This window comes from Ipomoea nil, unplaced genomic scaffold, assembly GCF_001879475.1.
Source record: "Ipomoea nil cultivar Tokyo-kokei standard unplaced genomic scaffold, Asagao_1.1 scaffold0382, whole genome shotgun sequence".
Lineage (NCBI taxonomy): Eukaryota > Viridiplantae > Streptophyta > Magnoliopsida > Solanales > Convolvulaceae > Ipomoea > Ipomoea nil.
The window spans coordinates 298111-435225 of record NW_017616810.1 but is presented as its reverse complement, the minus strand read 5'-3'; the positions used below and the strand labels follow the sequence as shown (position 1 = coordinate 435225).

Here is a 137115-nt window from a genome sequence, read left to right as displayed (position 1 = left end):
AATTATATTTTTTATTTTAAAATAGTCTAAATTCAACAATAAATGTATTTTATTTCTTCAGTTCGGAACATGAACCGTCCGTTCCGGTTCACGATTTTAACAAACTCTAAATATCGAATTTCGATTCTAAATTGTAATTGGAATATTTCGGTTTGGTTGCTATAGTGTTTGTTTAGTTTGAACCAAATTATGGTCATAATTTGTTGGAGAAAAAAATAAATTAAATATTTAGTTTAAGGGTAAATATGTCCAATTAACATTTCAGGGGGAAAAACAGCCACTTCAATCATTTAGGGGGAAAAAATGCTATATGTATATAACTCAGGGGGAAAAAGTGTCATTTTCCCTATATATAATCAATCTCTCATATATTATCTTGCATTTATATACTTTAAATTACCGATTTAAATAAACAAATTCAACATTTATTTATCTATGCATGAACATCTTCTATATAATATTACATTGATATACTTTGAAATACTTATTTAAAAGTAAGTATTGGGCATGCATTATCCTATTCGCGCAAAGCGCGTAGAAAAACTAGTACTAATATATTTTACAATTTCAGTAGGTTGAGAAAGTAGTTATGAACATATTTCATTTTAACAGAGTTAATAATACATACATACATATATATATATATATATATATATATATATATATATATATATATATATATATATACTTTTCAATTTTCAAAACCAATTATAATATATTTAAGTAAACATATTTTTTGTTTTTATTTTCCAAAATGGAAAAATATTACTCACACTATTGTTCTTTTTTTTTTTTTTTAATCTAATGAAAATAAATGTGTGAATATTTATTATATTATGTGTCAGTCAAATTAGGCGTATTGGTTGGTGAGGTTAGGCGATTAACTTTTTGTATAAATAGATCAAACAATTTCACAATTAATCTACACAAAGTAATATATTTCTCTTTTTTCATTCATAAGCATTAATCCATCTTCAATCTTCATGGCTTCCAACAATTCTCTAGCTCTTATTACCGTATTATTTGATTGTATCCTGTAAGTACGTTCATTTCTGTCTGTGATGTGTATTTATTATTATTATTTTGAAAAATTTTGAATCATGATTTGCTCTAACATTACCGAGGTAAAGTTATAAATCTTTGCAGACATTTCACTAGGAGCGGAAACAAGGAATGTAGCACGGCCATGTAACGCGAGTACCCCGTGCTTTGCTCCGTGTGTTTGTGCCTTGGGCTCTTTCTTTTGCCAATGTCCACCACCTCCATATAAATACGGGGGTAACAATAAAGTCTCGGTCAAGCTGCAAAAATTGGAAAATTTAGTACCCGAGAGTATTGTAGATCGAATTGATCGCAATATCTAGATATATGATTATATATGTATTGAGTAATGATATAATTAATTGATGAATGAATTATATATGAAAATTATATCTAATCTAAAAAAACATAATAAGTCTCAATCAAAGTTATATCTCTCATTTATGTTCATGTTTTTAATGCTAATCATTTTGTACATTGTGCTTTTTAGAGTTGTACTATATAATTTTTTGGACAAAAATATCCCTACCGTTATAACTTCCGTTATCTTTTCTATTATTGTTACCATGCACATGCATCCACCATATATTTTCCTATATTCTTTAATAATAATAATATTTGTAGACATTATATATTGAATTATTATAATAAATAAATTTGATTTTATATAGATTTTAATTAGTAGGGATTTATTAGTGTTGGTTTTTGGGTTTTCGGGCCCAAGGAGGTCCAACACAACCTGTGGTTGGTGGATTCACCTTTCATAATAAGGCTACTAAAATAGAAGAAATATGACTCGATGATTTTGACGTGGAAACCGAAAGGTGAAAACCACGGGCCTTTTTGGGCGGTGCCAAGCAAAATTCCACTATGTATTTTGTAGGTGTCTTTGTACATGTTGTATGGCTATTTTGTATATAGAGATGGAGTATGCTTCTTTTGGTAGAATGGAGTCTTCTTGATAACCTTCTTGTTGTGTATGTGAAATTGCCTTCTCTTGGGAGAGTGGTGTAGTATTCTATGAGAGAAAGGATGGTGAGTGGGAGGATAATATTTGGGAGAGTCCTCCCATGTGTGTAGATGAATGAATGGATCCCCCCATTTTCTTCTTGTCTTCTCCTCCTTTTATAGCTAGCCCATCCCCAAAAGTGTCCGTTGGACCATTTAGTAGGGTAGTTAATAGGTATTAACTTGGTTATTAGTGGGGTAATAAGTGGGAGACTTAATAGGTAGCCTTTATTTGGGGGGGTTATGGATGAGGTAGATAAATAGGACTTTTAAGGGTAGATAATTAGGAATAACGGCTAGTTAGTCTGACCCTCTACCCGTGCCGACCTCCGGGTCGAGCCGACTCCTGGGCCAACCGACTCCTCGGTTTGGCTCGTATCTCTTTTGGGCTTGCTCCATTTTCTTCTTGGGCTTCCCTTCTTTGTCTGGGCTTTATCTCTTTTCCTCTTGGGCCCCGAGCCCACGGGGTTCACACCCCATCAACTAGTCCCTCACTTTTCTATGTCTCGTGCTTAGCAGGGCATGGAAAAGTATATTGTCTTGCCTCAAAATTTCCTTTATTAGCCCCCTCGATTTTTGCCGACTCTTTATTCAACATTCTACACGACTCCATCCTCATGACTTCTCTTTGTTTGCCGTATGACCGACTGCTTCAGTGGATGTGACCTTCTGGCTCTGAGCCCCTTTCTCTTCAGCCGTCGAAGTGAATCTTGGCTGTAACTTTTTCTTTCTTTAATAAACTTCTAAGGGTTCGGACCCTCGATTCCTTCTTTATTCGCCGAGTCCCTCAGTCGAGGCGACTCTTCGGTGGTAGCTCCTTTTCCCTCTAGAAATGTCTAAGGGTCGGAACCCTTGTTTCTTTTCTCTTTTTCTCTAGAAACGTTTAAGGGTCGGAACCCTTGTTTCTTTCCTCTTTTCTCTAGAAACGTCTAAGGGTCGGAACCCTTGTTTCTTTTCTCTTTTTCTCTAAGAGACGTCTAAGGGTCGGAACCCTTGTTTCTGTTCTCTTTTCTTTAGAAACGTCTAAGGGTCGGAACCCTTTGTTTCTTTTCTCTTTTCTCTAGAAATGTCTAAGGGTCGGAACCCTTGTTTCTTTTCTCTTTTCTCTAGAAACGTCTAAGGGTCGGAACCCTTGTTTCTTTTCTCTTTTCTCTAGAAACGTCTAAGGGTCGGAACCCTTGTTTCTTTTATCTTTTCTCGCCGAGTCCCTCAGTCGAGGCGACCCCTGTAGGCTTTTTCTTTACTTAGAAACGATTTAGGGTCAGTGCCCCGTTATTTTTTTAATTTCTCGCCGAGTCCCTCGGTCGAGGCGACCCATTAGGCTTTTTCTATCTCAGAAACAGTTTAGGGTCAGTGCCCCGTCGTTTCTCTCAATACTCGCCGAGTCCCTCAGTCGAGGCGACTCCTGTAGGCTTTTTCTCGGAAACGTCTAAGGGTCTGGGCCCTTGTTTCATATCTTTTCTTGCCGAGTCCCTCGGTCGAGGCGACCCATTAGGCTTTTTCTATCTCAGAAACAGTTTAGGGTCAGTGCCCCGTCGTTTCTCTCAATACTCGCCGAGTCCCTCAGTCGAGGCGACTCCTGTAGGCTTTTTCTCGGAAACGTCTAAGGGTCTGGGCCCTTGTTTCCTATCTTTTCTTGCCGAGTCCCTCGGTCGAGGTGACCCATTAGGCTTTTTCTAAGGGTCCTAGCCCTTGTTTCTTTTCATTTTCTCTCGCCGAGTCCCTGCTCGAGGCGAGTCCTGGCTATGATTATTCTTTTCTAACAAACTTCTGAGAGCTTGGGCTCTTGGTTCTTTCTTTACTGACCTGCGTCTTTTAGTCGGGGTGATTCTCGGTTGTAGCTTTACTTTTCCTTCCTTTATGTAGCCCCTTGTAGATGAGAAATACCATGAGCAATATCTTGGAATATATTTTCTTGCCCTGCCCAGAATATATCCAAGTCTATTGTGCGGCACATGTGACTGGAAATTAAGCTCGCCATATGTCGAAAAATCCATCCTTCAAACTCGCGTAAATGATAATACTCAGGCAGTCGGTTTTGAAGCAGCTTAGTATTTCCCACCGAGCTGAAAAATATTAACGCTAAGGCGAGAGGAGTCGAGCCCTGGCCTCCTTATTTTCTTCCATGGCTTTTACCAATCCTACACAATTGAATTTTTGAATCTCCATTGCATTGAATGTAACACATTTCAAGGTGCACTAGGACAGTCGTAGGCAGGTTACGAGATGTGTCCCGCTTTAGGATTTTACCGCCAAATAGCTCCAGTTTTGAGACCATCATCAATCAGCATGCAAGTAGGAAATTATTCCATGTACAAGTGCGTATGGGAATGGCAGGTTGACAAAATTGCTCATTCTTCTCCCTTTCTTTAAATATGCTATGCACGTTATTCTTCTTTTTTGCAAATATGTCGCACGTTATTCCTTCTTCCTTATACTTTTCTTCATCAGACAAGTTAACTTCAAACTCTCCCTTTATGATTTTTGATCGCAAAAGAGCGGCTGACTTCGGCGTTAGAAGCATAATTTTCCGATTTCCCTTTATTGCCATGTAGACATTCTTTCTATAACAGGTTCGGGAGCCTATTGTTGCTGATTTCAAAATGAACACCAGAGGAGGTCATCGGTTGTGACAGGGCTGTCCATGGCCGGCGGTTGCTCGGCGATCGCTCGGGGTTGCGTCGGCAAAATATGTGAGCGGCCGTGGCCCACGAGCAGCTGTGGCGGTGGCTTCCGTTCCAACCACAAACCTTCTCCTAAGTCCGCCAAATGGACTGCCGAGCCATACACTTTCCAACACCGCATCCGAGTCCGACTCGGGAAGGGTCGGAAAGAGAGCCACACCCGAGTATGACTCTGTAGCCGACCACCATTACTGCCGCAAGGAAAATTTCTGCGAGACAGGATCATCAACCATCATCATTCTAACACCAACCACTCCAGTCCCATGCTTTTCTGCGGCGGGGGTAGAATACGACCAGCAAAGGGGAGGATTCCAAGACGCAATACGGACGACCACCGCACTTTTTAAATGATTGTTTGCCCTGCGAATTGTTACAATGCCAAATCGTGAGTCTCGCCGCGCCGATGGTATATAATTAGCTTGGGTCGGCAACTCAGATTATCCGGTTGAAACTGACACTTAGTTGTTGTAGCCGCCACCCGACATCGCCAAGCACAGTATCAGATCATTTAGCTTGGTCATTCGGTCGTCCGAATGAGACTCATCGCTCCGGCGACTATTTTGGGAGAGATAGCAGGGGTGTGTTGATGAACGATTCTCTGGAGGTTCTTGCCGTAATGAAGATGATTGGGAGAAAATCTCCATTGGTACTTTTGGGGAAAAAGAAACGCAAAACAGTGATGGACCCGACCACTCTAACCAATGGCGAAGATCACGGCAGCACCTATTGTTGCAGTGGCGAAGGTTCGCCGAGTCCGAGTCCGAGTTATCGGACTATCTTGCTGTCTAACCACACGCTTCCGGCTGTTACTGTGGAGGCTTCAGCCGGCTGAAGGTCATGCAGTCGGCAAGGAGGGTGTCGGCGTGAAGATCGGTCGGAGCAATCTTCATTCCTCTACTCGCCGGAAGTGGACTTGGACTCGGCGGTGAGATTGATGGATTTGGTTGCGGACTCGGCAGAGTCGTGTAGCTAGGCAGAGGTCGCCGAAATCTATGGTCATTCTTCCTCATTATGGCGGAGCTTTCATCGCCGGCAGGAGCTGGCTTCGGTGTCCGTAGGGGAGGACGGTGTCTCTCGCGATCCGAGTGCTCCATAGTTGATTTGGATGAATCACTTCCGAGATGTTTGAAAACCGACCAACCGGGAGTCTTCGTCTTCGACATGTCATATATAATTTTAACGCAAATTGTCAGCCCTGCTACGGTCAGTAACCTTCTAGTCCCTCACTACTTGGCGAGTTGGGGGTATCATAATGTTCCTGTTCTTTCGTCGACTCCTTGCTTGCTAATCATTTTGCTTTACATATTTAGTGGCCAGGATCATACTCTTTTCCTTATAAAAAGCTCATGTTTGTTGTCTGTTGCAGAGATTTCCACGTATATGATCTGTATTTGCCATGCTTATCACGTATAGATGTACCCAAAGAATATTGCATGTGCTGCGTGTAAGAAACTCCTTTGCCGACTGCTCCTCCATATTCAGGGTTTGGATTCTCCATGGGTGCTTGTGATAAAGACTATGTGCAGGACCTTGCTATTTCCATACACAAATTTACTTGGGGAATAGAATAAAAAATTGCCCCTTTTTATGCCCATCACCGTAGTGCTACGTAGCATTATGTGTGCAGACCCAAAACTTTCACATATTATAAAATAATCTTCCTCAACGCACTGACTCCATGCACTTGTGAGTATAACTTTGAATTGCCACATTATAATTTCTCTTTTTTTTTTTTTTTTTTTTTAATGTAAACTGGAATCACACTGCTTAGGTGTTTCAATATACCAAGACTTTCTACATGATCAAAAATAACAGCGGATAAAGTAATTATGACCACGGTGTCTACCGTTAAGGTCGTGGTGGGGGAACCATTTATTCGGCGCCAGTGTTGGTTTTTGGGTTTTCGGGCCCAAGGAGGTCCAACACAACCTGTGGTTGGTGGATTCACCTTTCATAATAAGGCTACTAAAATAGAAGAAATATGACTCGATGATTTTGACGTGAAAACCGAAAGGTGAAAACCACGGGCCTTTTTGGGCGGTGCCAAGCCTAATTCCACTATGTATTTTGTAGGTGTCTTTGTACATGTTGTATGGCTATTTTGTATATAGAGATGGAGTATGCTTCTTTTGGTAGAATGAAGTCTTCTTGATAACCTTCTTGTTGTGTATGTGAAATTGCCTTCTCTTGGGAGAGTGGTGTAGTATTCTATGAGAGAAAGGATGGTGAGTGGGAGGATAATATTTGGGAGAGTCCTCCCATGTGTGTAGATGAATGAATGGATCCCCCCATTTTCTTCTTGTCTTCTCCTCCTTTTATAGCTAGCCCATCCCCAAAAGTGTCCGTTGGACCATTTAGTAGGGTAGTTAATAGGTATTAACTTGGTTATTAGTGGGATAATAAGTGGGAGACTTAATAGGTAGCCTTTATTTGGGGGGGTTATGGATGAGGTAGATAAATAGGACTTTTAAGGGTAGATAATTAGGAATAACGGCTAGTTAGTCTGACCCTCTACCCGTGCCGACCTCCGGGTCGAGCCGACTCCTGGGCCAACCGACTCCTCGGTTTGGCTCGTATCTCTTTTGGGCTTGCTCCATTTTCTTCTTGGGCTTCCTGGTAGGGAATATCCCGACCGACATAAGCTCCACCACGACCGACTTGCCTTTGTCTATGTCTTTTTGTCTTTGCAGGTAGCAGGTCGGGCCTTCCATGAAAACCCCGGTCGGGAAGCGACCGGGAATTGCCCGAGCGCTTGTGTCGACCACCGAGCGGTAGCCCTTTGGCGAGGGAGCTGGCAAAAGGACACGTGACGGCTCTTCACGACGACAGACAGGGCACCCGGGAGGATGACACGTGGTGGCTACGTGGAGGACATGCCGAACGGCTGGAATCCTGTCCCTGGCATAGCGGCTATAAATACCCACAGTAGCTACAGTGTAAGGGACTTTTGGACGATCGATAGGTTGTTACTAGAGCATCCCGACCGCAGTCAGTCGGTACTCAGAGCAACCAAGTAGATTATACTTAGGGCCTTTACCGTGATCTATAAAGTCTTTTATTCGCTTTAATCGATCTCGGGTTATTTTATATTGCTTGCGTGTATTTAGCAGTATCACTTCCCTTCTGTCTGGGCTTTATCTTTTTTCCTCTTGGACCCCGAGCCCACGGGGTTCACACCCCATCAATTAGTTATTTTAAAAAATATAAATATTGGACGTATGTTTTTGTGCATCAAAAAGAGTAATATATATATATATATATAATTGACCAAATGGAGCACATAGGACAACAGAAATCGTAATGACTATGTTACGACACACCTAATTTGATAGAACACCATACTTAAATACGTTGATGGGACAATAAATGAGAATTAATTACAATTACATCCAAATTAAATATATTACAATGTTGTCCTTTGGATAATTACATAAAGCTGCATGCATGAATATATACACGGTTAGCTATTACATGCAGATCAGATCAGAAGATATTACACAGCCATTCGATTGAAGTAAAATTCAGGGTATCCCATATACTGCCCGTGTATTCCTTCTTTATCTTAATCAGAACCTCATAAACACACCATGGGAAGCTGATGAAGTGTTCATGATTCCTCCCTTCCCTGTACCGCCCCCAGAAAGAATGGTGATACGTCACATGGTACCATGCGGACGCCCTCTGCTTCTTCCTCAATTCGTTCGATTCACCTCTCGCCCCGCCTCTCTGATCGTAGAACCACGACCGTGCCTCCTTCCTCAGCGACTTCACCGCCAAAATCACCGCCTCGCCGTCCCTTCTCCGGTCGTATAACCTCGCCGCCGGATCAATGACCCGCCCCGTCAGTAGCTCCGCCTCCGTTTTTATGCCATAGTAATCCATCAGACTTACCAGCTTCTCGTCAAACCTGTTAGGATCAAGCACTTACTAAATACTACGCCAAAATAAAGCAGCTAAGATAGCTAGTAGCGAAAATATAACTTTCTGGTAATGTTTGTGGGTTTCCGGTTGTCAAGACAGAACAAATTGTACCACCTGCACAGGCTTAACTCAATAGTTTAGGCAGTATTTGGGATAAGAGACTAAAGTTTGAACCTCGGCAGTGACAGTGGGTCCGGTCTACTAACCATTTAGTCACCTATTTACATCCTCGTCGGAGTGTGGGGCCCTTAGGATTGGAGATTCAACCTTTTGGGATAAGAACAAATTGTACCTGGTTTTGTAATCAAACGCTTCCTGGATATGATCTTTGAAGCCGTCGACTTCCATGGCGGGATCGTAGCATTTCTTGGCCGCTTTCAAGGTGAAAGGGCTGATGAAGCTCCAGTTGGCGGAGATGTCCTTCACCTGCCGGAACAGCTTGCCAATAACTCGCTGGGATTCGTAGGAGGCCCTCCCGGGCTTTTCCAAGAAATCCGGATACTCCTTCACGCGCAGGTTGAACGGTATCTCGGCCGGAACGCCTGTCTTGGGGAAGTCAACTGCGATTGAGAATATGCGAGCCAGTTCTAAACAGGGCTCACTCAGAGCCATGTCCGGTTCTTTGTCGGCAAACACGACATGGGCCGTCGAAATTACTCCTAAATTGTCGTTTAGAATGTAGTCTGCAAAATACTTCTGGATTTCCTGATGAGAAAATTAAGGAACACATACATTAGCAACATATAATATATAGGTATACTATATATAATAATAAAAATATAACTTTATTATAACTTAACATTTTAGTTGAGTCTGGAAAATTACCTGAATAGTAACATCATGGTCCAATGTTATTACAGAAGGCGGTGTATAATCCGTGGGTGATACAATCCTCTTTGGAATAAGGTCAGGGTCCCAACAAACAAAGTAAATGTCACCATCCAAATCACTCCCAGAACATTCATTTGGATGTGGTCTGTCATCCAAATTAAACAAGACCATAAAAAAAGGATTATAAACTGCAAAATTACTTTAATTTCAGGCCATCCATGAATGCTTAATATATATAGAGAGAGAAATTAAAGATTGTGTAATTGAATTAGTGTGATTAAGTTAGATGTCAATATCAGTATTATATAGGAAAATGAAATGTATAGAAATATCCTCTCAATCTAATTTATATATTATGCAAGTGTGGGATTTATCCGGTGCACATCATACCCTCAAATAAGGGTTTCATGGTCAGCATTAGTTTAATTGGTTCAGTATGCATGTAGTATTTATATTTGAGAAAAGTGACCAATATTCGAATTTCAGCTGGTAAAGTGAACAGATTCTGACCTGTATGCACATGCAGCTATTGAATTCTAGATGCTCTGTCGGGTCGGGGTATGGGAATCCTTAGGGTTGAGATTCAACCTTCAGGGGAAAGGGTTTGATGGTCATTAAAAAAATGTAGGGTGTAGAAAGATTGCATACCTATTACCCTTTTGGGGAAAAACAATGCAATCAACCATATGGTGCAAAGCACGGACATCAACAGCTTTGAGAACACGGACATCGCCGGGATGATAGCATGGGTTTTTAGCGACGACAACGGGTCCCAAAATGATGCCGTCGGAGTTGTATCTAGAAACGGCGGAGAGATGAGGGTGTCGGCGTCCGGCGCCGGAGTATTGAATAAACACCTGACCGTAATCCAGCGTTCCCGTTTCATCGAGGCACCCCATCATCGACCTCCCGTCGGGGATAAATATCCTCGTCTTCGTCCTCAGCTCCTGCAACCTCGTTCCCCTGATCGTCTGCAACATCGAGGACAGGAACGGCTCCACGTTCGGCTTGTAACCGCACCGGAGCATCTCGATGAGCACATTCGCGTGCTCTCCCGGCGGCATCAGCTCCAGAAACTCCTGCGCCTTGTTTGGATCGGTGAGCATATCGTCCAGCTGGCTCACAACCTCCCTCTGCTTCCGCTCGAACACTTGATCGCCGATCCCTAGCGTGGACAGAAGAGTGATGATTTGCCGGTTCAGGTAACACGGCTGGTATTTGCTCCATGACAGAACATCGAGCTTTGTGTTGCCGGATTCGTATTTCAGCATGCTCTTTCGCAGGGACAGTTTCCGGGTTGAAGTTGGATCTACGGCCACGACGCCTTTGAAACCGCCGTAACGGATTTGATAAGCGGACGGCGGTTTTTTCAGGCCGCATTTTTCGGCGACTTTCTTGCCAAATTCGGCGGAGATCTTACCGATCCCGTCGGAGAAGGTGTATTTCGTGCCGTCGTCGTTCTGCAGCTCTACGTCGGGGATGAGTTCCATGTCGTTGCTTTCGACGCTGGAAGTTTCTCTGGAAGAACCAAACGATTGGCCGAGCCTGGCGGCGTATTTCGCGACGTTTTTTATGTTCCGAAAATCTCCCATCCATTCTCGGATATCGGCGGCAGTAAGCCCAGATCTCGAAGCAAACATCCAAACAGAGCTCTCCCTAATTTGACTGGACGAAAACGCCAGAAACTCGAACTTCCGGTCTCCGATCACGATCCCGTTCTCAAGCGTGGTCAGAATCCTGTTATAGATCTCCGTCCTGGAGACGTCGCCGGCGGAAGACGACTGGCGCGAGCACAGATCCACCGAGTGCATTTTCTCCAAATCCTCGTCCACGAACGAGACGCGGAGAAAGCGATCAATATCGCCGCGGAACTGGCGCAAGACGCGGTTGGACATATTCGCCTCCGGTCCGAAGAAATAAACTCTGATCGGAGTAACAGAAACGCGTCGGACATACGCAATCCCTTCGTCCATGCTTCTCGCCGGCCTTTTCCGCTGCTGCTTAAACCTCTTGTACTCCTGCGTAAACAATTTTGCAGGATCGTAATCGCAATCCTTCACACTCTGCATTCTCTCCAACGCATACTCGATTCGCTCAATCTCAAACTTCTTCGGATCAACCAACTGGAAGAACTTCTCGTCCAGCGCCGGCCCCGGAATGCACCCGTGCTGAACCAGAGAGCAGATCTTGAACACTACTTTGAACGGCAAATCGAGTCCGCTCGGAGGATTCACAATCGGAACCAGAGACGAGTTGGAAGAAAAGGAGGAACCATCGTCGAGATGGAAGGGACTCTTAGCTTCATTGTAGTTTGCGAAACTGTGGCCAAAATTTGGAAGGTAGGCATTCCATGGAAGCTGCAAACACAAGGCGGTGGATTGTCCGATGATGCAATTTTGTGTGAAATCTGTTGTTCTTACCCATTGATCTTCCGGAGCTTCCAGATAGAACGTGTTCACGGAGTCTTCAACTTCAGTCTTCTTATAGATCCTCGGAGCAGCAAACAACTGAAACAACACAGGTATACCAGTCAATATATTCAAAAAAAAAAAAAAAAAAACAAAGAAAGTTGGACCTTTAGGCCACCATAACCAAATTAACCAGATTATATTGTTCACTTAGTAAGTACAAAGATATACATCCTAACAGCTTATTTGTCTTCTTAATTTGAATTGGTTCTCTATGGGTAACTTAGCTAGTTTACCTCCATGAAATCTTGCCTACTAGAGTCACAAAACATGTTTATCTAGTACCGTGTAGTCTTTTGCTGGGTTACATTACAAAGTAGGTTTATCCACTAAGATCCTTTATTGACTAGAATTACGTTACAAGGTAGGTTTATCCACTAAGATCCTTTGTTGACTAGGGTTACCTTGTAACTTGCAACCCCACTGAGATCTTTTGTCGACTAGGGTAACAAAGTAAGTTTACCTCGTAAGTCCGAAATATATATACCATGTATATTTTTAGTTTTGATGGGCAACTTAGGCTATATATTTACTTTCTTGAGGCTAGGCCATTCACTGACTAGGTCATAAGGCAGGTTTACCCCATAAGTGGGACATACCCAGACCCCTAAATTGGATATATCATATGTATATTTTGAACCGATAAATTCAGCTATGAGTAAACTAGACTAATCCGACTAGGAACGTACTTGTATAACGAGGAACTTAGAATTCTTCCCCCGGGGGAAATGCTGCGTGACCCTCCAGATATCTTCATACGAGAGCTGAAGCTTATACTGATCATTATGATAGAACAAGAACAAGGAAACATACTTAAACCCAATCCCGAACTTGACGCTGACATCAAGCTTTCTCCACAGGACACAAAACCTGTCCTCGGCGATTTTACACCCAAAGCAGACGGGCGTTGTGTCAATTTCGTGGGCGTAAATTCTTGGCTCCACAATGGGAGTTTCCAGTTCCTTAACCGTCAACAACGATTCGCGATAGTACAACGTTTGGTGTCGGTTGGCCAAATCCAGAATCTGTCCCGCGCTCTCATCCGTTTTGAATTGGACGATGGCGAAAGGTTTGGGATTCATTCCTTTCGTCATCTTCATCTGCAAGGCGAAAATGCTCCCCTTTCCTGTAAATTCTTCTATGCACTGTTTGGTTGCCTCTGCAGACACCATCTCTGAGAACCCAAACACCAGAATTGTCTTTCCCATGTATCTAATGTATGTATATGTTGATAGATAGATACACAAACAGCAACTTCTTCAAAGGTCAGGTCCTACATAAAATGTTTCAAAATATATATGTAAGTAAATAAACTGATCTGATAGACACAATTCAAATTCATAGTTTAAATACTTGGTAATCACAAGATTACAAATTCAATTCTAACTGGAGCGACTTATTGATTTTCTTGATTTGAGCTTGTCAGCTATGGATAACTTAAGCTGATTTACCTTTTTGTGATCCTTTACCAGCAAAGATCACAAGACGGGATTTACGTTCATTAGATAGTAGACAAATCTTACATCAGAGTAAGTGTTTAATTTGTAATTGTGATGAATACCTTTTAGGATAGGGTACTCGAGCTAATAATAGACAGTCAATCTAGTTTCTTGTGAATTCAATAAGATCAAAGAAGAATAATACCTTTAGAAAGCGTGGGAATCTGTACACCGATCGAAGTTTTCACTAATCTTCTTAGAGTGCACACGAACAATATTCTAGATAACTCATGTACGATAGATTTTCATAAAGACAAACCAACAAAAATTCATCCCCTCCAAATTGGGTTATCATTTGCATGCATGACATGTATCCACATCAAATATAATGATTGTGCAAAAATTGAACAAACAATCCAACAATTTGATGCTCATCACATAAAATCTTGCTTGGTAATCTTATGTTTGGTTAATTAGAATTTGATATTCACATTTATGCAATATTTGGATAATTAATTCATCATATTCACATACTCATTCATAAACATTCACCATTGTCCTTAGTGTATATAAAAGAACATGCTTCCACAATGTACATCAAGTTTCATAGATGTGTTCATTGGTTTGATGATGAATCAAGCATGAAAACAACCTTAACAAAATAGAAAAAGCAAAATTGTAACTAGGTAATTGTGTTTATGTATTGGGTTTTGGAGTTTAATTACCTATCCTCAGTGCTCAACACCTCTCTAATAATATCAAACAGCTTCAAGAAGAGAAAATGGTTATATATATGATCAAACAGTAAAAAACACCATATCAGAGCAGTGGTTTTTTTTTTACGTGGATATGCTATATATACGTACAGAAAGATATGTATGCACCTATATATTTGGTGTGTTTGTGTGTGTCTTTATATAGAGAGAGGGAGAGCAGAAAATCTATCTAAGACAACCTAGGAGGGCGGCTAATTGATGGTACGGTCAAATTCCTTACTTAAAACAAGTTGTTTTCCTTTCTATTATATTCTTTTCATGAATTTCAATCATAAATTATATGGATAAAAGGGGCCAATACAATTAGCATAGGTTTTTTTTTTTTTTTTTTTTTTTAATCACAAACTGTCAGGTCAGGGTGTGGGGGTGTATGAGGTGGACAATTCCACCTTTTGCCACAAGTATAGATATTTTTGTTGTTGGGTGGCAAGGGAAACTGCAACCACTATTTGAGAGTGTGTGCTGAATTGCTGAATAAACTCCGCTTCTCTATAATAGCCTACAAATCACACTGAAATGTATATCACAATAAGAAGACGTTATGCAACTAACGGACTCGACCAAGTGAATATTGACAATACTCGAACTCGAACATAGTTTTTAGCGCATGTAGTCTTACCTACTACTTCATTTTTAACTCCCGAATAACATAAAAATACCCTGATTGATATCTAAGGAATTAAATAAATGGGTCACAGTTTTTACTCTCTTTTTTTTCTTCCAATAAAATAAGACATATGACAAAAATTTTACTCCCGACCCTAAAAATACATACACAACCAGATTAATATTTAAGGAACAAATAAACATTATTTCATTGTCGTATAAATATTCCATATATGCCAAAGATCAAAGGAAGGATCATTTAGTACGTATGCAACTACTAGATTTAATATTGTTTTAGTACGTATTATATGACTCCACGGTAAAGAAAGAATCATCCAACAGTAATTTTTTATGAAGATTTTAAATAAATAAAAAGAATGGGAATATTAAAATGAAAAGGTGAGAATGAGAAGAATGGAAACAAACATGTTTAATGTTACGTATATTCTAAACATCTCCTCTACCCACTAAGCAAAGAATTTATCCTTGTGCCTTGATGACGTACACCCCATGACGTTTATGCAAAACCCAGCCTTAAGAGAATGTCTTTTGTGACGATCGAATAAGGGTCGATTAAAAAATAAAAACGCACACACAAAAAAAAAAAAAAGTTTTCTAAAAAATAAATTTTAAAACACGCATGATTATATTTTGGTGTTTGGCTTTTATGGAATTAATTAACCTGAGTGACCTAACGGGGCGTTTGGTTGGAATGAGAGAATTACGTGAGAAAAGAATTACAATTCCATGGAAGATGAATTACTGGAAATAAAGTGGGAATTTAAATTTCAGTGTTTGATTTACAGGAATAAAATTATGAAAATTTCAATGTTTGGTATACATGAGAATTAAAAGGGAATAAGTAGTATAAAGTCCAAAATGTCAATTGTTGTTGTTAGACATCAATTTTAGGTTAAAAAAGGGAGGGTAATTTTGTCTCATCATTATTTTTTTTTTCTTCCCAAGATCCATGGAATTAAAATCCCAAGGGGGGCATTGGATTTTAATTCCATGAAAATGGAATTGAAATTCCTTCCAACCAAACTAAGAAATTTAGTGACTTTTGGAATTAGGTAGGAATTAAGTGAGAATGGAATTTAAATTCCCTCCAACCAAACGCCATGTAATTATTTTTTGAAAGGAGTGAGCTAATTATTTAAATTAATAAATATATGATAAAAATAATGACAAGATGATAAGTGGAAAAGATAAAAGGTATTGTATTAATCAATTGTGTAATGAGATTACAAGAGATTGTGATATCTAAGCAAGACAAACAATGAGAATATATACTAAGGATATAGATTGCCCCGTAACCGGCTCATGCAAATAGGGAGGGCAATTACAGTTTGACTGCGTCGCCCGACCAAGGCCAAGGCCCGCCTTGGTCACTTTGGACGCCCAAGACCGAGGCTGAGATCGACAGCTACGAGCTTGACCCGGATCGCTCTTGTCCTCCTCCTCGAGTCAATTCGCTCCGGGGCATATTCTAATATATCCATCGGGTTTTAAATCAAAAAATATCTTTTTTAGCTGAAATTAAAAAAAAAAAAAAAAGGTGTTTTTTTTTTTTTTTTTTTTTTGTTTAATTCATTTTTTTTATACCTTATAAACAACCACTTATACACTCAATCTACATTGTCAATAATCTTATTGACTTTAATTACCTTGTTTGCAAAAACAGAATACTTCTTTGCTTGCTTCATATTACCCCAACATCATGTTAAAAGATGTTTTTTTTTTTTTTTTTTTTTTTTTTTTTTTTTTTTTTTGTGGAGCATTAGTGACTCTGTTACAATGTTGTATCTGTTCATAACTATTTTCTCAACTTACTAAAGCACAAAGAGTCAATACCGCCTCAACGGAGAAGCGAACCAATAACCTTTCATATGGGAAAACAACTTAGTGCCACTAGACCACAATGTCCTTGGCATGTTAAAAAAGAATATTGTGCTTTGAAAATTGTATTACTATTTGGCATTGGGTGTAGCAATTCAAATAATTTGATTCAAAAATAGTAATCCTCCAAACTTGCCTGCTTGACACGGTACACTTTACTTTGAGAATCTCACATTCACCCTTTAATCATTATGAGCAAATAAATATATAAAATTTACCTTAATCATTATGAGCCTTTGTCCCACATTAAAAAAAATAAATGTGGGTTATCATTAATATAAGAAAAAAAGGGTGAATTGGGCACTTAGACTTTAAAAAAATACAATTAAATTCTTAACATGTCAAATTGAGTTGACCTAGTATTACAAGTCATTTCAATTCCGGCGACCGACGCTCCGTTCTGGCAAAAAATCCGACGAAGGCCAAGCCGTGATAGAGCGTAATTTAGGGTTAGATTAAATTTAGATTTATGTTACATTACATTTTTATAGCTTGTAATTGAATATTTGATGCTTGAATTCCAAGATTTATCATCCATCAATAGATAAGTTTTAATTTCCTTAACTTCTATTTATGCAATTTACTCATTGTTCTTGCTATATATTTTGTATTCTTTATGTATATGTGTGAGTAGTTTGTTTCTGTGCTTTGAGTTATGATTATATTATCTATCTACACGCTATATTTATGATTATTGCATAAAAGGAAAAATGTCTAACCTAGAATTATTGAAATTATGAAGGGTTTGTGCTTGTGCAGTATATTGTAGATGTTTCTGTACAAAATTCATTGGCATGCTTTTAAAAAACTTTTTGCTATAACGAGAGTTGTGTCAAGGACTAAAGTCACTCCTTACCTAAATTAAACCTAATTTATTTCTATTAAAATGGGAATAATTTGGGGTCTTGGATATTTTTATGCTTCAAAAAATTTGGAGTTGATGTATCACAAGAGTTGAACAATTTCTTGTTCTAATTCTTGTTTAATTGATCACAAGAGTGACTTGTAGATTAGGATTCTTACATGCATCACAAATTATGTGCATTCTATGCTACATACACCACAAGCTATAAACATTTTTTTCCGTTTGGAAGTCATGATTTGTAAAGTTAAAAGTATGTCTTAGCTGCTCCAAAATGGGTGACTAAGTGGCCAGGTAAAGCATGATTTTTGTATCAAAAGGTTACGGGTTTAATCAACATATTCTCAATTAAATTCGTCATACATAGTCATTTTAGTAGTTTTCAGAAGTAGTAGTCTTTTAATAGTCTTGTTAGCCAGCGCAAAAAGATACGATACTCCGACACTATTACAATGTAGTACTACTTTAATTATATGACATTCGAGACGACACTATTACAATGTAGTATCTCTATTCATACTACTTTTTCAATTCAACTGAGACTCGAACTCACACCCTCCTATATGAGAGTGCAACCCGGATGCCATTAGACCACAATCTTAACTTTTTTTCCTCACTTTTCTTTTTTCTATAACCATTATTCCCAAATTTAACTATATTTGAACCTTATGGACTCATTCTAAACTTAATTCTGAACTTATGATGAGGAGATAAATCAAACCCTACCATATAGCTTGAACTAAGTGTTAAGTGAAGCTATGAGTTTTTTCCAACTTTTTTATTGGACCAAATTCTTCAATGGCATCAAAGATTCGACCTGTCTCGCGAATTGAGACCGGTGAAATGGTCTCACACAAGTGTTACCCATCCTTTATCTGCCTACTAGGACAAGGCAACACCTGCAGAATGTAAACCTCAAAAATCTTCTAATAAAACATATCTTTAATTTTTATTAAAACTTTCAAACAAAAATCTACTCTGCAACATGGACAACATTCATAACTCCACAGGCAAAAAATAAAAACTGTTCCAATAAATCTGCCCTTTTATGGGCATTCAAGTGAGATGGTAAAATTTTGTTTTGGCTGTGTGTATTCAACCTATAGCAGCAAAATTTGAACCTGCATTTCAATTTGGCTGTGTGTATTCAACCTATAGTGACACATACTTTACCATTGCTATTACTGGTTTTGGAAGACTGGCGAATTTGAACCTGAATTTCAAGGCAAAAATCTTTGACAAAATGAAGTAATGAATCAGATAGATGCAGGTAACGCGAAACTAGTTGTGAAGATTTTTACTGCCTCCTATTGCTTGTTATCTCAAGGTTGTCATTTCGCAACTTCTAGGTCAATAGGACAGCAAAATGGCAAACACTAATATTGAAAATTTAATTTTTAATATAAGCTTCTCAGGTGAAGCATGAGTTAAAAATTTTATTACTATATCACAAAACATTCATGATTTAAAGTATACACTTCATTTGCTCAGTTGAACCCTCTAAAATTTGCAAAATGGTGTCAATGGGAATATCCTTACTCTGTTTTGATTCACCCCTTCTTTTTTTCTTGTGAATCCTGCACAGGACCGTGTCTTTGGTATCATCAAATAAAATTCCTTCATAACCCATTCTCGATTTTGATGGGTTCCTCTTTGTTGTGATAAAGAAAGCTTCTCTTATAGCCTAGAAGCCCCCCAGTTTTCTTGTCTCTTAGCTTATAGCTACAACAAACTCTTTTGCAACACATCTTCTCCTACTTCTCTCATCAACTGCAACCTTTCCTCTTCATTGCTAACAATCACAATCTGTACATATTATCCTAACCAACGTGACTCGATAGCTCAAAATAATTATATTTTTCTCCGATCTTAATATGAAATTATTAAGGGTATCTTCGTCTTTTTTAAATTAAGATCTCAATTTGAATATAAATAAAGAGATTTAAGCCATAAATGGAAGATCAAAATCCCACCTAAATGAAAAACATTTCTATGGAGAGCTATAAGTGATATCTTCTCACTACTAACAATTTGCTTATAAAGAGGGTAGAGGTTAATCCGATGTGTGCCATGTGTGGGATCTCTAGTGAGGACACTATACACTCATTGGTTTTGTGTGATTATGTAAGATCCATATGGACTTAATCCAACCTTCCACTCCTAAATATTGTGACAAATATTTTCTAGGAATGGTTTAGTGCAATCTTAAATGTTCTAGACACTAATGGAATTATTTACACAGCTGCAATCTTATATCACATTTGGAGCTGTTTGGGATGCCTATCTACCAATGCCGAAGAAAGTACTTGCAATTGCTACCGCCACCATGCAAGCATGGCGGATTGTCCATCACTGAACAGTCGCTCATACGCCCGCCGAACACACTGCCCAGGCGGCCACCGTTGTTGCCGAACAACCAATGCCAGCCGAGCACATCGCCCACGACACTATAGCTCACACCGCTGAACAGCCACCCTCTCCATCATCATTACAGCCTGGTCAGTCCTACGTCGCAGCGACAAGGCCGAAAAGATGCTACGTGGATGCCGGATATCATCATGGGACGAATTCGGCCACGGTCGGAGCAGTCTTCAATGCCGACAACCAATAACTTTTTAAAAAAAATATTTAAAAAAAATATTTTTTTTCTTATTCGATCCATTCACATGTCTTGTTGGCCAGCGCAAAAAGATATATACGTGCAAAATATGCATTGAATATATTTTTCACTGTAGACATCCTTAATCAACTATAGCTTGATTATATGACATTCTTTCTTACAAATTCGGTAGATCATGCTTTTAAGGAAATAACCACAATATTAATATATTATAAGTTCGACACCCTCACAAGAGCGGTCTATTGATTTCTTGATTAAATTGATCATTTATGAACAATTTAGACTGATTTACCTTATTATGATCATTTGCTAGTAAGCGGGTTTCACTGGTCACTCAAAAAAAACTCTAAATTAGATTAATTTTTATTGACAATCTTAACTTTTTTTCCTCGCTTTAACTACCAATTTAACTATATTTGAACCTCGTGGACTCATTCTAAACTTTATGATGAGGAGATAAATCAAACTCTTTTTTCTATAACCATAATTCCCAAATTTAACTATATTTGAACCTCATAGACTCATTCTAAACTTTATGATGAGGAGATAAATCGCTTGAAGGGTTAAGTGAAGCTATGGGTTATTTTTCCAAATTTTCTGTTGGACCAAATTCCTCAATGGCATTATGGCATTTATGGGTAATGACATTATTAAGCTCCTAAAGAAACTAATTAATTTATGTGTCCAAATATTATGTGATAAAGAAATCTCTTATCTACCTACTACGACAAGGCAACAAAGTCCGCACAGGTTTAGTTTACTGGTTCAGTAGACAGTATTTATAAGAAGAAGGACAATGCAACACATGCAGAATGTAAACCTCCAAAATCTTCAAATAAAACATATCTTTAATTTTTATTAAAACTTTCAAACAAAAATCTACTCTGCAACATGGACAACATTCATAACTCCACAGGCAAAAAATAAAAACTGTTCCAATAAATCTGCCCTTTTATGGGCATTCAAGTGAGATGGTAAAATTTTCTTTTGGCTGTGTGTATTCAACCTATAGCAGCTTCTCTGCAATCTGAACAGCGTTAAGGGCAGCTCCCTTGCGTATTTGATCACCACAGACAAAGATGTCCAACCTTCTCAGAACCAAACAGGTAAAGTGTGAGATTTTTAGACAAAAGATCGAGTACGATAAATTAAGTATCATTGGGACGGGGCTTTACCCGTAGTCCCCATCTTGGGAAATGTCACGTCGTATCCTCCCAACTGCAACGTCGTCTTTGTTGGAAACTTCGAGTGGGGTGGGAAATCTGTTTGCAGCTCGATCATCAACGACTACTATGCCCGGTGCATTCTTGAGAATATCCTTAGCCGTCTCCTGGGTAATCAGGAAAACACAATAGCAAGAATGGAATTCTCCGTTTATGTCAGACTAATCCTCGCCTCCAGTTCCCCACCACAAGAGTAACTAAAGTCGGTTAACAATATCATAAACTAAGAACAAAGCATTACCTCATCGAGGGGTTTCTCAAATTGAAGATTCACACTCTCGGCATGAGCACGCATAACTGGAACTCGTATGCACGTTGCCGTCACTTTAACATCCTTGTCGTTCTACAACGGAATAAAGAAGCTTATTTAATAAGCACTTTTGCACGAAAGATCTCAGACAGGAGGTCATAGGCGAAGAAGAAACCATTACCCATATTTTCCTAGTCTCTTTTACCAATTTCATCTCCTCTTCATTGTAACCATTTGATTGAATAGATGCATTATGTGAGAATAGGTTGAAAGCATACTGTCGGTCAATAAGTTTACAATAATTAGAAACAACGCAACATTTTACATTAGATGAAACATGTAGTATTGTAGTATCGTGTAGGAGGAAACCGGACAAACCTGCTGCTTAAAGATGTTACAGGTTGGTTCTTTCCCTTCTAAGACCTACTTTAGATAAAGAAAGTGATCAGAACCCTCAATGAAAAGTTACCTCTAAATAGACTACTTATACAATGCAAAAGCGGGAAAAGATGACAGGAAACCTCACGAGTCTGCAAAACAAGCTCTTCCATGGCTGCAGCACCAGCCCCACTGGCAGCCTGGTATGTGCTAACGACCATACGTTTAACCTGTAAAACAATGAACGTTGTGTATAAAAGTGATTTTCTATTCGTTTTGGAGGTTATTGAGCTGTCGAAGATTAACCGGAGAAGCACCAAACATCTTTCTATAATCAGCTAATGTTATTAGCTGATCAAAACAGCTAAAACAATCAACTTGGGGAAAATCAATCAGCTAGTCAGCTATTGAGCTATTGGCCCTGTTAGGTAAAATAATTAGCCTATCAGCCAATTTTGGCTTATTTGACCACTATTAGCTGTTTAACTTGGTTAAACAATCAATATGAGTGTGTGATTAATTAGTTTTTTGTAACACCTTATTACTCTAAAATGCTAAAATTCAAAAAGCTGCTCAAAGTAGTTTTTTCGATCAGCTTGTTGAGAAAGTCATAATAAGCTAATTTACCAAACACTTTTCTACAATCAGCTAATGCTATCAACTAGTCAAACTCACTAACCCAATAAGTTAACCACCATTTATCAAACACCCCCAATTAACTATTAGCTAAATGATTTGAATATGTGAATGGGACAAACTCCTATGATATTTAAGAAGAGGGTATGTTGTTAGGATCAAGGGCTTATAGCTAGTAGTTAAGGCGCAACTCTATTCCTTATGCCTACTAAATGTTATAACTAGTAGATAAGGTAAGGCCTAACTTTATTAGATATAAGGGCAAGGTGCCTTCGGGTCGCCTAACAATTCCCTAGTCACCTGGTGCCCAATTGCAATCATGAATAGTCTCCTCCTTTAATTTAAAACAATCTCGTACCAGAGAATAGCTAAGAATTAACCTAAATTTGCAGAGGAAACATTAAAAGAAGCAGAACATTGAAATGAAATACAAAAATGTATACAACTCTCTCACCTTAGCCCGGAGATGAAGCGGCGTGGCGGCCATTAAGCAAATAATGGTGGAGCAATTGGGATTGGCAATGATCGCTCCCTTCCCAGACCCGACCTTAATATGCGCCATGGCGTCTGGATTAACCTCCGGGATCACTAGCGGCACGCCATCGTCCATCCTAAAAGCAGAGCTGTTATCCACCACAATGGTCCCCTTCCGAGCCGCTATCGGGCCAAATTTCTTACTAATAGACCCGCCGGCGCTGAACAGAGCAATGTCGACGCCTTCAAAGCTTTCCTCGGTGAGCTCTTCGACGGTGTACTGCTTGCCTTCGAAGGCGAGGCCCCTCCCCGCGGAGCGCTTGCTGGCGAGGAGCTTGAGGGAGCGGTACGGGAAGTCGCGGTCGGAGAGGACGGAGAGAAACTCCTGGCCCACGGCGCCGGTGACGCCGACGATGGCGACTGAGGGGGCGTCCTCACGAAGCGACATGCGGACGCGGGAGGCGGAGGCGGAGGAGGAAATGGAACGGGGAGTGGGGATGGCGGCGGTGCCGGGGAGGAATTGGTGGTGGCGAAGAGAAAGAGTTGAGAGCTTCATTGTCGGAGGCGACGGCGGCGGGAGGGTTTAAGGAGAAAGGGAGGAAATAAGAATGGCGGAATAGAAGGCAGAAGAAGTCCATTATTATAGTATGGATTTGGAGTAGAGTTTTACGGAGAAAACAAGTTTGGCATGTTCCTCGTCAATCTAATATAGTAGTGCTAAACAATATGTTACTCCGTACTAGGTGGTTACAACTTTCCATCAACTCAAAACAATACAATTTGCCCGCATGGGTAGCTCAATTGGTCATAGAGGTGAAATTTTAGAAGAATGATCAGGATCGAGTCTCATCAGCGGCACTGAGGGAGCTCCTTGTGCCCAGTGAGCACCGGTCTAGCCTTTGTGGTTCATGTTCAGTTGAGTCACCATCCTCCCAAATACTTTGTCGGGCCGGAGTGTGGGGAGCCCTTAGGGTTGGGGTTCAGCCTTTGGAAGAAAAACAGGGGGCCCCTTGTGCGCAGTGAGCTAGGGTTGGGGTTCAGCCTTTGGAAGAAAAACAGGGGGCCCCTTGTGCGCAGTGAGCGGTGATTCATGTTCAGTTGAGTCACCATCCTCCCAAATGCTTTGTCGGGCCGGAGTGTGGGGGGCCCTTAAGGTTGGGGTTCAGCCTTTGGAAGAAAAACATTGCAATTTAGTTCACATGGACAGCTCAGTTGGTCCACACAACTATCTGTCGAGCCCTTAGATTTGGGATTCAACATTTTTAAGAAAACAATCCAATTTAGGTAAATTATTAAAGTATTTCATTACTTTTTTTTAGTCCAAAATTCATAAATTAAAATTTCTTTGTGCACACATGACTTTGGCTTGGAAACTCAATGTGCTTCATAAGTGCACAACATCAACATTCCATAATATATGACAAGCTATTACAATACTCATCGAATTTAAATAAATTATTGCATTTCTTATTAATTTTAAGGTAAGAATTTATTACATTGAGAATATTTCTTAATTCTCGAGATACAGATAGTTGTGTGACCAAGTATTCATACAAAGGGTATTTTGAGCTAGCCTTCCACAGCCAAAGGGTTGATTACAACATCCTGCATAGCTACAAACTTTGACTTCCCACCATACTCTTCTGGCAACACATCTTCTCCTACTTCTCTCATCAACTGCAACCTTTCCTCTTCATTGCTAACAATCACAATCTGTACATATTATCCTAACCAACGTGACTCGATAGCTCAAAATAATTATATTTTTCTCCGATCTTAATATGAAGTGAAGTTCCTGATTTTATCGTATGGTCATATTTCAACTGTATAGGGACAAATAGGCCTAGACAGTATTGAGTATTCGGTCCTACCATACGCAAATTATGCGTTTTGGAGTTCATATGACTTTTAACGCTAGGAGTTTTCAGGTAACGGTATGAAAGGAAGCAGTGAAAAACACTCGATGAACACATATATGAGCATACCTTTTCAAGAGTTGCTTTCTCAAGGAAACGGGAAACCAACTTCCAGACAGCAACGAAGAATAGTGGCATGTGTAATAGGTAAAACTTGGCTAAGCGTTCAGGGTAGTAAGCCTATGGAGACAAAATCACAGAAAACGTAGATAATCAGGCAAACGTAATTTTGTCTAAGGTAGAATATAAAAGTCAGAATAAGATCAATTTAATATATAGCAAGCGCCACGGAAAGTTTGTTGTATTGAAATACGACTTTTCCTCTCTTTCTCGAAGTCAGCTCCACAGAAAGTTTGTTGTATTAGGGTGTAATGTATATTGCGAAGGAGCGAGGAAACTCACCTGTAAGAACTGAAAACCGGTGATTAGTGCACGGGCATCAACGTTTTTATAGCTAATATGCTGCAAATCAAGAATACCAATCAACTTTTCGCTTCCTATTTCTCCATCCTTCGAAGAACTGAAATGAAGAGAAGAAAATCAATGGCAGGATGCAAAGCCCGTTCTTGTTAGAACAAAAATAAGTCATAAAGAATATAACACGATGGAGTTGGCAAAATTTTGTCCTAATACAACTTCTGAACTGCTCATAACGAGTCATGAATGAAATCACATGGCCTGAAGTCTATTTGAAAAAAAAGGCACGTTCTGATACTGGTTAGCCGATATGAAGGGCAAAATCTCTAACCTATCCCTTACCAATACTTAACACAAGTCTTCAATGACCCCACAAAAATTAGGCATTAAGCACTCGCACAGAACCAAAACATTCATTGATGTTTAAATATTCATCCGTGTTAAGAGTCCCACATTGATAAAATAAGAGAGAACATATGGGTTTATAAGGTCATGAGTTAGACTAGCTAATTGGTTGGATAACCAGTCTTTGGTATTGGTAGTCTAAAACTCTCACTCACACCTCTTATGGTCCACTCTCTTTTTGGCCCTCTCACTCACACCTCTTTCGGTCCTTCAAAAGCACCCACTCTACAGAGGAACAGATTACTTGCTAATACCTTCTCTGACTCGTTGGCTAGTACTAGCCTTTTTTGCTAACAACATATTCAGTTGATCATGACAATTATGGGAACTTTCGCTTTACCTAACGCAAGTGTTGCAAGGTGAGAACTGAAAAGAATTGCGTTCAGGACTATTTAAAGTAAAAAATATAAGACAAAAATGATACCTTGCAAGTGTTTTGTCTAGAAGGTGAACCACAAATTCTGCACAAGAAATGAAAACATTTAGTTAGAATTAAACGAACAGTGAGACTTTATGGTTCAGGCCATTTTATCATTTCAATGACATAAAGTCAAGCTCACCCATGACCCAACTCAATAATTATCGACATTATTTTAGAAATTACAAGACCATCAAATAAATACTAGCAGAATATGTTTACCAAATGAGATACTATGTAAAATACTTGTTAAGCTTTTTATGGTCCAAACCTACCTCATAGGTCGAGGACATACAGTCACAATCACCAAACTCAAAAGTTAGCAATATAGCTTTTAGAAATTTCAACATTCTAAAATTCTGTTTCATTAGTTTCTAAACTGAGGTTAGGAGTCTAGTCCAAGCCTATACCGTGTGGGGGTCGTGCTGGACATACAGTCAGGCTCACCAGACTCCGGGGGCATAAAGTCAGGCTCACCAGACTCCGGGGGCATACAGTCAGGCTCACCAGACTCCGGGGGACATACAGTCAGGCTCACCAAACTCAAAAGTTATCAACCTTACCTTTAGAAACTACAAGAACCTCAAATTGTTCGGTTTCATTAGTTTCTTAAGTTAGGAGTCTATCATAGTTCATTGCCTAAATATATACCATATCACATTAAAGAAACACCAAATAAATGTCTCCTTCTAAATCCTAATACCCCATCATAAAACTCATAATAAAGTAAGACACTGACTCACAACTGACAACTCACATTATTCAAACTATAAATAATTACATTGACCAATAATAATGAACCCAACAGCTCTGATTGTGACACAAAGTTATATTATCTCCCTTGAAAAGAAGATTCCCAAGACTCAATGAAAACAAACACAAAATTGTCAAATTATGAAGGCATATCATGTGACAAGAAGCAAAGCACTCTTAAATAACTTATATAGCTTCATTTTTGTCAAAACCAAAGTACTCATAAACAAGAAAAGCTAGAAAGGTATCAATAGATTAACCAAACTAGAATCTTCCCTTGTCAAAACACAACTCACACACTAAAATAACTAAATAGTTCTTTAGGGTATCCTTAGGAGTTTTACATAAAAACTCGTCCATTATACATCTTGTGAAATGGTGAGCTCTAGATTAATTAGTTAAGAGGATCATATAGCCACTGTAAACAAAAAACCTAAAGTACTATGCTATGCAGTAAAAATAGATAGAAAAAGGGTAAAAAAGCATTACTCTTAAATTGGAGTTGATCCTTGGCAGGAAAATGATTGCGACCTTTCACGATCATAACTGGGAACCCATTTTTGGATAATCCTTGTAAGCAAATCTTCCTAGATTCCAGTTCATCTGGCACTTCAGAGTCAGGAATATATCCGAGCGGAACAAAAGCAGCTCTCCATTGCCGCCATTGCACAAACATCTTGGCTGCCTTTTCTGGGTCCATTGCTCTTGCAATCAAGAACCTCATAAGAGTTGGGTCACCGTAGCTCTGCAACACGGAAAGCAAGAAAATGGGATAGACATCAAGAGCAGAATAAGAAGAGATAATAATAAGAGAGAAGGATGGGGAGTTGATCATATATGATTTTCACCTCTGTAGAAGAACCAAGCTTCTCAACTGACTTCCTTATCTGGGTCAGTGCAAGCTCTTCTTGTGCTCTTTCCATTTTTCCAAATCTGAAAATGGTGATTCCTTTGGGCTGAAAGAAGAAAGATGGAATTTTTTAATAAGAAAGGGGGGAAGGAAAGAGACTCTTTTGGATATAATGCTATGTGATACACTGATACTGTATATAGTTTTATAGACATTTCAATGACTTTTGAGAAAAATAATGTACTCCTAGGATTTAGGAATGGGCATGCTGCATAAGTGGACCACATTCAAACATGTTAGGATAATAATTTTGTGTGGCTCAAATCAATCCATTAAGACCACTCAACATTTGCATGCGCAATTGTCTTCCCACGTAGCTACTAATGCGCATGTACATCCTTTATTTCATGCGCTTATTTCTCTTTTGTGAATGTATAAGTAGCAGTAGTTCTTTGCTTTGTAAATCACCTCTTACATCAATTATCAATTCATCATTCATCCTTAATTCTTTAGCTTTCCTTACGTAGACAAATATATATATTATTGTTTCAATTCTCTCTTTTGAGATTAATATATATATTTCTATATTCTCCCAATTTAGTATTTTATTATTTCGTCATTTATTATATTTTCCCTATTATTAACTTCTATAATTCTCAATTTTCGATTCTTCGCTTCCGCATTATTCCGCTATATTCCTAACAAGTGGTATCAGAGCGGTTTAATTGAGAGTTATTTTCAAAGATGTCAACTGTTACCAAGTTCGATATCGAGAAGTTCGACGGGAAAATTAGCTTTTCTATCTGGAAGGTTCAGATGGAAGCCGTTCTAACCCAGAACGGTTTGAAGAAAGCGCTAGCTGGGAAGAAGAAGAAACCGGCTACAATGACAGATGTAGATTGGGAAGATCTGGATGACAAGGCACGTTCAACCATTCTTTTGTGTCTGTCTAAAGAGGTTCTACGTGAGGTATTAAGTGAGACGACTGCGTCAGATTTATGGTCCAAGCTGGATACGCTTTACATGGCCAAAACTCTGACGAACACGCTACGCCTGAAGGAGCGTCTGTACACAATCCGTATGACGGAAGGTACTTCTATTAAGTCTCACTTAGATGAATTCAATTCTATTTTATTGGACTTGGAAAATATTGATGTCATAATTGACGATGAGGATCGTGCTGTTTTATTGCTTGTCTCTCTCCCTAATTCATATAAGCATTTCAAAGAAATTATGCTGTATGGTAATAGTAGTGATACCCTTACTTTCGACAGTGTTAAGTCAAACCTATTGTCCAAAGAAAAGTTTGACTTTGAAATTAAGTCTGAGGACAAAGGTGAAGGCTTGACTGTAAGGGGTCGTTCACTTGAATCAGGGAGTAGCAATAAAAATTCTAGATCCAAGTCCGAAGGACATAAGTCCAACAAATCCTGTAAGTACTGCAAGAAGCATGGTCATGATGTGACTGAATGCTTCAAGTTGAAAAACAAGCAAGAGAGAGAAAAGAAGTCCGCTGAAGCTAGTGTTGTTGAAAGTGATTCAGATGGTGATGTGCTGTTATCTGTTAGCTCCGGTGAGAAACGGAGTGAAACCGAGTGGATTTTGGACTCTGGTTGTACATTCCACATGTGTCCCCACAAAGATTGGTTCATTTCTCTGGAACCGGTTGATGGTGGAGTTGTCTTGTTGGGTAATGATACCCAATGCAAGGTTAGTGGAATTGGAAGTGTTCAGATTAAAACTCATGATAACGTTGTCAGGACTCTTACCAATGTTCGGTATATTCCTGATTTGAAACGCAATCTGATATCGTTGGGCACCTTGGAATCTCTGGGGTACAAGTACATAGCTGAAGGTGGAGTTTTGAAGGTCATAAAAGGCTCTGTTGTTCTCATGAAAGCTTCTCGTTCTGGAAGCGTGTACGTCTTGCATGGCAGTACTGTGACGGGTTCAGTAGCGATATCCTCATCGATGTCTGATGCGGATCTCACTCAATTATGGCATATGCGTCTGGGGCATATGAGTGAGAAAGGCATGCATCTCCTGAGCAAGAAAGGTCTCCTTGGTGGTTCAGGTACGGGTAAATTACAATTTTGTGAGCATTGTATTTTTGGGAAACAAAAGAGGGTTAGTTTCTCTACTGCTACACACTGTACCAAAGATGTATTGGAATATATACATTCCGATTTATGGGGACCGACTAAATTCCAGTCTATGGGAGGCTGTAGATATTTTATGTCTATTATTGATGACTTTTCTCGTAAAGTCTGGGTCTATTTCCTGAAACATAAAAATCAAGCATTTTCTATTTTCAAGAAATGGAAAATACTTGTTGAGACTCAGACAGGTAAAAAAGTCAAGAAGCTCAGGACAGACAATGGCTTGGAGTTCTGTGAGTCAGATTTCAATGACTTTTGTGCGGCAAATGGAATTGCCAGGCACAAGACCTTGCCTGGTAAACCCCAGCAGAATGGTGTTGCCGAACGTTTGAACAGGACTCTATTGGAAAGAGCTCGTTGTATGCTCTCTAATGCTGGGTTATGGAAACGGCGTGATTTTTGGGCCGAGGCCGTTTCTACTGCTTGCTATTTGGTAAATAGATCTCCACATTCATCCCTTGATTTCAAAATTCCAGAGGAAGTTTGGTCAGGTAATCCTGTTGATTACTCTATCTTAAGAGTTTTTGGATGTCCTGCTTATGCTCATTCCAGTACGGGTAAATTAAACCCGAGAGCTGTCAAATGCATTTTCCTTGGTTATGCTTCTGAGTCAAAAGGGTATCGTCTATGGTCTCCTGATTCTCGGAAAATCATTCTGAGTCGAGATATCACTTTTGATGAAAATGCACTACTTTCTTCTAGAAAAGTTCCCAGTACAGGTGAGACACAGAGTACTGGTGAGAAGGTGGAGTTTGAATTCAGGCATATTGATAGTGTTACTACTGCTGACGGTAATACTAAAGATGATGCATCTACTAGCACAACACCTCTCGTCGAGCCACAACGAGAGTATTCCATTGCTATGGATCGTCCTAGGAGGACAATTAAAAAACCTGCTAGGTATGCTAGTGATGATGAAACCAATATGGTTGCTTATGCGCTTTCAGTCACACAGGAAGTTGATGGTGATCCATCCTGCTATTCTGAGGTTCTTCCTGTTGCTAAGTTCAAATAGTGTTTGAGCTTAGTCGACTGTTCCAATTACTAATTCAATAGTGAATTTGATCCAAGGTGGAGATTGTTAGGATAATAATTTTGTGTGGCTCAAATCAATCCATTAAGACCACTCAACATTTGCATGCGCAATTGTCTTCCCACGTAGCTACTAATGCGCATGTACATCCTTTATTTCATGCGCTTATTTCTCTTTTGTGAATGTATAAGTAGCAGTAGTTCTTTGCTTTGTAAATCACCTCTTACATCAATTATCAATTCATCATCCATCCTTAATTCTTTAGCTTTCCTTACGTAGACAAATATATATATTATTGTTTCAATTCTCTCTTTTGAGATTAATATATATATTTCTATATTCTCCCAATTTAGTATTTTATTATTTCGTCATTTATTATATTTTCCCTATTATTAACTTCTATAATTCTCAATTTTCGATTCTTCGCTTCCGCATTATTCCGCTATATTCCTAACAAAACACGTTGCCTCTTCTCGTTTGGGTGCAAAAGACGAAATTCCTCCCGGGTCAAGAATGCGTTATTGGTAGATTCGAGTATTTTATGTGTATAAAGACTATTTCGGAAGGATGTCTGTTGTAAGGCACCGGACTTTGCCCTCTTTTGAATCCAAAAAAAAAAAAAAAAAAAAAAAAAAAAGACAAAAATTTCTCTGTTTCTAGAGTCTTGCCGTATTATTGAGAGTTACTTCTACACATTTTCTTTTGAGAAATGACTACAATCCAATCTCGAGAGTTTTGTTGCTTCTGTCTTCAAAACTTAGTGAATGATGTTAATTATAGATTGTGCTTTAATACAAATTTATTTTAAATTGATCAATCAATTGAATTGTATCATGTGGATACAGGTTTCGTTTTAGTTTAATGTTGAAAACAACTTTTTATCTTCACATTTTATAAGTTTAAAGGGAAATTGTACTGAAAAGTATTTTTTTTTTATTATAACATAACATAATAAATTATTGAAATAATTGCTTGTCTATGTTGATTTTATCGCTTTAGCTCTCAATTTTATTTTTTTTTTCATCAAATAATTTCTTTGATTATCAAATTTTGGTCCATTTTTAGTTCTTTGACATATAGGAACATCCTTATTAGGGGGAATCATTCTAAGATTTTCAAACAATGGATTTTTAGTAATGATAAGACTAACAGGGCGTTTGGTTGGAGGGGGGAATTATGTGGGAAAGGAATTGAATTCTATGGGAGTTGAATTACTGGAAATAAAGTGGGAATTTAAATTCCAGTGTTTGGTTGACAGGAATAGAATTACTGGGAATTTCAATTTCAATGTTTGGTATACATGGGAATTGAAAGGGAATAAGTAGTATAAAGTCAAAAATGTCCATTATTGTTGTTAGAAATTAATTTTAAGTTAAAAAAGGAAGGGGTAATGTTGACTCATCACTATCTTTTTTTCCCAGGAATTAAAATACAGGGGGGGGGGGGGGGGGGGGGGGGGGGCATGGGATTTTAATTCCATGAAAATGGGGAAATTGCAATTCCATGGAATTGCAATTCCCTCCAACCAAACTACGGAATTTAATGGCCTTTGGAATTAGGTGGGAATTAAGTGGGAAGGGAATTTTAAATCCCTCCAACCAAACACCCTGTAAGATTTTGGAGATAGTTTCTCCTGCAGAATAAGGATTTTGCAGTAAAGTGGGACCCTCTGCTCAGCTTTGCCATTCGCGCCTCATAGGAGTGGTTGTAACCACTGCGCCCGTTGGGCGCGTTCTGCCATTATTTAGAGTTTTTCTTTTCTTTTCTTTCCTCCCATATTTTATTTCCTAATCACACTTACAAAAATTCATCAAAAACCACAACAAAATTCCCACTATTGAGGTCATGCCCTAAGGCTAGTGGAAGTAGGCTATCACTTTTTTAAAGTGTCACTATGTGAGGAATAAGGATAATTATTTTTTTAAATTATCATTATTAAATATTCTCTCACTTTCAATAATGAGTCATATTAACCTGAAGAGTGTGGTTGAGTGGAAATGACTCATTCATCTTTAACAAAATGTCAAGGATTTTCGATCCTTGACTTTGAAAATGAAACAGTCTTAAATCTCCAGGTCAGCCAATTCCATATTTACAGGGCGTTTGGTTGGAGGGATTTTAAATTCCCTTCCCACTTAATTCCCACCTAATTCCAAAGACCATTAAATTCCGTAGTTTGGTTGGAGGGAATTGCAATTCCCCCATTTTCATGGAATTAAAATCCCATGTCCCCCCCCTGGTATTTTAATTCCTGGGAAAAAAAGATAGTGATGAGTCAAAATTACCCCTTCCTTTTTTAACATAAAATTAATGTCTAACAACAGTAATGGACATTTTTGACTTTATACTACTTATTCCCTTTCAATTCCCATGTATACCAAACATTGGAATTGAAATTCCCAGTAATTTTACTCCTGTCAACCAAACACTGGAATTTAAATTCCCACTTTATTCCCAGTAATTCAACTCCCATGGAATTACAATTCCTTTCCCACATAATTCTCTCCCTCCAACCAAACGCTCTGTTATGGGTTCCGCTTCACATCCCTTCAGTTAAGTTTAAACTCACTTTTAATACAAAAAATTAAAAAAAAAATTAAAAAATAAAAAAGAAACAAGGAACAAGTACAAAAACATTTTTTTTTTTCATTTTTGTACTTGTTGCAACACACCGTGGCTTAAAAAAATTAATATAAAAATTATGTGCAATTTTTTGTAATAATAATAATAATAATAATAATAATAATAATAATAATATAAAAATTGAGGAGAGAGAAACATAAATAGAATTAATGTTCTCTCTCTTCAATTTTAGGTTCACACTTCCATGCTTAGTTTAAAATTTGTTTGAAAGAAATTGAGGAGAGAGAAACGGTGATAGGATTTTCGTTTCTCTTTCCTTAATTTCTAAACACACTTTTTGCGTTGAACGATAGTTAGGCTACCGGTTTTTAAAAAATTCTCCGTATAAAACGGTGATATACTGATATGATTTACACATTTTTATCCAAACTCTAATTTCTACACAAAATAGTCTAGATCATTTCTCTTTTACACACACACCAAAAAAAAAAAAAAAAAAAAAAAAAAATCAAACACCCGCAAAAAATGCAATATAAAGCCATCCCTAAGGCAATAAAAATAGATGATATAATTGGGAACAAGTATCAATGGGTGCCAAACAAGAGGCAATGATAGTAGCAATAGCGGAGGGATTCATGAACTCACTTCACAACTCGGGTGGGTTGTTGGACTAAATGAAGAAAAAGGTGGTGATGAGGGAATGTTTAGACATTATCTCATGGACATTTGATAGCTTCATGTGCTAGAGATTTGATAATTAAAAACATTATATTGAGGTGTTTGGTAAATAATTGTTAACTAATTGAATTAGTGACATTGATTAGTTGATAGCATTAGTTAATTGTAGAAAAATGTTTTGTAAATTAGTTGATAGTTGATTACATGTAAAATAATTTTCTCAAAACGCTGATCGGAAAAACTGCTCTGACCAATTTTTTTAATTTAGCATTTTGAAACAGTAAGTTGTTATAAACAACTTAAAAGCTTAATTAATAAAACACTTATATTGGTTGTTTAACCAAGTCAAACAGCTAATAGTGGTTAAATAAGTCAAAATTGATTGATAAGCTAAGTATGTTATCAAATATAGACAAAATTATTAAATAAAATTAATAACTAAAATGGTAAAATTAAGGTAGTCAATAAAATGTCATTTTAATAGTTTGTTCTATTGTAATATAAATGGGAAAGATGATAATTATTTTTTTTTTTAAGTTATCACATTTTTTTAATAATATATGGAAGTGTACAGTTTTATAACTTTGTTAATTTGAAGATTTGAAAATAGTATTATTATTATAAAAAAAATATTTAAAACGTTAAATAAATAAATATTAAAAAACTTATACTACAATGACATTCAAGTATTTATCTTCATCCCTACAAGGTGAAGACAAGGTTTTTCATCTTCATCGAGGTAGGGATGAAGTAAGTCATTTTCGTCATTGCTAAATGATGAAGACAAAGTTTTGTCTTCGCCCCTAAGCGGACACGAAGATGATTGTCTTTGTTCGAAGGTTTGATTTGGATGAAATTAGTCTAAATCTAGGTGAAAAAATAAGTCCTTCACTTATATTATTTGGACAAATTTAGGTGATAGACTGCTGATGACAATTGATGACGAGAGGAAGGAAGGAAGTTGCCTTAGAAAAAAAATTATAACAACAACAACAACAAGACACTATTTGAACAGAAAGCAATTGGGAAAAGTTGGTTGGGGAGCTTTGAAACTTGATATGGTTAAAACCTATGACATAATGGAGTGGCCTTTCCTAAAAAATATGATGTTGGCCGTTGGTTTTCCTGTGAGATGGGTGGACTTGGTAATGAGGTGTGTCACTATCTCATACAACATTCTAATTGATGGTAGTAACATTCTAATTGATGGTAGTAATGGAGAACAGGTAATTCCTACGCGCAGCTTAAGGTAGGGAGATCCGTTGTAACCCTATTTTTTTATTATCTAAGCTGAAAGCCTCTTCTTTTTGTTACAACCCTCAGGATTCATGCTCTATTCATGGTTGTAGAGTAGCTAAAGAGGGCCCTGCTATCTCTCATTTGTTTTTTACAAATGACAATCTAATTTTCTTTAAAGCCAATAAACAGATTTAGGTTGTGAAACAGTGTCTCCACACTTATGAGAGTTTGTCAGGTCAGGTGGTTAACTTTTATAATTCTAATATATGTTTTAGTAGGAACACTGATGGTGAGACTCGTGAGCTTGTGGCTAATCTATTAGGGGTTTCCCAGGCTGATAATTTTGGTAAATATCTAGGTTTACCCTCTTTCATTAGGAGAAACAAACGAGCAGTGTTGTTAAGCAGAGAATTGGAGCTTGGAATAAAAAATTACTTTCAGGGGCAGGTAAGAAAATACTCCTTAAAAGTGTTACCCAGGCTATGTTTTTGTACTACCTAATTCGCTATGTTTGGCTCTGGGACGGGCGATGGAATAAAAAATTACTTCCAGGGGCAGGTAAGAAAATACTCTTAAAAGTGTGGCTCATGCTATGTTTTTTTACTACCTGATTCACTATGTCTGGCTCACGAGCAATGAATCGCGCGCTTTTGGTGGGGTCCATGAGTCTCTAATGGTAGGGGTATTCATTGGATAACTTGTGGTAGATTCTGTGTCCAAAGAAATTTGGTGGGTTAGGTTTTAAAGACCTCCGTGTGCTTTCAATTTGGCTACGCTGGGTAAGCAAGGTTGACGTTTTCTCACAGAACCACACTCTTTGGTGGCATGATTTTATAAGGCAAGGTATTTTCTTAAAACCTCATTTATTGATGCTACACGAATTGGCAAGTTTTTATTGGAGATGTATTATGACTGCACACGAGCTTGTATGTGGTGAGGTGAGACGTGGTATTGGAAATGACAGTAATACACTGGTTTGGATATATTATCCTTGACTTTTTGATGAATAGTCTGACCCAATATAATAATTCATTCTGCTATGCCCAACCATCTTCGAGGTACTACAGTTGTAGGTCTGATTGATCCATTGATGGTGCACGGGACTTGCGAAAAAAAGACTAAAATGTGAAAATAAAATTACGTATTTCTTAAAATGTGAATGTCCATTTTTGTGGACAAAAATATGAAAAAAGAATTTGGGACTTACATTTGATGTCAGAAATGGTCAAATCAAAAACACAAGTCCCACTTGCGTTTGTGTTAAGAGAAAAAAAAAAAAAAAAAAAAAAAAAAAAAAAAAAAAAGGTCGCAGGCGACACCCTTCTCCAGTGAAGGAGAAGGCCGGCAATGGTTGCCTTCTCCTTCGCTGGAGAAACCGGCGACCCAAATCGCTGGCTTCTCCAACGAAGGAGAAGGCAACCAGTGGCGGTGGCCTTCTCCTTCGCTGGGGAAGCCTTCTCCAGCGAAGGAGAAGGCCACCGCCACTGGCTTCTCCAGCGAAGGAGAAGGCCACCGCTACTGGTTGCCTACTCCTTCGCTGGAGAAACCGGCGACCCAAATCGCTGGCTTCTCCAGCGAAGGAGAAGGCAACCCGTGGCGGTGACCTTCTCCTTCGCTGGAGAAGGCTTCTCCAGCGAAGGAGAAGGCCCTTCGCTGGAGAAGGGTGTCGCCGACAGCTTCGCCGACGACTAATTAAAAAAAAAAAAACGCAAGTGGGACTTGTGTTTTTGATTTGACCACTTCTGACATCAAACGCAAGTCCCAAACTCGTTTCTCATATTTTTGTCCACAAAAATGGACATTCACATTTTAAGAAATAAGTAATTTTATCTTCACATTTCAGTTTTTTTTCCCGGGACTTGCCGCTCTTATCAGAATTATTTCTTCTTTTTGATATTGACCGTATCACGTCACTCGAGTTTCTATAAGTTAAATTATGAAGATGCGTGGTATTGGTATAGGAATTCTAGGGATTGTTACACGGAAAAGTTAGTTATAGGAATTTGATAGAGAAATTTGATGCACAACATTCGGGCTTTAATTATTAGTCTCATTTGTGGAAATTAATTAAAGGTCCCCCTACGTGGAGGATACGGTACCTTTCTTTAGAGAGTTGTGAATAATGTGTTGTCCACTACCACAAATTTATATCAAAAAATAGTGGAAGTGAGCCTAGCATGCCCAAAGTGTGGAGTGTGCAATAAAGATACCATGCATGCATTGTTTTTTTGTGTTTATTCTAGGCATGTTTGGCGTGCATGTGGACTACTGCCAATTTTGGAGGTGAATGGTGTGGATTTTCCAAGGTGGTTTGAATCATGTGGATGTCTCTAGATCAGATGAACCAAAATTGGAGTTGGCAGCAGCTGTTATGGCTGTTTGGGAAGCCAAATTGCCCCTCCCACCCGTCACTTGGCCGGACAGCAGCAACTCATGCTCAGCTCTCCGTGCATGGCGGACGTACGGCTGCCTTACCTTCGCCGAATCCAACTCCGCGACAGCAGACGACGGCAACCACCCCGAGCCCTTTAATGGCAGAAACTATGGCGGGGAAGAAGGTTCTTACTTGGCTTAAAGATTGAGGGATAGTCACAATTCACATGTGGCATTACTAGTGTTATGTGTAGGAGTCTTATGCAGTCTTTTAGTGACTGTTCTATCAATTTTATTCTGGGGTCTTTTAATTTCTTAGCTCAAACATTAGCTACATTAGTCAGATAAACAATTTGTACTGGGACTCTGTCTCTACTGATTTTATTCCATGACATCTATAAATGATTTGCTTTACTTTCAAAGAGCAAAACAATAATAATAATATAATTAGAAGTAAAGAAAAAAAAAAGATTATGTGGATGCAAAGTAAGTATTGAATTTTTCCATTTAAAAGAAAAATGTAGTGTAGATGCCACATAAGCAAAACATGGAGCTACAAGCAAAATCAAGTCAAAATGAGTTAATTGTATTTTTTTTTCTATACTCAGAACTTTTTATTTTTAATTGGGAAAACTACAGTTTTAATCATTAAGTTCAATTCTTTTCAAAAAAAAAAAAAAAAAAACAGTCATTAAGTTATTAATGAATTATTATTTCAGTCCGTATTTCATAATTATTTCACATTTTCGATTTTAATCTTTTGAGTTATTTGAATGATTGCACTTTTAACTCTATAATTTAAAGTTATATGTTATATTTAAAAAGACTACTATCAAACCTTAAATCGATAAGGTTAAAAGTAGAAGTAAACTTTCAATATATATCTTATCTAGATATTATATATGCAACAAATTATGCAATCTTCATCTTTGTTAATCAATTGTGGTTTTGGCCATCACTCTTGCAACTCATATTAATTTCGTTGAAAATACATTTGTATTATCTCATGTTTGGTACTCAAATAAAAAAAAAAAAAAAAAAAAAATCTTGAGTTAGAGGCTTATTATCAACTTTTGTATTGAATTGGGCAAATGCATAATATATAGATCACATGCACCAAAAATAACCATCTAATTCGAGAGTTTTTTTTTTTTTTTTTTTTTCAAAACATGAGACAATGCAAATTTATTTTCGACAAAACTAATATGAGTTGCAACAATGATGGGCAAAACCTCTTAGATTAGCAAAGATGGAGATCACCCGTCTTCTTTCTTTTTCCTTTTTAAATTAATTTTGGAGTAATATGTTAGGATATATAATGTCTATAAAAAATATCAAAGTGGATTTTCACTTGTAATCTTAGTAGTAACTTTGTTATATGTAACATATGATTAAGTCACTGACTAAAATAACAACCTCTCAAATAACTTAATGACTAAAATTGAACATGTGAAATAATTAACAATTTACTTAGATTTATGAAAAAGTTCATAGACTTGACTGACTTTTCAACATATTTTTAAAAATAAGACTCTATTACATTGTAGTATGCGTGTGACCTAGAGATTGTAATTTGTTCCGATCCTCGTCCCGACAAGAACGGAGATGAAGAAAATTTTCGAGGAATGTGAGAGACGGGAAATATATGTGATTCCTCGTCGAGGACGGGGATATCCCGTCCCGCTCCCGAATAATTATATATATATATATATATATATATGGGTTAATACCATTTGAGGTCCTCCGAGTATAGTGGTTTTGCCACGTTTAGTCCTAAACTTTCATATTGACCATCTGTAGTCCTTCGACTTTCAAATTTAACCATTCGTGGTCCAAGTTAACCACCCATGGTCCTTCAACTATTAAATTTTAACCAACCATGGTCCTTTCAAGAGGACCACCGTTGGTTAAATTTCAAAACTTGAAGGACCATTGGTGGTTAACTTGGATCACAAATGGTTAAATTTGAAAGTCGAAGGACCATAGATGGTCAATTTGAAAGTTTAGGACTAAACGTGGTAAAACCACTATACTCGAAGGACCTTAGATGGTATTAACTCATATATATATATATATATATATATATATATATATATATATATATATATATATATATATATATATATATATATATATAATTAAAACTTAGATTTTTAATTTTTAAAATTAAAAATTATAATAATTTAAGATTTTGACTAAGTATTAACCGGAGACATGAATGTGGACTACTTTTAATTCCCTGCTGGGGATGGGACAATGACGGGAATGGAGTCGGGGTTTCGAGGACGGGCAGGGGTGGAGGCAAAGGTATGCCAAGGGGGGCCTTGGCCCCCCTCCCCCCCAAATTTTTTTTTAAATATTAAATTGTGTTTAAAAATTTTATATAGAATATTAAAATTTTATTGTTCCTTCAAAATATTTGGCCCCCCTCCCACTTAAATTAATCCTACAAGTTAAGTTATAAACTTTTCAACATCTCCCGATGTCTCTCATTTCAAATTATGTATTCACTATATATATATATTGTGACTCACATTCAAATTATTAAAACATGCGTGAATGTTTTCATTTTTTTAACCATACAAAGCAATGTGCATTGAAACATATTACAAAATAATTTAATATAGATTCAATTATAAATTATTTATTCTAAACTTTATTAAATTTGTAATGTAATGATTATTTTGAAATATGTTAACTGGATATCAATGTATTTGATTTAGTATTTCAACTGTAGTTGGCTCCCCGCACTATTCAATCCTGGCTCCGCCTCTGAAAACGGGGTTGCAATTTTGAAGACTGGACGAGGAGTATACTTTTCGATCCCACTCCACCATATCCCGTTGTCATTCTTTGTGACCTCCCATTTAAAAGAGACTAAAGAGTTATAGTTATGTCACTCGATTACAAGTATTTGGCTACTTTTCAACATTTTAGTGCATATGAATTGACAGCGTCTACAAATCTATTGACTATTGGGCGCAGAAAAGATAACCCACGTCCCACGGTCCACGGATCACCCTTCCCTTCCTAAACCCCTTCCTTACTTTCTCTTTTCTCCTCCGCCCGCCACCTTCACTATCACGCACTCCTCCTTTGAGCTCTCACTTCAAGAATGGCCGCCAATCTTGTCTTCTCCGGTAAGGCCTGCGACCAAACTTCGCTTATCAGGTACTCCCACGCCCTACGATTCTTCATTTTCATTCAATTTACTCATTTCATTTCCCTTGTCTTTTTCCTCCCTTTGCTCCAAACAATGAGATTATTCCTGCCCTTCTGTCTATCTTGAACTGAAATTCGGTGTAAACTTTAAAGCTCTATTCTTTTTGCCGTTAATTTGAAATTGAAGTAATGCGATATCTGTTTGGTTTACATGTGCTTGTTGCCGGAATTGGTTCTCTTTGTTAGTGTATGGATGTGACTGAGCACCTATTTTGTTATATTAAATTTTGTTTCGGAGTATTATGGATTTGATTGTGACCTTACTTTGCTAAGCATATGTTGTGTTTGTTCTTTTGTCGCGCTTAATATTGATTATTTGTGTTGGGTCTGCCCAGGACAACTGCAAGATGGAGGTCTCCCAGAGCTGCAGTAATTCCCAATTTTCATCTCCCTATGAGGAGTAATGAGGTTAAAAATAGGTAAAGAATTTCTGTAATAGTTCTTGTCTTTAAAAGAGAAAAAAAATTATTTTTTAAGTCTTTCTTTTCTGTTCTGTCAATTCTCAGTTCTTTATTATTATTCTTTTACCAGAAAAAAGAAAAAGAACTAAAGAGATTAAAAAAAAAAAAGAATTGTCTTCCTCTAAGCTATTCTTCTTTATTATTGTTCTTGAATGTTATTTTCTGCATCTGTCTTGTTAATTCAAGCAATTTATTTTTCTTGATTCGAAATGTATTCTTTATTTGTGGGATTCTGCTCCTTATAAGTGGATGCAGTTCAGAATTTCAGTAATAGTTCTTGTCTTTAAAAGAGAAAAATGCGATTTTTTAATCTTTCTTTTCTGCTCTGTCAACTCAGTTCTTTACAACTGTATTATTTTTTTTACCAGAAAAAATAAAAAAGGACTAAAGAGATGTTTTAAAAAATTGTCTTCCATCAAGATTTTCTTCTTGATTGTTATTTTTCTCTGGGAGTTGCTTAAAATGCTAGTTAGGTTTCAATCGGCATTTGTGTTGTTAATTCAAACAATTTATTTTTCTTGCTTCGAAATGTTTTATTTGTTTATGGGATTCTGCTTCTTAAGTTCTTATAAGTTGATGCAGTTCGGGATGATTTTTCTAATGCCATTCTTGGCAATAGATTATTAAGTATGTTTGGTCAATCACATGTGAACTGTGAACAGAATCATTTTTCAATTGTTAAGGTTTTTTCTTTCCTCTAATACCTTTGTGCTTAACTTTTCATCCCTGCGAGGTTTCTGGAATCTATTCAGTGGAGGTAACACGATAAGATATTACACTCGCTAATTGCTTTAACTAGAGTGTCACCACAAACTTCTATGAATTATTATGCTGATGCATACAAATTCCACTTTTTTTTTCCCTTTTTTCTAACTTCTGCGGATTTTATAGTAGGGATGCTAAGGAAATAGTGATGCATGGGTCAAGTTCTTGTGCACAAGATATGAATTAAAGAAGCTTTTTCCGTTGTTTCTTCTCCTTAAGTCTCCCTATTTTTGTATCTCGGGGTGGGTGGGTGGGTTAACACCTACTTTTGTGAATTTTGTGGGTTTTTTGGGCTTGGTCATGGATTGTTAAGGGCAATTTAGAGAACGACTTAAACTAAGTATTTTGTCCCCAATTAAAGAAACCCAATATTTTTTAACAACTGCCACATTTTCCTGCAATTATAAACATATGGAATACTCCGAGTTCTAGAAAGGTTGGCTCCTATAGTCCTATTGCCTCGATATATTCTGCATAAATCTTCATTCCTTGAAAAAATCACTTTAAAGTTCAATCAAGATTGTGTCTCCACCCACCACCTGAAAAGAAAAATGAAGAGATATATTAGCATACGGTGAAGACTTTCCGTCTTTTTAAACTAGAAATAAATGCTATCTTTCGTGAATTAGTTGACTTGGAAGAAAGAACTCTTTACTGATTTGCCTTGCTTTTTTATGTAGGACATATGCTGAGGATATAAAAGCACTTAGATTGATTACTGCAATAAAAACTCCGTATCTACCGGATGGCAGATTTGATCTCGAGGCATATGATGCGATAGTAAACATGCAGATTGAAAGTGGTGTCGAAGGCGTAATCGTTGGTGGCACGACCGGTGAGGGTCAATTAATGAGCTGGGATGAACATATCATGCTCATTGGCCACACGGTTAACTGTTTTGGTGGGTCCATCAAGGTTATCGGGAACACGGGAAGCAACTCGACGAGGGAAGCAATACACGCTACCGAGCAGGGCTTTGCGGTCGGAATGCACGCAGCTCTTCACATCAATCCCTACTACGGCAAGACTTCCTTAGAGGGCATGGTTTCTCACTTCAACAGCGTGCTCCCGATGGGACCCACGATTATCTATAACGTGCCATCACGAACCGGTCAAGATATTCCACCTGCCGTGATTGAGACAGTGGCGACGAGCCCTAACCTGGCTGGCGTCAAAGAATGCGTAGGAAATGACCGAGTGGAGCAGTACACAAGCAAAGGTATCGTCGTTTGGAGCGGAAATGATGATCAATGCCACGACTCTAGGTGGGATCACGGCGCAACAGGCGTGATTTCCGTTACGAGCAACTTGGTTCCGGGTCTGATGCGGGAACTTATGTTCGGAGGGAAGAATCCCAGTTTGAACGCCAAGCTCGTGTCCCTAATCCAATGGCTTTTCGAAGAACCAAACCCCATTGGCTTGAACACAGCCATGGCACAGCTCGGGGTTGCTCGCCCCATATTTCGCCTGCCGTATGTTCCACTCCCCAAGAAAAAACGCGAGGAATTTGTGAAGATTGTGAACGATATTGGGCGGGAAAACTTTGTAGGAGAGAAAGATGTTGAAGCTCTGGATGATGATGAGTTCATTTTGGTTGGACGTTATTAGCTTTCTGCACATTGTGGTTAGAACTACTCAGAAGTTTTGTTGAACTTCACCACTGAAATGTGTTTGATGTTTTAGTGTCGTATATGTTTTGTTCTTGAGCCGGGAGGGAATGGAATATCGCGACAAACAAAAATATTCACCACTTTCGACTTAAATGCAATTAGTATATTGTGCATTAAGACTTAATTGGTACATCATTTTAGTGGTTTTATAATCTACTTTCAGTACACAAATAATACATTTTTAATATATTTTTTTATAGTCCTTACTCCTTAGTACACAAATAATATATTTTTAATATATTAAAAATATAAAATATATTTTTTTATAGCTCATACAGCACTATGTGGACGATATACCATGGACCAGGGTTCAAAGTGCATTGTGGATCCTGGTGTATGTATATGTCTTATGTTGTGAGTTTTTGTATTATGAAATTATGCACCAAGTATGAATTTTGTACCTGATACAAATTAGTAATTGTGTCATATTATAAATTTATGTGTCTTGTGTTATGAAAAAATAAGTAATATATAACATGTGTATACGTCTTGTATTGTGATTTTTTTTGTATCTTGTGTTATGAAATTATGTACCTCGTCGTTTCAATCCAAGATCCATAATGCTATTTGGACATTCGTCCATGATATAAATAGCCACCAAAAGTTATACTCTTCTTTCATATCTAGTGGGCTTGTTTCAAATGTTTATCTTTTAGGTTATGGATAAGGTGAGTCCTTTTTTAGTTGTTATATAGTGGATCTTGGTCAAACATCGATGTGTGAATCATGATCGTCGAATGAAACTGTAGTAGAATTAAAATGATACTTTAATGTTATTATAATGAAATTAGTATGTGTGAAAAATGAAAACTAAAAAACAACGCATATTATTGTCAAATAAAATTGTAGTATAATTAAAATGATATTTTAGACTTTTAATATTGCTATAGTGGAACTAATGTGCGGAGCCATATAATAACATATGTTGTCCAATGACCTAAAGTGCAATTAAAATAATACTAAACATTACTATAATTAAACTAGTGTATATGAAAAATAAAACAAAAAAATACAGAGTAAAACTCAAGCAATAATGTATATTATCAAATGAAACTATAGTATAATTAAAATGATATTTTAATATTGCTATAATGAAACTAGCATGGAGGAAAAATAAAATTAAAAACATAACAATATTGTCAAATGAACAAAAGTGTAATTAAAATGATACATACTTCATGATCCACGTTGTTACATAGACCATGATCCACAATAAAATTTGCCCTCTTTTTTACCAACCTCCTAACATGCAAGGGAAGCTAACATAACAGAATAGACAACAATGTAACATTAACATACCTATACACAAATATATTTCGAAAAATAACATAAATCCAAAAATTACACTATTTGGATTGGGCACAAGTAATGAATGAGCCCACTACACAATTACAAAAGCAAAAGGGGCAGTCATGTGAATATTCTTACATAATCTTTTGACTTATTCCCTAAATATTACTAAGGCAGGCAAAATAATAAATACTTGCCCCAATATTTGTAGAACCTACCCAGAAACTTGCACCCAATGGACACTATTATGCCATTGATCTTCTTCCTAAATATCAGTTCACTAAATACACCAAGGCCAAAACTATTACTTACCCTTATTCTGCAGGTGATTGTAAAATGGATTCTATTACCACAAGCAAATCACGAGCAAGTGCTTTCCTAATCCTTCGGGACCTTCCCTAGCATTGAAGGTTACAATTTCAAAGCAACATCGGACACCTTACAGCAGAAAGGATAACCCTGCAGAGAGTATTTGGAATGTTAATCAAGAATATTTAATAGAACACCGAGGGTCTTTCTTGGCTAAACACTTTCAAATAATATCTAAGCACTAAATCACCTATTCATTGTTGCAAGCACATGAGAGGAGTGTGTAATGTTCAGTAAAATAAATCAAAATTTTAAGATAGACCACTTGGGGTGCCATGTACTAGGGATTGATAACACATAAATCTTCATCCCATCAATAACAGTAACTTAAAAAGACAGTACCCTCTCTTGAAATGGTTTAAAAACCATAATCATGCAATTTTCCAGCAAAAATCAGGCATCCAACACTGAACTCGAGGATATTTTTGTCACACTTTACAATATAATATGGTCATTTTTCTTGTTAGGCACCATAAGTTTTGACACCAAGTTGCAACCACAATACCCTTATCCAGCACTAGTTGCCCTTTTGAAATTGTGTTCAGAAAAAAGCAGACAGTTAAAAACCATATCAAAAAAAATAATTTTTAAACATTTTGAAACATCAATGATAATATCATAGTTCAACCCAAACTTCAGTACCCACCCCCAAAAAAAATGTAATTACTTCACAAGAGACACTAACAAAAAACCTATGATATGGAAAATAGTCCACGACTCAGTGCCTCACGTTTCGTAATAGGAAGGCTCTGGCACCAAAATCTTGCTATGAAACAATGCAGAAGTTGTAATAAGTTCAAGCTTACCTAATCACTGAAAAACACTCGTGAAGTCATTTGGAGGAATTCTTTGCAGCATTTGGACACTAACTTTAGCATTGTCAGCAATATTCACATCTGGCTCCTGCTTCACTTTGCATGTATTGCTTTCCTTATAGATTCTTGAATGATATATGTTACTTATTGGTGGTGATTCAGATTCATCAATAGCAAAGCGACTAGGAATGGATGATCCTCTACTGGCAAACCCAAGATTCCTAATAGGTCCCTGGTCAAGCAATTGATTTGATTTGTGATTGTCTGGAACAGGGATGCCAGTAATGTTAGGTACAACACCTGCCACGTGTCTAGAAGCACCAATGATACACGCTGAGTTCTGAACTTGCCAGCTAGCACTGTTGTCAGCAATCGTAGAGCATGATGAGACAGATGGAGAGAGAGAGCCTGTAGCACAAAACATATTAGACCTACATGGCAGTTTCTGTTCCCTATTAGCTACTTGCCCAGCACCTGAAGAAGAATTACCTGATTGTGGAGAAAGAATTCTAGAATCCATTACATTACTTTTGCTAAAACTGCTGGTCTGACTGATTGAAGCAGGACTATTTGTGACTTGAAAATTGGCTGAAGACAGAGATGGAACCACTAGGCATGAGGGCCGCACATTAACCGGACGGCAGGACTCTGGAATAGTAGATAACTTCTGATGCTGCTCCATTTGTTGCTGTTTTTGCTGTTGTTGATGGTGTTGCATCATTGTTGTTAACATATTACCATTTTGAGCACCTAAACCACTAAGATTGACACTGGGAACCACACAAACATTTTTTGGGGGCCAAGCTCCGACACCTAAAGGAATATCCTCTGTTGACAAATGTTGAGTAAATTGTTTGGAAATGTTTGGTGGGCACTTCATCAGAGGCTGACCATAAGCCACAGCTTGATCATCAAGAATGTATTTTGTGCCTGGCAGAGATGCTTGTAGCAAAGCTGGATGGTCAATTGTTGGCAAAACTAGACCACTTGTAGGTCGCCCTAAAAACTCAGCATGAATAGCTGCCAAAGTTTGTGGAGCAATTTGGCAGGAGGCTGCTAGTGCTTGAATTTCATATCTCCCCAAAGAACCCAGATTTGGATTTGGTTCAATTGGTCCACAAAAGGAATTAGGAAGGCCACCCTGTTGTTGAGCAACTCCACTCAGCCGTTTCAAATAAAGCCTAAATTTCTGCATGTTGGGAATCAAAGAGTTAGCAAATAGAAATGAGTGTGCACTGTGGCTATAAGACAACTATGAACTTTGCTTACAAAAAAACTGGTGTTTGTCCACAAATCCTAGGACCTCATTATTTAGTCGTAAAAAGATAACTAAATTGCATATTTAAGCACTAGTTGAATTTGTTGAGATAGAGGAAACACAACACTCTAGAGATATATCCAGGGTATCACCGTATCACTATGTACCTTCTCCACAAACATATGGATTTTCTCTAAATACTAGACACAATTTAATAATCATCAGAATCTTTTACAAATACCATGATTCTAGTAGGTGCAAATTAACAACATATAGAGTACTTCCAAACACATTAAAAGGTGATATACTGCAGAAAAACACCAACTTAGCCATATTTCCTTTAACTTTAGCCTCTAAACCTTACTATATTAAACCATCCTTCTACTGACCACACAAAGAAGGAAAAATAAACAAAATAAATGATGATGGTAAGATGGTTATGCTTTTTTGAAAGGTAAAAGAACTGTATAGAACCATGTGGCATCATATAACAATAGGACAACTCCTCAGTTATTTAGAACCCCCTGGCATTAGTCATCTAGTCTCTTAGAAAGTGATGTAGTAAATCCAGGGACCATATATATAGATCCCCAAAAATAAAAATAAAAATAGAAAAAACTAATAATAATCATTCAGGGAAAAATTAGTGATTAAGATGTTTGCATTTAGCCCATATACTAACAACAGAATAACAAACACAGCTTCTGTGTTATACACAAATATGTTCCCCCCCACTGTCCAACCCCTTCCATAAATCCATCCCTTATTGGGGTCAATTGGTCAAATAGCATATCACTCAAAGCATAAGGGCTATCTCTGTTTTTTTATAATGATAGAGCGGGAGTTAATGGTTGGTGTACTCTTTTCATGGAAGATATATTTGAAGTGCTTGTGATTCTCCCATTGTACCTCTATGTATATGGGCGAGGTAAAAAGTGAACATATTAACATGAAAAGTAACGCATTTATACAATTTCTATAAGACATTGCACCTGCAAGTGGCTAGCAACATTTTCTCTTGTTAAACCAGGAACATTCATTAATTCTAGGATTCTCTTAGGTACAGCCTCTGTAAAGAAATACAACAAATAAAAGTTAGAAATATTAAAATTGGAAATCCTGTGGTAAGGATATATTTTGTAAATAAAATTCATAGAAGACAAAGTTGCAAAAGTTCATACTGTCAATCCCAAGTTGGTTAACAGCACTAACAAACTGTTGATGAAGTTCCACTGACCAAACCACACGTGGTTTCTTTGCAGTAGCTGGGTCATCATTTTCTATTTCATCGTCATCATCATCATCATCATCATCATCTTTAAAATCTCTTTTCTTCGTCACCGTTTTCAAGACTCCATCAGCTCCTTCAATAACAGAAGAAGCATACTCAGCATCATCACCTCCCTGTTTAGGCTGATCATTATCTTCAAAGCTGCCAGAATGGTCATTTTCTTTACTTAGATTACACTTCTTCCTAACAACATGCTGCCAGATATTCTTCAACTCCTCATCACGTATAGGCTTAATCAGATAATCACAAGCCCCATGTCGAATTCCCTTCATGACAAGGTTAGTTCTTCCATCTGCTGACATCACTGCAAAACATTAAACAGGTATGTATCAGTTCAAAGAAATATTTCATGCATTTCAGGCAGAGAATTATCAGTTTATCACTCACTTATAACAGGAAGGTCCATTTCCAGCCCAACATGCTCAAGAAGTTTGAATCCATCCATATCAGGCATATGGACATCACTTATCACAATGTCATAACAGCCTCTCCTTTCCCGTAATAAGTTTAATGCTGCAGTTGCTTGGGAACAAATGGTCACTGCAATCAGTTAAAAAGAAACCAAAAGTAGTAAGAATGGATTTTAACAATTTAATTTGCTAGAGCAAAGAGGATTTATAGCAATTGCAAAGACTTGTATAACAGATCCACAAATGACATAATCAAACTAAACGATCAGCCTGATGCTTTATAGGTGGACATAAAGCATTCAAGTCACTAATAGAGCATTGGCACATTCAAGTCTCTTGTCCCAACATGTAATTATCTTCCTCTTTCGTAAACCCCTTTACTTGAACGAATTACATGTTAGCACTCTTTAATAAATTGTAAAATAACATAAACTTAACCAGAAGTCTTACCGTAAAAGTGAAGATGTAAAGAGGCAAATTTTAAAGAGTAGGGCTAAATGTGGCAATGCCACAATAGTCGAGTACTATAATTGGAATTTGCTCGAAAATATATCAACTCAAGTACTTGAAAAACTTCAGAATTGTGGAAAATTCTCAAAAAATATAAAGAAAATGACTAAACTTATGCTTATCACCATGGAAAACAGCCAAAATAAAAAATAAAAAATAAGATGATATTTCTTATCCCGCCAACGGAGACACCACTCTCAATGAAGTGTGGCAATAAATAAATAAATCTCAAAGCGGATTAGTGGAATTACAAATCAATAGTTCAAAAACATCTCAAATTACCAAGCAAAATATACTAAATGACGCAAAAAAGATACGTTGATCAAATGGGAAGCAATAAAAATAAGTAATAAATAATACAAAAACAACAGAACAAACCATTGTACTTGCACTTGCGAAGCATTTGCTCTAGAATTCTGAGGCAAAGAAGGTCGTCGTCAACTACTAGCACCCTGAGCCCAACCGGGAACTGCTCCGGCACTACCGCAGCAGCCATCACAAATCACAACCCTACCCCGCGAGAAATCAAACCACACAATTACACTCCGTACGACGCCCAGGAGCACTCAGAACTCCGTACCTCTGTCAGAGCTGCAACCGAGCAGCAAGCTGCTATGTCATTGATGAATTTAACCTGCATAAACCCAGCAGAAGCGATGCGCGAGCGCGATCTATGTGGAAATTGAGGTTGAAAACGTAATAAACAGGCGGAGATGAAGAATTTGAGAGAGACCACTTTAGGGTTCCAATGATTGAGCAATTAGGGGAGTAACAGAAAGCAAGACCAAAACGAACAAAAGTGGAGACTTCAAGCCGGAGGAAATGAAGGAGAAAGGGGAAAAATCGGTGGGACTGTACCGGACGAGTAGCAGTGTTGCACAGTTGTTCTTAGACAAAGGATCAATTCTGTTCTACTACGTAAGAAAATAATTGCAAAAGATAAAATAAAAAAGAAAAGTGGTTTGGCGGCTATTAATCATAGTTGGGTTTAACCGGGCTAAAATGGGTAAAAATACAAATTTGTAATAACAATGTCACTTAGAGTGCGTTTGGAAATTTCAAAAAAGTAAATCATTTTTGTTGATTTATGGTGTTTGGCTAGGCAGGAAAATGAGAAGTCAAAAGAAAATTAGCTCTGGTGAAATAACTCTATACTTTCGGAAAATGACTTCCTTTTTTTTTGGGAAGTCATTTTTCATTTCGGAAAATCACTCTGCTCGTCGCTGATGAGGAAGACGGAGGAAGAAACCCAATCACTGTGTCGATCTGCCCCTCACCGCCGTTGATCTATCCGATCACCGTCGCCTACCACCATCGCTACTAGTCGAGAATAAAGAAAGAGGGAAACGAAGGTTCAAGGCCTGTTGCTTCGCCGCCGAATCTGCTTCAAGGTAGACGGGGGTTCAAGAAAGAGAGACAGAGGCCGCCGAATCTGCTGTCCACCAACACCGGAAATCGATTTCACCAAACCCTAATGGTCACCCGTCAAATCTCCTATCCACCGCCAGTGTTTTGCCTTCTTCTTCTTCTTCTTTTTTTTTTTTTTCCCTAATTTCACATACTGATTTGTATACTGGCATACTGCTATGTTTTGTCTAATTTCACCATCGCCACTGTCCACCACTTTTTTTTTCTTTTTTTTCTTTTTTTTTTTGCCTATGTTCACATAATAATTTGTGATATTTTTTTTGGGTTTTGTCAATTTCCTATTAATTTCTGAAAAATGAACCAAATACACAAATACAGTTTTTTGTTGTGTAGCCAAACACCAGAAAAGAAAAATATTTTCTGAAAAATGACTCATTTTTCAAAAGTCATTTTCTTGCTTTCCAAACGGACCCTTAGTTAGAATCTTAGATCTCTTAGTTTGAGACGATCAGTTATGAGCAACTTAGGCGAGTTTAACTCCTTGTGGTCATTTGTCAACTAAAGTCATGAGGCAGGAGTTGATTCAGTGCACACTCTCGAATACTGGTTGCTGACCCCTGAATTATCATGGTCTACTCATTTATTATCATATTGGGTCGAGGTGTGAGATTTGTGGGTGAAGAATTTTATCTTTTGCGGATAGGATTTTGCTATTCACTTAAAAAATAAAAATAATACAAAGCATTAAAGTAGCATTATCTAATTATGAGTGTGATTGGAAGTTGTATTATTTGATCTAAAATATACAAGGTATAAAGTGACAAATAAAAATATTCATGCCACATCACAAGTTACCGTTAAAATGATTGACATCGCCATCACCTTAAAAAAAAAAAAAAAAAAAAAAAAAAAAAAAAAAAAAAAAAAAAAAAAAAAAAAGAGTTTGATTTAACACTATAAGTTATTATGGCATTACTAGCATATGAGTTCTACTATATGTACTCCCTAATTTTACTCTCTGATGTGACGGACTCTGATAAGTCCCAATACAAATGTCTACATCAAAGATTTTGTGTGTAGGAGTACAAGTTAGGAGTACAAAATGTGAGTACATGTAGCATTTTCCCTAGTATACTAACATCCTTTATATAATAAAGCTATATGGTTTGGGAAATAATTAATGTTATAATTAATGCCACAACATCTTTTATTATAAAAAAAAAAAAACACAATATTTAAAAAATAAACTAGCTATATATTATATAATCATATAAAAAATATACTTTTGAAAAATAAAATAGTTATATATTATATAATCATATAAAAAATGTGTTCAATTAGAGTTTAAATTTACACATACAAAATTTGAAATTTGCTTTCCAAATGTAATTATCTTAGTTATTATTTGTATCGTGAAAATTATAATATAGATGAAATGCAATTAAGAATAAATCAATGTAATTATATAAATTATCTCTATAAGTTTATTTGAATATGCACATAATTAGAGATTATATTAACCATACAAAATTTTAATTTTAATTTTAATTGTAATTTTGTATTCTATAAAAATAATAAATACTTGACCAATGGAAGCTCAAAAATATTATTATATTAAATAATTTAAAATATTTTAGTTTTTATATTTTTTATTTATATTTATAATAACATAATTTTTTTCCGTGCATCGCGCTGATGAATTACTAGTTATTTATAAAATACAAAAAGTCAATTATTGTCAAATAAATTCTAATACTTGTTGTCTATAACTGTACTTGCTCCAATAAAAAATAAGCTTCAATACGCATAGGCAACGGAACCACAAGTTTGTATGTTGTTAAAACTAGGGGTGTCAAAGTGGGCCAAAGCTCGCGGGTTAGTCTGCACTCGTCCCGCAATGGGGCGGGTTAGGGCCTCAAGAAATTAGGCTCGCGAAAATGCGGGCCTAACGGGCATGGTCCGCGGAGGGCCAGAGCCCGCGCGGGCAAATCCGCGCGGGTTGTGGGCCGACCCGTGGGCCCGGCCATATTTAAAAAATAAATAAATAAATTATATATATAATATCTTTTTTTTTTAAAATCATATATATAATATCTTAATTCTTAGGCAATGTGTAGATCTAACTATCTAAGAGTACGCAGAAGGGGAGAAATCCAATAATTCAATAATTCCTAGAGTACGTAGTTCTTGATTCTAAAAAAAAGAGTACGTAGTTCTTCGGTTCTCCCGTCTCCATCCGCCTCCAACTCTATCAAATAATTACTAAAACTAAATCATCAATTCATACATATTTATGAATTACTAAATCGCCTCCAAGTCTAGCAAACATACATATTTATATATGTATTATACACATACGGGAATTGTAGAGGGCTGAAGCCGAGAGAGAAATCGAGTGTGCTGTTGAACCCTAGCTTTGATCACCCTTCTACAGTTCTGCTGAACGCGCGGTATCGATCTGAGAGATTTGGGCGAGGTTTATGGATTTTATGGAAGTTTCCGGTGCCATATTTCAAGCGGTTTTAACATGTTTATATACTATTTAATGTTTTTTTAAAAAAAATTAAGAGATGGCTCGCGGGCCAGCCCGCGAGACTCGCAAGCCCGCATGGGGTGGGCTTGGGTTGTATAGTCCCAAGCCCGCGGGCTTCGCGGACCGGTCCGCCAAAGCCCGCCAAATAAAAAGCCCGCGGTGGGACGGGCCTAATGAGGCGTGCCGGCCCGTATTGACACCCCTAGTTAAAACTAAAGGATACACAACTACAATGTTTTTTTCCCTACTTGATTTATTGATTATTTTTTTAATAATACCTTGAGTTACAATATTGTGCATGCTTTTTAAAGTTGTACATTTAGGGTCCATTTTGAAATCCGTAAAATGTTTTTGAGAAAATGAGTCATTTTTCATAAAATATTTTTCTTTCCAGTGTTTAGATGCACAACAGAAAAATGTCTTTGTGTATTTGGTTTTCTGAAAATGAGCAGAAAAACGAGTAGAATCATATACTTCAACATTTTAATTTAATTGTTATATACCCAAAAAAAAATTATTTTTTTATTTTTTCTATCTATCTATAAAACAAATAAAAATAAAACACACTGTTTTTTAATAAAAAAATATTAAAAAACAAATATTTGTTTACATTTTAAAAATATAAAACAAAAACTAGAGGAATTCTCTGGTTTCCGCAGTTACTAAAGGAAATCATGTTTTTTGGCGACATGGGCACTTGGCGGAAGTCATTTTCCGCCAAAATGCTTATATTTTTTCCAGTCAACGAAAAATGTTTTCCGTTAACTGGATTTTCCTATTGCATCCAAACACAATAAATTCAGAAAACACTTTCTATAAACCATTTTACGGGTTTTCAAACGGACATTTAATGATTTTAGATGTGTAAATTACAATTTTTGAGGGGTGAGTAAACTTTTAAAATATTTCAAAACTTCTTGTTATTGGCATTAATTGGCCAAATTATTTTGGCAAAACCTATCAAAATAGGAATTTCAAAATCTAATACAAAATGAGAAGTTCAAGTCAAAGTGAAACAATGAAACAAATATTACCACATTAATATGAGTCAAAATGACAAGATCTATAAAAGGATGTCAATGCACAAGGCACAATGTCTAATCAAGAATTTCTAGGCATTCTTTGAGCTCTTTAACAGTTTTCCACAAACTACAAAATGTCTCTACTAGGTTTGTTACACTCTAAGCATAATACTAAATTTTTCTTTTTTGTACGTAATGAAAATACTAGACAGATACATCTTATATGGTTTAAATTTATTATAAGTAGTACTAGGGTTAAGGTTTCACTTGATAGATAGGGAAATCTTCAAGCATCTAGGTTTTGTTTTTGGATCATCTTTAGGTTTGGTTAATGACCATTTCAATGTTGTATATACTTGTCTCTCAAGATATTCAACCATGTATCTCTCTTTTTTCGTTTTTTCATTTTTTTTCAATGTTTTTTCCTTTGTTTTTAGTCATTTCTTTCAAAACATTATAGATAAAGTGTTGATATTATTTTGTACTCCGTAATTTTTTTCTAACAAACAAACAATGCTTTCACTTGACACACACAGGGGTTCAAATGATAAATGATCTTTATGTAAAAAGTGACTAATCACAAGCGCCACTAAAGTCATCAATGATTGGGGGGTTTTAGTAAAAAAACGTATAGTCAATTTTATAATTATTGTAAATGATCAATTTTGCAATAATTATAAAATTGACATCACCAATATTTCTCTTATTTTTCAACAACTCTCAATTGTTACTTATCCAAATTGATTGATCATATCAATCATTGCTTTTTACTTGAGAGTTTGTTCTCACATGAACCATCACACATACACACACACACACATGGGCTCATTATGGTGAGAATTGCTACCCATGAGAGAACTATAAACTAATTCTAGTCGTCCATCTTGAAATATCTAACATATCATAAGCACTTTTTATAAAATGTGATGATATTTTTGTAAATAATCCAAACTTTGAAGTGCAAGTGTGTAAGTAAAAAGAGCAGATAACATCACTATAAAGTGTAACCTTTCACACTAGAGAGTGAAAATAATTTACCTTTCACATTCGGTGCAATTAATAATAACGTTAGATACACTTAGTATTGTTGCTAAAAAGTACTTTATATTGTTGCACTCTATAATGTTGTTAAGTGCACTCCATAGTGTTATTATTTGCACTTCAAAATTTGATTGTACTTTATATTGTTGCACTCTATATTGGTAAGTGCACTCAATATTATTATTTCTTTCACTTAATTAAAATTTTGAATTATTTACAAAAAAAGTCATTGTGTTTTTTTAATTGATTATAATCCGTTAGATATTTTAGATGAACAACTCTAGTGGTTCCTAGTTATCTCTTGTGCGTCTATTATTATTTGATCCGAACCATACAGTTATACACACACACACACTTATAATTTGGATCAAATAAACACACTACTATATGGGAGAAATAGAAATCACTCAGAATCGTTGATATAGAAAGATCTCGTAACTTTAAACCAATGAGAAGTGGATAAAATGATGTATTATTTTCATAAATAACTCAAATTTTAAAACATAATTAACAACTATATATAGTGCAACTAAGTACTAACAACACCATAGAGTACACCTGCCATATGCATAAAGGTAGTGAACCAATTTTTAAAATTTTTTTTTTCACTTTATTTACATGGCATAAAAAAAACCCCAAAAATCCAAACAATAAGAATGCGCCAAGCTTCTCCAAACTCCAAAGTATAATCCACAGCACAGCAGATGTTAGATTCTTCCTTCTTAATCCTTGGCAGCATAAGATTCAGGGCACAGACATCGTGTAGCGCGGGCGAGGGTAACGCCACCAGCTGCATAGAGGAAACAGGTAAGCATATGACTGCTTTTCGATGATTCTCATTGATCTCTCGCTGAATTTGCATGGTAATTTGTTGTTTACTAATAACTTTGAACCCCAGATTTGTTTGAAATTTCTTAAAAAATGACTCAATACACTTGCATTGAGTTGCACTCCAGGTGTTCGTTCTTTTACTTCTTTGAGATTGACCAATTTATATTCTTAAAGAAATCTCTGTTATTCTAGGTTATTTGTTTTGCAAATTACGAGATAGGATTGCAAAGTTACAGTGTTTACTTGTCTCCGGCAATGTTACAAGTTTTGGTGTTTAACTAATTGAAGATTTTGTTTTGTTTTTTTGAACAAAACTAACCCAGACGAACATAAACCAAACATTATGCAATCAAACTAATTGAAGATTTGATTGCATAATGTTTGGTTTATATTCGTCTGGATTTTGCTTCTGTTGGGTATTATAAATTGTTCTTACTGAACCTCTTGGGTAGTTCCTTCCTCCCTTGATTATTTTCATCAATTTTACTAATTTAAATAAACAGAAAAGTATAACTTGTTAAGTATAAAATTTTCATTTTTAAAATACTATATGCGTCTTAAAATTTTCTTATATAATAGTACTGCGCCCTAACAATAAATAATAGAGATTACAATTTACAGAGAGCTCAGAGTCGATAGAGTAGTGCCGGAGCATAAAAAAGTCGGCATCAACTTAGCCTTCGCCGGAGCTCCTTGTCTCCGGGCAACAGATTTCAGCGGTGGCTCACGCTGCTGAATACAAGCTCTACAGCCCGATGAACGGTGGTGAAGAGCAAATCTGTGGTTGATTTTGGATTGTTGCCTTTGTTTGAGCAATAAGAGAAGCCAAGACCATGCTTTTAAGGTATGTCCTAGAAATCTTTTATGAATTTGGCATAATTTCTTCATTCAAGTTTTTGATAAAAATACCTATACGAACTAAAGGGAAAATAATGTGAATGAAAAGTGATTTTCTTAAATCTTTTACAATAGCTTTTTCACTTGAGACCTAGTATTTTCTACTGTTCAACCAATTCTGCAAGAGATGCATAAGTTTCTGTAAGTACCACTTTTAGCAAGTGAAAATATTTTTTGTAGATGAATATAAGATGTGTACATACATGCAATACCGAAGTTTGTGTCTATACACACACCCATATACGCATGTGTATGCAGAAATCAGTGCACATTCTAAAGCTTCTTTATTTCAACAGAGGGACTGCCCGATCAGGTTCAGTTGCTTGCAGATTTTTGAATTTTAAAGAATTTAAAAAGGTTAGCTTTCTCTAATTCCAGTTTTCCATATTTTCAGAATTTGTTGGGTTGGGGGAGGGGGGTTTTGGATTTGGCTTATTGGTAAAATGGTCCAAATTTTATGGGCTAAACAATTATGGCCAGACCCAATACCATTTTATCCAATTTTTCAACTTGATTTAAATAAGATCCTATACAACTTTAATTGGTTTACAATTTCATAAAAGAATTGATCATTTTTTAAAAAAATCCTTTTGATTTCCCAATTGAATACTAGTTTCATAAAAGAATCAATTAATCTTATGTATAATGATCATTTGTGATTGTTGCTAGACTGTGCTATAGTATTCTTAATGTAGTTTTATGCAAATTTTCAATGTTATCCTCGACTTAGAACAAATATTAATCATTCTCTCTTATGTATGGCAAACATGTAAGTCAATTTAAGCCATAGTAATCATTTTTTGCATTGGGTTAAAAATTGGCTAGAATTGCACCAAACTTTTAAATTTTGGTACTAAATTAGTATTAACTTTGAAAGTTTTGGCTATAATTGCCACAACACACCAAGTTTTGGATTTTTTCCACAAATAAGCCTTTGGAATTTCAATTTGCAATGATAAATATGAATTCTGTTTTTAACAGGTGTTAGTAGTATAGTACACTGTTCTAAATGTAAAGATCTTTATTGTGTAGGGACAGAAGGTTGTTCATAGGAAAGGTGAAGCATGTACACCTATGCGCTTTAAACTATAAATCATTTAATTAGTGGGCTTATCTGTGTCTTGTAATAGTATTATTTAAGGGAACTTATACTACAAAAGCTTGCCTCATTTGTTACTCTAATCAAACTAAGCTGAAGTATTATGTTAAGGTGGTAAGATTGGATCTTTGGTTGTTTAGGGTGTCACAAGGAACCAAGTTCAGGAGAAAATTGTGGATGCACTTTGTTCAGGAGAAAGAGGCAGAGCTTCTACCCTCCTGTTAGAGCTTGGCCATGAAAGACCCACCTTGAGTTCTAATGATTTTATTTGTATTCTTCAACATTGCACAAAGTTGTCTGATCCACTGGTGAGCATGAACTTGACTTAACAACTAGAATTCATAATCTTTTTTTTTTTTTTTTTTTTTTTTTTTCCTTTCTTTTTTTCTTTTTTCCTGTAGTTTATTAGGTCTTTCTAATTTCCATTTTCTTTTTACTATACTGCATGGTTAGTTGAAAACCCTGACATTGAAAAGTTTAAAACTCTTGGTTGATTATAGATTTATCAAAGCTGACAGGTTATAGACTTTTTGGAGTATTGTTCCATAAAAGAGTAAAATGAAATGCTTAAAATGCTACATGCAGACACTAGGTGTTACTAACTATGCAAGTTGAGATGCATGGTTTTGGTATTTGGAGAAAAGTAAATACATTGAATTGTTGGTGCCATGCTTTTCCAAGCCTAATTACATTGTTGTAAAACAAGCTGTTCCATGGCAGTTCTCCTTAACCATTTTCAAAAGTTAATTCTCAATGCAATAGTTTGTATTTGGTTTTTGTTGTGTTGAAGATGCTTCTCTGGCTTGCAGTTTCTTATGGAGACGTGGAAGCTAATGGAAGAAAAAGAAATTGACATAAGTCGTCAATGCTATTATTTAGCTATCCAGGCACTATGCAAGGGTGGTTACTTGAATGAGGTATCAATGTTAGTAGTCTCATACTCTTTTCATTTAATGCAAGTAAATGTTGCAACTTATCTTATAATGAATAACACCTCTTGTCTTGTTGAGTCAATTATTTTCAATCATATCTTGGTATTTAATTTTTTTTTTCCTAAACCTTATACTTTTTCCTGGATGTATATTTTCAGGCATTCCGTTTGATGAATATTATGAGGGATAACCCTAGTGTTCATTATTTTCTACCTATCTACAACAAGTTGTTGGGGGCTTGTGTTCAAATGCACAATATAAGTTATGTCAATCAATGTTTGGATTTGATGGATCATCAGATGGTGGGCAAGAATGAAATAACATATTATCAGCTTCTCAAGGTGTGTAAAGAGAGTGAATGGTTTATATACATTACCCAGACTTCTAAATGAATATTAAGGGGTATATGTTTTCATTATTGTTAAGGATTTCTATACTTCTAAATTAATTAATACTGTCTCTTTTCTACTTCTCAACTAGCTACTATTTTAGATTTGCAGTTACTCTTCATCTTTTCTTATTTCACTCTCCTATTTTGGAGATGATACACTTTCCTTATTTGGATAACTGTTCTACACCTTCTACCCTAACGTGCCTATGTTAGTAGAATATGATAAATTTATATGGGTCCAAGATATTGTGCACAAAAATCACAAGAAATTGAGAGTACCTATGGTGTGGAACAACTATGTCCTATAGGCTATAGTTACCCTAGCTAAGACTCAGGAAATGTGGGTATTGGGAGTTTATGTATTGTTTGGTTTTTTTTTCCCCCACTCCTATTACTATTGTTGTAGGTACTCACAGTTCTATAAATTCTATTTTCAGCTTGCAGTTTTCCAGCAAAACCTCCCTGCTGTCCATGAGATTTGGAAGGAGTGTACTAAGCACTATAAACCCAGCATTATTTTTCTACGGAAGTTTATATGGTCCTTTTCAAAGTTAAGAGATATGGAATCTGCTTACCTGACTCTACAACAAATGGTAGATATGGTCTTCCAAGGGGGTTTTCTTTTAAGTAAAACTGCTGAGGGAAAGATGCGAAATTTGCGACTGGACATTCCAGCACCTTGCAAAGGTGATTCAAGTCTTCTAAGAAGTGCCAAGGAAAATGAAGGTTTCATACATTCTGCCAATAGGTACTACAATGATATGGGCATGCATGCAAGTACCAGTGAGCATTACTTTAATATTGGCAACATAAAGAAAAATGCCTTTGACATTTCAAAAAGTACAGTAAGAAAACAAAAATCCATAGCTGCCATGAAGTTGTTGAAGTGGTCATTCAGTGATGTCATGCATGCTTGTGCAGTCATGCAAAATGATGTTCTTGCAGAGCAATTACTATATCAGGTGTTAATACTTTGCTAAATTGCATTAAGTCATTCCTTAAATTACCAACTTCATATCTTAACAATTTGTGCTAAAAGTAATACAAAAATCTTCAAAATATTGGCATGCATTTCAGGACTGAAAATGAAGTGTGCCTATTATAGTGATTACGATTGATATGCAAAATTTCAGAGTTCACATCTTCTAAATGTTAAAGGCCTGTAATTTTGTTTATTAAAAGGTAGTTGTCATTCTGTCACACGGACAACACTAACTCAACTCACCTCTTTTGGTTAGATGCAAAGTCTTGGGTTGCAACCATCAAGACAAACGTATAATGCCTTCACCATGGCGGTTCTTAATGCAAGAGGTTTCCATGATGCCATTGAAGTGGTAAGATATGCTAGTCCACTACTGAGTTCATCTTTTACAGTTTCTTTCAGTTTAGGAATCAGGGAATGGTTAAAGATACACACACAACCCCCTCTGCATCAGTTGCAACTAAGCACTTTCTTTGTCTGGTTCTATATTAAATAGAAATCTTCACTTGATTGCTTAATCATTGTTTGTGTGCAGGTAAAAATCATGGAGAAGAAGAACATGAAGCCATATGATTCAACTCTTGTGTGTTTATCAGTTAGTTGCAGTAGAAATTTAGAGCTGGATTTAGCTGAGTCTTTCCTTGATCAAATATCTGCTTTTGAAGGTCCTTATCCTTTTAATGCTTTCCTTGAAGCCTGTATTGCCCTGGTGAGTTGATACAATTCAACATTCTTTTACTTGTTTAATTAATCATTTATTTTTTGGAAACATGCTGTTCTACTGAGTTAATACTACATACTTAAACTGTTGCTCAAATTATTTCCTAGAAAATTACATTATCAAGTAATTCCTAAGCCAGTTCACCGAGAAGAGTTTTCCTTAAGCAGTGATTTCTGATGTCTCAGACTCTCAGTTATCCTTCCCAATTTTTCTACAGAATCACAGGGAAAATAATTTACTGGTGTTTCCTCTATTTCTTAAGGTGTACACTTGCACTTGTATGAGATATTTTCCACCAATGCTTGTGTGTAATTGTTTTTGCAGGACCTACCTGAAAGAGCGGTCCAGTCATTGACTAAGATGAAAAAATTGAACATTCAACCAGATATCAGGACATATGAGTTATTATTCTCATTGTTTGGAAGTGTAAATTCACCTTTCATGGAAGAAAATTTAATGTTTCAAAATGATGCTGCCAAACAAATACGTGCTATAGACATGGATATGATGAAGAATGGCATTCAACATAGCCAGCTATCTATGATGAATTTGGTGAGTGATTTCAATTGTCTTCAAGCAACGAGTAGACATGGATTTTGGTTTGTTAATTGTTATTCATGCTTTTAATTTCTATAATAGAAACCATAATCTAATTAGCCTTCAGACTGAAGTGCAGATGATGTCTTAGAAAGTTAGAATAAGTATAACCACCAGAAATGGTTGCATTCTTAAATGTTTGTGTTTCTTTAATTATGATGGGGTTTATCAATTTATTGCCCTTAATGACTTTAGTTGGATTATTTGATGACTCGATGATACTATGAGAACTTCATTTTCTATTCTTTTGGTGCAATAGAATTCACTTCTGCTTTCTGCAGTTGAAAGCACTTGGGACCAGGGGCTTAGTAAAGGAGATGATTCAATACTTACAAGCTGCAGAGAACCCAATCCCTCACTATCAAAGTTCTCTTGGAACTAGTCTCTATAACACAGTTTTGCACATGCTTGTTAGGGCAAAAGAAGTATGCACTCCTAAACCTAGTCTAACTGGTACAGTTTGTTACTTTATTCAATTATATTTTTTTTCTAACTAATGACACTCTGCCTCTTTGATTCCAGACTAATGTGGCCATCAGTATATTCAAAGGTATGATATCATGTGGAGTTTCACCAGATGCTGCAACTTACACGATCATGATTGATTGCTGCACCATTATAGACAGTTTCAAATCTGCCTCTACCCTGGTTTCCAGGATGATCCGTGATGGTTTTGTTCCCCAAATATTTACTTATACAAGCCTTATTAAGGTAACTATATGTAGTCTGTTTTGCCAATCCAAATACTTATTAATTTCAATGCCTGAGTTATCATCTATGTGGGATACTCATTTAGCATCTTAGTCTACATAATATTCTGTGTCTAAAGTGGCAACCTCGGTCCATTTATGCTGCACTTATGAGTTTTTGGCCAGAAAGAAAATTCCAAAGACTGTTTTTATGTTGGACTTGCTCATTAAACACTACAAACTGTGAAAAGTTGCATTTGGCATAGGCGTTTTTTCGTGTTTCAAATAAAATTTATGCTTGTTTTGTTTCTCTTATCTTGCATCATAGTCATATGTGTAATGGTGTGTATTTGTATTGACAACTTCGACCTGTTTATGTGTTTTCCAGATTCTGGTGGAATCAGAGGATTTTGGTGAGGCATTTAGGTTACTCAACCAGGGAATTTTGGATGGGATCCAGCCTGATGTATTGCTATATAACAGAATTATTCAGAAGGCATCTGAGAAGGTAACTAATAGTATTCAACTGTTAGGATCCTTATTAATTAGAAAATTTCAACCGGATTTGAATTGCAGATGACCTAAATATGTCTGGCTAAAGAATTCCTTAATTTTTCGGTATCCTTGTATAGCCTCAATTTCCCTTGAACTTTCTTGCTTTGGTAGTTGATGTATCTGTGTACTGATTTTCAGGGAAAAATTGATGTGATTGAGCTCTTTGTTGAGCAGATGCACCGGGATAGAGTTCAGCCTAATTCATCAATTTGCCGAAATGTATTCTTTGCATATGTAGACCGGAGATTTTATAAAACTGCTATTGAGGCATTGCAGGTTTTGAGTATGAGGATGATCTCTCTAGACGACAATGTTTTGGACGAACGACAAGCTGAATATGAGCATCTAATTCTGAACGAGGAAACAGAAGATGAGACGAAGATAACCAATCTCTTCATTGAAGATGGTAGGGAGGACCATACCGTCGCATTACTTATCTTAAGATGGTGTGCCATACTTGGATTTCCAATATCTTGGACATCTAACAAGAGCCATTGGGCTAAGAGACTATCAATGAACTATGACCGTTCAATACAAGTGGCAGATGATAATTCTGGAGTCTGATCGCCTTTTCTTGACTACTCTGACCAGAATGAATAGGCAGGGGGCAGGCATGAACTCTTCTTTTCTATATTTCTGCTTCATCCTCAACTTAATGTGCTTAGATTAAGTTTCTGATAACATGCATGTTGAAAGCTCAGGTAGATTAGATTTGAAGTTGGGAGATGAATGAAGTAGCTGGCGTTTGATTCAGAGATAGGAATTGGAATCAAATACTGAGTAATCGATCAGAGGTAGGAATTGGTTTGATGATGATGAATAATGTATACATTCAATATGATTTACTTGCAGCATGTTTGGCTTGGATTTTTTTTTTTTTTTTTTTTTTTTTTTTTTTTTTTTTTTTTTTTTTTTTTTGGTGTGTGTGTGTGTGTGGGGGGGGGGGGGGGGGGGGGGAGGTCGGTTTGGGTAGAATCCCTATTTCTTCTGTAATTTTCCTTGTATTAATTAGATATGGAGTATTTCTTTAACAATACAATTTTTTAAAATAAAAATGTTTCTTGATTTAATTTTCATCGCATATTCTTTATAAATTTTATTTTTATTCTTTCTATTTGCATTTTGTAAATCAAACATAATATTAGGGCTTTCGACTCAAAATACACTAGATTGTTACTAGTGGTGTGCTACTGCATATAGTTTAACATTAAAATCTTTCAGAAAAAAAAAGAAAAACATTAGAAGGGAAATTTTGAAATTGTGAATTAAATGTAAATATTATAAAATTTGAAAGAAATATAAACGAAAACCAGACTTGACTAGTGTATCCAGACATCCAGTCACAATTGTGCATAAATTAGAGTACACTTAAAGAATATTACATATTGCATTCAGTGTTATGTAAAAGTGCATTATCTCCTATAATATTATGAAGTACACATAATTATAACAATATCACTACATTTTTTCCTTCTTCTTTGCTTTAAAATCGTTAGATATGTTCAAATAGACAATTTTTTTTTTTTGAAGCCAAAGAAGATCAGTAGATTAATTCTCAAATATACAATTGTTTGTGTTGACTTTTGGGGAGCCTACTGGGGTCCAACACAACGGAAAAGATGGTGGATCACGGAAAAAGATAAAAATGCATTAGGGTATTAATCAAAATTTGTCTTGTGTATTTCAAAATGTTCAACCCCCTTTTACAGTGCCGTGAGAAGCTATTTATAGGAATTCGAGTGACCGTCTTACTCAGATTCAACGAAAGTACATTTAATGAGTTAATAGCCTAATAATGGGCATTGAACGCCTTAAATGTGCACTAATCATTACGGGTCACTACTCCCCTCCATAATTCGACTCTTAAGTCTTCTTAACAGTTGTTTAACTTCCCATTAATTAGGGGTTTTAATTATCCTCAACGGCCTTCTAGAGCTCTTCAACTTTTTGCTACTCGTCGCCGACTCCATGCGCCACTCGATCTTGCCTCCTCGCTTATTGTTCGGCTGCCACCCTCACTCACCCCGAGTTCTCGAAGTCGGCATTTCCAACTAGTCAACAAAGTGACTCGCTTGGGGTCGTCGATACCAGTAGGGTTAGCATTAATCATCTTAGGCCCTGGCAATACATATCCCCTCTTCTTCCTTGGCGTTTACCTCCGTCACCGATCGACCGATTGCCATTGCCGTCCGGTCTTCGGGATCTATATTCCAACAGTTAATATTTTTTTGTCTTGATAATAGATTTTCATCCAAGTGTGTCCCTATATATGATTAGGGTCATATGAGAACTTGTCCATGAGAGACAACTAATAACCAATTTCAGTTATCCATCTAGCAAGATATAACACTTTTTTAGAGAATGAGAGAAAAAAAAAAGTGTTGACATTTTGTTGAATAACTCAAACTTTAAATAGTCAAATAGGCCTTGAACTGTATTGTCTGTATATAAAAAAGCAATTAGGTTACTGGACTTTTTAAAAATTACAACTAAACGCATCAACTCATCAATTTGATTCAACTAAATCGATTAGCTATTTACTTTTAGATAACTCGTAAAAATGTGTGGACAAGACAATATTTATTCAAATAAATTACTTCAAAAAAAAAAAAAAAAAAAAGGAAGAAAAGAGCAACCAACGACTTAAAAAAAATATCATAGTTGGCTTCTTCGTTCAACTAGACGAAGAAGCTGACCATTATTTCTCTGTCCACCTGACTGAGAAGCTTCTTCGATAACTAATATGTATGTATATATATGAATATATCATGTTATACTCATTTACATCTTAAGCTTTTAATAGACTAGTTTATCTGTCAATTATGACTTGTTCAACTATTATGAGTTGTTTGACTTTGAGAATAAATATGAGTATTTTATTAATCAGTTTTTTGTAATAACTTAAGGAGTATTACTTTAAAATGTTAAAATTCTAAAAACTGTTCAAAAAAGGTTTTTTATAAATGTTTTTTTTTTTTTTTTCTCCAAAAAACCTCCAAACTTCAGTCGAGCTGCTACTATACGCCTCCGCAGACGCAGTCGCAGCTCCGTCGACCGTCGTCAGTCGTGAAACAACAGCTCATCAGGTTCAAATGATTTAATCCTTAACCCTAATTTTTAATTCCATAAATCCCTAAATATTGTATGAAAGATTTGCCAAAATTAATTTGTGAGATTTATTTTTAATATTTGAATTGTGAATGGATGAATTTGTTGTCTCTTGGTATTTTTTTGTCAGTTTCTTTTGCTTTTGTAAATTTTCTATTGCGTCTCTCTGCAATTTGAAATTCTCTTCTTCATCTGGTTTTGATTGTTTGAATTCCTAGTTAAAATTTAATTCTTGAAGACCCTGAGTTTAAATTCAGGGTATTTTGCTCCCTCTAAGAATTGAAGGATATTGATTTGCTATTGCTTATTTGCTTTCTCAATTGACAGCAACACAGCGTAACAGAATTTTGTTTTGATACTAGAAATCGACTAATCTAGAATATGGACTTTGTTAAGGCTTCTTTGGTTTTTCTTCCCTTTTGTATGATAATCTTGTGTTATTATCTATGCAAATTAACCATTGTTTGATGACACATTTGCTTAGTGCAGTTGAAGAAAGTAGTCTGTTTATATATATATATATATATATATATATATATATATATAAAATTGAGAAATATGGGTGAGTAAAGATGAGGGAGCTAAATATTTTCAGTGATTTCAGAATATGAGAGAGAGTAGAGGAATATTATCCTGTCGTTCATCATAAATATTGTATGTAATTTATAATGTATTTTGTATTTGAATATATGACACTCATTTCCACCTATATTTCAGACAAGGCCCTTTTAGTTGTTTTCTGCTTATCCTTTGCACAACTGCCCCATCATAAACACATGGAAATGAATAATTCTGAAAGTTCAAATTTAATGTGATTGAGGACATACTGAGGAAAAGAGTAGTATTGATTTTACTGGAGAATTGGATGTAGTGTACACGCTGTACCAGTTGAAATGTCTGAAAAGCTAGCTGCACCTCAGTTTTTTGGAGCTTGGTATTTTTTGAGACTTTATTGTTGGCTATAATCTTCTTCATCTTTTGATTAAGGTTTTTTGTATGTTTAGTTTTGAAATTTGTTGGTTATTAGCTGTAGAACAATGTTTAGTTGTATGCTTATTATGTGGAGGATTATGAACTGTGAATTTGGCAATTTGGTTTATTTCACTCAAATATTTGGCTTTCTATCTACTACTGGAAGGATTTTGCAGCAAAGTTTCTAAACTAATTCATAATGCTTAGGAAATCAAAAGCCAATCTGAACCAGACAATAAACTCGTTGAGCCAAACCAAAGGATCAGTTTCATTTTCTGTTTAAATTTGTGCATAGCAATTGGTTAAATTAAGCTTTCAGTTTGGCCAAAAGCCAATTTGCACTAACTATGTACTCCCCTAGTTGTTTTGTTGTCTTGCAGTATCTCAGGTGTCATAAAGGTGCTACGAAATGCTATTGTTAAGAGTCCCACTTTGAAAAAAATAAGAGAGAACATATTACATATGGGTTTATAAGGCCATGGGTTAGACTAGCTAATTGATTGAATTCAATCTTTTAGTGTGGTTTGGCCGATGTGCATTATAAGCCAGTTAAGTGGCCCTGGCCCAATCTTTAGATTATAACAACTATAAATGTTACATATCATATATATCTCTTTTTCCACCTAATTTGCATACGAGCTGTTCTAAATGCTATGAGCTATTGTGATTTTCTTTTATGTACTCAGTTGAAAATGAAAATACTTGTAACTTTGTGCTTACTATTTACTTGCATAAAAGTCCGTCCACTTGAGCTGGTGTTTCTGCTATTCCTTTGTTGTAAATTCTAATTTGTCTTGCTTAGAATCTAAGAAGAAAATGATCGACCAAACGCCTTTTTGGCAGGTGCAATGAAACAAATTGTGAAGATCATGACATTGCTAACGGCTGTATCAGCCGTGTGGATTTTTCTGTTGCAAACTTCAGTTCTTCCTGAGAGCTATATCTGGTTGGTAAGTTATTCAGTTGATGTAATTACTTTAGCATAGGGTTAATACTTTTGCCCTGTTTAACGTTTGATAAGTGCTACGCAGGTTCCTCTGTACCTAATCGTGTCTCTTGGTTGCTATGGCCTATTGATGGTTGGGGTTGGTTTGATGACATTTCCTACATGTCCTCGGGAAGCTCTCTTATTACAGCAGGTTTGCTTTCGTCATTTTATTAATATAAATAAATTCTAGTTGATATAAGCCCCGTTGGGTAAATCTTCCAAAGTTAGGATTATTGGCCAAATGGTCATGTAATGAAGTGCTAGTCAAGATTATGCACAGGTTCCATAGCCAATGAAACGAGCAAAACAAAGTGCTTGTGTATAGACGTGAGTTGAAGATGGAATTATAATTTTGAACCCCCCCCCCCCCCCCCCCCACCCCTCTCTCCCCCTTCTTGTAGGACATTTTTGAAGCTAAGGACTTTCTAAAGAAGAAAGGAGTTGACGTTGGTGATGATTAAGCTGACTTCCTAAGGGGCAAGAAAAAAACAGAAAGCATTGTGTATTGATGATCAACCACGAGGCGGCCACATCAAATCCTTGAGGTGCACAAGCTATAGACATACTCTGATTTATAGTTTGTGTTAAACCTTTAAAGTTAAAGAAACATTGGCCTGAATAGAGGGATTTCAATCTTTGTAGCTTACATAACTTTCTGGTTTAGCTTTCAAGGTAAAATGTTTTTTTTTTTTTTTTTTTTTTTTTTTTTTTTTTTTTTTTTTTTTTTTTTTGTAGTTCACCGTGTTTAGGAAATATTTTTACTGACAGTTTTAAAATCTTACCTGCAACAAAGCAGTATATTGATGATAGTATTCTATTTGTTGATAAATTCTTTGCTCAAAATGAGAGTATCTAATGTATTATAATCAAATAATCAGTGAATCTGTCTAATATTATAGTGATGAATATAGGAAAAATTACACTTTTAGACCCTTATTATGTGTTTAAATTTGAACCCTCAATTAGTATAAAATAAAAGCATTTGGTTGTTTAATTATCTACTCAAATGTGTCCCTTTAAGGTCAATATATTTGGTTTCTTAATTATCTCCTCAATTACAAAAATGGTCCTTTCACTTATATTGTAAATATATCTCGGTTTTATTTGACGGGAAAGAAATTTTGTTGGCTCTACTATTGGTCGAATGATAATGAAAGAGAGAAGAAAGAAATGTTTTGTAGAAGAGCAAATTACATTTTTGGTTCTATGACTATAGGGGGCGTGTTAATTTCGATCCGTGATTTTTAAAACTAACAATTTAGTCCTTTAACTATGTTTTTTTAGCAGATTTGGTCCTCCCGGCCAAATTATTGGTGAAAATTGATCGAAAAAACTTAAATCTTTTTATTCATGAGGGCAAAATAGTCTTTTTACGTAACTGCTTCTTCTTCTTCGCGTAGCTCACCACCGGGCAAAATAGAATAAAAGCCGCACGCCAGTCACTGCCTTCTAAGCATCCTTGCCGCCGTCCAAGCCCCTTCTCTTCTTTGTTTCAGCAAGCAAGCACGCGCTCTCTTCTCTGTTTTAGCACGCACGAACGCCGTCCAAGCCTCCTCGCCGCTGCCAGTCATAGGGGTCACAATCTGTTATGGAAAAAGTGCCAAATTGGCCCCCTAAGTCAAGCGGATAGTGCAATTGAGTCCCCTAAGTAAAAAAAGCTTCATTTCAATCCCCTAAACCTGTAAAAAAGTTCAATTAGGTCCAAAGTTACCTGTTTAGCAGGTTAGTGTCTTCTAATGGTGACATGTGTCGCTTTTTAATTATTATTATTATTATTATTATTATTATTATTAACTCTTCATACCACCACCGACGGTAAAGTGGCTGTACTCATTCAAGGACAGCCATGACTATCCGGCGACAACCACGGCTGTCAAAAATGATGGCCGTGGCTACCCGGCAGCCATAGCTGTCCTAAAAGACGGCCATGGCTATCTGAGATAGCCATGGCCGTGTAAAAAAAATTCAAAAATTATGAATTTTTTTTGACAACGACGCTGTCAAAAATGATGGCCATGGCTGTCTGAGACAGCCATGGCCATCTAAAAAAATTCAAAAAATTTGATTTTTTTTTTACAGCCATTTTTGTCTTCATCCATATCAATATTTATTCAAGATTCGCGGCACGGGGATAAATTTCACTGATAATAGAGAAGAGAAGGAGGAGCTGTCACCTTCTAATGCTTAGCTCCGGCGGGAAAGCGATAAGGAGAAGCTTCAGCTCCGACGCACAGTTTGAGACCACTCCAACCAACATCACTGTCGGACAGAACCGCCACCTTTCTCCTTTCTCCTTAATGCTCATTTCTTGACGGATTGATAGATATTTTGATATTTTTATTTTTTTTTTACATAGCGATGGGTGCCATGGCAGTAAAAAAAAATTCAAAAGTTTTTAATTTTTTTTTTTAGATGGCCATGGCTGTATTTTAGGACAGCCATGGCTGCCGGATAGCCAGGGCTGTCGCCACAGCCATGGCTCTCCTTGAATGAGTACAGCCACCGGCTGCTACAGCCGGTAGCTGTATGAAGAATTTCTTTTAAAAAAAAAAATAAAAATCTAATAATAATAATAATAATAATAATAATAATAATAATAATAAAGAGACACATGTCACCATTAGAAGACACTAACCTGCTAAACAGGTAACTTTGGACCTAATTGAACTTTTTTACAGGTTTAGGGGATTGAAATGGAGCTTTTTTTACTTAGGGGACTCAATTGCACTATCCGCTTCACTTAGGGGGCCAATTTGACACTTTTTCCATCTGTTATTGAAGTTGAGGCAGAGATCAAGCAAGGAGGTGAAAAAAGAAAGTTTATATTTGCCTTGAGCCTATTTGCGTTCACCATGACCCTTCTTGAGCTCTCGGGTACTTGACCGAAATCAAGAAGCACTGTTGTCGGGTTGGTGTTGATAACTGTCCTTGTTTTCTCTGAGTTAAATGGGTTTAAAGGTCAACAATGAAACTAAGTCAGCAAAATTATTTTTATTTAAATTTTATGTCTGCAAAATTATTTTATTTAAATTCTTTTTCAAATACCTCTGGATTTAGCCACACCAAGTCAAAAATAAGCCAAAACAAAGAGTACAGATAGAATTTTAAAATCAACAGTCAACTGAATTGATTTCTTGCAAATTAATATATTAATATATCTTCACTTTCCTTGAGAATCAATTCATTTATAAACGACAAAAGTCTAGCTAATAGTTCACATCATCAATAGAAATAATAAAACATTTTACATGATACATTGTATAACAATACGCTAATGAACTCAAATTTTGTTGGTTAATAGAGATTCCGAAAGTGGATTACTTTGGTTGTTTAAAGTATTTTAACTTCATTAATATTTGATAAGAACGTATTACTTTTGTTCAAAAAAAGGTTTGGTTTGACTCCGGACGTGCAAATCAATTACATATCATACATTTTCACATTCAAAGACTTGAAAATCAAACCTGAGGATATCACAGCTCAACACAATCTTCAACTCTTCCATCCATGGCAGCTTCTACTAATGTTCTATGGATGCTTTTATCACTTTGTTTCATGGAAGGCCTCCAGCTTGCTAGCAGTGTAACCTGCGTCAAGAGTGAAAGAAGAGCACTGATAAAGTTCAAAAACGCCATCATAGATGAATCGAACCGGCTTGCATCTTGGGAGGGAGAAGATTGTTGTACCTGGAAAGGTGTAAGTTGCAACAACAAAACAGGCCATGTTGAGCAGCTTCATCTTCACAATCCAGCTCCTTTTGATTATGACAGGGTGAACTATGACACTAGCTATGCGGCAAATTATAGCAGGACATGCTTGGGGGGCGAGATAAGCGAGTCTTTACTAGATCTCGAGCAGTTGTTTTACCTGGACTTGAGCATGAACAACTTTTCAGGAGCTCGGATACCTATGTTTTTAGGCTCCATGATAAGCCTCAGATACCTTGACCTCTCGGTTGCCCGGTTTGGAGGGAATGTCCCTCATCATCTAGGAAACCTCTCGGGGTTGCAGTACCTTGACCTCGGTGATTTTTGGACCAACAGATTGGCAGCTGATAGTCTCGGGTGGGTATCTAAGCTTTCATCTTTGGAACATTTGGACTTATCAGGAGTCCAGCTTGGAGAGGCCGAGGACTGGTTGAGTGAAATCAACATGCTTCCTTCTCTTTCATTATTGAACTTGTCTAACAGTAATGTTGGTAGGATTCCTGCTCTTCCACAGGCGAATTTCACATCTCTTGTCTCGTTGGATCTCCGGAATAACATTATCAACTCTGTTTTACCTCTCTGGTTGTTCAACATTTCTAGCCTAAAGCATCTCAGGCTGGATGGAAATGGTTTCAATGGAAGAATTCCTGATGTTTTGGGATCGTTAACCTCCCTTACAGCCCTTGGTCTTTCTTCTAATTTCTTCAATACTTCCATGCCTGATTCCATTTTTAACTTGACCAATCTAAAGTATTTGGACCTGTCCCAGAATAAGTTCCAAGGAAAGATACCAACAGCCATTAACCGTCTTTGCAAGTTACAGTTCTTTGATTTGTCTGATAACAGATTCACCGGAGAGATGCCAGAGTTAGAAACAACACCATTTCCCTGCTTCCATGATTTAGAGTATCTTCGGCTTTCTTATAACTCAATGCAGGGTCCCATCCCAACATCTTTTGGAACATTATTGTCTTTGAGGGAGCTAGACATTAGTAATAATCGGTTCAATGGGAGCATACCTTCTAGTCTAGGTCAATTACTGAAGCTTGAGAAATTGGATGTCTCCAACAATGCTTTAACTGGAGTGGTATCTGAACTTCATTTTTCTGAGCTGACGAGGTTAACTGAGTTGTCGATGTCCCTGAACTCCCTGGTCTTCAACATGAGCTCCCAGTGGATTCCTCCTTTCCAGCTCAAGACTATCAAACTTGCATCCTGTGTTCTTGGACCTCAGCTTCCTCCTTGGCTTCAAACACAAAGGCTTGTTGAGGAGCTCAGAATCTCTAATACAGGCATTGATGAAAACTTGCCGGGCTGGTTTCAGAAACTGTATTCCCGTGTTCACTATTTGGATCTTTCAACCAACAACATCAGTGGGAAACTGCCAAAATTTGAGGAGGGTAGCGTTCCATACAGGCGGTTAATACTGCATTCTAACAAGTTTGATGGACCCTTAACTCCCATTCCCGCAGATGTGCTTCTTTGGGATGTGTCTGATAACTTCCTAACTGGCAGTATTCCTCTCCAGAATGGCATCAATCTCACACTACAGGTTCTCATACTCTCCAATAACCAACTGGATGGTGAGATGCCAATATTTTTATGTGAGGTTAAGGGAATAATGGTCATCGATCTCTCTTCAAACGAGTTATCAGGTACACTGCCTAGATGTTTAGGGGACCTGCAAGGATTGGCAATGCTTGACCTGACTAGCAACAATCTGCAAGGTGAAATACCAAGTTCCTTGGGTGCCTTAACAGGGCTCTTGTCTTTACATCTGGGTGACAACAAATTTTATGGCAAGCTTCCTCCATTGCAGAACATAACATATCTGAGCATCCTTGATGTAGGAAAGAATGAGCTCTCAGATCCTATCCCCCCATGGATTGGGGAAAACTTATCTAATCTTCAGTACTTGAGTCTCTTTTCAAACAAATTCTATGGCCATATTCCTCCACAGCTCTGTCAACTCCCAGGACTTCAACTGCTAGACTTAGCAGGGAACAATCTTACAGGTGGAATCCCTCCCTGTCTTGGTAATCTTACTGGCATGATTGTGGAGCACAGTGCAATTATTCATCCAACAGAGGATGTAGATTATGGAGCAAAAGTTGATGCTATCGTGAAGGGGACGGAACGTCGATATACCAAAACACTGCCCTTTCTCACATCCATAGACCTTTCAGACAACAAACTAACCAGACAAATTCCAGAAGAACTAATGGATCTTAAAGGTTTGTTGAACTTAAACTTATCTGGGAATTATCTGAAAGGCAAGATCCCTGGTAAGATAGGCCATTTGAAAGAACTAGAATCCCTCGATCTGTCAAGAAACCAACTTTCTGGCTCAATTCCTCCAACCTTGTCCTCTTTAAACTTTCTAAGCTACTTGAACCTATCCTTCAACAATTTATCAGGGAGAATACCAACAGGAAATCAGCTCCAGACCCTAAATGATGAAAGCATATATATGGGAAATGATGGACTTTGTGGAACACCACTGCTGAAACCATGTCCTGGTGATAAACGAGGTAATGATTCAGACACTCCAAACCAAGTCAATGAGAACGATGACACAGATGATTCTTTCTTCCCATGGTTCTATATCGGCCTGGGACCAGGTTTCTTGATTGGTTTGGTGGGATTTTGTAGTGTTCTTCTGTTCAAAGATTCTTGGAGGGTTGCCTACTTTCATTACATTGAAAGAGCCTGCAAGGCCATATTGGGCATAACTGCAGCGCAAGCTCATAGGCAGAGGACAAGGTTCCATTAAGACAAATTTCCAGGTGAATTTTGCTTGTGTAAATTGGGTGAACAAGTACAAGATTTTTTTTTTTAAAGCTGTGTTTATCCTTTGTCAGTCAACAATGTTAATGTTATGCAGTTATCATGTAATGGCATCAAGAATGGGAGAACCATTCTTGGTTTAGTTATAACGAAACTGGCCTACAATAGTAAGTAGAGAACTGGCATTGTTTTTGTTCCTCTTTTGTTATAACAAAGTGTATTCACACTCCTAACACTCCTAAAATAATAATAGTTAGGGACAACCCCATCCAAGTTGGTCAGAATGTTGTCTTGGTAACCACAAGATTCTAAGTTCGACTGTCAGTGATAGTAGTCTATTAACTTTCTTGGTTTGAGCCAGTAAGATATAGGCAACCTAGGCTGGTTTACCTCCTAGTGGTCCTTCAGTTACAAGTTTCCTTCGTCATCAAAAAATGACAAAAGCATGGTTATACACCTATAACAATATTATATTAGATATTGTAGCAGCACAAAAATTGTAGATCAGTCTTTTGTCTAGAACAATATATAAAAGACAAACTATTCCAAGAAAATTCTTTAAGAAGTTTGTTCAAAATTCACACTAGTCAATAAGAAAACACAGTGCATCCAGTTTTAAGGGATTAGACTCTCACCAGGCCACCACCATACAGCTAACTCGGGCTATTAACAATTATAAACAAGATTATATATTATTCAGAGATGCTAAAATCTTATGCGTATCAGTAAAAGCAGCCACAAATACTGGGGGGGGGGGGGGGGGGGGGGGGCAAGTCAAGCAGAATGAGCCTTTTATGGTTCACTTTCACGATCAGAATGTTATTCAAATATTTTTTGACAGCTAATGTTCACCCACTTCCTAGGTACTACAAGTCTACAATGGAGGGAACTCACTCACGGAATCAACAAACTTCATTGAAGCAATCCGTCGAACAGTTATGGCTAGCAAATAAGACACTCACCTGCCGAAAACGGCTAACGTATATAAAGAACCTCCGGTACTCGTTCTTCAGCGTCAGCGACAGGCGGTATTACTGCCCAATACATAGTATCATCTGCGCCTCGTTTCAAGCAATCCCAACTAATACTTCTGTTGAACATGATTCATGAAGCCAAGACCAACGGCTTTACTCTTGATTCCTCGTGTTTGGTTACATTTCAAAAAATTATCTTTATCGTGTTTAGTTTAATTTTTAGAAAATAAATTGAGTTGTAGAATTAAACATTTTAATTATTTTGATTATAATATGATGTAACATTTATAATAATAATAATAATAATTTTAAATCTAATTAAAAAATTAATAATAAGGTATCAAAATAATCAATCAAAGTCTTAAAAAGTTAAAATTCAACCAAAGATCTTATGGTCCAATAGTATTAAGTTACTTCTCTATGTGGGAGGTGTTAGGTTTGAAAGTCTTTTTGGATGTGAGCTTTCGTCCCCACATCCGAAAATCGTCAATGGTTGTTGAGATCTGTCGCCGGATGAAAGTTAAAGACTCTGGCTTTCGTAGCTAAAGACGTAGAAAAAATTGATCGGAAGTCACTTTGGCTGCTCTGGTAGCTAAAGACTCAGGCTTTTGTAGAAAATGACTTCCGTCAATTTTGATCGGAAGTCATTTTCTTGAAAATAAGCCTCATTTTTTCTTTGACTGAATTGATTTTCATTGACTTTAATTTCCCTTGCTCTTCCATACATTGAAAATTTGAAAATTGAGTTTTCAAACACACCATTAATCTTAGAAAGAGAAAAATTATGAGAAATAACAAATAAATGAATTATTGAAAAATGTGCGCACTATAAATACTCGCATGATTACACACTTACACTTCCCTTCTAAGTTACACACAATTACACTACTCCTATTTTGGAGACGGTCCATGGCCGGAACCGAGACGAAGCGGTCTACTTCGTCTCCATGGGTGGCTGGCTATAGACGAAAGGTCCCCTTCGTCTCCAGCAAGCTTGGGGCTGTTTTTTTAAAAAAAAATTATTAATATAAAATTTAAACAAGTCATTTTAAATTAAATTGTATAAATTTACGTTGTTCAAAAACTTAATTGTAATTTTTTTTAAGTTCAGTAGCCTAATTATAATTTGGTGCGTAATTAGATAACCTATTTGACCCTTATTCTTTCTTTTTAATATTTTAAATGTTATTTTAAAAAAATATTTTTTAATAGCACAACACCATAGTTTGATTAGTTTCTAGTCTAAAGTGTTAGTATTGCACAGGAACCAAATCAGAGGGCTGAGAAAAGGTAAAAATAAATAAATACGGAGCGAAAAATCTGATCGTAGTCTCACTCAATACAAGAATATTGACAAACTGGAACCATTAACCATATCACACACTAGCTTGCATATTACAAATACAGACTGCAAACGTGGTTTAATAATAATTTTAAAAAAAGCTGGATAAAGTAAATGACATCAAGCCACCTATACAGCCTCGCAATCACTGCCACTGATATCATTCAGCCAAAAGAGAGTTAGCTCAACCTTGATCTTTTCTTGGTGATTTCTAAGCAGAGGGATCAGTCTAAAGTCAGAAACATATATCGAATTCCATGGGTGGGTTTTCTCCCCTTAACAGCTAAACTTCATGTTGCCACAACCAGACAGACAGGAGAGAGGGATCAGTAGTCTAACTTGGAAATACACCAAATCCATCTATATTGGTTTTCTCTGCTGCTCGACTAATTTTTCACATTCCCCACTAGAGCAGAGGGATCGATCGATCAAAGTCGTTTTTCATGCTTTGTTATGATTTTACAATAAACAATATAAGGGGTGGAATAGGATAATGGATAAGTAATTTAGAGCAGAGGCCAATCTATGCATAATTGCTTCTTACAGCAGTACTCGGGGAGTTTCCTTACTACTATTGCATGCTGCGTGTTACTCCACTTCTAGCTACAGTCCTACAGACAAAAATGCACAAAATCATTATTAAAAAAAAAAAAAAAAAAAAAAAAAAAGAGGCTTTGACAGATGATATCTTTCAGTATTGATTCACAAAACTCATTTGCAGTTGTTAATAAGGACAACAAATTGCCTGTAAAATAAAAAGTTTGCTATATGTGCTGTAACTGACAAGGCCAATGCATAATAATGCCATGTCAAACTGTCAAAGCATAAATTATAAACATGGAGACTGTAGAGTTACTAGTTCTATCCTTTGTAGCAGCTATGTGACATCAGTCAGCTGTCATGTCTAAACTCTAAACACCTTCCCAGTCAAATGAAGCAGTGAATTAAGATTTGGAATTCTATTTCAACCTGAATTTAGACATTTTCCCTAATGATTAGTTAAAGAAGGTTCATTTGCAATTGTCATCAAGACTATTCAGCTTGTGATCCAACAACGTGAATAGATAGCATTCTGGACCATTCCAGGATTTATAGACAGGAAAAAAAAAACTAGAAAAGGAAAAAAGTAAATAGATAGCATTCTGGTTTTAGATTACAAATGATGTTTATTGATAGCACTCAATTTTTTGTTCTGGTCTAACTTTTTGGAAGGTCTTTCACTTAGCATAGACAAAAATTTTGTATGGCAATCTTACTAATTTATCCAAAAGGACCATATCTATTAGTTTCCATATACTCTACCTGACTACCACAATCAAATTTAAACTTTAAAGAACCTACAAAAGCTGATTAACAAGTTAAGCAGACAGGCAATCCACATAACATTTGCTTCTAGGCCTATAAACCTTTGTGGCTCTAACAAAGTGAAACTGGTAACTACATCAACATTAATTTCTTATGGTCAATTCATTAGGTTTTGATCTTGTAGAGTAAATGAATACAGAAACCATCTCAGACAATGTATTTCTAATTCAAAACCTAAGTAAATAGTATGACTAGTTGCATCATGAACCAAAAATCAGTTTTTTATCCTTCCTAACTTAAAGATAACATGTTACGCTCACCACCTACAGCCCCTACAGGCTACAACAAAGCAGCATGGAAACCAATTGGATATACAATTGCACAAACCTGTGCAAGGACAGATGCATATCATGAAATTTTGAATATAGGAGGAACACAGTGAAAAAAGAAGATCAAAATTTATCATCTTGGGGGTAAATATATGAAAGTGATGCTGTATTTAGATAACTTTTTCATAGGAAAAGGCATACCTTCCAGGAAGGAGCTGAGAACTGTTGACAGGACCCTTGGAATTTCCAAATTGTTTTGCCCTATTGTCATGTTCCTTATCCACTCGCATTGCAGCCACCTCCTTCTCCATGGCAGCAACCTCCCTTCTCATTTTTTTAGCCTCAACTTCCATTGCTTTTGTTAGAGTGTCTACTTTCTTAGCTAACATCTGAAGAACATAATAAAGTTAAACCAAGCAAACATGAGGAATTTATAATGTTGCTGAGGAAGAAACTAACCTCTATAGCATCATCCTTGTCTTTAAGACTTTGATCCTTTTCATGACCAGCTTTCCTCAAAGCAATCACTTCCTTCTGCAGTAAATCATACAATACTCCTGGCACAGTATCCACTGTTACTGTCACTTGTAAATCATCGTGTTTTTCATCTTGATTTCCTTTCAAGGTATTATTTTGAGTCTCACTATCCTTGGCTCCATCACATGACTGGCTTTGCTTGAAATTTGGACCAGTGCCATTAAGAAGGTTTTTACCCCTGTCCAATGACCTTGAGCCACCATCAAATGACTTTGATGTCCCTTTTGCATTCTTCAACACTGTACTGGTCCCAGAAGATCTCAATTGAAAGGATGGTGACCTCTTGGGTAAAAATCCATTAGAGGTTAATTTTGATACATTTTCAGCTCCACCTAGTGATTGCCGACGTGAAGCACCATTATTTGAACATCTTCCATCTGATGTGCTGCGAATGCTGGTGCTAGATGACCTTAAAGTTTCTTCTAGAACCTTAAGTCTTAGATGATATCTTTCCTGAGGCAATAGTAATGTTAAATCCAGTTAAGGACATATATAGATGAGTCACAAATCAGATATGCCATTGTGAGAATCAAATTGTTACTTTTAACTGGGCTTCTGACTTTGCAGCTCGTTCAGAAATTGCTAGCTTATCCCGCAATTGTTGCATTTCTGCCTGTGGCCATTAAAAAATCATAAACACTTAAACATCACAAGCAAAACACAACTTAAATAAAGACAAACACAATCAGTTTCAAGTTTTGGGGGAGTGATCAAAGATAACCTGCAAGAATCTTCTCTCTTCAAGCCACTGCTTTACAGGCATTACTTTATCATTAGAATCCTTCCATTCATTAGCAACCACAGTCGCCACTCTATTTGCAGTTACCTTGGCACGAGCCAACTCCCGGTCAAGAGTTTTTCTCTCCTCCTGGAAACAGATAAAAAAAAAAAAGAAAAAAGAAAAAAAAAGAGAGAGTATTTAAAGATTCTGGACATTCTGGACATTCTATGATGTATACTGGCAGGTGTGATAAGAGCATGTTACATTCAACTCTTGAACTTTCCGCTGGTAATCTCTAACAGCATTTGCAGCTGCACCGCCCGCAAGAACGGCTTCTTCAAGCTCACGCACAGTTTGGGTAAGCTTTTCAACCTCAGCAACCTTTTGACGATGCATTTTATCCAAAATTTTGTTCTCTTCCTGAATTATTTTGGTATTAAAGTAGAAATCAAAAAACTGTAGCAGCAATAGTGCAGACAGCATACCAACATTTTCAACAAATTACGCTACCTGGCAAATTTCTATCTGTTTCATCAATTCTTGGTTCTTGTTTTGGAGATCATCCACCATAGAAGCTTTTGCCAGTGCTGATTGAACTGTTCTCTCGGCATCAAGTAGAGCTGCTTCCTTTGATTTGGTGAGGCGATCCAATGCCTTGTTATCATCTTGAAGCTTTGCGATCTGGAAAGAATGAAAGCCAAAGACATTGATGAGAACATGGTTGACTTAATTAGAGTCACGTGTTGAAAGACAAAAGACAATGCTAACCTCCTGTCGAGCTAACTTGAGTTCAGCCTCCAAAGGAGCAAGAATTGCTTCAATTGGGGGCATATCATCATCCTTTTGAGCAGCATGAACCCTCCTAAGAGTGGCTTCTGCTGCAAACTGTGCTGCCATAGAGGCCTTCTTCTCATCATTTATTTTCTTAATTTCAAGATTCTGTCAAAAAACAAAAAGGTTTCCAAATCAAATACAGCTTTTGGCAGAGAAGAAGAATTTAAAGACACAGCTTAGCAGAAAAAACTTCATTTAGTACTTTGCTTTCTAGAAGAGACTCTGCCAACTTCAGCTTCTCCTCAACCCTTGCCAACTCATCATTGAGCTGAACGAAATAAACATTAGTCAAGATTATGTTAGCTTTTCCAAAAACATAAACTTACAACCCAGTGAATATGCCTAACTATGGAATTAACAAATAATAAAATTGCAATAGTCATTTGCATATCAAAATCAATTATAAGACTGACAAGTAAAACCCAAACAATTATCAGATACGCATTAAAAAGATCAAATTCCAGATCAGCATTTTGCTACTTTGCTGATATTTAAAGAGATACCAATTGAAAAAAATAAAATAAAATAAAAATACTTGGTACTTGGGTATGCCAAGACTAAGAATAATGTTTTGCATTTTCAGGAAGTCAAGCACCCAAATTAGCAGGTTAAGAACAAGATATAGAATGCAAATAAATAATTGTGCCTTGCTTCCTGATAGCAGTATTCTTAAGTTTCAATGAAATACTAACCATTCAGAATACATTTTTTAATCATAATTATATTTATCTTGTTCCAATGACAACTAAGAGCTATCTTGGCTAAAAAAATGCACTCCACTTACTTATGGATGCACAACAAATGCAAGAGACAAGGAATCAGTTGAAATTGAGAGGAAGCATTTAAAGAAACTTTATTATTTAAAAAAAAAAAAAATCAATTCAAAGGAGAAATTAAAAGAAATAGCATTAATCATCACTCTGATTTTTTTCTTTTTCAAAAATAAAAATAAAAATGCTGGAACTAACTATTGACCATATGAACATTTGACAACTAGCACTACATAGAAATGATCAACTGATCAAGAAATAACGACCAGGTATTCAACTGCATGGAGGCAAAGAAGAATAACATCTAACATGAATATCACAAGAATTAAGTCCGGGAATTCGTAACACATTCACATCACTTAACACCATTCCTATTTAAACAATTTCCATTTATAGCAACCAAATTTTTATGAGGGAACAGCAAGGCAGCAAGCCATAGTGCAAATCAGACACTTATAGTATTCAGAAAACAATTTTTTGGAAATTGGAGAGAAAAATACATTTATAACCAAGGAAAAGAGACTAATGATGAGCAAGAAACAGCTACCTATCATCCAACATGGCTCTCTCTTTAGTACATTTTAACTGCATTTCATAAAATTCTGAAATGGCCTTTACATCAAAATGTGGAGAATCATTGTATCATTTACTCAAAGTTTTCCCTTTTTCATCTCTCACGAATTCAAAACCAAAAGTATCCTATGGCATGACACTTGAAATTGTAATCTTTGGCTGACATGAGTTTATCATAGCCATGTATGTAACAGGGAAATATGACATTGAGCTCCTATAATATCAATCAATAGTTAATTGTATTTAAAAAAATTCTGATAACGGTGAAATAACAATGAATAATACACGTTAAAAAAAATAGCACTATGACTTGAAATGATTGCATTTTTGCACAATAAAAGGCAGTAATAAATAGAGAAGCCGAACCTCTTCAACAGCCTTTTCTCGCAAGCGCTCAGAAAACCTCAACGCCTTGATCTCCGCTTGAGCCTCAGACAACTCCCGGTCCTTGTCTGCACAAGTCAACAAAAAAAATGCCACCACATCAAGCAAACACAAACCAGAGAACACCAAACTCGCCGTATCCAACCCGAATCACACTGGATCCAGCTGACATTACTGACCTCTGACTTCGTTCTCGAGTCGATTGAGCTCCATTTTCACCGGATCCGAGCCGTGCAGCAGATTTATGAACTCGTCCGCGTCCAGACTCGGCCTCACCGACGCTCTCCTCCTCGCCGTCTTCCCTTCCTTGAACGACGCCGACACCGTCAGCTGCGGCGGCGTAGCCTCCGCCGTGGCAGGCCGCACATTGCCGCCATTCTCGCCGGAGCTCACTTCCGTCGCACTCCTCTCGCCGGAAACCTCCGCCATCTCCGATCTACTCCCTTATCTCCTCCCTCGCATCAAATCCCTCCTCCTCCCCCCCAACGCAATACTCAAAAACACAAAACACCAAACAGTGATTACAAAATACGGGAGACAGCCAGACAGACACAGAGAGATAGACAGAGAGAGAAAGAGAAATAGAAATAGAAAGAGAGAGAGAGAGATCAAAGTGTGTGAAGTGTAGATGTATTATAGAGAGACAAATAGTGTGTGGAGTTCAAAATGCTGTGCTCCCTTTGTTCCTTTCTCTCTCTTCCCCTACTACTTCAATCAAAACTATCCATCTAGCTGGCCATTATTTGAGTAGAGAGAGAAGATGCATTCGGTGTGTGATTGAGCTCCGGTTTATTATTATTAATTATTATTTTTTTGTTATTATTATAAAAATAAAAATTGCTTTTGTTTGTGTTAGTTCTCGCGTAAACACATTTTCATGTCGAAATTTGTCTGTTGATGTTACAAGCCCGTGTGATGATTATATACGGAGTATCATTTTGTGTTTTTTCACTTAGGCCTATTGATAGCTACACAATCTATAGGCTTTTATTCGTAAACCCTATATTTATGGGAAATTACAAGTGTACCTCATGCCACCAATTTTTCTCACTTCATTAAATTATTATTAATTATTAGTACTCAATAAGCATAGTTTTTGTGTAAGAGCAACTCCAATAGTTTAATTTATTTATTTATTTGTGGGTTTTTAAGTCCCCAATAGGAGTGAGAAGAGGGAGGAAAGAAAAAAGAGACTCACACGGAATCAGGAAAAAAAACGACAACAAAATAAAACAAAGCAGGTAACACGCCCTGTTGAGCACCTGCGCCTCCAGCACAACAGCCAAAGAGCTTTGTTTCCGTTTCTCAAAATGTGGACCCCACAAAAGTTCATCACTTACCAGAAGAAAAAACTTTTAAAAAAAACACATCTCCCATCAGTTTTCAATCTCAGTCTTTGTTTTTTTTTTATATGAAAAACTCTAAAAAATATATAGATGTGGTTGCTCTAACTAGGAAAGATAATATAAGAGGAATGAAAAAACAAAACAAAACAAAACCAAAAAAAAAAACAAAACAAAACAAAATTTGAAAAAAAAATGTAAGATTAACGCGCTCAGCGGATGCATGGAGTGCAAGCGTCCGGCTTGGCACGCCACCTCACGCGTACCAATTAGTTTCTTTGCTTTTCTGGTGGCTCCACTTTTCCCGCAACAACTATGGTTCTTGTCGGAGAACCTCAAACATTCTTTCTCATATTTCTTTCACTTTCACCTATGCTTGGCCTCCACAAAAACCAACCAAAAAAAAAAAAAAAAAACTAAATAAAAAACATCTATTGTGGATGCCTTAAGCCCCCATTACCGAAATTTAAACTTATGATCACCCATTTGAAATGATAACCGAGTGATACTACATGATAATTGTCACATATCACCATTTTACGAATTCATTTTACGAATTATAAATCATTCTGGCCACTGGGAAATGCATCTGATTAAGAGAGAGAGAGGGGCTGTGTTTGTGTCTGTAGTGAGTGATTAGCTGTGCGATCTGAAGCTCATATGCAGGTGGTATGTGTAGTCCACTTGAGATTTGATGGACTTGTGCCAATATATTAATCCAAACGTCCCCCTATTGCTTCCTTTAGCTCTAATCATCATATTTAATTATAATTAGTTTAATTATGCATATTAATTAACAACTATAGTAATCCATTCTTTCCAACTATAGTAATCCATATTCAGACATTCACTAGGTTCAGCAGTCTCTCAAATGAAAGGTCTCAAGTGTACATTGATAAAGTATGTATAAACAGATACTATATTGTAATATAGAGGTGTTTGGCGGTGGAAACTCGAGGTACACACAAAAAAAAATACATAATTTGTAAAATACTTGTTTTATTGTTTTCTTAATTTTTAAATAAAAACCATATACATCTTGATTGTCACATCATCATCCATTTATCATTTTTATTATGAAAAAATTCTCAATAAATCAATTAGGCCCTTAAACATAGAGCACTAGAGGCCCAAAAAGGGTTGGTGACATATAATTAAAGGTCACTAGGGTTCCGGTGAGATTCTGACCTTATGGCAATTATAACTTTTTAGTTATAACTTGCGGTCTAGTGGCACCAAGTTGCTCTTCCATATGGGAAGTTGTGGGTTCGAGCTTTGGTGGAGGCAGTATGAAGATATACTGCAATGTAACAAAGTAAAAAATACTCCATCATTTTATTTTATTTTTTTTAAATAAATAAGCTAATTCATTAATCATAGACTGAAACATTTACAATAAAGATTGATGGAATGGTTAAACATTCTTTGCAGTCAGATATAGAAACAACTTTCGTAGCAATGCTAAAGAAAACTTGATTCGCATACTGTTTTACAAATTTAAAGCTGGATTATTTGGAGGAAATTAAAGCTTCTTTAATGATTTGGTCAAACGTACCCAAAACTAACCGTGGTTGAATAGTATTTATGAAGAGATATTGCAATGTAACAAAGTAAAAAATACTCCATAATTTTTTTTTCATAAATAAATAAGCTAATTCATTAATCATAGATTGAAACATTTACAATAAAGATCGATGGAATGGTTAAACATTCCTTACAGTCAGATATAGAAACAACTTTCGTAGCAATGCTAAAGAAAACTTGATTCGCATACTGTTTCACAAATTTAAAGCTGGATTCTTTGGAGAAACTTAAAGCTTCTTTAATGATTTGGTCAAACATATCAAAAACTAATCAGTGGTTGAATAGTATTGCACACCACCTGAGTATCTATTTTCATTATTCTATCCATGGACAATATCTATATCGGGCTGAACTGCATATCATAGTTCAGATGAATCTTTTTTCATTGTCATGTTTATCACTCAGGATGACATTCACATACGCCATGACCAGTTTTATCGTTTCACGCTTTATGAAAAAGATCTTGCCAAATAAACGAGAGACGATGTAACTCGTTAAAATACCGAGAGAAAAAATAAAGAAACGGCAAACAAAATTAAACCAGTAAAACAAAGTAAAAAAGGAAATAACAATGCAAGGGTTAGAATGGAAGAAAAAACAGTAAAGACAGAGGAAATAATGAAGGCGGACGTTGTCTGCGGTTGAGAATGACCGCAGGAAAAGACGATTGGACGCCGTCTCCGATCCGCTTGCTTCACTGAGACGGCGCCCGTGTAGGAATTTGAGTAGTCGAAAAGCAGGAAATATCTTAATTGATTCACTCCATAATTTTCATACATTAATTTTATTTATTTGAAGAAAAAAGAAAATAAAAAAATTGAGTTGATTTTTTTTTTTTTTTTTTTTTTTTTTTTTTTTTTTTTTAACATACTTAGTGGCTTATTGCTACCCTATTGACCAAACGTACTTGGCAGTGTAAAATATAGGAGATACCAAGGCAGATAGAATCATAGAATCTCGCAGGCTGCAAAGGAAATTGTTTCCCTCCAAACTCAGAAGCGAGAAGGGAAGAACCAAAAGAGAGCGGAACTCGTTTCACCATTGGAGTAATTGAACATTCAGAAATATGGCAATCGACTGTCTGGTTTTGGGTGAGTATATGCTCTCCTGCCCGCATTGATTATACCCGCCTTGTGTTCGACAGAATGTGCACATGAATGAAAATAATGGCACTGACGCAAATGTGTACTACAGGGGCCGGGCAAGAGGTTGGGAAGAGCTGCGTGGTGGTGACGATAAATGGAAAGCGGATAATGTTCGACTGTGGCATGCACATGGGCTTCCTGGATCATCGCCGCTATCCCGATTTCTCTCGTATCTCACAGTCTGGAGATTTCACAAGTGCCCTCTCTTGCATCATCATCACCCATTTGTATGCTTCTTTGTTCTACTATTTGTGTGCTTGTGTCTTTAGTGTGTATGCATTTTATAGTGTTGTAATGTAGCGGGAGAAATTTGGGATTTAATTTGAATGATGGGTGGTGCAGTCACTTGGATCATATTGGAGCTCTTCCATATTTCACTGAAGTTTGTGGGTATAATGGACCCATTTACATGACGGTAATATGCTTCTAATTTTCTTATTTAAAAAAAAAAAAGTTTTGTTCTTGGTTGTTTCATTGTAATAGACAACGAAATATTCTGTTGTATTTCTTTGAGGGTAACATTAATGGTTCATCAGTATCCCACAAAAGCCTTGGGTCCGTTAATGCTAGAAGATTACCGGAAAGTGATGGTTGACAAAAGGGGAGAAGCAGAGCAATTTACTTCAGAGCACATTGTGGAATGCATGAAGAAAGGTATTTGCTTTTCATTGTTATGTAGTTCAAATTCTCTGTTCTGAGAAATTTATTAATTTTTATGAACTAAATTTTGTAATGATTTTGTGAGTTCTGATGAAAAAAAAACATGTGGACTCCACTTTTGTTTGGGCTCAAAGATGTGGATAAGATGGGGCATTGGGCAAGGTGGTGACTGGTGAGATCTCATTTTAACCCACTATAGGCCTCACAGTTCACACCTATAATGAGAACTAGAGATAAAGAAAAATGCTAATAACTTTAGTGTTACAATTCCTCCAATATGAGAATTGTTGGAGTTCTTGTACTAAAGAATAGCTGCAGACTGCCAACTCTAACTTCGGAGTAATAATTTGCTGAAAACATAAGCAGCCTCGGGCAGTGCTTCATACAGTACTTCGTAATGGTTTTGTACATTCTACTTTTATCATCAAGCATAGATTCTTTACAGATGATCAAGAACACGAAATTACCAAATTCAAGTAGAACCCTTTCACTTGGAAAAAATCCACACTTTTCCCGAAACTAGCAATATCATCAGCAAGTATTATGTGAGGAAATTAATTAGTGAACTTTTGAAATAATAATTAGACAGCTATTAAAGTGTATTTGAATCATTGAATAAATTTCTTATCCAATTGCTTTGTTGTCCTCACTGGTGACCCTGTTTATCCTGTGCTTTAACTGCATGCAAATTCAAGCTTACATGTAGGCATATATATGTGTGTGTGTCTGTGCATGTGTATACTCTATACACACACATATATTGACCATGCTGAAAATAGAGATGTTCTTAATTCATATTCTTGAACCTGGAATTCTGGATGCAGTTACAGCAGTGGATCTGAAGCAGACTGTGCAAGTTGACAATGACCTACAGATTCGTGCATATTACGCGGGGCATGTATGATATTGAACTTAAACCTTCTTATTTTATCTTTTAATCTCCAAATTTTATATATCCATGTTGTAGATATTAAGTTACAGTGGTGTCAACCATCAAGAAACTAAGGCATTTTATTTACACTTAGAACCTTTTATTCTGTTTCGTTTAGTTTCAAGCTGATCCACCTTCTGATATTATTCTCCCAATTAAACTGAATTAATAATAAACTGCTCCAAAGAAATTAATTCTGTTTAGTGAAGATCCCACATTATCCTTTTCAAGTTTGTGAGGTTACTCCCACACATCTTTTTTTTTTGGGTCACATTATGCTAATCTATTTGTACTTTACTACTTTATGATCCACAACTATGGTACTAGGTCCTTGGAGCTGCAATGTTTTATGCTAAGGTGGGAGATGCGGCTATGGTATATACGGGAGACTATAACATGGTACCTGACAGACATCTTGGGTCTGCCCAAATTGACCGGTTACAGTTGGACCTTGTTATCACTGAGTATGTAGTATCATTACCTTTTACATCTATATAGACAAGCACATACATTGTGGTAATAGAACTGTTCTTGAAGTTGCTTATGTGGGTTAGGCCATATTGATTCCGTTGTCAGAACTTTTTTTCGATTGAACATCCTTTAGATTATCCCCTTTGAGCAGGGGTGTGGGTTTACTTTCTAATTGTCTATGAAGTCCTATCAATTTAGACATAATTACTTAAACTGCATTCTGCAGCCTTCTTGTGAGGAAGCTTTTACATGAGAGTAGTCTGTATTAAGCTGAGTAGTCACTAGATTTCATTTATATAGAGATTTCATATATAGTTGTACAAGTGAGTTCACGCTGATTACTAGGGCTTTGTCATGTGATGGTTCATTTTACTCCCTGTCCCAAGTTAATTGTCTCAGTTTTGTTTCTTTGCTCATCGGCACATTTTTCCTTAAAAAAGACAAAAATAATATCCCTATTCTATTCATTACACTTTGAGTACTATAACCATCTAAAATGCATATAAACCCCTTTTCTATATTTATAGTGTCATATTCTTGAAAAATATTCTACTATAAAATTTCAAGTCTAAATTATAATTGTGCACGCTAATGACAAACAAAATGGCATAGAGTACTATTTAGGTCAATGACAATGAAGCTTATTGAAAAAATTTCAAGTGAAACACTATCAACATAATGTAATATTATCCTCAATTCTTCTGAAGTTGTATGATTAATATTGTTGTTTTTGCTTACCAATCTTTGAAGGAAAATTTTGTGATTTTTTCCCCTAAAATTTTTGAATTTGAAAAAGGTTTAATTTAATTTAATTTTTTTAAATCAATAGAACTTCTCATATGTATATTTTTTCTTTTACAGGTCAACTTATGCAACAACTTTTCGTGATTCAAAATATGCTCGTGAAAGAGAGTTTCTACAAGCTGTAAGAAAATTGAAACTTCTGTCTACTATTTTTTTTCTTATGATCTTCAACAGTTTTTTTTTTTTTTTTTTTTTTTTTTTTTTTTTTTTTTTTTAATTTTAAACTTTTAAATATAAAGTGATTTCTATTAATGTGGTTTGTTAAAAAATTATGCTTCTAGGTTCACAAATGTGTTGCTGCTGGAGGGAAGGTGCTCATTCCTACATTTGCACTGGGCAGAGCTCAGGTATTTCACCAATGAGCCATTTGATGTTCTTTGGTGTTTAGATGTCTGACACATATTTCCTTTATTTTGTCTGTAAAAAATGATGGTTTCAGTATTGTCCATTGAATGGTAGAGCTGAAGTATGTTGGGGGATAAAAATCTAGCATAGTTAATGTTACTCTTCAGTGGTTGAATTAGTATTGCAGTTATTTCTTGCATATTTATAATTTTATATTTGCATTAAGATTAATAGCAACCTGAAAAGGGGCAGCCTGGTGCAGAAAGCTGCCACTGGGCTTGGGGTCTGGCAATATGTCTAGGTTGGCCAGCATTTCCTTTCCCTTTTTTTTTTTTTGTTTTTTTTGTTTTTTTGAATCACAAGACGTTGTTTCCTATACTCAAATCCATGACCTTCATATTACATGGTGATACCATTGTGTGAAAGGTTCCCCTTCAAGATTAATGGCAAACTTCTCCGAAATAAGTTTATTTGTTTAACATTTGTGCAGCGAGGGTGCACTCTATACTGTGTTTGGACTTTTCGCTCATAAGCTCTATAATTGTTTTGAAGGTTTGACCTATTAATTTTGTGAATTGCACTTATGATCTAAGTGGTTGATTTCAGTCTAGAAAACCCAAAGCTGATTGTCTCATATATTACATTTATTATATGCTGATTCTTTATTTTTCATGTTTAATCTATTATTCTGTAGGATATTTCTTCACACACACACACACACAGAGATATATATATATATATATATATATATATATATATATATATATATATATATATATATATATATGTTCCCATTAGACAACTGTGATGAGACTGATTTGGTTGTCACTCAGTATGTAACATCTTTCTTTTCTGCACTTCAGTCTGCTTTATCAGTATGAAATTTCCTGTGACTATCTAACAGGAAATATGTATGCTATTGGATGATTACTGGGAGCGTATGAATCTTAAAGTTCCTATTTATTTTTCAGCAGGTTTATTTCCTCTCTAACTTCGCTTCTTTTTTCTTAACTTATTTGTAGCACTATGATTTTCCTTCTGTCGCATATACTTATTACATGTGTCTTGGGTAAGATGACATAGGGGCACTCTAATACTGTCCTAGTATCTGGCCATTGGCACTTGCATATGGAGTATAATTAATGCATTCATGTGTTAATCTGCTGCACAAGTTTTGTCGTCATTCCAAATGTTAATTGGATGAAACATGCTGTTCAAGGAGGCCTCTTTTACCTTTAGAAAAGAGTAATGTAGATGGGGGGCTTTTAAGAATGAAGGTAAACTATCAAACTGAAAATCACATTTGAGATTAGCTCTATTATTACTTGGATTTAGTCTCATAACTAGTCAAGCTGAACTCAAACAATTTTATGAGCCTATCATGAGCCATGTTAGGGTAGCTTAATTCTTTTTAGTTTTTATATATATCTTTAATTTTCCAGACTATTGTGCCAAGCTCAAGTTTAGCTCGGTAAGCTATTGGGCAGGATGCCATGTTTAGGCTTTATTTAATGGTTCAATTTCAAATGAGCTTGTAATGAGAATGAATTAATCACCCACTTTTACTTGTGGTCCTTATGGATTTCGTACTTGACTAGGAAACCAATGGATGTTAGAATTTAGTGGAACCCATTGGAACCTAATTTGTCAGTGAGACCTGTCAAAGAGAGAAGTGACCTATTTTACTCCTTTATTTTAGGAACATTAATGGATGTGGACTACTGGATTACTTTGTAATTTAAGTAGATACGGCGTCTGGTGAATTTATCAATAGAAAAAAAAAATGGAGGCCAGTGAGTTGATTTTCAATGTGCTTTTCTATCTTACTAGAACTTTAATACCTACTATGTTCATTGTATGTTTAATATACCTGTATCTTAACATGTTAATATTTCAGGGTTGACTATTCAAGCTAACATGTATTACAAGATGCTCATTAACTGGACCAGCCAAAAGGTGAAAAGCACATCCACCATACGCAATGCGTTTGACTTTAAACACGGTAGTACTTCTATAGCTAATGCAAATCTCTAGGAGCTAGCTTTCTGGGGAAATGTAGCTTTGTTATGTGCAATAGTTTTTCAATGCTTAATGATTAATAAAAGTAAAAATAGGGTTAGAAAGTGTTTAACCACTTTGTTATTTTCTGAGCTTTTGATTATTAGTCTGCAGCTTTGACCGTTCATTGATTAATGCTTCTGGGCCTTGTGTACTCTTTGCTACACCGGGAATGATTAGTGGAGGATTTTCACTTGAAGTTTTTAAGCAGTGGGCTCCATGTGAAGAGAACCTCATTACACTTCCAGGGTAAGACTGAATATTTGCTCACAAATATATGACAATAGCCCACTTTGAACCATTAGTGGAGTTTCCACAACTTCTCATTTTGTCACTTAAAAGCCTGCACTCAACTAACTCTTAATTTCAATCTAGTTGGGGTTGGCTTCAATTTGTCATGAACACCTGATCTAGCTTTCTTTCTTAACAACTATGCTAGTTTTGGTTCCTGTAATTTATAAATTAACTATCTCGAACAATATACCTCTTGACTTTCAATGACTTCAGACCCACATGTTCTCAATATAAAAGATTTCCACTTTTCACTGTTTTGTGCTTATGAAAAGGCTCAATAGGATCCATATTTAAGTTTGCCATGACTTCTGCAATTCACCTTCCATTTGATACATATGTACATGAATGTGTGTTTATAGAGCTCTACTGTGTCAAGGTGACATATTTTCTCTTTTCTGGTCTCTGCTGATTGGTAGTTTTCTTACAAACATGAACTTGTGTAGAGAAAAGTAAGCCAACTTTATGAATAAACCATTATTGCTTGTGACTAGTTGATAACATCTTGTGTGTGTATCAGCCACTTCTTCCAATGCTGTCAATTTTTAAAAGTAATTCATCTTCTTTTTTTTTCCCCTGTAATTTATCAGATATTGTGTAGCAGGGACCATAGGGCATCGATTGATGTCAGCTAAAACACCCACCAGAATCACTGTTGAAGAAGGGATCCAGATTGACGTGCGCTGTCAGGTTCTAGACTCAATCCAATTTCATTCTTTAAAATTAAAAAAAAAAAAAAAACAATTGCGATGTCTCAAAAATGATCTGTTATGCTTAAACAAATTCATATGTTTAGTTTATATTTGCCGCTCTTACTCTAAGTCTATCCTTCTCATGTATATGATAGATCCATCAGCTGTCTTTCAGCCCACATACTGATGCCAAGGGAATTATGGATCTTGTGAAATTTCTGTCCCCCAAGCATGTTATCCTTGTACATGGTGAAAAGCCGAAGATGGCAACTCTGAAGGAAAGAATTCAATCCGACTTGCAAATCCAGTGCTACGATCCTGCAAACAACGAGACAGTGTGTATCCCTTCAACTCACTACATACAAGTAGACGCATCCGATAAATTTCTCAAAAGTTTGTTAACCCCGAACTTCAAGTTCCTAAACAGAAGTTCAAGAGCAGATTCTGGTCCAAATGGCATGGACACGAGACCCGACCCTCTGTTGCAAGTTTCTGATGACAGGATTTCTCAAGGAGTACTAATCATGCAGACCAACCAGAAATCAAAGGTTCTGCACGACAACGAGTTAAGGGTAGTGCTCGGGTGTGAAAACCATGAAGTGCAATTCGGCTGCTGTGTTCCGGTACGCATTTATTGTTCCAATGCCCCTGACGGAACTTTTTGGCTGCAGTTGTTGTACGCGAAATTGTCGGGTGAAGTTGCAGAGTTGAGTGTGGTGAACAATGGTGAGCATCTTCAGGTAGAATCATTGGCTATTGTTGTTTGCTTGAAGGAAAAATGCTGTCACAGAATGCATGGCAGCACACAGGACATGTCTAAATCAGTACATTTTTGCTGTACTTGGTCACTGGTGGATGAGAAGCTTGCTTGGAGGATCGTCTCAATTATGAAGAATTTGGAGTTGAGTACTGTGTAAGTTGCTTTTAATTTTTGGGATTACTTGTGTGAGTTGTGTCATCAAAGGCCAATAATTTATACAGTATTAATTTTATAATTTGTTTCTTTTTTTCTTTTTACTCCCTATTAATTTTAGGAAAAAAGTAACAAATAGAACCTCCCTCCCTCCAATTATTGATCAAATAATAATTAACTTATCAAATTTGAAAAAATTCTAATTACATGCTAGAATTCTATACAATTGTACACTTAGACCTTTTTTTTTATTGGCGGTAACTAATAAAAAAATAATGACATGACAAGTTTTCATTTGCATATTTTTTTAATAGTAAAATTTGTTGTGTTAACTATTAAGTTCTTCAGCTCTTTCTTGTTAAAACTATTGAGATGAAAAGTTTCCGGCAAGAAAAATGCCACAAATTTAAACGTTTGATCAAGAAGTAAATAATCATATGCAATCATCAACACCATCTGAAGAAGATGACTATTAGGAGACTAATTGTTCTTTCATTAATATAGCGAGCTATTTGATCATTTTCTATGAGGAAAACAGTTTTTTTTTCTTATATTAAATTTATTTCATGGTATTTATCTACTCTACTAATCTCCGTTCGCTCCGAGAGGTATGAGAGTTGGCCCAAGAAAATTGTCAATTGTGAGAATTGAACCTAAATTATCCCTATGATCATCCCCATAAAAAGTTTCTTTACCACATGAGCTATCCCTTTAGGTTAACATCAAAATTTGATGAGATTGAGTAAAAATAATACTCCGTAGTATTTTCCATGATATAATAGATGTAATTGCAATTATACGTTTGCTTTAACGTTGATAGATGCAGCCATAATTGCATTAACAATGCTAAATTCCACAAGTCACCTCACGTTGTACTTTATATTTTTTTAGATATATGGAAAAAAAGTAGAAGGTACGGAGTAACAATTTTTTTTTTTTTTTTTTTTTTAAATCCCTTAATCTTGCAATCTTTAGGGGATGTTTGGTTCATGGAAAATGTTTTCCAAAGAAAAATATTTTCCTTAAAGTGAAAGAAAATGCTATTTTCTAGTGTTTGGTTTATGAAATTCATTTTCCATTGGAAAATGAATTCCTCAAATTTGAGGAAAACAAAATCTTTGGTTGGACCAAGGATTTTGTTTTTCATGAAAGATAAGAAGAAAAAGTGAATAGATTGTCTATTTTACCCTTGCTTTCTTTTTTAATTATATTACTTTTATTAATTTGTAGGGGCATATATGTCTTTATATTCATTATTCCTTACAATTCCAAATCTAACCAAACAATAGAATTAGTATTCCCAATAATTCTTTTTCCACCAACCAAACCATGAAATTCATCTTCATAGTAATTGTTTTTTCATGAAATTCCAATTACACTTCCCTTAAATATTTTCCGCGAACCAAACGATTATTGTCAATATAGATTGGAGTTTTTTCAAAAACTCTTTAAAAACATGTAAATTAAGAGTTGAAAGGCTATAACTTAAAACCAATCTGTATGTACAATTATTCACTTCCTCGTGTTTAACAAAATTTGAACTATTCCAAATTTATAAACAAATGGGGAACTCGTGAAATAAATACCATTATAAAGCTACGCTCCAAACAAACGGGCCCTTAACATGTGGAGTTAGGAAATTGCAGAAAACCCCCCGAACTCTTGAAGAATTAGAGAGTTACCCCCTTTGACAATCCACCTCGCATCAACGCACCAACCGAAGTACTAAAAAAAGAAAAAAAAAAAAAAGAAAAAAAAAAAGGAAAAAGAAAAAAAAAAAAAAAAAAAGCTCCGAACCATTTTTTCAGTTCAACAGTTGAACAAGATCACTATCGCTTTCTCTATCTAAAATCCATTGAAGAAAGAGGATCAGAAATGGCTGCAATCCCCTTCAATTCGACGTCGTTGGACACGGCGTCGCCGCCGCTGCTACGGCCACGCCAGGACAGTAACCGCGGGGGGAGCAGCTCCTCGCAGTCCCTGGCGGCGCTGCTGGGGCGGGTGACGGGGCGGCGGGGAGCCTCGATGCTGGTGCGCGAGACGGCGGCGCGGGAGCTGGAGGAGCGCCGCGCCGACTGGGGCTACTCCAAGCCGGTCGTGGCTCTGGACATGATGTGGAACCTGGCTTTCGTGATCGTCTCGGTTGTGATGCTGGGGTGTACGGGTGCCGAGAGGCCCAACGTCCCGCTTAGGGTTTGGGTTTGCGGTTACGGCCTGCAGTGCCTGGTGCATGTGGTGCTGGTGTGGCTCGAGTACCGCCGCAGGAATTCGCCCGTTGGGCGTCGCCGGGAGGATGGACTCATGGGGGCAGATGTAAGTGATGAAGATGATGAGGAAGAAAGGACTGCGTGGTTGGCTATTAGCAACCAATCCAGGTAAATAATGGAATGAATTATTATTGCTATTAATTCTGAAGTGGAAAACTTGGAAAAGTTCACTGGTTCAGTAAATTTAAAGTAAGCCTGAATTAAAGTGGAATTGTATTAATGTATATCTGTTCACATTCTATTTTCCAAGTAAAATTCATTAAGATTGAAATTGTATCTTGGGCTGACCCAGAGTTAGGAGCACTTAGTTTCCTTGAAAATTCAAGGGTCTAATCACTAATGGAGTGCTTGTGGTTTAAGTTATACTGTTTGCTATCTTTGTCCCCTTTTATGTGTTATTAATTAATTCATAGAGACTGGCATGATCACAGATTAGAATTGGAGTTGTTGGTGTTGTAATGCTTTGATGATCTATTTGCTGTCTGATGCAGGGTGAGAATTCAATTCTTATTCTGTGGCAGACTAGCAAGTAGCAACAGAACGTAGATATACTCTCTAGTCTCTACGGATATGATTTGTAAACTCATCTGCTAATGCTGAAATGTGTGATATTCTTGCTGATTCAGTTCATTGAATGCAGTTGAATAAATGTATTTTATGTGCCTCATTTGAATTAAATTGTAAAATTGGAAGACATTACTATGCTCATTATTGGTTGTGTTTGAAAACATTGCTATGCGCATTCTTGGTTGAATAAATGCAGTTTATGTGTTTCATTTGAATTATGTTGTAAAATTGGAAAGCATAGCGTGCTCATTCTTGGTTTATGCTGTGTATGGAAAGTGGAAACAGAAAATTTGTTTTTTTTTGTTTTTTGTTTTTTTGTTTTTTTTTTTGACATTTTCATGATGTTATTGACATTTCAGTGCTGCTAAAAGATGTGAATCTTTGAATACCATGGCTTCGTTCTTGTGGTGGATAATTGGCTTTTACTGGGTAATCTCGGGTGGTGAAATTCTTTTGCGCGATGCTCCACGCCTCTACTGGTATTTATTAAGTTAATTTCAATAACCTTTATTGTTGTTGTTATTATTATTATTCAGAATATATATATATATATATATATATATATATATATATATATATATATATATATATATATATATATATGTCTGCATTTCACTAATTTATTTTCTTTTATATAATCTAATCTAAAATTTAATAAGAGTCGATAATGTTAGTCCTTAATTGGAATGAAAAAAACTGTTAATAGTATAAGTGGCAGTGATCTCCTTTTTGTGTGTGTGTGTGTGCGCGCTCTTTGTGTTATACCTTTATACCTTTTTTCCAATTTTACCTTCACTATTTTCTCATTTGATTTTTTTCTTTTAATATCTAAATTTTGGAGATAGAAATTATGTAAAATACAAACGCCCGTATACATATGTGATATGTGTATATGTAGTTTCTAGATAGTCTAAATAATAATTTTGAATTAATGAATAATATGTATTTATTTAAAAATGGTTTCTCATTTTGAAAACATAGCTCTTTTTGAAGTTTCTTCCTTTTATTATTAAAAACTCACTATTTGTAATAAAGTTTGCCTTTAATTTCAATGGTTGGAAATGGTTTCATTCATATCTTACTTGATGTGCAATATGTGCATTATTGACTTATTGTCTACAAAATATTCACGTTTTATTTATTATGGTATTTATGTTAAAACTCTAATTAGAAAATAAAAAGTAATTGTTAGAGAAAAACTGATTGCATTTGCTAAAAAGCTTTTGGTTCATGGAATGTCAAATTACCTTAGGGAATGTTTGATTAATGGAAATATAAGATTCCTGGGAATGTATTCAAACTGTGTTTGGTTAATATTGGGAGTATGTAATATTAACATGTTATCTTTTATACCAAATAAAAGCTGACATTCCCAATGCAACATTCCCTTGGCAATTTGAGATAACATGAACCAAACACCACCCTAAAAGTGTAATCCATTTGAAACACTACCTACTAAGTTCAATGTATTTTTTTTGGAAATCTATGCGAGATAATAATTTCTTTTATATCAAAATTTCATCTTTTAATAGTTGTTATAAGACCTGTGTTTCTTCATTTATTTTGGTCATATAATTTTTACCATCTTTTATTTTTGTTCATTGGACAATTTTTAGTCGCACATTGTGCATGCTTATAACTAGTCATAGCAATAAAGAACAATGGTTTTTCATTTTCTTTCATCTAGAATATAGGATTGGTCCTTTAAAAAATATATACTGCATCTGTTTCAAATCACAATATTCATGTTAAATACTTGTAGTAAGAGTTCCTTAATATTTTAAATAGTGATTGTTCTGTTCGTTTTTAGGCTACATGTTTAGATTATTTAGTGAACAGTTTTTTTTCCTTGTAGAACATTTTCTTTGCTGCACCCTTAATCTTCCTTGACCAAACTGATAAGTAATTAAACCGCAAGCCAAACTTTACTATTTTCAATAATGGCAATATGATGATAAGCAAGATAAAGATGAGGATATTATTGTCCTTCTTTACTTAATGATCTTTTAGTAAAACTTTAGATTCTTTGTTTCCAACACAAGTTTAAAGTCACTTTTACAAGGTCACATTAGTTTTTACAAATACTACAGTATTTTAATAAAGGTTCTAGGAAGTTCCTTTGAATGTGGCATCTCTTATTTTATTTTTTTCTTCAGTATGGAATAATTAATTCACCACAAATTAAAGAATTATTGTATAGTAATTATGTATTTGAATTATTAAGTTCACTCATGGTGAATATTTTTTATTATCTATACTTGATCGTTAACATATTGAGAGGGTATGGTTGGAGGCTTCAACTATGGGAATTAGAATAAACCTTAGGCGTTTGGTTCACGGAATGTTAGATTACCTTAGGGAATGTTAGATTCTTGTGTTTGGTTTAAAACTAAGGTGTGTAAATAAGACAATGGTAATAAGACAAATTGATTAAAACGCCAAAAACCCAACATTAGTAATAAGACAAGGGAATGTGAGATTACCTAAGAAATTGGAGGGTATCTCACATTCCCTTCCAATAGCTAAAAACTTAATGTGACATTCACTGGGAAAATTACATAACCTGAATCAAACATGGGAATCTTATATTCCCAAGCAAATATAACCTTAGCTATCTTATATAATTTGAACCAAACACCCCCGGTGGTGTTTGGTAAAGGAGGGTATTGCTTTATTTATCAAAGAGAGATATTACGGAGTATTAGGGTATTCATTGCATCTCGAGAAATGATATGCGTCTTTTGACAATTATTTCCTTCTCTGCATCAAATATTACCATTAATTACTACTATTAGCTCGGGATTTGAAGAATTTGTTAGCTAATTGCCACCCCTTAGATCTCAGCAATAACCAATATGCATAACCTAAGGAATCTGGAGAACAAAACACCAGTCTATTCACTAATCCTTAGAAGAGGGGAAAAAATACTTTCTACAAAAATTCAATCTTGAGCAGTGATTTCAAATTGGTTCAAGCCCTCAATTATGCTCACCACCCATTTTCCTCATTGTTAACACCAATTTCACTTTCCCATCAAAACATTATGTAAAAGTGTAAAACCTCGCGTCCTTACCCACAGTGCATTGATGCTTCACATTGTTCTATCAAATTATTACAAATAACTTAATAATATCCTTGATGCGTTACCCATATAATTATGGAAGGGGCAAAACTGACTCATGCATCATGCTCAATCCATCAAGAACCAATATTTGGGGGAGGGTGGAGTTAGAGGGCTGGTAATGTCAAAAGGACAAGAAAGAAGAAGAAGCTGAAAGATGAGAGTGGCTTAATAAGTGATGATGATCAATTTATGAACCCCATTGGTGAATGGTTGGATCTGGATTGCTGTGTCTTGGAAGTGATTTGGGAAAAGTGAGCTCTTTTTCTTTCTAAAAACACCTTATATTTTTCAAAACAACTTCAAATTATTGAAGACAAAAATCCTTATAAACAGGGGAAAGTTTCTGTTAAAGCATGGGTCCTCGTAACAAACTATACATTTTTTCAAAGCTTTTTGTTTCTTTCTTTGGGTTATACAATTGTGCCTCTTACTTTATGTTAAAAGTTTTCACTTGTTAACTCTAAACTAAAACTCTTATTAAACTTTGATCTAAAACTTTCGCAGGTTAGCAGTGGTATTTCTAGCCTTCGATGTATTCTTTGCCATCTTTTGTGTTGTTTTAGCTTGTCTCATAGGAATTGCTCTCTGTTGCTGCTTGCCTTGCATAATTGCAATTCTTTATGCTGTTGCTGGCCAGGTATGATGGCTTGATTTGTGCGCAATTTAGGCAAGGGAGTTAAATCTATTCATTTACTATATTATTTGAGCATTTGCAGGAAGGTGCATCGGAGGCAGATCTCAATGCCCTTCCCAAGTACAAATTTCATATAAATGACGTTGAAAATCCCAATGTCAGTGCTGGTGGTAGAATGGTGCCAATTGATACAGGCAGTGGTTACTTGGCTAATGAACGCGTTCTTTTAATGGAAGATGCTGTAAGTCTGGTCGATCTGGAAGCATTTCTCTTTTCTACCTCTCTACATATAATGAGAAAAAGATTTTTTTTTTTTGAATGCTAGTGACTCTATTACATTGTAGTATCTGTTTAAACATACTTTTCTCAACCTAATGAAGCACAAAGAATCAACGCCTCCACTGAGGCTCGATCTCATAACCTCCCACATGGGAGATGTTACTACATGCCATCTGAGCACAAGGTGCTTGGCAATGAGAAAAAGATTTAATATCTATGATATACATATAATACATACTCTGTATTAGCTGTAATATTTTGTATGCAATATTACATAGACATAATAGCTGCAGTATTTAGTGCCTTCTTTCTCTTAACATCTGGCATGCCTCTCTTCTTGCTAGGAATGCTGCATATGTCTCTGCCCATACGAGGATGGAGTAGATCTTCACGCTCTCCCTTGTAACCATCATTTCCACACAACCTGTATTGTGAAATGGCTTAAGATGAACGCAACTTGTCCACTATGCAAGTTCAACATCCTCAAGGGGAACGAACAAGTTTGAGCAGTAGGTAAACAAAAATTCTAAAAAAAAAACCTTTGGTATGAATTCATGTGCCGACTTTTGCCAATGTATAGAACTATGAATGTTGGCATCTCTCTCTCTCTCAGCAATAGTTGCACTGTAATTAGTTGAGATTTATACCATGTTTTTGCTTTTTTTTACACATTGTTTTTGCTCCTTAGTCTCATTCTCGAATGTTGGGTTGTAGTATTACCTGGTATTGTAAATCATTTTTTTGTTTGTTTGGTTTTTTTAATAAATGATTTTGAGTGCAGTGTTCCGCTGTAATTGACAGGAGGAAGGTCATCTAAAGTTTTGTATGTATATGTTTTTGTTCAGCCTTACTGACAATCATCATGTTCAACTCTGATTTTGAAACTTTGCCAGCTCCATTTGTCCGTGTGCCACTGGGAGTATTTTCACTATTTTGTGATTGAGACTGAAGAGTAATACTGTTATTAAAAAAAATAAATCAAAAAAATCTGGCCAACACAATTTCCGAGGAATGGGAAGTAGTTACGGAGTATTTATTACTCCGTAATTATTTTGTCCAATGAAAAGTAGTTAGAATTTGTAGTGTTGTGGGCCTTGTGGCTAAGGCCTAAGAAGTAGGCCCACATTTTTCAGCTGAAATGTTGAACCCAACGCCGCTCCTGCCGCAAATTATGCTGTGCAACCTATGCACCTTGCAAGGTGCATACGGTTGCAAAACAGTGCTGTTTTAGTAAAAAAAAATGCGCATCCACTTAAAGAAAGAATCAGGTTCGATACTCGGCAATAATATTTTTATATATCTCGAAATTCATAACTATATATCCATAGTAAATGAATGAAGTAAAAATCCACAATGAATGAATGAATAAAGTAAAAGTCCACAATGAATGAATGAATGAAGTAAAAATCCACAATAAATGAATGAATGAAGTAAAAATTCACAATGAATGAACTAAATATCTACAATGATTGAACTAAATATCCATAAATTCATAACTATATATCCAGAAATTCATAACTATATATTCATAAATTCATAACTATATATCCACAATGAATGAATGAAGTAAATATCTACAATGAATGAACTAAATATCCACAATGAATGAACTAAATATCCATAAATTCATAACTATATATCCACAAATTTATAACTATATATCCAGAAATTCATAACTATATATCCACAATAATGCTATTGCTGAGAATCGAACCTGAATTTTTTTTTTTTTTAAGTGGGACGTGCGTTTTTAGTCAAAACGGCGTCGTTTTGCATCGTATGCACCATGCGCATGGTACATTCGGTTGCACGACATAACTATTGCGCTCCTGCTTTGGTCAAATATCTGTGTTTCTCGACCGTAAGGCAACCAATATTTGAGAGTTATTACCTGATTTCGTCCCCAGAAAGATTTGAGATAAAGTCTACGTTTCAACTATGGGTCAAAGTACAATTACTTCTTTAAATTAAAAAAGGTCTAGCGACCGCTTCTTCGTCTTGTTGGACGGAGAAGTTGGCATGGCTTCTTTGCCTAGTTGGACAGAGAAGTAGGTCATGGCTTTTTCGTCCAACGGGATGGAGAAGCAGGCCCTGACTTCTCCAATCAACTGCACAAAGATGTCGGCCTGACATAATTTTATATCTAGTATTCCTAAAATTGCTAGACTTTAAGATATGTCACATTTTTTTTTTTTTTTGTGTATGATATTTAGTATTCTTAGCACTGCTAGACTTAAAGAAACACATGACGATCTAAAACCCTTTAACGAGATACATTATTCTCCGACCTAACTATCTCAAATTGCAAGTTATAAGTCAACTTTCAAATTTAAAAGAGAAGCTACATAATTCAACAAATTTTCTCTCTTCCTAAATATAAGTATTGGATTCCCTTATTACATCTTCTTCATCATTCGTATACAAACATCACAGATCCATTATTTTGATATTTAAACTGAAAAAAAAAAAAAACACACACACACACACAAAGCTAATAGATTCTTCAATTCCTAGAATATTTCTTCTAAAAACAAGACTCCAAAAATGACCAAAAATGGCGGGGACACAACAAAAAATATTAACACGTAATTGGAAGCAAAACGAAAAAGAAAAGATGATTTGCCTAATAAGATAAAAAAAAGTAGAAAGAAAGAAAGAAAGAAAGGGACTTATCTTCTACATGGCATGGGATATATAGCAGAGAAATTTAAGGGTATGAAAGAGATGATATGAGGTTAAGAATTAAGAAAGGAAAAAATGGAATTGACTCATGCCTGTTTTTGCTCCTTAATCCTATAATGGATCACACTCAATGTATATTCAGTGGGGTGCGGAAATCACAAAAAGTTTGAAATGGAAATGGGGTAGAAAGACTTTAAGTAGTGGAACCAAACAAAAGTTGAATTAACTTTTATGGGAAATGACAGCTTTATTTCTGTTCTTTTTTAATGGATTTTTTTAATGTTGCTTTATGATTATACCGAGTATTATATATATATATATATATATATATATATATATATATATATTGATAGATTGATAGATAAAAATTATAATTAATTAAGTATATACATTTATATAATACATTATATTTATTAAATAAATATAAATATTATATAATGTGCAGAGGGTATTTTTGGTATTTGTGATATAAAAGTTATTTCCAAGGGCATGGGAATATCTAATACCAAGGCCCGCTTAGAAATGACTATTCCCCTTGCGAAGGTAATAACTCATTCTTAGACATGTTATCACATGACAAAATGATCTAACCAAACGATGGAATAGGTCTATTTCAAGGAATGTTATTCTATTCCTGACCTATTCCATGAACCAAACATGTCATTAATTTGTCCCAAACAAAGATTATCCTCAATTATAAAAAGAATAATAATATAAAAATCAGGGTTATATATATATATATATATATATATATATATATATATATATATATATATATAACATCTTGCTAGCATTCTTTTGATTTATGAAAAAACCTACATATACTATCTAAATGCGTGCTCTGCGTGAAACTTGCTTTCTGGCCTTAATTGGCAAAAGACCAAAAGAAAGTAAATAAATATAAAAGTCTCATATTTGACCGACTCAAACTAAGGAAACCATAAACTTTTTACCACTTGTAATTGTATTAACAGTTAATTTACCAACTGTCCTAAACTATTGAGTTTGAGTGCAATAATATTCGGTTGCCATAATAGATGAAACCATTGTCATTATCATAATTATAATTATAATTATCACCATTATTATTATTATTATTAAAATAATTATAAAAATAAAAAATGTTATCAACAATTAAAATTTATATATATCCTTGGGCCCCAAAGCTTGTACTTTACTTCCCAAATGTTATTATACATTGTCTAATCACCAAAATCAACATGCTTGCTTCAAGAAATCATTAAAGAAAATGGATAGAAAAACGTTCATGGAGGAAAAAAAAAATATTATTAATAAAGATATGTAATAAACTCCTTTAATTTAATTAATAATAAAATAGGAAAAAGCACGAGATAAGGTGGCCAGGTGGGGTGGGTACATGTCCTTTTTCCTACCAAACATGGAGTAATTAAAGTGGATGAAGAAAATGCAATAAACCATTGGGCCTACCAATATAATTAAGGATAATTTCACTTTATTATAGTCAAATTTAGATTACATGCATAATAACAAATGTTTTTTTACATTAAAAAAAAAACATGTTACATCATCTCACGTTAACTTTATAGATATTATTGTTGATAGAGTGGTATTTAAATTATGATAAAACATTTTCTCATGAATTAACTTTTACAGTATAGTTAGTATTTTGGTTTGACTATTGCAATGATACCTCTAGAGCTACATAGTCTCGATAAGAGCTCATACTATGAGAGAAAGAGCTACATAATGCCGAGAAAAGCCAAAGAGACAAATACACAAAAATGACATAAAGCTTCAATATGAGACTTTGTGAGAAGTTAACCCTTCGATTCAAACAAGAATTCGTCTCTTTATGAAGTTAGTAAAATGATTCCAATTTTTGAATGAGAATTATTTTAGTTATGCCACAAACTGATAAACATAAAGACGGTAATCATAATCCTAGTTTGCCACAATATATTCACTTCTTTATAAGATCGTGTTCACATGATAACAATATCTAATCTATCCATCTATGATGGCTGAAAATTAATGAAAAATCGTAATGTTTTTGTAATTACAATCATACATTTAGAAATGTCACTCAATTTAGAAATGAATTGTGTGTGCACGAGAAGACACTACATGATTCCCACCACCTTCCTCCTCCTCCATGTCATCATCATATTCATCACTTGGTATTGACGTGTTTGGCTATGAGAAAAATTACGTAATGAACCTTCTAATCGCAACTCCAATATATATATATATATATATATATATATATATATATATATATATGAGCAATATTTGGTGCGACTACTATTTCCCGTGTAGTCGTTCAATTGTGCACTATTATGTATGCACAAATGTATTATTACATGTTTGAAAATGTTTTAAGGTGTAATATATTTACTTAGCCCCACTCAGCTTGTAATATATATATATATATATATATATATATATATATATATATATATATATATATAATATTCCGTTATATATCAAAATTTATACGGAATACTTCCAAAGTTGTTTTTTTTTTTTTTTACTCTAACACATATAAATAAATAAAAAAAAATCTATGAAAGAAAATGAAAGCTTTTTTTGTTTTTTTTTTTAATTTTTTTTTTATTACACATAAAATAAAATTGAATATCCTCCCATGGGAATGGGGTATTGCAAAATATATGTTCCTGTGAAATGACCGCGAAGGTTACAGCTTCACATGTCACGCCGTCGCTGGCCATCAAAGTTTTGAACCGTTAGAGAGAACGCAGCAGCCTCTTCTGCGACTTCTCGTACCTTGAGAAAAATCGCGCACTGTTCTTCTCCCTCTCCGTCTCTTTCTTTCCATATCAGAACAAACACAAAAACCAAAAGCAAAATATAACAAAGAAATTTCGATTTTTCAATCAATCAATCAATCAATCATTTTTGGGAAATTTTAATCAATCCTCGATCCCGCACTGTTACGTGCTTCTATTTTCTACATGTGTATATGACTACGTAGATTGGGGACGAAGGGATGTTTCGGTTCCTGCAAGAGAAGATCAGGAAGCGGATTTGATTTTCTCTCTAGGGTTTTGTAGGCATTTTTTTGGGGGGCTATGTCCACTGCGAAGGCGTCGTCTGTGATCCCGTCTGTGGTTCTGAGGAGCATCTCCGATAAGCTCTACGAGAAGCGCAAGAATGCGGCTCTCGAGGTACCATTTCGGATTTTTTTTTTTTTTTTTTGGTGTTTGTTTTTACTTGATGGGATTTCGAAAGCTGTGAGTTTCCGGTAGATTTTACGTTGATTTTTTGGGTTTGATTCGTGCAGGTGGAAGGGATTGTGAAGCAATTGGTAGCGGCGGCTGATCACGACAAGATTAATGCCGTGATCCATTTGTTGACCCATGAGTTTACCTACTCTCCCCAAGCAAATCACCGGAAAGTAAGTTTTGCATTCAGTTTGCATTTATGGTGGATTTCTGTTTTGTGTAGTGACGGTTGATTTTGTGTGGGTTCTTGGTTTAGGGAGGATTGATAGGTTTAGCTGCCGCAACTGTGGGTTTGACTACTGAAGCAGCACAGCATCTTGAGGTGGGCAATGATGCATTTTTCAAGTTTATATATAATTCTCACATTTTGGTTAATGTTTATGCCAGGCTGTTTATGACATTTTAGTAAATGCATTGATCTTGGTGCCTGTTTTGGTATTTTTAAGATTGTATAACATATTACATTGGTGGACAGTGATTATACCCAGCGAATGGTTAAGGTCATGCTACACTTTTGTTGTCTAAGGAAAGGAATACTAATAGTAACCTTTGAAAAATTAATGATTCTGATGCCATTTGAGCAAAGAGTAAGTCTGTAGGATTAGCAACTCATGCTGTAAGTTAAAGGGCTGGGCTTACAGAGTACTAGAAACTATTCTAGAAGTGTTCATATCTGCAGTAGGAAGATCACTAGACTTTTATAGTAAAGTACTTTTATTCAATTTTAATTCGTTGATATTGGCATTCGTCGATATTGGCTCTCAATAATTTGAATATTGCATATTCATTCATTTTCCATATTTCTAAATAAACCTAACTCAGACTTCCTCTTTTAGGTATTTTCTTTCCATGCTTGGAATGGACAGAAAAATCATTTCTTTCTATTTTTAACAGGTGGATTCAGGAACTTTGGTGATAGTGGCAATTCAAACACAATGTTAAGACAAAACTATAAGTCAGATTTAAGTACAAGTGTTTTTCATGTGTTTTTTAGTCCAAATAATATTATGGGTTCAAAATGTCACGGACTTGTTCCTTCTAATGACGTCATGTGTGGTCTTAACTATTCTTTCCCTCGCAATAGCTAAGTCAGCCTCGATCGACCCTCGAAAGTGATGCTAAGTTGATGATGGGATGGCTAAGGAAAAACAAGAACTTCTCAACGAAGATTAAAAAAGAACTCAAAAACTTTGTAAGGAACTCGGATTACTTCAACTCATGGATGGATACAAGTGAGCCCCATGAGGGGTATTTATAGTCATTCCACCTCCTCAATGGAAGGTGGAGATTTACTTGATCTAATGGCTAATAATCTAGCTCTAGAACCTTCTCTAAATCTCTACGCAACTAAGAGGATTCTATAGGGTTCTAGAATATTCTAAGGATCTCTACAACTACTAGTATTATATACATGCTTCTAGAAAATTCTATAAACTATGGGAAAGTTCAAGAAAGGTCTAGGAGGATGTAGGAAACCTCGGGAATTTGTAGCAAAGTGCCTCGTGCTTTACAAAAACCTCAATTTTAGGAAAGTGTAGACTTGTGCAAATTGCTTTAATTTCAAGTTTCTTCAATTTATTTTTAAAACTTGGAAAAAAATTTGGGCAAGTGCCCCCACAGCTTATAATGTAATTCCTTCACTACCATTTTTCTGATGGCATTTTGTCATCTAGACGCTAAAGTTCTTCCCGGACCATTCCTTTATAGATGAAGCCAAAAAAATGCTAATCTTTTTTTTTTTTTTTTGTTTTTGTTTTTGTTTTGTTTTGTTTTGTTTTTTGTTTTTTTGTTTTTTTGTTTTTGTTTTTTTTTTTTTTTAAATACTGCTAATATAGCTTATAAGTATATAACTATGATGGACATATATTGTATGTTGCTGGAACTAGTCTGGTTGTAGGCAGTGTCAAGATTTCTTCTTAGTGTGGTCAGCTTTAGCTTGGTTACCATACTATATATGTTAAACATATGTATTCATAGCATATTGAAATGAGTTAATCTCTGCTAATTAATGGAATTTCTATAGTTTGTATAATTTTGAAAATTTGCAGAATAGTAATTCCAATATTCATTATTGACCCCACTCCTTTTTTGTTTCCAAATTTTGAGTGGGGTCAAATTATGATAATTGATATCTAAAGGGCTAATTTGCAAAACTTTAAACAAAGGGCCTTGAAATATCCAGTGGCACCTGACTATACTGGTAATAATACTAATACATTTGAACTACATCTACATGAGCAGTTGTCAGCTGCTGCCTCATAACATTGTTTTATAAGTGGGTGTGTGTTGCATAAGAGAAAATTTTCCTCTTGATGGGTTTTATATCTCTTCTGCATGTGGTTTGCCAGAAAATAGTACCACCAGTCCTCAATTCCTTTTCTGATCAAGATAGCAGAGTTCGCTATTATGCTTGTGAAGCCCTGTATAACATAGCCAAGGTGAGGGAAAGAGTATTGATTTTATGCCTCTTTATATCATCTGATTTTTGTATTTTTCACCTCCTTTTTATGATTTATGATGTCTTGCAGGTCGTAAGAGGAGATTTTATTGTGTTTTTCAATGAGATCTTTGATGCTTTGTGCAAACTCTCAGCAGACTCAGATTCCAGTGTGCAAAGTGCTGCACATCTTTTAGATAGACTTGTGAAGGTATGAGTTAGTAGTCATATGGCCTTTTTGAAAGGTTTCTTCCTTGAAGCTATTTATGGAAGGATGCAGGAATTATAAAATTATTAATATTATAATATACAATAAAAAGGATACAGTGAAGCAGACAACCAAATTTGATTCATTTATTAAATCTGATAAGTCATATAATATAAAATTCTGGGTGAGAGATTGTATATTGGCTTAGGTGTTTCAATTCAATAATGGATGATCCATTAAAGTCTATTCTGGGAGCTAGTTATCTTGTCTGGAGATTGATATAAAGTATGTGAAGAAGAGATATAGAGTATACACTTTTTGTGATCATCAAAGTTTAGGTTAGATATAACTTACTGGTCATCTATGTTTAACAACTTGAAAATCGTGACTAATGTTTTTATTTGATTTCAATATCTTCACTGCCCTAATTTCTGGTACAAGTTATTTGGTAAATTTCTGTTATTTAGGTATTTTGATCACACTAAAAATGAAACCCAAACCAGAATTTCAAAAATTATCCTTACCTCAGTCTGTTGCGCCTCTGTGCAACACTCGTGTTTCCTAAGATTGCCAGAAGTGTCATAGAGAATTTGGATGTTGTTGATTCTGAACCAAATCAAAACATTAATAACTGTTTCCTAAGTTCTTAAACATTGATGACCATATTGTAATTTAGCTCAAATTTTGATGACTAAAAACCTAAGGTTTGTATAAGCTTGGAAAAGAAACATATGATAGTGCACCCATACAAAGGTGTTTGATGGGTTTCAAGGAAAAGGGAGTATCGCTAGTGGGGTTATGGGAAGCTACCTGCTGGATAATGGTGTTCAAAGTGACTAGAGCTGAAGTTGCTTGGGCTATGTTTTCCTGGGGTAAATAGGGCTACATGGATTGTGTTCATTGTCTAGTGCTGGACGGTGTTTTCAGTAATTACTTAATTTGAAAATGGGTAGAGCTAAAACTGAGCAGATGCATTTTGAGTGCAACTAACAGTAGAAAAAATAGTTTGACTTGGATGGAAAGAATAATACTCAAATTGCATGTATTTATGATAACTTGGTTTTACATTCCATAAAGACTGAAAGTTTGATGGTGTAAAATAACAAAGGAATAAGGGTCAAATAGGCCATCGAACTACACACAAAAATACAATTAGGCCACTGAACTCAAAAAACATGCAATTGGGTCCTTGAATAGCGCAAAATAATGCAATTAACCCAAAAGTGACCTACTTACCTGGAGTGGAGGTTATTTTATTAAAATAATACTTTTTTATTATATTAAATAACTGTAAATAAATAAAATAAAAATAAAATTAAAAAAAAAAAAAACGCATCGTCTCCAGGCCGCCGGAGACGATGCGTTTTCCGGCAGCCTGGAGACGTTCCATGCCGGAGAAGAAGGGATGACTAGGGACGTCGTCCCTTCTTCTCCGTAATAGTCCTTCGTCTCCACGCCGGAGACGAAGTCCTTCGTCTCCAGGCCGGAGACGAAGGGCTCCCTTCGTCTCCAGGCCGGAGACGAAGGGACGTCTTCGTCTCCAGGCTGCCGGAGACGCTTCGTCTCCGGCGGCCTGGAGACGAGGCTTTTTTTGTTTTTTTTAATAAATTTTGTTATTTAGAAATATTTAATAAAATAAAAAATTATTATTTTAATAAAATAACCTCCACTTCAGGTAAGCAGGTCACTTTTGGGTTCAATTGCTTCATTTTGCGTTGTTCAGGGACCTAATTGCATGTTTTTTGAGTTCAGTGGCCCAATTGCATTTTCGTGTGTAGTTCGATGGCTAATTTGACCCTTATTCCAATAACAAATTAAGGCCAATTCGATGAAGTGTATAAGCTTGATCAAAATTTTATTTGATGATAGAGTTCCTGTAAAGGTGAAAAGAAAAATTCTATGTAGCTGAGAGGATTAGGCAATTGAAGATGTGGATTGGATATGGGAAAGATGTGCTAGGTCAATGATTTTAGAATGACAATAACATCAGCAAGAGGTGGGAGGGAGAGTGTAACACAAAGAAATAAAATCATAATCTATGAGTTAGGCATGGGTGCCAGTGCTAGAAAGTTTGATGTTCATTCTTTTTATTAAAGAAAGTTGGGTGTTTTACTCTGTTCTCCTTCCCCTCAATTGCATTCTGCTGGATCAAACGGTTTTTTGGTTGGGTAAAAACATTGTGACTTGAAAGTGCTACCTTCAATACAATGCAATGGATTCTGTACTCTATCTAGCAATTATTTTTACATTGTTTATATATCCTGACATGCAATGTTCTCCTCTACCTCCATTAAATGCAGGATATTGTCACTGAGAGTGATCAATTCAGGTGTGGTGAACTTGTTCCTATGTCTTATTGCTCTTTGAGTTCAGCAATATGACATTGAACAGTTTCAGTTTTTTTCTGTGTCAGCATTGAAGAATTTATACCATTGTTGAGAGAACGGATGAATGTCCTCAATCCTTATGTGCGGCAATTTTTGGTCGGGTGGATCACAGTATTAGACAGTGTTCCAGATATAGATATGCTTGGTTTCCTTCCTGATTTCCTTGATGGTATTGACACCATTCTCACAGTTTGAGGATGACAATTTTGCATGTGATTTTGTTTTATTTTTTTAACTTTTAGTAACTCACAGACGTGATTTTTCTTGCTCCACTCAACTGCAGGTTTATTTAATATGCTAAGTGATACTAGCCATGAAATACGACAACAGGCTGATTCTGCTCTTTCAGAGTTTCTTCAGGAAATTAAGAACTCTCCAGTAAGAATTTTCATCTTGAAGAAAAATGAACTTTTCGGTTATGGTGGTGAACATTCATTTTATGGAATGTGGAATCTTGCAAGTTGCTTTGTATCTTCTGTGCTTGTTTGGCTAAATATTTGGGGCTTATCTACTCCAATTGTCAGAAGCTATGCCAAACACTAAATAATCCAAAGTTAAGGTTATTAAAAATGTTTTTCTATTGTGTATCCATGGTCACCAATTAAGAGATTTTTGTAATTTCAACAAACACTAGGTCAACTATGAAATTTCATCTATGAAAAATTGCTACAGATATGTTGATGATCAATATTTGACCATGTTACGTGCTTAGCTTTAGATATGTACCAGATGAGAAAATAACAAAGATTATCATTCACCATTAGTAGTAACAAAATGTTTGTGCTTCATAGAATAGGGGCCCATCCGCTAGGGATGGCATACTTGTTGCTCTCTTTTTGGTAAATATATGTTGTGTGGATTAGCGGCCCAAGTTTTGTGTTGGGAGAAAGTAATTGGACAGTTTTGTTTATGAAAAGAAAATAGTACAATGTATATTGACTAAGTGGCAATCTCTGGGATTACCTTATATTTTCCGACTCAAAAAGTTTTTGCTTTAAGTCTGTAGATTATGGTCGTATGGCTGAGATATTGGTGCAGAGGGCTGCTGCACCTGATGAATTTACTCGGCTGACAGCTATCACTTGGGTAAGGATACTAGAACATGCTTTGCTGCATGTTTTGTTTATATTGATGTCTTTATAGTTTATATGCATTGTTTAGCTGGGCTGGTGGGAATTGTGATCTGTTACACATGCTTCGCTGCATGTTTTGTTTGTATTGATGTCATTATATGCATTGTTTAACTGGGCTGGTGGGAAGTGCTATGTGTTACTTTTTCTCCCTATGAATCAGTGTACAATTGCACTACCTTACCTTGCTTAAGTTGGTTTCAACACAGTCTTTTCTGTTCAGATAAATGAGTTTGTAAAACTTGGTCGGGATCAACTGGTTCCTTATTATGCTGATATTCTGGGAGCAATTTTGCCTAGTATTGCTGATAAAGAAGAAAAGATACGAGTTGTAAGTTAATATGTTCCTTTCGTTTTTAATGGAGATTTCTGTGATTTTTTTTTTTTTTTTTTTCAGTCATATTACTAATAGTCTGTGTATTGCTTCCTTCTCATCATGAAAATCTTAGTTACTTTTCCCATGTATTATTCCTTCTATCTTGTTCTTCTTTTCAGGTTGCTTGTGAAACCAATGATGAACTTCGATCAATCAAGGCTGTTCCATCTGAGGGATTTGATGTTGGAGCAATTCTAACCGTTGCTAGGAGGTATAGATGTTTTAGAGAGTGAAATGCTGGTTTCGCTTTTGGATTTTATTCCTTTGAGTCTCTCTTGCCTAAAATGTCACCATGTGGAAATATGGAATTATTGTTCTTATCCATCTGTGGTCTCCGGGTGTTTTTTGCCATTAGTGATATGGCATTCTGTGATAATGAGCTCTTTGTTTGGATCTCTATGTCAGACAGTTGTCTAGTGAATTTGAGGCAACACGGATCGAAGCATTGCACTGGATGGCAACCTTACTAACAAGACATCGCCCGGAGGTAATTTGGAAATCTTAGCTTGCATTTTTATTTATTGTTATGGCATTATGCTCCTAAAGGAACCTGGTGCCTATTGGGTATGGGAGCACTATAAGCTTATACTTTGACATGGATGCTAATGCTATATGGATAGACTCATTTGATAAGCATATAACCCTTCTATGAGCAAATGCATCTCAAATTTATGATGCTTCAGAATTCATGCTTCTTGCACAAGATATTATTTAAACTTTACCTATATTTCACAAGGAACTGTAATTACATGATTAATGAATTATCTCCTAGAAGACTTGAAAGAGGTTAATGAGCGACTTTTGGGCAGGTTTGCTATGCTTTGTTAAACAAAAGAGAATCTTCTATTCCTCCTGGGATCCTGTCACTATTTCAGCCACTGATATGGAATAATGATGCCTTGTAATCATGATTTTTTGTACATGACATGATTTGCTCAACAAATTGACTTAATTATGGTTCTGGGTGTATCATAATATTAGAGTTGTTTTAGCTTCATGATGAGCTTGCCTAGCTAGGAACACTATGATATGAGCTTGGAAATATTCTCCATATCTGCTTCACATTTTCAAATGATGCAATTTTATGGAATATTTTTTTGGATTTTGACAATTTTGATTAAGGCAGTATACAGAATCTTCAATCTCAATATATTTTTCATTGTCGCTTTTACAACACTGGGCGAGATAAGCATTCACTGCATAGTTTTATTTTTGAAACAGGTCTTGGTTTTTCTAAATGATGTTTTCGACACCCTTCTAAAGGCTCTCTCAGATCCATCTGATAAGGTATATTCTTCTACAGTTGTACTGCTCCCCTTTCCGGTTTTGTCCTGATTATATTGTTAAGTTGCTGATGTCGTTTTTATATCTGATGGTCAGTGTAATGTTAGATATTGTTGAAAAGGAAGCTAAAAGGAACCTGAACATCTTCTTGTTATTCCATCTTACCAAGAACAACACATTACAGGACATTATATAGGAAGATAACAAGTATTGGGAAGGGACATAAAGGGTCTTCCCAAGGAAAAACTATTCAACTCCCAAAGACTTAAAAGCATAATAAATAACCCTGCAGAATAGGCTGCTCATATTCCAAGATAGGCTGCTCATATTCCAACACTCCCCCTCAAGCTGGAGCGTATAAATCAAATGCTCCCAGCTTGCTACAAATATACCCAATTCTAGGTCCACGAAGAGATTTGGTGAGAACATCAGCAAGTTGATCGTTTGACCCAACAAATGTGGTAACAATGACTCCGGATGCAACCTTCTCGCGTATAAAGTGACAGTCAACCTCAATATGTTTGGTCCTTTCATGGTAGACAGGATTGGAGGCAATATGTAGAGCTGCTTGATTGTCACAAACAAGTTTCATAGGTCCAAGCTTGCAGAAATTGAGTTCTGTGAGAAGTTGCTTAACCCAAATTAGTTCACAAATCCCTAATGCCATTGCTCGATATTCTGCCTCTGCGCTTGACCGTGCAACCACATCTTGTTTCTTGCTTTTCCAAGAAACCAAATTCCCTCCAAATAGGACACAATATCCTGATGTCGATCTCCTATCCCAAGGACACCCAGCCCAATCTGCATCTGTGTAACCAACAATTTCTGTATTTCCATGATCTTTATAAAGTAATCCTGTACCTGGGGATCTCTTCACATATCTTAAAATTCTGATAGCTGCATCCCAATGGCTTTGGCATGGCTCTTGTAGAAACTGACTAACAACGCTTACAGCAAATGAGAGATCTGGACGAGTGATAGTCAAGTATAATAGCTTGCCGACTAATCTTCGGTAACTGCTTGGGTCGGATAGAGGCTCCCCCTGACCTGGAAGAAGTTTAACATTCGGATCCATGGGTGTGTCAACTGGCTTGCTATCTGTCATACCTGTTTCTTCAAGGATGTCCAAAGCATATTTCCGTTGTGACATATAAATACCTTGTTTAGATTGGGCCACTTCAATACCAAGGAAATACTTCAACTTTCCAAGATCCTTTGTCTCAAAATGCTGAAACAAATGTCTTTTAAGTTCGTTTATTCCCTCCATATCATCCCCTGTGATAACAATGTCATCAACATATACTACCAGATATATGCTTTTTCCAAATAGGTGTCTATAGAAGACAGAGTGATCAGCTTTGCTTTGATTCATGCCAAATTGTTGGATCACATCACTAAATCTCCCAAACCAAGCACGAGGAGATTGCTTTAAACCATAGAGGGACCGTTTGAGACGACAAACAAGGTTAGTTCCAGTCTTAGCTACAAAGCCAGGGGGCTGCTCCATATACACTTCTTCCTTCAAGTCCCCATGCAAGAAAGCATTTTTGATATCCAACTGATACAGGGACCAGTTACGATTAGCTGCCATTGAGAGGAAGAGACGAATAGATGTGATCTTAGCAACTGGTGAGAAGGTATCTGTGTAGTCAATGCCAAAAATCTGTGTATACCCTTTAGCAACAAGTCGGGCCTTGAGTCTATCAACTTGTCCATTTGGACCAACTTTCACATTATACACCCATCTACAACCAACCACAGTTTTTCCAAGGGGTAAAGGAACTAACTCTCAGGTCCCAGAGGAATGAAGTGCTTCCATTTCATCAATCATTGCTTGCTTCCATCCAGGATGAATTAATGCTTCTTTGACACTTTTTGGAATAGAAACAGTAGATAAACTAGTAATGAAAGCACAATATGATGGAGACAATCTCTTTTGTGTAAGAAAATTATAAATGGGATAAGGATTCCGAGTGGACCTTTTACCTACTCGACTGGCAATGGGAGAGCTTGTTGTGGTGCTTTGGACCGTGTCAGTGGGCAACGTTGATGTGGGACATGAATCAACTAAAGGTCCATCCTCTTGGGAACCTGGACGATTGCGCCGCTGATAGGTGTACAAGAAAGGTGAACTGTGTCCTTCTTGAATGGTTGGCATTGGTATAGTTCTTTCAGGAACAGTAGGGGACACGGGCTCTGTAAAGGTAGGAACAGGGAGAACTTCTGTGACTTCAAGTGGTTCCCCCAAGAAGTCAGATTCATCAACTGAGGTGGAAGAGAAAAAGGGCGTAGTTTCAAAAAAGGTGACATCAAAGGAGGTGTAGAAACGGTGTGTTTTAGGGCAATAACACTTAAAGCCTTTTTGGAGACGGGAATACCCAATGAACACACATTTTATTGCCTTGGCATCAAGTTTGTCACGTCCTGGAGAGCTATCATGGACAAAGCAAGTACTTCCAAAGATCCGTAACGGGAGTTTATAGACAGGTTCCTGTGGAAGTAAAAGATTAAGAGGAATTTTCCCTTGCAACACAGAAGAAGGCATTCGATTTATTAGGTAGCAAGAGTGAAGTATAGCATCCCCCCAAAATTTCTTAGGAACCTTGTGGTGAATGAGCAAGGTGCGGGCTGTGTCAACAAGATGTCGAATTTTTCGTTCAGCAACACCATTTTGTTGAGGAGTCCTAGCACAAGAAGACTCATGCAATATCCCATGTGAGGAGAAGAACGAAGTGAATGAGTCAGAAAAATACTCCTTAGCATTATCACTTCGTAAGACCTTTAGAGATACCCCAAATTGATTCACAATTTCATTGTAGAATTTTTTAAACACATCAAATAGTTCAAAACGATTTTTCATTAAGAAGACCCAACTGCATCGAGAGAAATCATCAATGAAAACAACAAAATATAGGAACCCCAAGGTAGTTGAAACACGACAAGGTCCCCAAACATCAGAATGAACTAAACAAAAAGGTTTATCAGCCCTCCTATTCATTTTACTAGGGTATGAGGCTCTTGAGTGTTTTCCAAGTTGACAAGACTCACATTCTATTTCCTTTAAACTGGACAAACCAGGAACAAGTTGTCTTAATTTATTGATGTTAGGATGCCCAAGGCGACAATGGCTAAGAAAAGGTGAAACAGTAGCGGTGCAAGCTGTGTTGTTATCGGTAGAACCTAGAAGATAGTAGAGCCCTCGTGATTCATGTCCCGTACCAATCGTCTCCCTTGTCTGTCGGTCCTGAATAACCACAGAATTAGAAGAAAAAGTACCCAAGCAATTTAGAGAGTGAGTGAGACGATGGACTGAAATTAAATTGAAAGGACATCTGGGAATGTAAAGAACATTCAATAAAGAGAAAGAATGGATGGAAACTTTCCCAATCCCCTTAGCTTTTCCTTTTGATCCATCACCAAAAGTAACATATGGAAGAGAATCCGAGAACTCAATTTGGGAGAAAAGAGAAGGGTTACCGGATATGTGATCGGTGGCTCCAGAGTCGAGGACCCAAACTGAGTTTGATTGTGAAGCAAGGGCAGTGTGAGAGATATCGGGAGAAATGGTTGTTTTGGCACCCTTTAATTGCAAGAATTCTGCATACTCAGCTTTTGAGATAACTTGTGTGCTTGAGTCTGCAGTATTTGGATTCCCAGATTGAGCTATATTAACCATAGTTGGTTTCCCATGGAGTTTCCAACAAACCTCACGGGTGTGTCCTGGTTTGTTGCAAAAGTCACAAAAACGAGAGGAATTACGTCCTCCACCTCGGCCCCCTCGGTTACTTCCACGACCTCTTCCTCTATGATAGCTTTGAGTAGTAAGAGCAGAGTGATCAACAATGGTTGAGGATGGTGTATTTTCTTTATAAATAGAAGAGACTTGAAGAAGTCTTTTGAACATTTCTTTGGTGTTTGGAACATTTCCATCACCACCATTACGGACTTGCTCAAATTCTGGTTCAAGCTTGGCAAGGGTAAGGACAACAAAGAACTTGTCACGTTGAGTAAGTTGCTCTTCTGGTGATCCCCCAATAGGCATGAGCTTGTTAAATTCAGCCATAAGTCCTTGGATTTTTCCCAGAAATTTCTCCATTGACATCTCTGATTTTTTGATATTTAGTATCTCACTAACAATGAAATAAAAACGAGAGATATCATTTGTATAAAGGGATTGAGCTTGTTTCCATACTGAAAAACAGGTTTTAAATGGTCTAAACATAGGAATCAGGTCAGGGGCAAGAGACTGCCATAATAGACTGCAGAGTTGGGCATCAACTCTCTCCCAAATATCTTTTTCATGCTGAATCTGTTCTGCTATAGTAGTGAGATGGTCAACAACTCCTTGACCCATAAACCATAGTTCAACTGCTGATGCCCAATCTTGATAATTTTGGGAACCAATGAGTTTCTCACTGGTGATAGTTATGCTCCCTGAAAGATTTGGAACATAGACTCTAGGCTGAACAGGAAGGATAGTATTTTGGGTACTGTTTATGATTACCTCTTCTGCCATACTGATCAGAAAAATGTGAGAAAAACAGTGTAGGCAGTGAGCGGTTGCAGCACCAGTTATGCCAAAGGAGCTCTCAGGAAAAAAAAAGGAATATTTTAGAAGAAGTAGGCAGTGAGTAGTTGCTGTGAAGGAGAGAAGATTTTCAGGCCACAAGAGGATGGCTCTGATACCATGTTGAAAAGGAAGCTAAAAGGAACCTGAACATCTTCTTGTTATTCCATCTTACCAAGAACAACACATTACAGGACATTATATAGGAAGATAACAAGTATTGGGAAGGGACATAAAGGGTCTTCCCAAGGAAAAACTATTCAACTCCCAAAGACTTAAAAACATAATAAATAACCCTGCAGAATAGGCTGCTCATATTCCAAGATAGGCTGCTCATATTCCAACAGATATAATTTCTAATGTTATTTGGGATAGGTTCTAAATTACATTTCTTGGTAATATTATTCAGCATAGTTAATAAATTACTTTTATGATATTACTCATTTTAATTTCTTAAGTACATATCTTTCTAATGTTATTCTGCTTAATTCTGATGTGGATCAACTATTGACAACTCAGTTTGGAAATGTAAAATAGGGAAAATCCTGCTTCTATAAATCCATGTTGACATTTGGATCATAATATAATCCTTTTCTGGTTGCTGAATTGTGATAAGCAATCTGGGAATATGTTGTGTCAATGCTATGCAAGGAGCCAAGGACAGTAGTGTGCTTTGGTAGTAGTTATTGGGTTTGGTTAGATATGTTCTTATATTTGAAAGCTTATCAGTACTTTCCTCTATTCCTGAGATTAATTCATGTGAATTTCAATGTAAATCAGAAACTTCACTTGTTCCCAGATGAAATGCCAGATAAAAAGTAATATTGACTTGTGCCAGCATAGAGTCTGCATATAGTGGTTTGGAAATGATAGCTATAGTAGGTAAAAGAAAATGCCATAAGCATTTTGTTGTTCCTTCTGGTTGAGTTTTTTTTAGGTAATTCTGGCAAATGTTTCGTTTCGTTGGTGACTCCTTTAACCTTCATTGTACTTTGTCCCTTGTAAATCCATAGATCTTTGTTGTTTTAAATGTGTTTTTGATATCTATGCACTCTATTGGCATGGATTGTCTTGATGTAACAAATGAACACGGATTGTCCTTATGTGTCTCATATGAATGAATTTAAGCTTTTGCTATCTCTCAGTAGAGGCGGTGTTGACACTTTGTGCTTCAATAGGTTGAGAAAGTATAGATGAATAGATACTACAATGTAATAGAGTCAGTAGCTTTAAAAAAAAAAGCTTTTGCTATCTTTGAAGCACTTTTCTCATTTCATCTCATTCCAGGTAGTGCTTCTGGTGCTTGATGTGCATGCATGTGTTGCTAAAGATCCACAACACTTCCGTCAACTTGTAGTTTTCTTGGTCCATAATTTTCGAATTGATCATTCTCTCCTGGAGAAGTGAGTGTGTGCTGAACTTTAGCAGCCTAATGTTTCTAGTGTGTGTATCCAGTATATCGTGTTGGCATCTTATTTTCTAAATTTCGATCCAGACGTGGTGCTTTGATAGTTCGAAGACTCTGTGTGCTTCTGGATGCTGAAAGAGTTTATAGGGAACTTTCTACAATACTTGAGGGGGATTCAGATTTGGATTTTGCATCGATGATGGTTCAGGTTTTTCTATTTTACAAGACACTTTAGTGATGATTATTGTAATGTGCTTGTATTTGTATGGAAGTTCCCTTTTTTTTTTGGGCGTAATTTATTTATTATGTTAATTTTTTTATCTGTTTCAGGCTTTGAACATGATTTTGCTTACTTCATCTGAATTGTCTGGCCTCCGTGATCTTCTTAAACAATCATTGGTGAATGGTACTGGGAAAGATCTTTTTCTTTCTTTGTATGCTTCATGGTGTCATTCTCCAATGGCCATAATAAGCCTCTGCTTCTTAGCACAAGTATGTAACTCTGGAGGATCATTTTCGAATGATTTCCCTTCTTGGGGTTTTGTTCTTTCCACGGTTTTCTTCTCTAACAATTTTTCTCCTTATGTTTGCTGCTTTTGGAACTGCTTTACAGGCATATCAGCATGCTAGTTCTCTCATTCAATCTCTGGTCGAGGAGGACATCAATGTGAAGTTTTTGGTTCAACTTGACAAGTTTATCAACCTTCTGGAGACTCCCACGTTTGCGTACTTGAGGCTGCAGGTGCCTTAGTTTTCTCCTAGAAATGTTTGTTTGTGAGCAATTTTTCACCGGCTTTTTTGTATTTTTGCATTTTTAAATTCTTTTTCGATTGTTTTTTGGTAAGTTTATAGAAAATCACCAAGGGGGGGTGCAACCCAAGACATGCCCTTGCCCTTAAAAGAAAGACTGGTCACCGTATTCATAACCCTTGTAGATATAGTTCATAGGAAAATATTACATGTACTCCCATTCTCTACTCCCACACTTAAAACATTTGATGTAGACACTTTTATAGGGGCCCACATGAAGAAAATGACCTATCAGAGCCCGTCACATCAGGGAGTAAATTTGATGGAGTGTAAGATTTCGGAGTACATGTAGTAGAACTCTAGTTCATATGGGCCCTGTTTGGTAAATGGCTGTTAGCTGATTGGGTTAATTAGAGAGTATAACTAGTTGATAACATTAGTTGATTGTAGAAAAGTGTTTGGTAAATTAGCTGTTAGCTGATAGCTGTTTGGTATAACTTCTTTTCTCAAAAAGCTAATTGAAAAAGTTGCTTTGAGTAACTTTTTGAATTTTAGCATTTTGGAGTACAAAAAGCTAATTAACCAAACACTTATATTGATTTTTAAACCAAGTCAAACAACTAATAGTGGTCAAATAAGCTAAAATTGGCCTATAGGCTAACTATTTTGCCAAACAGGGCCCATCCGAGGACTTGTGCATAGTCTCCTACGGGGAATTCTCTCCCCTTCCACAGTTCCACCTAACCTACTTTTGAGCTATCGGAAGTTAAAGACTTTGGGATGTGATGCATTGCTATGTTAATTTAGTTATTATGTTAAATGGTCAAATATGCTCTCCTACTTTTAGCAAAATTGCATTTGGGCACCTCAACTAATAAAATGCGATTAAGTGTTTGAACTTCTAATTTCTTATAATATTAACAAATTTGGGCAATTAGGTTCCAATATTGACAAATGGATAATGAGCCATTTAAATATATCGACAGTTCCTTGACTTCCTTCTAGCAAGATTAAAACTTAATTGCCAAGTCGATATATTTAAATTGATTTTTATCCATCTGTTAACTTTAAAACCTAATTTGCTTGAATTTGAAGGTTCGTAATGATTATCGCACAAAATTGGAATTTCAAAGAGCCTGAATTGCACTATTTTTAGTTGAGAAGCCGAGTTGCATTTTGACTAATAAAAGTAGGATGGCGTATTTTACCCTTTTCCTTAACTTATAAAATAAATGTGAACTTTAACGTCCATGCACTTCACTTTATCATTAAGAACTTTACTATGTTGGGTATAAACTTGCCATTTTCCTTCACTTCCCAAAGCCTCCGAAAGAATAGTATTTAATTGTTGTACTCAACATGTATATCTTATGTAATTTATTTACTCTGTACTATTTTGCTGGAGGAATATTAGTGGTTTCGTTTTCAGATTTTAGGAGTTGTAATGTGTGCAAATTGCTGTTCTGTTAGTCTGTTAGCGTGGTCATCTTCACTAATAAAATTGGTGTAAATCATATTCGTCACTGTTTTCTTCAGCTTCTTGAACCTGGAAGATACATCTGGTTGTTAAAAGCCTTGTATGGTTTGCTGATGCTGCTACCCCAGGTGTGTTATGGAGTATTCTGTTGATATATACATACATATGTGGTGTGTATTTTTATATATTTATTTTTCTTCTTGTCTCACTAAAACGGATTCTGTATCCATAAAAAATAAAACAAATTTGTTGAATATTCATAAATGTGATTAGTGAAGTCTTGGAGATTGTATAGAATGACAAATAACTGCTTATGATTTTTTTTTTTTTAAAAAGGAAGAACGATAATAGAAATTGTGTAACTGTTCCCTTGTTTTTTTTGGTTAATCAAGAAATAACAGTTTGAAATTTATTTAAATGCTCTCTCCGTCTCACTTTATGCTTTTAGTTTAAACAGCAAGGACAAGGACTAATTAATTTTTTTTTTTCTACTCGAGCTTTGATGAACGATATTAAAAACATAATAAAGCACATGTTTTCATATTTTTAAAATGGCAAATTCTCCTGTGAGAGTCTCACGGATCTCAATCAGTGAGATGGGTCGGGTTAGGAGAATTTGGATCTTATGGTATATGGATTTAGACATTTAGTAATATTATTTCCTACAAACTGTTAACTGTCTATTATAGTTTTGCTATAAAGTACGGAGTATTACATTTATACTATAAAGGATTATATATATGGCTTAACGTATTGATTATATTTGTAATTATGCTATGTAATGACACTATTTCATGCAAATTGTCTATTATAGTTTTCCTTTAGGGGCCATTTTGTTCACAGAATGTTAGATTACCTTAGGGAATGTGAGATTGCTGGGAATGTTACATTCCTGTGTTTGGTTTAGGGGGTTATGTTTTTATGTTATAGTACTTTAATTCTGTTATGTTATTACTTTATATTTCTTGCAAATTGTCTATTATTTTGAAGTACTACATTTATGATATAAAGTATTGATTATATTTGCAATTCTGTTATGACTTATTTTTATTAGATCTGTCCCGTCTCACGGGAGACCAACCCTTTAAAAATATATATAGAAGAAAATAGCATGACCAAATGAAAAATTTTGTTGACCCAAATGTAGTGGAAAAATAAACTGTGATAGAGAGTAAATATTATTGTGCCTTAATAGGAACGAGGTCCAGTACAATTATGAGAATGCAACTTTGATGTAATTCTGATAGTTGGTGTCTTTCTGAGTACTGAGTTTCTATACTTTCCTATTTGTGCAGCAAAGTGCAGCCTTCAAAATTCTTCGGACCCGGTTGAAAACTGTGCCTGCATACTCTTTTAGTGGGGATCAACTTAGCCAAGCATCATCGGGGAATCCTTATTTTCAGACTAGTCATTCAAGGGGCGACTCACGCACTTCAATTGATGGTAATTTTAGTGAAGATTCAAACGATATGCACAACGGAATAAATTTCTCCACAAGGCTGCAGCTGTTTGAACACATCCAACATATGCACCGTATGCATTCGAAGTCACAGGAGTCGTTCTCACGTTGCAGTCCTAATTCATCGTCAAAGGTTTGTTATACTTGATTGTGGCTATTTAACAATGGATCTAAATTTCTCGAAATTTGGCTAGTTTTTTGCGGTTAATTATGTTGGTTACTAAAGCAAATTGTTTGAAGCCATAGTTATTCATTCTTTCCAAAAGGTTGAACCCCAACCCTAAGGGCCCCCCACACCCCGGTCCGACAGAGCATCTGGGAGGATGTAAATCATGAACCACAGAGGCTAGACCTTTGCTTACTGCGCACAAGGAGCCTCCCTCACTTTGAGAGGTTGCTCCCACACTGCCGCTGGTGAGACTCGATTCCTGGTCATTCTTTCCAACTTTCACCTCTATGACCAGTTGAGCTGCCCATGCGGGCAAGCCATAGTTATTCATAGATAGCTATATGTAGTCATCCCTGATATACTATTCTGGTAACATGTCACCATAGTTACTGTCCTAAATCTCGATCGTACTATCAGTGGCTTCCCTAACATGTGTTTTGTTCTCAAATCAGAACGCCAATTCTGTTCAGGAGTTGCAAGGGACTGAAGACTCCAAACGACCTGACCCAAAGCCAGACTTGAATGGGCCGTCATCAAGATCGTCACGCAAAGGCCCTGGACAGTTGCTGATTTGATTGCTTTGCTTTTGCTTGCTTGCACTCCTGATGGGAGGAGGGAGGAGGTCCAATTATACAAAAATTTTGGGGTATTCCAATTGAGTTTTGGTATAATTTGTAAATTGTATATCCTGACATTTGTCTTTTTGAACTTATGGAAGGTTGAAATGGTGGGGAAATCATCAGGTATTGGTTATATAGAATTGTTCCCAAGCTATTTTTTTTTAAAATTTATTATTTTTCCCTAGTGAACAAGTAAGCTCATGTGGTTATGTTATTTTTATTGAAAACCATATGGGCAGTAGGTAGTTGTGTAGGACATTACATCCAAGTTTGTTTTATTCATAATTCTTATATTTCAATGGTTTAGAATAAAAGTTTATGTGTATCATAATCCCCTTTATTCTGAAGAATTGCCTTCTTCATTCAGGCAATTTGCCGTTTTTAGCTGTTTTTCTTGGGTGTATCCAGGCTTCCACCGTTGGACCCAATGATTAATTCTCTCGCTGAATTGTAGGCACCTCTTTTGAGTGAGACAGTTGGCCTGGTGATTTAAAGCTGCTCCAAGATAATTAAGGTTGTCATGGCACATGAGTCGGGTTGGATTGGGTTCATGATATTTTGATTGATTTTTTTTTTTTTTGAGTACATATTTTGATTGATTTAGTTTATCTGTATTTTAACATTTTTTTTCCATAAAATTAAAATAAAAATTAGTTTTTTTTTTCCATAAAATTAAAAATAAAAATTAGCCCATGCCCATCAACGGAAGGAAAATATGTAAAGGACGTTTGGGACTTGCGTTTTAAGTCTGCCCCCAATGTCCTCGTCTGTATAATTTTTTTTATAGAAATAATATCAAATGCAAGTACGACTTGCGTTTGAAGTATTGTATACCTCAGTTGCATTTCCTAAATGTGTTTGAGGTATACTTGTAGTATACAGTAAAACGCATCTCGCAAATGAAATGATGAAAGGGAAAATGGAAGAGGGGTAACCAATGCATCTTCGTCAAGCACGAAATCGGCGGGAGGTTTTGACAGCAGCAGTGGGTGGTAACGTTCGGAAGATGCCGCCCCTCTTTCGTAAAATTCGAGCTCAACATCTTCGTCAATCACCTCGGCTTCCAGAGCAGTACTACTACTGGACCTCTTATTTTTCTTTGTTTTGGAATTTGTTCTCTTCTTCACCGGTGTCCGTATATACTCATGTCCGGCGGCGTATCGGTATCTTAAACGCATGCGGCAGTTGCGTTTAACGTATACAACGTTGAACGCATTTGCGAGGTGCGTTTTACTGTATACTACAAGTATACGTTAGACGCATTTAGGAAATGCATTTGAGGTATACGATACCTCAAACGCAAGCTGTACTTGCGTTTGAGATTATTTTTTTAAAAAAAAATTATACGGACGAGGACATTTGGGATAGACCTAAAACGCAAGTCTCAAACGTCCTTTACAACAGATGAAAAGGAAAGAAAAGGAAAAAAAAAAAGAAAAAGAAAATGAAAGAATTACAAAAGATGAGAGAAAAGAAAATAAATGGAAAGAAAACAAAAGAAAAGAAGAGAGAGAAAGAAAAGTACTCTGCTTGAAGGCAATGATGGCTTGGCATTTGTCAGGACTAACCTCAACAACGCAGGTGTCAGCGGTACAAGAGGCACCCTAGTCCGGGCTGAACGGTGGCTGGGCAGGATTTATCAAATCCGTTGACCTAGTCAGGCTTGCTGGCCAATAATAGCTGAGTCCCTTCTAGGCTCCGGGTGGGGCAGGTCATATATGATTGGGGTTGCCTTGTTTTTCGTGTCTGCCTGGTATTTCCTTATACACTGGCTATTGAAACATGATTATGAGCTGTATTGGTTTAGGAAATGTGGCGTTGCTTGTTCTGTCACGTTTTCGTTTTGCAAGTCTTTCCTTGGCTTCTGAGGTATTGCTGGTCTTAAGCTTGTTTGGTTTTGCCCTTGTGGGTTTCTTTAAATAGACCACGCCTCAACGTTGGTGCAAGCGGTAAGAAATTGCATCCTAGCCTGGGCTGAACGGTGACCGGGTAGAGATTTATCAAATCCGTTGGCGGTTTGTCTAGGCTTGCTGCTGGCCCATAGTAGCTAATCCCGTTAGGGTTCTGGTTACTAAGATATTGGTGCTACTTGGGTGGACTGATGATATTGGCTGGCCTATATGTGGCCTGTGTGCTTTATTTGGTGGCTTGCGTGCCATTTATTAGTTTTTTGGGCCTGCGTGCCTCCTTTGTGGTTTGTTTGCCTTGTGCTGATAGTTGGGCAACTGTTGTTGTGTATTTCCGCCCTTGTGAGATAGCCCCAGCAGCCATTATGCTGCCGGATATCTTACAAAATGGGCTAGCAATCTTGGAGGTTTTGGCTAGCAAATAGATTTATTTTGACGGGACATGGGCGTGAAGCGTTGCGACCGTGTCGGCACTGTTGCATCGTTTCATTGTGGTGCAGAGTCGCGGCATTGCAACTTTGTGGTGGTGCGGCATGGTGGCGCACTAGTACATGATGGCACGCAGGTACAACTATTCTCCTAGAAACAGCCGTTGTGCTGCTGGTTTTTGCGAAAATTGGTGCGACGCCGATAGGGGGATTCTGCGCCTCCATTTCAGCACCCCTTTTATTTATTTATTTATTTTTCTTCATTTATTATTCCTTTGATCTGGCCTATTAGTTGGGCTTGGGTCTATTATTTTATTCTTTCATTCTTTAGGCTTGGCCTGTTAAGGCTGGGTCCATCCTTTATTTTAGTTTCTTTATATTAGTATAGGCTCAATCTCAAGGGCTGAGTATGTGTTATGGTCACGTTTGGACCATCAGTTGTAAGACTTTTTAATTCCTTTGCTTAATAAAGTATATATATATATATATATATATATAACTTTTTGATTAAAAAAAAAACGTCCTTTACATATTTTTGTCAAAAAATATACAGACACACATTTTGAGAAATGCATGTTCCCATATACACATTTCAGTCATTTACTATATGTTCATAATTACTGAGCTATATGTTCATAATTATAAAACTATATATTCATAATTTTTGAACTTCATATTCAAAATTATTGAATCTCTATATTCATAATTACAGAACTATATGTTTATAATTATGTTCACAACTTTATATCCATAATTATGAACAGTTTTGGAACTGTGTCCACCTTGCAAAGTAGACACGGTTCTACAGCATAATTTGCCTCAAATAAGGGGTTGGAATGGACTAAACCTCTCCAACCCCTTAACCCAAACAAGATAACTAAAAATAGAAAATGGTGCTAGTGAACATAATTTCTAAATTGAGAAAACATAGAATGAAAATAGAGAAATGAAATATCAAGAAAAGAAAAACAGAGAATTGAAAGAAATACAAAGCGTCTATACTACATAAATTTAGATCAATCAACATCGATAATATTTCACAAAAGAAAAATTAGGTACAACATAATACAAAAGGTGATTGTCTTCAAATAATAAGTATCCTTTCAAAAAAAATAATAATAAGTAAGTATTAAATACAACACTATTGAATTTTTTTTTTTTATTGACTTAAGTACCTAACTAACAAGTCATCAAATTTTCATTAAATATAAAAATTGATGTATTTCTACAATTTATTCTTTTCATATTTGATTCAACAATCAAATCCAAAGTTATAGTTGTTGGGATGATGGAGAAATAGCTGAATATAGCACTCACTTCCATCATCTAGAAATCTTTTACTTCCAATCATGAAAAATAAAGGATTTGAGTGGGCAATTCACTTCAGATACCCCCTCTCCTCCCCCCACCCCCCCCCCCCCCCCCCAAAAAAAAAAGAAAAAAAAAAAGAAAAAAGTAATGAGTAGTAAGGAAATGAATAAAGAAAAGGATGGAGTGATTGGTGGAGTGGAGAGACATGGTGAAAATGACAGCCATTTCTTCACAATATCATACTACCATGGAGCCCTAATGGTATTCCTTCTTTCATTCTCAATCCTTCATCTTCTTCATCACAATGAAGATGCATTAATAACTTCAATTCCAATTAAATTCAAATAATATAAATATACTATATATATTGCATCAATATATAGGCCCTGTTTGATAACATATTTAGCTTATCAGTCAATTTTAACTTATTTGACCACTATTAGTTGTTTGACTTGGTTAAACAATCAGTATGCGTGTTTGTTTAATTAGCTTTTTGTAACAATTTATTGCTCCAAAATGCTAAAATTCAAAAAGATGCTCGAAGCAGTTTTTTCGATCAGCATTTTGAAAAAGTCATTTTGCATGTAATCAACTATCAACTAACAGCTAATTTACCAAACACTTTTCTACAATCAGCTAATTGCTATCAACTAATCAAACTCACTAACCCAATTAGCTAACAACTATTTACCAAACACCCCGTAGTTGAATCATTGACTTAACTTAACCCAAAAAGTCTCATAATTTTTCTTGAACTTTCAAGTTAAAATCAGGTCTCGATCTAATTTCTTCGCATTAGCTATGCTCATGAATACCTTTAGAGGTTGTATTGGATCCCTAGGATCATTAACATTCACCAACACTCTACATAACAAATCTAATTACGGTCTAAAAAATTATATATATAATTTTTTCTCTCGAAATTTCATGTAAAAGTCACCAAATTTAATTATATTTTTATTCCTTTTTCTTATATTATATTAATCATGATTACGTTAGACCAAGAAACTAAACTAAAATGATATTATTATATACTATACGTCTATACTTCTTATGTATTGTCTCTTTCACCCAATATATTATTGGCAATTATTGATCATCATATAGAAGGCTAATGGTGGACCTCATCATCATCCACACATTCTTCTCTTTTTTTTTTCTTTTTTTATTTTTTTATTTTTTTATTTTTTATTTTTTACGTAATCCAATATACTTCCGTATTATTTAAATTTGCAATCAAATTATTAAATCTAACTTGTATCAAATTAAAATTTAAATCCTACTTTACTGTAAAATAGTTGACCACACTCCTCGATCTCCCTGTATTCTTATATATAACTATAATTTCTATTGTTAATTTATCCACTTTCTCTGAAAGTTTTGATAATCAGAAATAAAAATAAAAATAAAAATAAAGAGCAAATTGTCGACATTCATAACAGTGAAGAGCTCATTCATAGTCATCAAGCTTATCAGTAAAGTGGGAGCATCTCTAGAGGTGTGGGAGCGTGCAAATTTTTATGTGGACCATAACAAAAAGTACATTTTTAATATACTAAATGTACATTATTTTTGTACTGAATGTACATTATACAATATAATATACACTTATTACAAAAATAATATACATCTCCTGAATATAATGTACATTATTTTTGTGTTGAATGTACATTATTTTATAGTATACAAAATATGGTCCACACAACTTGTATGGATCATGATCCACACAATAATGATTGAGCTTTGCTCACACAGGCTTAATTTAATGGTTCAATATGCCATATTTGAGAGAAGAGAGCAGTGTTTGAATCTCGGTAGCGACAATATTGTGGAGATTATGTTTAAAGTACTGGGCATATCACTTGTGCACATCGACATTTGGTCCTGTGTGCTGAGTCATTGAGTCACCATAATTTATATACTTCCAAATGCTATATCGGACCAGGATCTGGGGCCTTGAGGTTCGGAATTCAACCTTTTCGGAAAAGAAGTAAAGTGGGACCGGAGCATCTATCACACTGTCGTGATGAACCTATCAACTATTTATATGCAAGAGACAAGGGAAAAAGATGCTCTTTTTCATATTCCACAGGCAAGGAAAAACATGAAGAGGAACAAGTTAAGAAGATAACGATGATATTATTGGATGTTTTTTCCCAAAGACAAAGATTGATGTTTTGTGACATAAATTGACGACTTTTGTTGTCACTTTTCGCCGCAATTTTATCTGAAATTGCCCATAGAACTTTGGGTTTCCTGTTGGCTATCTAGTGGCTGGCTGGCTAGTGACATGTTGATAGCCAGATGAATGGATCATTTCATTTCTCACCAAAGAAAATAAAATAAAATATGGGACGTTTATAAGGATGCAACGTAAATTTTTGTGTGCATAGTACATAAATGATCAAAAAGGTTGTAAATCAAATGTTTGGATATAGGTTATATTCAGATAATTGGTGAAATAAAATAATAATCATAATAAAATAAAATGTCCTTATCATCTGTAGCTTTGGAGGTGATGTACAATACACATGACGATTCTTAGTTATTTTACTTTTTGTATTATTTATTTAGAATACAATTATAAATGAATTGAAAATAATAATTAAAGATAGTTGAAAGAGTGACATGCCAACAAATATGATGTACAATGGATAGATAATATATATAGGAAAAAAAGAAGAGGAGATATTAGACATGTTGGTAGATGGATCATCATCTCATTCCTTACCAAAAAAAAAAAAAAGATATTGAAGAGATCACGTAAATCTTTATGTGTATATTACATACAAGCGATCAAGAAGATTGCAGGTTGTATCTAGACATTTGATAAGGTAAAATAATAATCAGTGTCCTTATCATGAGTAGCCTCGTAGATGATGTGCAATGCACAAGACGATTGTTATTATTATTTTTTTTCCCAATCAATTTCTTCTAGAGTTTTTCTTGTAATTGTTTATATTTATTAATTGATATTTTTATAAATGCAATCTTCTCCCATTTATGTATTTTTTTAATGTAAGTACATGACAACTTCATATTACTTGTTTTAATTATACATTAAAAGTTTAAAAAAAAAAATGTTTAGTAAAGGTCGTAGGTGCATGACGATGTGAATAAAAGGACATTTTAGGTAGCTCCGAGTCAGCTAGTGGGCAGATTGGTATTGGTAGTTGCACCAATCTCACTTTGTTTTCAAATTGATAAAGAGTTCAAGCAGCATTAGGATTCTACTGCTATTCTATCATTGTATTTTTTTATTAAAAAAAAAAATTGATTGATAATATATTTTGATTTTATTAGAGAAAAGAGAAATAAATAAAATAGTTGGGTCAATGATTCTTATCCAATGATTCGAGAACAAGGGAAGTTAGGGAACTAACAATATAAAATGAGCGTTGAAGTTGATCATACTGTTAACTTTGTAATCACAAGATTACAAGTTTAGCTTTCAAAAGAGTATTCTGTTGGCTTTCTTACTTTGAGTCAGTTAGTTATGAACACTGACCTAAATTGATTTACTTTCTTGTGGTCCTTTGTCGGCTAAGGCGGGGTTTACTAAATGCACACCCTCGGATAGTGCAAACCAAAAAAAAAAAACAAAAAATAATAACAGAAGATTACGAGTTCAATACTTATCAAGAATGTACCCTGTTAGACAAGTTGTTCACATACCTCTCATGTGTGGTTTGCAAGCTATTACATAAGAGCAGGTTTTGTACATCCTCAACTAGTGGTTGCGAGTTTTAAATTACTTGTCACCCAAAAGTAAATAAATAAAATAATGAAAAGCAAATCATGTGATGAAAATCCGTGTATAATGTGGTTTTAGACATGTTTCAACCAAATTCGATCACAATGCGCTAAGTAGCAAATTAAAGGCTGCATGTAGAGAGAGAGAGTGTGTGTATGAGAGAGACATAAGATGAGTATATTGCTGCGGTTTTGAGATACGTTAGTTGTTGGTATTCAGTCCCAGGTTGAGTTCGAGTAAATAAGAATAATATTGTTGTTGAAGACCTTGTGGTCAAGCAGTATAGGTATGACTCTCTCAAATGAGAGGTCACATGTTTGAATCTCAGTGGCCATTGACTCTTTGTACGTGCTTGAATAGGCATTGAACACTTTAAATTTTACTGTTAACTTTCAATGCTATTCTCTTCTACCTCCACTATCTATTACTCAATATGCATGAAAAATGATAAGTATACTCTTATGAGTAAAACTTCTTTCACATATTTTGATTTTATTACAAAAGAAAAAGAAAGGAAGAAATGTGTCCATCTTTTTTTTTTATCAATATATAAGAGCAAATCATGTTAGCAATAACCAACCAAACACTGAAATAACATTCCGGCCTGAACTCTACTCATTCAACTAACCAAACAATAGAATACAATTTCTATTCTATTCCTTACCTATTTAATTTCCTATAGAGTACTATTTCTATTTCCTTAAAATTCATTCCGTGAACCAAACATGCTGTAAATATATATAGGCCCTGTTTGGTAAAAAATTGGCCTATAGGCCAATTTTGGTCTATTTGACCACTATTAATTGTTTGATTTAGTTAAAATATCAATATAAATGTTTGGTTAATTAGCTTTTTGCAACTCCAAAAGGCTAAAATTCAAAAAGTTACTCCAAACAACTTTTTCAATTAGCTTTTTGAAAAAAGAAATTATACCAAACAGTTAATTTACTAAACACTTTTCTACAATCAGCTAATGTTATCAACTATTTATACCCTCTAATTAACACAATCAGCTAACAGCTAACAGCCATTTTACCAAACAGGGCCATAATAAAAAGTGAAATACATGTAATATTGTTCAACTACCACGGCCAAGTTAGCACCATCCTTAGCTTCGTGTACTAAATTGGTCATATCTCATGCATCCACCAATCACAAAAAGAAACTTAGAGTTATATATAATCTTGTATCACTCCTGTTTTGCGCAATAGTTCACAAATCATAGAAGAAAAGTAAATCACACCGAAAAGACCTTGTGCGGGAGCTCGACCATGAGGGTGCTATCAAGAGCCGAACTTGTGACCTTTGCTACAAAAATCATGTTCTATTTACTTGATCACCTCTTTCAAGACAAGTATATTTTTATATTGTGTGAATATGTGTGGATATTATGTTGCACAACTAGATGTATGTTGACATGTATGTTCAACTGCATGTACAATAACACTTGGAATTGGTACATACATGTACATTATGTTTCACATTTAGTCTAGTAGATATGCAGATCGAGTTGAGTGTACGAAATTAATTTGCAGCAAATTAAATTAAAGAAAGAATTTAAAGCTAACTTTAATTTGTTCAAACTAAAATCATTTTATTATTGAATAGCTAGAGAGATAGGCATAGAATTCATGATATTATAATTCCCAGGAAGCTTCTTGCAGTGCTGCACAACACAATTCTCCAGTGCACGTGCATGACTTCCTCCCATCCCTTAACTTATTTCCATACAAGCATGCTGCATATATATATATGCCTGCGGATTATTAAATTTTTACTTTCTTTTAATTAATTCCATCTTAGCTTTTCCTATGATGTCAATTTGAGGCCACAATAGTTAAAAACAAAAAACAAAAAGAAATCACAATAAATAATTATATTTGTTTGTGTTTAGGTCAATGTTGGACTGTTAGAAATCTTTCTATTTCTGACCACCCAAAAGTGATCATAAATCTAGAAGTTTTTATAAAAAAACGTAACATGATGTCTGTTTTTGTTTTTGGCACAACCATTTGAATATAAGATTTAATTTAATTCGCAAAAGCATAGGATATGGATTAACTAATTAATATGTAATTAAGGCGAATAAACTAGAAGTTAATTAAAGTGATCGATTGAGTTATTTAATAAAGGAGACAGAATTGCCACGCCATGCAGTATGGATTAGGAGATATAATATTTGTTAGGAGTACTCTATATATAAAGTTGCGGCAAACCCTTTTTTTTTTTTTTTTTTTTTTTGAAAACCAAAAAACATTATATTAAAGGGAATATTTAGCTAGGATGAAAGTGTTATTTATACATTTGATTAAGTCCCACCAATAATGCTAATTCATTAAGCTCCCTTGTGTAATCTAGTTTCTAATGTTACAATAATAATCCTTCAAGGATGAGTCTCGAAATAGTTATAACAAATTTCTTTAATTTTAGTGATTACCAGTTTATTTTATCTTTTAGTGATATTTAGTCTATCCCTGAGACAATCAATCAAGAAATTATCTTTTTTTAAGTCATATATACTCTAATAGTATCCGGGTTGGACTTCCATTTGGAAGGTTGTGAGTTCAAGCCTCAGTGGAGGCGTTATTGGCTCTTTGTGTTTCAGTAGGTTGAGAAAGTATATGAACAGATACTACAATGTAATAGAGCTAGTACCATTCAAAAAAAAAAAAGTCATATATACTCTAATTTTAAATTACCCATTGCATATCTATTTTTTTAAAGTCATATATACTCTAATTTTAAATGACCCATTGCATATCTACTCTTCTTGGACTATATAGATACTAATCTTATTAAGTCATTTTCAACAATTTTTTATTTATTTATAATAATTCAAACAAAAACACAACTACCAACAACAACAACAATAATAATAAAAAGTACTGGGTGTGATGAAAGGTAATATGAATGTGGTTTAGACTTTATATGAGCTTTCTACCAAGTTCACAATGCACCAAATAGCAAAGATTCTAGATGGAAATTAGTGAAATTATAATATAATTTATGTTGTAGTGGTCCTTTGCCGATTAGGATCAAAAGATAGCTTAACCAAGATAGCGGCTACGAGTTTTTCCTCGTCACTAAAACAAAATAAATATATAATTTTAACAACTTAATTAATCCTATTAACAATAAGTCAAAATCCTAAATGTGGAGTACGTAGTATGTACACATAATAATGTTTTAGAGCTATATATATATCTCTTAATGTATGTGTTTTGTTCAATGTACAATAACACATAGTATGCAAATTATGTTTCACAACTAGCTGTTAATCTGTTAATGTTCAATGTATTTTTGCAGTTGTTAATGATGTTCATACGACTATATTAATATTATTACATATAAAATAACTGTAGTTTTGAATAGAAGAGTTCGTTGATGCAGAATATATACGACTTTAAATTTGCAGGAAGCTTCTTACTGTGCGGCAGAACGCAGTATTTTTTTTCCAGTGCACACTGCACGTGATCTGAGTCCGACCATTTGGCATTTACAAGCGTGCGGATTAAATTGTTATTAACTTTTCGGAGCCTTCTAGGTATTTCATCTCCTTTAAATTACACGGGGTTAGTTGGTCCATATATCACACTATTTTTATCCACAAATTTTCCAATTTTGTTGGCTCCAATAACCACAATTTGTCAATGAACACAACTCATGAGATGTGCAGAGGTAGGCACATATATGTTAGGATCGAAACTGGTTCACAACACCAAATTTGCAATAGCAACTTGAACTGGAAAATATTGAGAATAAATTCTAGTATAAGATTTAAAATAAATCATACACAGAGCAAAGAAAATTGAAGAAGAATTTTTTGTTTTCTGTATTGGCAAAAGGATAAAACAATAGGAATTACAAATATAACTCTCTATTTTTCTCTACAGAATTTTGCTATACTCTCTGTATATTTCGTATGAGATGAGAAAGAATGGGATGGGATAATCTGATGAAGGATGCTGCCTATTTATAACACCAGGAAGGTCTAGAGAATTCTTAAGCATTTAATATAATATTAAATGCCTAGAACTTGCCATGCAAGAAAAATTTCTCCTGCAAATTTCCCCAAGGCAAATCTAGCCCCTTAGGAAACCTCCTCCCAAGTCCCTTAGGCAAACCTCCACCCAAGTCCCTTAGGCAAATCTCCACCCAAGTCCCTTAGGCAAATCTCCACCCAAGTCCCTTAGGCAAACCTCCACCCAAGTCCTTTGGGAAATCTCCTCCCAAAATTATCCCAGGCAAACTTCTGCCCATTCCACATTATGAATTTAATATTTACAAATCTCCCACTTAAATTCATAATGTGGGTCTTCATCCTTTTTGCCAATCCCCTACTGCTTGCATTCCTGTTAGGCCAATTGAGGATCTACACCATACGAATTTATCGTTGGTAACAGGCTTTGTTAATATATCTGCTAGGTTATCTTTAGTAT

At 35.9% G+C, this 137115-nt stretch overlaps 9 protein-coding genes and 1 pseudogene across 16 annotated transcripts; 5 read left to right on the top strand and 5 right to left on the bottom strand.

Annotated features, from left to right (window-relative positions):
• Nucleotides 1–8017: 8017 nt before the first annotated feature.
• LOC109171882 (probable RNA-dependent RNA polymerase 1) lies at nucleotides 8018–14262 on the bottom strand. Of its 2 annotated transcripts, XM_019320963.1 has the most exons (7): nucleotides 14118–14262; nucleotides 13598–13671; nucleotides 12643–13226; nucleotides 10134–11992; nucleotides 9480–9630; nucleotides 8947–9359; nucleotides 8018–8640 (listed from the first exon to the last, which is right to left on the bottom strand). In XM_019320963.1, exons 3-7 carry the CDS (start codon nucleotides 13159–13161, stop codon nucleotides 8217–8219), a joined length of 3366 nt encoding a protein of 1121 aa, XP_019176508.1. In that variant the 5' UTR covers nucleotides 13162–13226; nucleotides 13598–13671; nucleotides 14118–14262; the 3' UTR covers nucleotides 8018–8216. The 2 variants fall into 2 exon arrangements, with proteins under 2 accessions (XP_019176508.1, XP_019176509.1); XM_019320964.1 differs by lacking the exon at nucleotides 14118–14262 and having other exon boundaries at nucleotides 13598–13891.
• Nucleotides 14263–18463: 4201 nt separating this feature from the next.
• On the bottom strand, nucleotides 18464–23796 carry LOC109171885 (aspartate-semialdehyde dehydrogenase-like). 2 transcript variants are annotated; one of them, XM_019320973.1, is made up of 8 exons: nucleotides 23097–23796; nucleotides 22150–22236; nucleotides 22007–22051; nucleotides 21810–21905; nucleotides 21620–21721; nucleotides 21331–21485; nucleotides 21162–21243; nucleotides 18464–18635 (listed from the first exon to the last, which is right to left on the bottom strand). In XM_019320973.1, exons 1-7 carry the CDS (start codon nucleotides 23670–23672, stop codon nucleotides 21162–21164), a joined length of 1143 nt encoding a protein of 380 aa, XP_019176518.1. In that variant the 5' UTR covers nucleotides 23673–23796; the 3' UTR covers nucleotides 18464–18635. The 2 variants fall into 2 exon arrangements, with proteins under 2 accessions (XP_019176518.1, XP_019176517.1); XM_019320972.1 differs by lacking the exon at nucleotides 18464–18635 and having other exon boundaries at nucleotides 20986–21243; nucleotides 23097–23795.
• Nucleotides 23797–24558: 762 nt separating this feature from the next.
• Nucleotides 24559–28076, bottom strand: LOC109171888 (CRAL-TRIO domain-containing protein YKL091C). Of its 2 annotated transcripts, none has more exons than XM_019320975.1 (6): nucleotides 27874–28072; nucleotides 27515–27770; nucleotides 26279–26315; nucleotides 25435–25552; nucleotides 25102–25212; nucleotides 24559–24829 (listed from the first exon to the last, which is right to left on the bottom strand). In XM_019320975.1, exons 1-6 carry the CDS (start codon nucleotides 27946–27948, stop codon nucleotides 24686–24688), a joined length of 741 nt encoding a protein of 246 aa, XP_019176520.1. In that variant the 5' UTR covers nucleotides 27949–28072; the 3' UTR covers nucleotides 24559–24685. The 2 variants fall into 2 exon arrangements, with proteins under 2 accessions (XP_019176520.1, XP_019176521.1); XM_019320976.1 differs by lacking the exon at nucleotides 24559–24829 and adding an exon at nucleotides 24836–24929 and having other exon boundaries at nucleotides 25053–25212; nucleotides 27874–28076.
• Nucleotides 28077–40932: 12856 nt separating this feature from the next.
• On the top strand, nucleotides 40933–44182 carry LOC109171887 (4-hydroxy-tetrahydrodipicolinate synthase, chloroplastic). The gene is made up of 3 exons (XM_019320974.1): nucleotides 40933–41111; nucleotides 41498–41581; nucleotides 43069–44182. The coding sequence occupies exons 1-3, from the start codon at nucleotides 41056–41058 to the stop codon at nucleotides 43994–43996; spliced, it is 1068 nt and encodes a 355-aa protein (XP_019176519.1). The 5' UTR covers nucleotides 40933–41055; the 3' UTR covers nucleotides 43997–44182.
• A 1161-nt stretch (nucleotides 44183–45343) lies between these two features.
• On the bottom strand, nucleotides 45344–50900 carry LOC109171884 (two-component response regulator ORR21-like). Its single transcript, XM_019320971.1, has 7 exons — nucleotides 50380–50900; nucleotides 49469–49621; nucleotides 48972–49385; nucleotides 48783–48859; nucleotides 47022–47721; nucleotides 46524–46940; nucleotides 45344–45807 (listed from the first exon to the last, which is right to left on the bottom strand). The coding sequence occupies exons 1-6, from the start codon at nucleotides 50495–50497 to the stop codon at nucleotides 46528–46530; spliced, it is 1875 nt and encodes a 624-aa protein (XP_019176516.1). The 5' UTR covers nucleotides 50498–50900; the 3' UTR covers nucleotides 45344–45807; nucleotides 46524–46527.
• Nucleotides 50901–56596: 5696 nt separating this feature from the next.
• On the top strand, nucleotides 56597–64520 carry LOC109171883 (pentatricopeptide repeat-containing protein At1g76280). 5 transcript variants are annotated; one of them, XM_019320969.1, is made up of 15 exons: nucleotides 56597–56772; nucleotides 57418–57640; nucleotides 57990–58050; nucleotides 58933–59100; nucleotides 59602–59709; nucleotides 59883–60065; nucleotides 60553–61077; nucleotides 61354–61449; nucleotides 61633–61806; nucleotides 62143–62370; nucleotides 62697–62840; nucleotides 62938–63126; nucleotides 63493–63612; nucleotides 63798–64232; nucleotides 64272–64520. In XM_019320969.1, exons 2-14 carry the CDS (start codon nucleotides 57630–57632, stop codon nucleotides 64221–64223), a joined length of 2433 nt encoding a protein of 810 aa, XP_019176514.1. In that variant the 5' UTR covers nucleotides 56597–56772; nucleotides 57418–57629; the 3' UTR covers nucleotides 64224–64232; nucleotides 64272–64520. The 5 variants fall into 5 exon arrangements, with proteins under 5 accessions (XP_019176514.1, XP_019176513.1, XP_019176511.1 ...); XM_019320968.1 differs by having other exon boundaries at nucleotides 63798–64270; nucleotides 64361–64520; XM_019320966.1 differs by having other exon boundaries at nucleotides 63798–64520.
• A 7714-nt stretch (nucleotides 64521–72234) lies between these two features.
• On the top strand, nucleotides 72235–75207 carry LOC109171823 (LRR receptor-like serine/threonine-protein kinase FLS2). Its single transcript, XM_019320904.1, has one exon. The coding sequence runs from the start codon at nucleotides 72235–72237 to the stop codon at nucleotides 75205–75207; it is 2973 nt and encodes a 990-aa protein (XP_019176449.1).
• Nucleotides 75208–77476: 2269 nt separating this feature from the next.
• LOC109172042 (microtubule-associated protein 70-1-like) lies at nucleotides 77477–83739 on the bottom strand. The gene is made up of 11 exons (XM_019321186.1): nucleotides 83170–83739; nucleotides 82973–83058; nucleotides 81466–81531; nucleotides 81198–81368; nucleotides 80940–81110; nucleotides 80694–80849; nucleotides 80430–80576; nucleotides 80250–80321; nucleotides 79631–80161; nucleotides 79373–79560; nucleotides 77477–78148 (listed from the first exon to the last, which is right to left on the bottom strand). Exons 1-11 carry the CDS (start codon nucleotides 83417–83419, stop codon nucleotides 78109–78111), a joined length of 1878 nt encoding a protein of 625 aa, XP_019176731.1. The 5' UTR covers nucleotides 83420–83739; the 3' UTR covers nucleotides 77477–78108.
• A 3108-nt stretch (nucleotides 83740–86847) lies between these two features.
• LOC109171880 lies at nucleotides 86848–101910 on the top strand (annotated as a pseudogene).
• A 4521-nt stretch (nucleotides 101911–106431) lies between these two features.
• LOC109171868 (protein VAC14 homolog) lies at nucleotides 106432–125607 on the top strand. Its single transcript, XM_019320945.1, has 20 exons — nucleotides 106432–106947; nucleotides 107064–107177; nucleotides 107261–107326; nucleotides 109353–109442; nucleotides 109533–109652; nucleotides 111950–111978; nucleotides 112063–112205; nucleotides 112320–112414; nucleotides 113036–113122; nucleotides 113390–113497; nucleotides 113662–113753; nucleotides 113948–114029; nucleotides 114764–114829; nucleotides 120681–120796; nucleotides 120889–121009; nucleotides 121132–121293; nucleotides 121415–121543; nucleotides 123088–123156; nucleotides 124324–124620; nucleotides 125109–125607. Exons 1-20 carry the CDS (start codon nucleotides 106852–106854, stop codon nucleotides 125229–125231), a joined length of 2205 nt encoding a protein of 734 aa, XP_019176490.1. The 5' UTR covers nucleotides 106432–106851; the 3' UTR covers nucleotides 125232–125607.
• The last annotated feature ends 11508 nt before the right edge of the window (nucleotides 125608–137115 follow it).

Coding starts and splice junctions, on each gene's coding strand:
- LOC109171823 (XM_019320904.1), top strand. CDS start 72,235: ATGGCAGCTTCTACTAATGTTCTATGGATGCTTTTATCACTTTGTTTC.
- LOC109171883 (XM_019320969.1), top strand. Junction 60,066..60,552: donor CATATTATCAGCTTCTCAAG/GTGTGTAAAGAG, acceptor TTCTATTTTCAG/CTTGCAGTTTTCCAGCAAAA. Junction 63,613..63,797: donor TTCAGAAGGCATCTGAGAAG/GTAACTAATAGT, acceptor ACTGATTTTCAG/GGAAAAATTGATGTGATTGA.
- LOC109171868 (XM_019320945.1), top strand. CDS start 106,852: ATGTCCACTGCGAAGGCGTCGTCTGTGATCCCGTCTGTGGTTCTGAGG. Junction 109,653..111,949: donor TTTTAGATAGACTTGTGAAG/GTATGAGTTAGT, acceptor CATTAAATGCAG/GATATTGTCACTGAGAGTGA. Junction 124,621..125,108: donor GTCCTAATTCATCGTCAAAG/GTTTGTTATACT, acceptor TTCTCAAATCAG/AACGCCAATTCTGTTCAGGA.
- LOC109171885 (XM_019320973.1), bottom strand. CDS start 23,672: ATGAAGCTCTCAACTCTTTCTCTTCGCCACCACCAATTCCTCCCCGGC. Junction 22,052..22,149: donor TTGTTTTGCAGACTCGTGAG/GTTTCCTGTCAT, acceptor TATCTAAAGTAG/GTCTTAGAAGGGAAAGAACC. Junction 21,486..21,619: donor TTGAGAAACCCCTCGATGAG/GTAATGCTTTGT, acceptor CTGATTACCCAG/GAGACGGCTAAGGATATTCT.
- LOC109171888 (XM_019320975.1), bottom strand. CDS start 27,948: ATGGAAAGAGCACAAGAAGAGCTTGCACTGACCCAGATAAGGAAGTCA. Junction 26,316..27,514: donor GGATCAACTCCAATTTAAGA/GTAATGCTTTTT, acceptor TTTCTTGTGCAG/AATTTGTGGTTCACCTTCTA. Junction 25,213..25,434: donor CCGGTTTTCAGTTCTTACAG/GTGAGTTTCCTC, acceptor TTGTCTCCATAG/GCTTACTACCCTGAACGCTT.
- LOC109171882 (XM_019320963.1), bottom strand. CDS start 13,161: ATGGGAAAGACAATTCTGGTGTTTGGGTTCTCAGAGATGGTGTCTGCA. Junction 9,631..10,133: donor TTTCCCCAAAAGGGTAATAG/GTATGCAATCTT, acceptor TTTGGATGACAG/ACCACATCCAAATGAATGTT. Junction 9,360..9,479: donor ACCATGATGTTACTATTCAG/GTAATTTTCCAG, acceptor TTTTCTCATCAG/GAAATCCAGAAGTATTTTGC.
- LOC109171884 (XM_019320971.1), bottom strand. CDS start 50,497: ATGGCTGCTGCGGTAGTGCCGGAGCAGTTCCCGGTTGGGCTCAGGGTG. Junction 49,622..50,379: donor TCGCAAGTGCAAGTACAATG/GTTTGTTCTGTT, acceptor AACTGATTGCAG/TGACCATTTGTTCCCAAGCA. Junction 47,722..48,782: donor ATGTTGCTAGCCACTTGCAG/GTGCAATGTCTT, acceptor CCCAACATGCAG/AAATTTAGGCTTTATTTGAA.
- LOC109171887 (XM_019320974.1), top strand. CDS start 41,056: ATGGCCGCCAATCTTGTCTTCTCCGGTAAGGCCTGCGACCAAACTTCG. Junction 41,112..41,497: donor GACCAAACTTCGCTTATCAG/GTACTCCCACGC, acceptor GGGTCTGCCCAG/GACAACTGCAAGATGGAGGT. Junction 41,582..43,068: donor AGTAATGAGGTTAAAAATAG/GTAAAGAATTTC, acceptor TTTTTTATGTAG/GACATATGCTGAGGATATAA.
- LOC109172042 (XM_019321186.1), bottom strand. CDS start 83,419: ATGGCGGAGGTTTCCGGCGAGAGGAGTGCGACGGAAGTGAGCTCCGGC. Junction 80,162..80,249: donor AGTCAGAAGCCCAGTTAAAA/GTAACAATTTGA, acceptor CTATTGCCTCAG/GAAAGATATCATCTAAGACT. Junction 79,561..79,630: donor ACAAGGATGATGCTATAGAG/GTTAGTTTCTTC, acceptor TATGTTCTTCAG/ATGTTAGCTAAGAAAGTAGA.